The sequence below is a fragment of the Melospiza melodia genome, chromosome 1 (genome assembly GCF_035770615.1).
Source record: "Melospiza melodia melodia isolate bMelMel2 chromosome 1, bMelMel2.pri, whole genome shotgun sequence".
NCBI lineage: Eukaryota > Metazoa > Chordata > Aves > Passeriformes > Passerellidae > Melospiza > Melospiza melodia.
In genome coordinates, this window is record NC_086194.1 from 152,363,978 (window position 1) to 152,508,156 (window position 144,179).

Here is a 144,179-nt window from a genome sequence, read left to right on the forward strand (position 1 = left end):
GGTAAAATGACAATACATGTTTTTGGGGCAATATGTGGTACGTGGTTTGGGAAGGCTGTACCTTCCTAGTACCTCAGCCAGTGGGGAAACAAAGAGGGCAACACTGCGGTCGGGAGTTTAGGATGAAAGGAGGCTGCATTCTCCAAAACCTCAAGAGTGACCCCGTGGGGGATTGTCCCAGTGGCTCTCCCCCTTTATTAGAATAAAATTGCAGGACTCCTCTGCCTCCTTTGTGGACATTAGCTTTTCATAGCATGGCTTTTATGCACACAGTTAAGAATATTTTCCTAACAGTTAACCTAAATTTCCCCTCTTTCCATTTGTATCCACTCCTCCTTGTGCTATCACTACAGTTCCTGACAAAGAATCCCTCTCCATCTTTTCTGTAGGCTCACTTCAGATACTGAAAGGCTGCTATGAGGTCTCCACACAACCTTCTCTTCTCCAGGATGAACAGCTCCAATTTTCTCAGCCTATGTTCACAGTGGAGATGCTCCAGTCCTCTTATCAACCTCATGGCCCTCCTCTGGACTTGCTCCATGTCCGTGTTAGCAGCAACAGCTTCCAGTGTTATTAAGGTGTCAGTATTTGCATGACAGTCCACGTGCAACTGTGCCACTCTCTCAACTGCAACTAGCCAGGATCTGGTTCTGAAGCTTTTCAGGTATCCCTGCTCTTAGAACGCATATGTCCTGGGGAGAACATGTTGACCAGCAGAAGCTTCTATCTATTTCAGTAAATTAGCTGGGTCTCTCTAATATTTTACCAAGGGAAGAGTTCACAAAGGCTGTACAGGAGGTTTGCAATATAGATACATGATTACATACAATAATATTACAGTACTAGAAAAGTTTTTCACCCAGAGGGTGGTTGGGCAGTGGAATGGGCTACCCAGAGAAGTGGTTTCAGCACCAAGCCTGGCAGTTCAAGAAGTGGACCATACTTTTGGACCATACTTTTCAGGCAAATAACATGGCTCTTGGGGCTGTCATGTGCAGCTCTCAGCTATAAGCATTCTGCATCTTGCTATAAGTGACCCAAGGAGATAGAGGATAGAGATAGAGGTTCTTCTTTCTCACCTGCCATGAGGAAAGAAGTCCATTACATGTCCTGAGTTCAATGCAATTTATCTTCTGTTGTGCATTTACTTTGTATGTTCAGTTTTTTGAGGGAAAAAATGAAGTACTGCTTCAGCTTTCCTGAGTTATTTAGTGCATCCAAATGTAAAATGTTCCGTTTCAGAATATGAATTACAAAATAACCCTCAGGGAGATCATAGTCTGTTAGCATGTCTGTAGCACATTGTTCAAATTGGTCTCTTTTGGAAGAGACAGTTTACCAATAATTATGCTAAGTTTTATTTGATACCAAATTCAGAAGAGGCAACTTAATAAAAGAGCAATAAAAATGTATATCCACTTCTTTCACTTAAAATGTTGTAAGAATTCAACACTTGGAAGAGTCACCTTACTGAAGTTCTGTGGCTCAGCAGTTTTCATTTGCAGCAATCACATATTAATATCCCTTCGTATAAGAAATGTTGTAGTTTCTTACCACACTACACGTTTTTAGAAAGGAGAAAAAATTTACATGAAATAATATGTGGCTATATGCTAATATGTGCACCCGATTTATTTTTTATGACTCCATAAGAACGATCAGTGCCCAGCCATGTGAGGTTTGGGCATGAAGGAGTGGCTCATGGTGACTCCTTCTCCAAATCTTTCTAATAAATACTACTAATTTAGTGTCATTTACACAAATAATTTTATTAAATGACTGCAAATTGTTCACATGGTACTTTCGTTCAGTTTATTTTTGATCTAAACTATTTGTTCTAATAGTATCAAAATCTTCCCTCTAAGTACAAAACTAATTTACATTTGCATTCTTTATGCCAAGTAAAATGATGAAGAGTGATGAAAGATCTAATTTTAAAACATCAATAATACATCAAAGCAAGTGTCAAGACTATGATAAAAAAACAAATGTTGAGTATCATGGTAATTAAAAAATCCCACTGAGTTGAAAACAGTTAAAAACCCCTTGGTGCTTTAGAGCTTACAAGCACTCTGTAAGCACCTATTAACATTCACACATCACCCCATGCACTGGGAGCTGCCCAAGAGGGGAGCTCCAGCTTCAGAGAGTTAAGAGAGAAAGGGAAAGAACAAGGTGATTTGCCCATGGTCACAGAGGTGAGTGTTCAAGTCAATGTCAGATTTCAGAAGCTTCTGATTCCCTTTTTTCCATTCTAAAACCAGTTGTTTTTTGGAGAGCAGGTGGAGACAAAGGAGTAGAGGCTAGGTTTCCCATGCTTTCTGTTTTGAGGATCCCAACTTTTACAATGATTGTCCTGATTGAAAGAATTCAGTTCCAACGTTTGCCTGGATATCCTTCTGTCTTGTCTTCACACTTGCTATCAGCTCTTTTGTTTTCCAGCTCCATATTTTGAAGAAGGGTTCCATGTGAAAAGCAAAGCTGGACATAGAAGTTTACAGAAAATAAACTTATCCCAGGTCTTACAGCTGCCTTTAAGAGTGTAAAACTGTCACAAAGTCATGTTCACGGATGGGATCTTGCTACTTTTTTCCCCTTGGTACAGGTAGTTAGAAAAAGGGTCAGACAGAAAAAGTCCCATAGAGTTGGGCAGCCTGTGAGTGAGGTGGTGTGTGTCATGTCATGGAAGAGCAGAGTTTAGGAGGATTTAATAAAAGCTGACAAGAAGCCAGAAATCGTAAATGTTTTATATTTAACATTGGTAATAATTATTTCACAGTCTAAAATTAATTCCATTTTAAAAAGAATGCCCTATGCATTGTTACCTGCCTGATAGCTTTCACATTAATACTAGGGAGAAAATAATTCAAGTTCTTGCATCCACGATAATTCTAGTAAGTCAGTGTGGTCTACATAAATAAAAAAGGATATTATAATACTATTCTATAGCTATTCTACATTCCAAAGTTTTCAAGAAAATTCATGCTTTAAAAGTCTTTGCACTTATATAATGAAATAATTTTGTAGAGTGCATATAAAAAGATTATTCAGATTATCACTCCTGGGAAAAGTGAGTATATCATGCTATTGTAGCCAAAAACTTGCATCATGTAAGTTACTTGATGTAACTTATATATAAAAAAGGGCAATTTTAAAAGTAGTGTCCATGTCATGACAATGTGTCAAGTTCGTTTAACTCTGGTTATAAATTTTCATTTGAGACTGAATAGAGTTCTTTAAGCTTCTCAAACTTTGACCCCCACTCTTGGAGGCAATCATAATTCAGATCTTCATCTCCACTGATGGAATCTAATGAGCTAAGGCTCCCTGCTAGAGAGCATTGCCCTTCCAAGCAGTAAAAATGAATAGTGTCAGCTGGAAGACTCTTTAGATCATTGTCTGCATCCCGTACGATTTGAGAAACATATTCCTTGAAGTCTGGGATGCTGGTAACAGCTGATATTGATTGCTTTTGATGTGCATGTTTGGGGAGTGAGTCTCTTTTTGGGCCAGTTGGTGTCCTGGAGTGTGGAGCAGCTGCTCGCAAGGAGGAGCGGGGAGTTTTATGGAGAGGTTTCTTCAGTTCATCTATGTTGTAAGCATTCTGGAAACAAAGAGAATGCAAATATCAGAGAAAAACAACTCAAAAGGAAACTGACTGAAAAAATGTTTTACAACACAAAACAACACAAGACTGAATTCTTTGAGTTTTCTACAAGCTGAAGAAGGGAGTGCCTAGTTCAGAGGACTAAGTTCAGATCATACCAAATCCCTTTGTGTAATGGTAATTTTCAGCTGAATCAACAATGAGGTGTCCAAAGCCCACCCTTGAAAGTGGGCACACACGACCAGCATCATTAAAGGTACAGACGGGGCTGAAATAGAAGCCTCCCACTTAAGACGATTTCAGGTAAAAAAAGAAGAAGAAAAAAGCCAATTTGATAAGAAGTTAACTAAAAGGTCTGGGAAAGGAAAGTGAGGAGATGTTGGATTTGCAAAGCTGGATTGAAGCTGCATCATACCTGGTCACGTTCTCCACCTCCTTCTTCATTATAATTGAAGACATTTTCTCTAACATCCTCCCAGCTTTCACGCTCTTCAGGAATGTGGTAAATTCCTCCTTTCCGAAACCCTGAACTTCCCCACTGACTCCACACTGTGTAGGAAACCAAGAGTGCTGGAAGAAATAAAGACACATACTTGTTATATGAGGTATGACAAGGTATGTTGCATGATAAACAAGTAGTTATATAATTCCTGAGATATTAAATCAACTCTTAATTTGACAACTAAATTTGCAGGTAAGAAATGAGTATTATTAATATACAAACAACTAAAATTCATGAATGTAAAGAATAATCTATGTATATTACATCATAAACTTCATTAAAAGGGTATTTTACTTACCTAAAGGAATCCATTTAAATAGAAGGCATTTTGGCCAATCTCTGGCCTTTCACCAATCCTGAGTAAATAAGATACCCAAAGTAAGTAAACCACTGTTTTAATGAAGGTTACAAGTGTAATATAATCCTGGAGTCTTCGCTATTATGAGATGTCTGTGCAGTTTATCAACACAGTTTTATGGTATTATTAATTTATGGTGTTACTAATTTTTCAGCCAAAGTGCAGCTGAAAAAGGACACATTATGAACATCTCTCTGTGCCCATGCTTTTAATGAGGCTTGCCTTTTAAGACCATGAACTTTCTAGATCTCTCTTCTTTCCTAATATGTGAAGAGCATATGTAGCTGTAGGTTCTACCTACTATAAATGTAAGGGCTCAGGGCAGGTGGGGGTTTCACATGGATGTGGCTGCACACAGAGTTGGACACAAAGATGGAAAGCTCTTACTTAAGAAGGATTGAAAGTAAGTGACTGGAAAAGTCCTAACTTTGCTAGAACTGTCCTCAAAGCAAGTAAACTCTAACTATGTGCTGATGTCTGTCTCTTAGCGTCTTCAAATAGTGATCTCCAGAAAAGGCAAAATACTGATCACAAGACTCAAAGGTAAAGCACACTTAATTCAGTGGAACAAGGTACAAGATTAAAGATAAGGAAAAAGGGTACATGATCTCCTACCTAGGAAGACAAGGAGGCACATGCTGATTGCCAGAATAGAGCCAGAGCTTAGTCCAACAGGTCTTGCAGCCTTCACCTGGCTAATTTCACACCATCTTCCCTTGTAACCTTCAGGGCACTGGCAGATAGTCTTGTCTTGGGACTGAGCCACACAGGTACCCCCATTCCTACAGGTCCAGTGTCCACAAGGGGATGAGGTACAGTGTCTGAGACCTGTAAGGGTGTCAGTCACTTCTACTTTCCCAGCTGGGCACCTGAACAACCAAAGCAGATGATATCTTATAGGCAAGCAAAACATCTGGAGCTGTATGTTGTTATGTGCAAAGTTTGTTAATGTTTCTTAAAGTAAAGTTTAATTATTCTCAAGCAAACCACAAATCCACATTGCAAGTTTGAAATACATGGAGAGTCTAACTTAGTGAGCTAGTAGACTTATGAAAACATGAACACATGTTCTGGTTTCCTGATTGAGAAGATATGCAGAAGAGCTTCACTCTTTCCTTAAATGAGGGAGCCATCATTTTCTGACTAACCCTTTTTCTCAATCCATGTTCTAATCAAAGACCCTGAAAGAAAACGGACAGCTGAGATCAATAGGCAGAGAGCTAGTGAGCATGTGGTATAAGTTTAGTAATGTTCCTTCGGACCCTGGGGAGAAATATCATTGACCTTGGAATGACTCGTCTTGTCTTTTAGGATTGATTTCTTCTTGCATTGGAGAGGCCCTGGAGGTATAGTGTGAGGTCACAGATTTCTTTCTGCAATCTAAAGAAAAAATTGGACTGAAAAAATGGCAAAGACTTCATATTGTTCTTTCAGAAGCAGTCTGAAGAATGGAGTGTCCCCAAGCACACTTAAAACAATCTCACAGCCTCTTCTAGCAAAGAATCATCAGACTTCACAAGTGCCAAATTTCGTCTGAATTCCAAGAATTCAAGTGACTCTTCCTCTCAGTCCTGCATGTATTTATGTTTGAGTTTTTTTAAACAGAAATGCCTGTATTTTGGTTTGCATATTTTAATAAATATTTTGAAATTTTTCTTTAAATAGCAGATTTTCTCCAAGAAACTTACTGTGTAGGATAACAGCTGTTGGGCTTCGGCTCTGGCCTGGGAAGCCAATTCTAGAATCCAGTTTTGTGACAATCTAATTTTGAAAGTCTCATTGTTTCATACAAATTATGATTAATTTCAACTTCTTTACAAGAAATATATGTAAATATGTATTTGCAATACACATATATATTTATGAAATATATATTTTATATACATGTATGTATGTATATATTGATGTGTATACACACACACAGTCTATATACACTATAAGTGTATATATACACTATGTTGGTATTTTCATACAGAGGACAGACCAAAGCTTTTGCAATCCACCTTTTATTAAAGGCCATTTAATTTTCTCACTGGCCTTCTGGTGATCTTTTCACCATGGAAAAAAGGGTGGAGTAATTAGTAATTTTTCTGCATATCAGACTTGCATAGAAAGGCAAGTCTAGTCCATGACAGGATATGAGATGGAAAGAAGAATTTGTTCTCATAATGTCTCTCTCTGGCCAGCAGCTACAGGGAATTTCACTATTAGAAGCAAGTTGCCTGGTCAAAGGTGGAAAGAAAGAGCTTCCCAGCCATCCCTGGATGAAAACAAAAGCTTCATGTACCGGCACTCGTATTTTCTCCAAAGGTCTACACAAAGGAAGGGGCTGTAACAGGGCTGGCTGCTGCAGGCACTGGAGTGGCAGCCCATGGTGACCCCTTGCCGCCTCAGAATCAGTCCGAACTCTGTGCTCCTGCCCTCCACGAGGAGCGGCTGTCCGTCCAGCCGGACATCGCGCATACAGCCTGTAACAAAGCACAGGAGCACATTCCGTTTGCTTCTTCCCCACCTCAAGCCTTGCCCCCAGCACATAAGTAGGAGAACTTAAAGCATTGAAGAAAACTTAAAATATTGTTTAAAAATATCCTTATACTTCTCAGGTTTATTTTAGGAGAGAGACAGAAAATATGTCTACTGTGCTCTGGTCAATCTACAGATTGACAGTACTTCTGCAGGAGAGCTGCACTGTACCAATACCACAGTTCAGCAGAATGGTGCTGTGAATCAGAACAGCTCCACTAAATTAATCTAGATTTAAGATATAATCTTAAAAGTGGGGCTGAATAAAAAGCAACAGAATGGGAAAAGCTGTCTTCTTGTTGAACAACAATCTGTCTCAGCACACAATCCCAGGAAATGGAGAGAGTACCACAAATTGCCTTGTAATTCTTTCTCCTCCTGCCAAAAGTTGTGTTGCCTGTTCCTTAGATCCTTCCAAGACAAAAGCAGATCACACCACAAGTACACTGCTTGAGGCATGAGAAACCCTGATCTGGTAGAAGTGCCTCTGCCAGAGGGCTTGGAACAAGATGATCTTTAGGACCTCTTCCAACCTATTCTATGATTCTATGAAACAAAAAACTGAAGTGCTATTTTTTTAATATTTACAGGGAATCTCATGCTTTCAATAGAACCAGATACAATGGCACATAGAGTTGAACACTGAATTCCCCAGTAAAGGAAGGGCATAGTAGTCCATATAGGAATTGTTACCTGGGTTGTAGACTATCCAATACGCTCAAAGATGCCACTTTCACGCTTTAATTACCCCCTATTAGGAATCCATCATATCACTTACCTTGGAAATCATTCTCTGAATGACTGGGAAGGCGGTTTCCTAGCACGATGCTTGCCCAATCCATTTCAAACCATCTATTCACACCCAAGACAGAGGTGACTTCGTGATCCCCTCCACCACTGTTAACACGCAGGGTAAATTCATTGTTGTAGCGCTCCATGGTCAGAAGAACCCACTGGCCATTGTTTATACGTAATGTTCTCATTCTCAAAAAGTGGGTGTTGTCCCCCAAACTGAAGTTAACACTAAAGAAACCCTCAACCACCTAGAAGAAGATGATAAAGACCTTTAATAACAGAATTGCACTTCTAAATGTTATTACACAGTCCTGCCTCAAGAAATGGATGACAGTTTTTAAAATGGAAATGCATTCTTGTTTTTAAGTGCTTTATTCCCAGATAAAAGTTACCACAAGAAAACTACAGGTGGAGGAATTATCAACTTTTTTTTTTACAGGCCACTCTTCTAACTCACATGAACTCTTTATAATCAGTCTTCTCCCTATTGATAGCTACCTCTAAGTCTTCCCAGCTGACCCTCCTGTTTCAATTAGAATAAGTAGCCTCTCTCTGGCTAGTATAGTTCACACAGCTTTTTTCAACAGCAACAAAAATGTAGAGGCAAGTTTGACAGACAAGGAAAGAGAGAAGCCAAGGGAAAAAGCAAGCAGGACAAGCAGAACAATGTTCTTCATTCACATGCATCACATGGACATTTTATGGGCAGTGCAAACTAGAACTGATTGCAAAGAGTAATGCTGAGATGGACAACACAAATGAGAGTAGTTACCCTCATATGGAAAATTCTTGCTGTTTTTACATGACAGAACAAGTGTCTTTAACCACAAACTGCGTGTTTTTCTCTCGCTGTGGTACTCCATGACAAACTGAGAGCCTCAGGCAGAGCAGCTCTGCTCACCTCCAGTCGGATGTGGCCGTTGCCGTCGGCGGAGGCCAGGCTGAGCAGGGTGCTGTGGGAGATGCGGGTGCGCACCAGCAGCTGCACCCGCGTGCTGCGCCTGCTGCGGGTGCTCCTTGGCTCGTAATGGATCCAGCTGTCCCTTCCGAAGGCCCACTCTGGAAGAACTGAGCACAGCACGCAAAAGCAAAGTGAAAACCTCAGAAATGGCTGCTCCCTCAGATTTCTGCTCTTGGAGAATTTACTAGCTCTGAATGTCAGAGTTTTAGATCTTAAGGAATTTTGGTAATACGATGAAGCATCATGGAAAGCAACCTCTGTCCCACTTCAAAGGGAATTAAGAGAAAACCAACAAATTAAGGATTCAGAATTTAAGCAGGAAAGGGACAATTAGATACTATCTCTTGTAGTCTGCCTGTTACAAGCTAAATGTTCTATCCCATCACTCCTACACTGTGTCCAAATCACAGATTTTTTTTAAATCTGAAGCATATTTTCCAGTAAAGTAGCTTATGTTGATCTGAAAAATAGAAAAACCAAACAACTCCCAAAAAACCAACCAAAGAAAAGAATCAAATATTTCCTTCAGTAGTTTAATCCCATGGTTAAAACCCCCACTGTTAGAAAATTTGCACTTTACTTCCCATTTCACTTGGCACAAGAGAAAGCCTCCAGGAAGCCACAGGACGTTTTAAACTACAAAGGGAGATTAAGTTAGTGTTTACTATTTTAACTAGGGAAAATGCACTGAAATTATTTGTTTCCCTGTCCCTCTGAGGAACCCAGGGTCCAGCACAGAGTTTGATGAAGTTGCACTGCATACTTCTGTGGAAATCAAGCACCACTAAACTACCCAGGCCCTGATGCTCTTGCAGAGCAGGCACCTATTTCAGTCTCATTAGCTGACAGCGATTCTAGATCTGTTTTGGGCCAAGCTTAGTAGAAAAAAAAGAAATTTCTTTTCACCAGATAAAGAGATAGTTCAAGTTAGTTAACAGACAGGACAGACACTGGGTCACCAACAGCTCATCAGATGTCAGTGCCGTGCAAGTAGAAATCCAAGGAGTACCCAGCTCATCCTGGGGCATTTAGTTTGGTTCCCAGGACATGAAATATCAAATGATCAAGAGACTTAATTTCTGCACTCTCTTTTCCTTTCACCGTTTGTCTTCTCTCTTTCCTTTCTTGAAGCATGTTTTCTTTTCTCCTCTAGGTTTCCCCTGCACATCATTTTTCTTAACCCAGTTCTTTCTTGTTCACTGTCTCTGCAGCTACAGGTTCTAGCTGATAAGCAGGCATGGGTTTTCCTGGGATGCTCCAGTGACTCCTGTCCTCAGCTGTCTGCTCCTTGCTGTGAGAATGTCACAGTCATTCATAAAGCACTGGCTGGACACCAGCATTTTGCAGCCCAATATATTAGAAGAAGCTGGTGCCAATCAAAGTTTTTCTGTTACATCAGGATATGACTTACAGATTTTGAACAATTGCTTTCTGAGCCCTTGGTTTGTCCCATAGTAATGAGGGGTAGAACCAACACAGCAGCTGGGCTTGTGAAGCAGAATTTAAAAATAGTGCAAAACAGAGTAGGATTTGAATCCAAGCAGACGTTTATAAACCAGTATGTCTGTCTGTAATACAAATAGCTTAACTATATTAACTAATTTTTTGGTCATTATGAACACCTTAAACAGTGAATGCTCCAGGCCTAGACCATGACAGTTACAATTCCAGTCTTCCCCCTTATTGGACAGACAGGGTTTCCACTGAGTAATGTACAGTCAAACTATTTAAGTCTTGTGTGGAGAAAGAGAGGGTCTGGCTGCCTGCACAGGGTATTATTGTTCTGTATACAAGAAGGAAAATTAAGTGCATTGAGCTGAAAGGATAAGAGTAATGCACTATTGTCCTGTTCATGAATTCCAACACATTGATCCAACACTAGCTTGTAAGCACTCCTTTCCAGCTGCTCTCTGCTCCTCATCCTCACCTGTAGCTCAAACTACAGGACTGAGTGGGACAATTCTCTTCCAACAAAACCCCCCAGAGTTACAAGGCACTGGTGCTCTTTACAGATTGTTATGATCAACCACATTGTTTGTACCTTGTACCTAGAGGCAGGTGAAGTCCCAATAAACATCTGACACTCACTTCTGATTCCTGCTTGGCTGATGAAGGTTTTAAGATAAAGGGGACAAAGGCAACTTCAAGTGTATATCCCCTGTACCCCAAACATGGATGTGGGCTACTAGCAGTTAAATAATTTATTTCCCAAGTTTTTGAATTGTGCTAAAATTTTCCACTTTCTTACAACATCTCAGAGGTTTTCATTATCCACCACGGGAAACTTTTGTTCTCTGATACATATTTCATGCTGGCTTTGTACAGGATAACACATTTGGTGCAGGCAGCCTGATATTATGCCCCCACATACACCCACAGCTGTGGTCTAGGGGAATTGCTCAACTTGCAATTCATTCTAATGACAGATGTAAATGCAATTATCACCATTTCACAAATGGGAAATGGGGTCTGAAGATAACAAGAGGGTTATGCCCACAGGTTTCATATGTTCATTAAACTTCATTTTGGAATCAGCGTGAGCAGAGGAAAAAGGCACAATGCAGAATATTTCCCTTTTCACCACTGGGAAATAGGATGGTGATAAAAATGACAAAACAACCTGTCTGACCATTTCCCTACCCTGCAAAATAAAGCAGCTCTAAACATAACCCTCTTCTGCGACATTAATTAACAAGAATTAGTAGGATCTTTACATCTTTGAAGATCTAAATCATTCCCAGAGTACAGCATGGTGTTGTTATTCTATTCCGTTCAAAGTCATGGCAGTATGACTTTGAACACTGGAACAGAGGGTCTGATGCTGGTTCCACAGATCCTCACCACAAATTTCTCCCTAGAACTTGCAGTACCTTTTTCACATGCTAATCCAGCATATCCTGGGGAACAGTCACAGTGGAAGAAATCCCAGCCACCAACACACTTGCCATGGGTGCCACAGGAGGCCATCCCACCACTCTGACACATTTCATCCATAAGGACACAGCCTGGAGCACTGTTCAGGGACTCTGCAGGGTGCTCTAAATCATAGACCTGGAAAAGGTCAAAGAAAACCATCACAGCAGGTGCTTACAATTAGCAGTAAACCCAAAAGTGATCTCTGTGGCCCTACCTTACTGTCAACGATGACGTTGCGTATGCAGCCCACAAACCCTCTGAAGTGCCTTTGGGAGTCACGGTAAGGCAAGGTCTGCTTAACTCCCCCCAGCTGCAGGGGCTGATGGCCACTGAAGAGCTTCCCCATGCTGGAGAGGAGGGAGGGAAAGAAAGAATTAGTGCCATGCAAAATACAGCAGCCTGGCTGATTTCACCACCCCACCCTCACCTTTTTCTGTAGCTCTTTTGACTAGATGTGTTTCAGGGGGTTTTGTTGTTTTTTTTGTTGTTGTTGGTTTTTTTGTTGGTGGTGTGGTTTTTTTTGGTTGGTTGGTTTTGGTTTTTTGTTTGTTTGGTTTTGTTTGTTTGTTGTTTGTTTTTTGTTTACCTCTGAGATCCCACAATCTCTCCAGAGGCTTCACAGGCAGACAGATCCATTTGGGAAATCTTCTTAGTGACACTGCCATTGTCTCTAACTGAGACATTCATACAGTTGTCAAGAATCAGCTTCACTTCCTAGAAAAAGGCATTATTTAAAACAATTATATCCAGAGACATGCATATATTTTTATTCCATATTTTCTTTCACTTCTCAGAAGATAGAACAGTAACTAGCAATTACAGTGCAGGAAACTTTGTTAAAATAATAAAATACTCCACATATTAATCTGGAAAGTTATTGCACATGGCATGTAACTAAAAGAAAGATTTAACTCTGCCATGACCATGACAAGTCATTGGCATAGTAGAGGGAGCATAGGACATTCTTGGAGTTTTCTGCAAGATCAGAACACAGAGAGATAACCTAACAGAGCAGGTCTGTCAGGCTGCATCCCATATCCGGACCTGTCTTTTGGCTTGTCTTATGTGGGAGAGAAGGGGGAGCCTAGCAGATGCCTTCAGCAGTGTTGTATCAGCAAGATATTCCCTGTACACAAAAATGCATCTACCTCCTTTGTGCTACACATCTAAAGTCTCTTGCTGGGGCAGGGCTTCTCACTCAGATAAAGTACAAATGTTTCACCCAATCACGTCAGGAAGCATTTAGACCCTGGATTATCACAACTCTGTTGTCCAAGCAGCAGGCAGGATAACTAAAGAAAGGAAATAGCATGGCCAGTTTCATAACTGGATCAGACTTCTCCAGGCCTTGTTTTGCTTCACTACTTCAAGACTAAGAGGATGTTCAAACTGACAAACTTCTACCCCTGCCATTTCAGAGATGACGGAAAATTGATTGATTGAGTTCCACAGAAGGGAGGAAGGATTTGGAAGGAATAACTAGGTACATGAATTAATGCTTACATAGGACTGCCTGTGCCATATTTACACTTGCCTTTCCATCATTTATAATTTTAATATTGTGCCAGCGGCGATCTGCAACATTAACTTTTTGTGACAGCTGCAGGAAAAGCTCACCAGAGCTGTGGCTCACAGTCAGCGATGGGACACCACCAGAGAGTTCTGCAAAGGAAAGACTCTTATTGGATATGCAGTAACCATGTTCCCATTCAAATGAAGTTGAAATTACTGTTGCAGTTAGATCTTAGTTGGAGAAGATCTTTAGACAGCTTAAAAAAAGTCCAGCTTCTAACAGTGACACAAAGATATGAATTAGGCATACTGGCAAACTATTGTGCATTCTCCTTATTCTCCAGGAGTAACTTTCTGAGCCTTTTAAAAAATAAAACCCCAAACCTATGAACTAAGTAGAATCTCACCTTCACATAAACACAAATACTCTGTAAGGTGCTAACCTAAGGCAAGGAAGTTTTCTTTTTCTCCAGGCTGCCCTCGTGCCGCTGGTCCATGGTACAACAGAAGGCCATCAGCAACTTCAGTGATAAACTCTAAGGAGATGCGGCTCTCAAAGCAGGGCTGAAGAGGAGGGAACCAGGCGTAACCGTGGCCTCTGAAGCTGTGTTTTGTCTGCTGGCAGTCTGGTCCATGAAAATTTGCAGCACATTTGCATCTATTTAATAAAAAAATAGAAGCAAATATCCACCATGCAAACAGAAAATGCAAAGGTGTTCTGAGAACAGGACTCTCCACATTAAACACAGGACTCCATGTTCCCTAGGCCATAGTACAGATAAAGCACTAGCAAAACTTCAACAAATGTTTTGACTTGTTTGTTCAAACACAATATAAATTTAGTCTAAATTATAATATGTCTATGCAAGGATATTCTGCGAGTAAATGATGGACCTGTTGTAATACATAAAGCTCATGAAAACCTCTTACATCTTCAGCACAAAAAAAGAAAAACGTTTTTCACTAGGCTTAGTTATCAGCTTGTCTGAAGACTTTGTAATGCTGACTGGAAAAGCAAAGGAAAATCAGAATCACAGAATGCCAGGTGGAATGGGCCTCAAGTATAATTTGGTGCAACTTTTCTTGGCAAAAGAATGATCTAGACAAGATGGCCTAGCATCTTGGTAGAGTCCATTGCTGGGTAAACCACCACCTCCCTGGGGAGATTAATACAATGGTTGATTATTCTCATTGGGAAAGAATTTCAGCTTGTATCCAATCGGAGTCTCTGCAGGAAGGGTGTGGGGAGGAAATATCACCCAGAAAAAGAGGGCTATGGCAGTCATAAATCTTGACCTCTTCATATTTATTGCAAGATAATTGCTAGTTTATTTCTTTTACACTATCAAACAAGAGACACTTGGAGTTCTTTCCTTAATGATCTGTAGAAAAAAGTAGCCACAGTATGACAGTAACAGAACCTCTAAGTGGGAAACCAAAGGAAAAACAGAAATGGGCAGAGGGACAGGAAGGGAGATCAGCTGGGCTCCTATTTCTGAGTTTCTGTTTGCTTTAGATTGCTAGTACATTTGAGAGCAGAATGATGGGGGTAGGATGCAGGAAAAGATGACACCCAAAACTACTGAACATGGAGCAAAAGCAAAGAAACCTCAGAATTGAACAAATGATAGGTGACAGAGCCTGCCTAGAGTTTCTGAGCAGCAAAATTTCCCTGTCTGATTATGCCTGAGTAGCAATAAGAACTTTTGCATGACAAGAGCTTCTGCAGCTTCAGTCTGAGTCCTGTCACCCCTACTAGGGGTGCTATGAAGACACTGGCCAATGTTTCTGCTTTCCTATATTGGGATGATTATTTTTAAGCAAAACATGCTGGAAGCCACATTCTGGAATGGGATCAGGCTAATTCTGAGCTAGTACAGTCCTATAATTTTTTTTTCATCTTTATACTATATTATCTATGAGATCTCATTTTAGGAGAAACAAATAAGGCAAGAAATGTGGGGAAGAGGTTATTAAGTGGCATAAGAGATGTGATTAAAACATTTAACAAAATTAAAGTGTTTAGGGCAGGCTGCACAAACTAAGAGCATTTTGCAGGGTGGCATTAATGGAACTGGTGCAGCCTGGAATGTTCCCAAGGTTTTCCTGGAGACTATGTTGAACATAAAATATATGTACCTAATATATGTACCTGAGAATAGAGGTTCTTTTGCAAGACCTGTGTGTGAAGTAAAACAAAACTTAGATTTGCCACAATGAGAAGCCATGAAGTGATGGTTCCTGCAGCTTTGACTCATCCTCCTTACAGTCTGCTCTACATGCACTGTGTTTGTACAGCTTATGGAGCTTTACCAACCTGTAGCCCAAATCAGTATCCACACATGTGCCACCATTGAGACAAGGGTTTGTCTGGTATGAGGAGCAGGAAAGATGAGGATTCTCCCGAGCAGCACAGCCACACACAGCATGGCTCAGGACTGTCACAGACACCAGTGAAACACTTCCAGCTGTGGTTATGGTTGGTACATGGTTCTGTTCATGCTTACTGACGCATCCGCTGCTGTGAGTGCACTCTGCAGTCACACACTCATCAATGCCAGTCTGGGTGATATTTATGTCCAGAATGCTTTCCAGCTGAAGAAGAATAATTAGTTGCATTCATCTGACTTTTCCACTGAGTTCACCAATGACAGCAATGAAAAGCCCAAGTCTTATTTATTTGCAAAACTGGTTGCTATGCCAATTCCTTCCAATGTCTACCTCACCCTATACAGCCAAAGGCAGCTCAGTCTGGCATCTGTTAAGGCCAAAGCCTTGGTATAAGTCAATTATAGCATGAATAAGCATTTTAAAGGCAAAAATACTCTCAATATTCATTAGACCGAGTGGATAATTTTTTTATCACTAATGGTTCTGATGCATTATTTACACAGCATATAAACTATATTTTTAATCTGAATTTCTGATTTAAAGATACTGGGAATTGGCACTGGATAGTGAAGAAATATCTTTCCTGGCAAGTATGAGTTGGTACAACTCTGCACCAATATGTTTCCAACAGAGCAAATAATTTAACTCTTTTCAATGGTGGTTTTGGTTTGGGAGGTTTTTTTGGTGGCTTTTTTTTTTTTTTTTTTTTTTTTTTTTGCTAGAGGGAAAGGAAATTTACTGAATTTTAAACACATATTCCAACCTGGTTTTGTACTGGAGAGTGGCTCTTTTACTACTTTGCTCTTTTAAGTCTAGAACCTTGAAATGTTTGACTGGTTTGGGAGTTCCAACTAGAGAACTAAAAATTGAAACATTAAAGCATCATGTAGAAAGGCAACAGCCAAACAGATTCTTTATACAGTGTTTTACAGTCTTTTCAATAGGAAAAACATGTTCGCGGTCCTAAAAGCATATTGTGTTTAGGTGACTTGATATGTATTTAGAGTCTGGCTTTCAGAACATTAGTATTTGAAACTTTTAGTATAAGTGCAAAAGGATTGTCTGATTTTACTGATTTAAGCTATCTATTTAAAACTATCACACATTACCCTTTCAATCATTCTAATTGTTCACATTTACAGGCATTACCTGAATAGACACAATGAGAAGATGCTGTGGTTTCATACACAGGATGGATACTTACCCAGGCTCTGGAAGCTGCTACATTGCCATTAAGTTTTTCTGCTTTATAATAAGGTGGGCCATAAACTGCAAACCAAACATCAACCCCTCGGATTGGACTCGGGCTATTCAGTACACTGAAAATGTGAACATTTTCCAGTTGAACTGAGATAATTTCTGAAAGCAGCTTCTTCATCTGGTAGTATTTACTTTGTTTTTCAGGGGACTGGGATATGAACTCCTCTGGTGTGATACCTGTAACAGCAGTTGAAAATTTGACACCTGTTTCTTGCAACTGTTGTAGCAATAGAAGAAAGGAGCAGCACAGAATAAATCATAAGGTTGCAGAAAATGGACTCAACTGCAAATTCAGGAGTATTGTAATTTTTAGGCTCTGAAATTTTCCATGCTTGCTTCTACTAAACCTGTGTGTTCTGAAACTTTTTAGACTTTTATTAATTACCAATTTTTTAAAATTATTTTTTAGAAGGAGAAACATGTTTAAGAAGATTTTACTTTTCCACAAAGGTTGGGGATTTTCAGGCAGGCATTTGTTCAAATAAAGTTTTCCTTCTGAAATATAAGTTGCTGCATATTTTAAAAGTTGGTATAGAAATGAGACAACTTTTCCTTGCTGTCAATTTTCTCCATAGGTGCCTCTCCACATGCAGCATCAGAGGACCATGCAAAGATGCATTTTCAAATCCTAACCTGGAAAACTATTAAATCTCATCCCATGTCTAAGAGCATTCCAAGCAGAATTCAAAGTATCAGAGCGGGAACATTGCAGACCTAGACCGTACTTGAGCACATTGCTTACCTGTTATTCGTACAGAACCAGCGTTACGGAGGGCGTCATCCTTGATTTCCTTCACTATAACCTTTACAGTGGAGATAACATCTGGCCAGACTCCATCAATGACTCTAACTCTTATGTTGTATGTTCCTGGGGGGGTTCCTTCTTTAATAGTCAGCAAACCTGAGTTATCATTAAGGATAAAGTACCTGTAATAAGAGTTAAGCCAAGGAACAAGCTATGAGAAGTTCAAAAGCTAAGTTCTAATTATCATCACTGGTGGTTTTTCTGAGCCACTTTCTATTTATCAAAGATAGCAGATGTGTTCTTTCATGAAAGGACAGAGCAGAACAGAACTTTTTTACATTGTCTCCTGTGGCTCCTAATGACTCTTCACCAGTGTATCAAGAAGGTTTTGTCCTGCTGCTGTGCTGTATTAACTGTGTATGAAGACTAAAGCTGCAATAGCCATAACTTTGGAAATAGTGCAAACTCCTAGTGTAGATACATTCACTGAGAGTGACACCTCTGTCAAAACCTCTGAATGGCACATGTACATCTCAGCTCCAGTCACGATTCAGACACTCCCAAGTCTATACATCTAGTATTAAAAAGGTCTTGAAACCAATGGTGACATGGAAACACCAGGAGCTTGGATGAAGGAATTTAGAAGTTAGTAGGTATGTTTCCTGTAGCAGCTCACTGATACAGATTGTGGGAATGACTGTGAAGAGGAATTCAGAATTCTGGCCCATGAGGCAATGGGCAGCAGACTGGTTAGGCATGCAGTGTTATTTACTGCAGCCTCACACTCAGAAGGGCTTTTGGAAATCTGCACACTGAAGTGTCTAACCAACAAAATTATTTTGTACTCATGTTTTTAAAAAAGAGTCAGTGTAAAAACTTGCTGTGATTTTGTATGTGCTCTATTTTCCCAGAAAATTTATGCAACTCCCATTTTTCTCTCCAAATACCTTGATGTCTTCCCTTCAAATTGGTAGATTTTGCGATCCCAGTCATCAGCATCAGGGGCACTGACCTGGCCCAGCACAGTCGTGGGGAGAATACCTGGAACAACACAGCACACAGGTGCACAGTCAGAGCTCTCACATGTACACAGACAGGTTCTGGTCTAAGCACATGTGTCATAAGCCTAAGTGCTCTACAAAAACAGTTGTGGTAGTTCTCAAGAGGCATGCACTGGTTTGCAAATGCCACATGGTGCCCTGCTTGTCACATGTTTGCTGTATGACTACACAGATTTAATTCTACAGGTGACTGCAAAGAAAAGCAATGGGAATGAAAAAAGAAAAGCCGCCTCTGAGAATTTTCAGTTTTATCTGCATTATTCAACCAACTTACAAAGTGGTTTAGACAGGGATTGGTGTTTGGGCAGGACAAACAACCAAAATGCAGACTGGGTTATAAAAAGCAAAAACAGTAGCAATTACAGCAAGACAGAAATAACAGCAAGATAGAAATTACAGCAAGATAGAGAGGATGCCCAAAATACAGTGGCCAGGCTTATTTTGAGTAGATGGTGAGACTGGGGTGAGATGGAAAGCAGCATGTATTCTGCTTGTTTTGCATCCTCTCAGCAAAACTGACAAATTAGTATTTTCTGGATTTACAAAACTTACTTCTGAAGGAAAGGTTCCTCCTTACTTCTGAAGGAAATAGTTTTCTGAATTCATAAACCTACTGAGTAAAGAATCAAGGATACACAAAAAGGATAAATGCAGGAGTTCACCGTATGACAAGGAGCAGCAGAGACCCTGACAACCGAGGAACTGAATGCAAGGAGAGGAAACTGTACCTCTCTGGCAGCTGTGGCAACACTCACTGGGTATTTTGCAGGAGATACAGGATGCCCTGGTGTTTGATTCCCACAGAATATGAATGTAACATACAATGTGATAGTAGCCTTTTGATTCTGCCTCTCCTTTATATTTTAATTAATCAAAGATCTGAGGTCTTGAATAGTCCCTCTCAGAAATTAACCGATGTACCGATGAAAGTAACAACTAATATGGAATTCAGGCTTGAATGAAAATGTTTGGTATTTAAGCTACAGACAGGACTTCTCAGCAAATAGAAACAGACTTGGTTTTAATTTAACAAGAAGCTGAACTGGAGTAATTATGCAACAGGCAGTACAAGGCTTCAGTACAAATAAACAGCATCTACTCAGAAGTAGTTCCTAATGTGCCACAACAGATAATCTATCTAATGTGCTACCAAACCATAGGACACAGAGCAGAGTAGAAGAGGAAGGAACGCCCTGAGCCAACATGCAAGCATCCCAAAATATTTTTACTTGTGTGTTTTATTTTCCTGATGGGCTTATTATGAGGGCACCAGATCACAAGAATACTGCTGCCTAATTGCCAAAGCAAGAAGGGAAAGAAGCTTCTCTCACACTGCATGCAGCCAGCATTCACAGAAAACTCCACCATAACAGCATCTTTCAGCTGAAGACTTAGATGAATGTTTCAGCAGTTTACATATGAGTTCAGTATAAGTGTATTCATTAAAATTCAATGCAGTCTGGAGAAGGAAAAAGGTTTGAGGAGAAAAAAGTTCTCAGCATTCAGACTCATAATTTCTCAGCAACATTATGAACTTTGGTAATTTTTTCTCCCCTGATATGTTAATGCTGCTGAAAAACTGTATCTGAAACCAAGAGACCATTACTCAAGTTTGACAGAAAGGTGCCAAGAAAAGCAGCCAGTTATGCTCCTTCTTCAAGGCTGGCTCACTTTCTTCTACAAATCAAGTGGCCCAGAGACCTGTGCCCCACATACCTACTGCTCTCTGTTGGGGTTTAAGCAAACTTCAGTAGCACCCCTACTGACAGCTAATGTGGAACAGGATACAGTCCTCCTGTAAAACTTAAAGCTGCCTCTTTTGACCCTGTGCCACACTTGGAAGCAAACATCAGGGAGTGATTTACCATCATAGCTGTAAATGAGACACTCCATGTAGCCAGCAGAATGCGGGTGGTCATTTTGGTCCCCGATGTTGACGGTCAGCGTGTTGGTGGAGCTCATGGGTGGGATCCCGCTGTCTGTGATCAGGATGGGCAGGTAGAATGCCTTGTGCACCTCCCTGTCGAAGGTGCGCAGGGCGGTGAGCACGGCGCTGCCATTGTGGAGGTCCTGCAGGCTGAAGCTGGTCAGGCTATCCAGATCACCGAGGAGGTGAAAGGAGAAAGGGGCTCCGTTCGCAGCAGTGTCCCGGTCCTTGGCATACAGTAGTGTGGAGGTCTCATTCATTTGGACAACCTGTGGAGAAGCTGTGTTTTCCCAGACCACTGGGTTATAATGTGCCTCGAACTCTGGCCCATTGTCATTTACATCCTGCAGAGTCACCAAAACAGTGGCACTGCCGGTCAGAGGGGGCTGTCCCATATCAGTGGCAATCACAATGAGTTGGTACTGAGCCGCCGTCTCATAATCCAGCAATCCTGCAACCATCAGCCACCCATCACTAGCCAAAGAGAACTGGCCACCTGGATCAGACTTGTTTAGCAGGTGGAAAGAAAACCTCCCATTCAGGCCAGAATCCAAGTCAACAGCAGAAACCTGAATAATTTTGGTGCCAACTGGTACATCTTCCCCAAGTGCAGCCACTTCATAGAACTGGGGATAGAAGACAGGAGCATGATCATTTGAGTCCTCCACATAGATCACACAGTGAGCAATGCTGAAGAAATCCATGTCCTCTGCTTTCACAGTCAAATTGAATACCCTCTCATGAGGTTTCTCAAAGTCGACCCGTTTGCGTAGTCGGATAAACCCACAGTTGTTGACTTCATCTGTCTCTATGGAGAACTTGCGGTCATTGTCCCCATCAACAATGCTGAATGTCACCATGGCATTTTCTCCCTCATCTCTGTCCACAGCAGACACCACTGCCACCTCAGTGTTAATACTCGCATTCTCAGAGACAAATGCTGTGTAGATCCTTTGCAGGAAGACTGGAGCATGATCATTCACGTCAGTCACCAAAATAGTGGCAGTGCCTGTCCCAGTGAGCCCTCCTCCATCTCTGGCCTCAACCACCACTAGGTATTTGTCTTCCTTCTCATGGTCCAAGGACCCAAGCACCGTAGAGATGGTGCCACTAACTGAATCAATTGAGAACAAGTTCAAATTAATTTCGTTTTTGACGTTCTGAATGATACTGTATGTTAGCACAGCATTTATACCAGCCTTGGGGTCATCGAGGTCCACTGCTGTCATTTCCATGATAGGAGTGTCAGCTGGAGAGCCCTCAGGGATGTGGCCTGTGAAACAGCCATCCGACACACAGAGGAAAAGGGGCGCGTTGTCGTTCACGTCCCTCACTTCTATGATCACGTCTGCAAAGCCAGTCAGGCCCTCTCCGCCCTCATCCGTGGCGAGAACGAGGAAGCGCCACGTGGATCGCTTCTCCCGGTCCAGCCTGGTGTGTGCGCTGATCTCACCTGTGCTCTCGTCGATGCTGAATTCGCTGCCGGCTCCCTGCCCGTGCAGGGAATAGCTAATGGCAGCTTGATCTGCTGCTTGGTCAGGATCTGTTGCAGAAACCTGGAACAAGCCACAGCAGGCAAGTGTTTATGTTAAAAAAAAGGGAAATCACACTTCTCTTATTGATGGCAGCTGCTACAGTGCAGGTTAAATGAACAGTGTGAATTTTAACAGCAAGCATCTATTGGCTTGAGTCATTCAAGTACTCTTTCAAAAAATATCATGCACAGCCTAGAGAAACAAAACCAGGACATTTCCACAGACTAATATATTCTACTGCCCCATTTATTTTGGAAAGAGAAAAAACTGTAGGAAGAATCAAAATAATAACAGTTCTGCTGAGAAAATATTTGTTGTGAAAATTTTGGAGCTGGAATACAAAGGCAAGCAGAGGCTGATTCTCTCTGAGTTTACAGACTGCTGTGAAAACAGGCCATACATCCAAGCTGATTATCAGCATAGGCCAGAGAGAGCTCCCAGCTCCTGATTTGCATCCAGGGATTGTTTAGGAGATTGCTAGTTGGACCTACCAAGAGCTGCTCTAACAACAAAACAATGAAGATGATTGAGCTGGAGTCAAAGAACAATCCCTGGTAATGTTTATTTGGTAGCAAAAATTTAACCATTACATGCATAAAGTACACATGCCAACCATTCTGTGCTTATAGAGTTACTCAAAATGTGCCAAATCTTCTTTGTAAAGGAAATTATCCCATTTTCCAATAATTAGAAATCAGTTTGAAAAAGATCCTAAGATCAAAACCAGCCGCTATTTATGTAGGTGAGGAGAGCAAGTCCACCACGAAAAATTACCAGGTTTACTTTATTCTATTCTTTACAGAAAGTTGCTAGCTAAGTCCTAATACCAGGCCTCACCCACCCTAAATGCACTATCTTTTTGTATTTGTGTGAATGGATGGGATTGACTGAACACAAAGCCAGGTTTTGCCCTGCTTTGTGGAAACTGCTTTACCTTTAGGACAAGTACAGGCAGATCAGTGAGCTCCTCCAAGACACTGCCCTGGTATTCATTCTGAGTGAAGACTGGTGCTTCATCGTTCTTATTGACAACATTGATGATGATAAGAGTGTGGTTTTCCCATTTTCCATCAGAAGCTACAAGCCGGAGCTCATAATGTTGTTCTTGTTCATAATCCAGAGGCTGAGCAATGAAGACAGTTCCAATCTCAGGTTCCACATCAAAAACCCCTTTCACATTTCCTGAAGTGATCTGATACCTTAGTTTGGCATTTGCACCTATAAGAGAAAGAAACAATTGGCCCCTGTTCTCTCTATGAAATGCCCAATCCAGCTATGCACAATGGACATGTATCCAAGAGAAACCTTATTTTCCAAGATTGATGTGGGTGCATGTGTGTGAGATAAAACATAAAAACACACACAGAATGATCTGTATATGAAATTTGAAGGTTTTGTGTGTAGTAGATAGGAGGCTAGGTTTGCATTTATATTTACAAGTATAATTTACAGACACAGACAAGCACTCGTTGATTGATAATGGAGAGATTGTGTGCCTCTAAATTATTGTGCATTCATTTGCCAATAATAAAAATGTAACATACTCTGAAAATACAAGAAGTTATTTTTACTCAATGTTTCCTAAGCCTCTCATTTCAAATGCCAGTATTCCTCAACTTTTTTTAAACCACTGGGGGGTGCTAAAATAAAACAGAAATCCTCTATTTTGAGCAAGAATTCATCTTCGAACACTCCACCTGCGCAACAACAGCTCTTTGTTTGCTGTAAAACTTTTAGGAACAACAACAAATAGTTTAGTGCTTCCTGTTTACTTATTTGGAAAGGTAAAAAAAAAAGTTGCATTTCAGTCTACAAAGTCATTTCCTAAATTAAATAGGCGAGCTGCTAGGAGCAAGAAGAACATTCAGCTTTTTAAGTTGTGAGTCAGCTGTGGATGACAAGACTAGAGCAATATGGATGGCTAGAAAGTGAAAAGGCTTTGCAGCGCTGTCACTGAAAGAACAGCCAGCTCTCACCTGCTCCCAGCAACACGTCCCTCTGGCTCTCATCCAGGCTCTGTCACCGGCTTGCCTTCTTTTAACCAACAGATTTGTTTCTCTTCAGCAACTTGAGCTGGACCAGCTCACAAAAGCAACCAAAATGCAAAGACAAGGGCTGACTGTTGTCAGCATGTTGTCCATGCTGTTGGACTGGCTCTGTCCATCTGGTCTCACCACACTGTAGGGGTAGCTTCACACCATCAGAGCTGGTGTCAGTGTGAGCCCAAATGGAAGGTCTGACTTTCCCTTTCTTCCTGACTTCATTTCTGGCCATGCCATCCCACATTTTCCACTCTTTGTCAGTTTCTTCCACAAGTATATTTAACCCACTAACACACCAAAAAACACAACTTGATTTTTTTACAATAGTGGGAAATAGAACTGACTCCTAGGGAGATCTTGAAAGCACAGGAGTCAGCAAAAAGCAAGCATGTGCTCTGGAAAGAGTATAAAGTTACAGCAGTGTTGTGATTCAGGCTGATTTCATTCTGCCCCAAAGACATTGCCAGCTAACTTAATCTTTGCACTACAAACCTGAGCACCTAATTAAAGACAGCACTCATAGACACCCAGAACTTCTCTCCCCACTTTTACAAATGTTTGAAACATGGAATTGTCTCCTGAGTGCAGAGAGCTGTTTGTCCATGTAGGAAGTAGCCCTACACACAAACACACATTAACATGAAAAGGATTTAAAAGGACATGCAGGGGCCACTCACCCTCATCTTCATCATCTGCTGTTGCTGTCACAACAGGACTCCCCACCTCCCTGTCCTCATCCATGCTGACCTCATACACTGACTGAGGAAATGCCGGGGCGTTGTCGTTCACATCGCTGACAAAAATCCTCACGTAGGCTGTGTCTGAGGACATGCAGGAGGAACACAGAGGAGAAATGGCAGAGGTGGAGCACCCTGCTTTATTCCAAACAGTTCACATACCTGCCAAGCTTATGAAAGTTAAAAAGCCCAATACAGAATTCCTTCTTAGTTTTACCTGTGTTGGGCTGCCCATGAACACCAGGTCTAGCAGATTCTGATAAGTCCTGAGACTGAACTTCAATCAAGTAAGAGGCTTTTTTCTCTCTGTCAAAAGATGCCTGGGTGTAAATAATTCCTGTCTCAGGTTCAATGGTGAAGAACTGATAATCCTCATTAGCATCTTTTAATATTAAGTAGTGAACCTAAAAAGGAAGTTATTAAAAGAGGTTACATTTTCAATTTTCATTTGTATGTCTAAGTGCTGTGACCTCCCCCTTCCTCAGTAGCCTCCTGGTTGTGTCTGCAAAGTAGCAACATTCTGAGGAAAGACAGATCACCTGAACAAATTTTTTCTAAGTATTTTGTTTATTTTTATATTAAAAGTGGAGAATTCGCAAACTGAAGAACATCTGTACCAGTGACATCAAGGCACATCAAGACCAGTATCTAATCTCCAACAGTGGCCAGTTAAGAAAGATCATGAATAACAGAAGGAGAGAGAATATATGGACTGGCATTTTCCCTGGTGTCTCCTCAGCTTCTAGTAATTCACTGTGCTTCTGATTAAAAAAAAAACAAAACCAAACAAAACCAAAACAAACAAAACCAAAACAAGCCCAAACAAACTAACTAACTAACTAACTAACTAATAATTTGGGTCCTGTTCAATGAGACTGAATAAATGAAAACCTCCACCAATGAAAGCTATTCACATTTTTCCCTTTAATAAAAGTCATTCTCTGAAAAAACACCAGTTCAGTCCCCACTCTTAAGTCATGTCCAGAGCAGCACCAACTGTTCTACCACACAGGTTGCTCTTCAGAAGCTACAAAATGACAGTTCCAGAACAGCAGAGTTCCCAGAGTCTCCACTAGCTAGAGTTTCTTCACAGAAGAGCTAGTAGGATTTTTAGAAATGGCTCAGGAAAATGCAAAGAAAATGAGCAATTCCCTTCAGAATTCTGCTCTTTCCTAGGCTTGGGTCATTATTACTATGATGGTCAAATGCTGGTTTGACCAATGATGGTGTTTAATTGACCATACTTAAAACGCTGTGAATAACTGACAATAATCGCTGATGGTCAATTAAAAAATGAGCTAAAGAGGCAGGAGTTTGAAAACATGTCCTGCAGCCACAGCCACTTGTCTTGTCATGGGAGCAGCCCAGAGAATCATGCAGCAGTGCTTTGTCATGGTTGCTGGATCAGGATGAGCTGCAGGACCCTGAGGTCACTTCTGGCATCTTCTCTCCTGCATCCCGTGAGAGGCACACCAGCCATAAGACACACAAATGCTTGACAAGTGCTGTAAGAACTGCTGGTGGCTCATTACCCTGCACGTTCTCACTAATTACAGTACCACAGCTTGAGTATGGTGAGGAAAGGAACTGGATTAAGGTCAAACCTCTCCATGTAGGCCAGAATCCAAGTCCATAGCTAACACCTGAACCACGGACGTGCCAACATCTGCTCCTTCTGGCACAGACGCCTCATAGTTAGAAGACATGAAGAAAGGAACATTGTCATTGACATCTGAAAAAGGAGGTGATGAGGATCATGGTAAGAAAATATTTTAAAACTCTTTTGTTTACTTTTGTGGTTTTTTGGTATTTTCCCCACAGTTGTATTTTGCTTGGAGGAAGGACTTTTAAGGATTATAGTAATAAGCAATCCTGCTCTGGGTTTTCTCATTCTCATGGTAGCAATCAGGAGACATTTTATAGACACTGGGCAGTTTCTGGGAAACAGTGGCCTGATCCCAGCTGAGATAGTGGCTAATGGTTTGACCAGAGATATACTAAGTCTGTAAATGCCAGGACCAGGAGGGCTTTCATCCACAGCTAAATTGCTGAAAAAGGATTTTTTCTTGTGAGCAGAATAAAGTTTCTGCCAAATTCTGGTACCAATAACTGCACTTCATGAAAAACCTTTTGGGACAGGATCCATAACCTACAATGAGGCTCAGACCCTGCGCTACAGCCTGGAGGGGTTTTGCATTGGTGGATTGTGAAAGACAGGACAATGCTGTGATAAACTGAAGCAGGAAAGTTGGATTCCCTTTCAAATTACTACCCCATTTTCATTTCCATGGTGGTGGGCAAGACAAATCTTTTTGCTGGAGACTTCATTTATTCATATTTTCATTTGAATGTCTGCCTAACAAAAGTAACTCCACTAATCCTGCAAAAACAGGGATTAATATCAGATTTATAGTTTTATGTGGATCTACTGGAACAGAGCCTTATGAAAAGATCCCACTATAAGGAGGTTTGGATCAAATTTTTGAAAATTGCATTTATCATAAGGATAAATTTCGTGCCTGTAATCTCAGTATGCAATGGAAAATACTGAATGTAACAAAAACCCCTAAACAGATATCCAACACAAACGTGGCCTATCTGAGCTGTTTTGCTTTCTACAGCACAGAGTATTTTCAGTAATACTCATCTCCTTTCAATAGCTTGGGAACAAGTACTAGATTTTTCCTCCTTTCGAAAGAAAATCTTTCTAAGTACCTTTACAGAACTACAGTGCTGCCTAAACATTCAAACAGCTCATTTTTGCACTATCACATCTCCACATTTGATGGCTGTACTTAGGAATTGCCTCAGACAGACCTCTTTAATGACTGCAGAACTATTTACAGTATAGAAAAATACAAAGTATTCTGAGGTGGCTTGGCATTTCATGGATATTACCTTAATTTATGGCATTATACTAAAAATAATATTTTTCTGAACAGCAGCAAAGCTTACCTGTTATATTCACACACACAGTGGCAAAGGAAGCTAAAGGAGTCATTGCTACGTTTTGTGCCCGGACTGTCAGGGTGAAAAACTTAGTAGTCTCAAAGTCAAGTGGTTCAGCGACTAGAAGAGAAGCAGATCCATCAGCTCTGTTTGGCTTCAGATAGAAACGAACTGGCATGTTAGTCTCTGGAACTTGACCCTCCTCCAGGTTATACGTGACCCTGGGATCACCAAGAGGGGATGTGGCTTTGATGGTCTGAAGAAGAAAAGAGCCACCACATACATTCATGAAGCACGGGGTTGCAAGTGTTGGGTGATGAGTTTGATGGCAGAAACACACACACATGTATGCTCTCCAAGAACATACTCGCCTATATGACTCAGGTAACAGACAAAACAGAAACATTTACAGAGCTGAGTTTTATTCTACAATATCTAGGTTTGGTGCAGGTGTTAAATCAACAAGAAATTTATCTGCCTGTAAATGTTTCAAGTCAGAACTGCAGCACAGCTATAGGAAATCCCTCCTCTCTGCTTCTTCCAACGCAAAACTGATCCATAAGGAGACCATTTCTCCACTGAATTGTACATTTTACTCTGCAAGTTACAGAAGAAAAACTCAAACCCTAAATTGTTTCCAAGTGCTTCAATATTACATGCAGGAGGAGGAAGGCTGGAATTATGTGGCAATATACAGAAGACTAAGTCTTCTGTCCTTAAAGACTAAATCTCTATGGGTTAAAAAGGAATTGGTTTGGGTTAGAAGAGTCCAAAGCAAGCTATGTCATTCCACACTCTTGTGCTAAACTGAGAAAAGCTTTAAGAAAGACACAAGCAGATAGCACAGCCACTGAGGATGAGGATGGAGAAGTGAGGAGCTGGCTCTTGGGAGGGAACACACAAGCATTTCTTTCTTTGGCAGTGCACAAGTCCTGTTCCTGTAATGTAAGAATTCACTGGGCAAACTGCTGCCAGCTGAAATGCCCCCCTGTTCTGTGACAGGTACGCCTGGCAAACTTTAATGGGTACAGAGCAGTGAAGGCTCATAAGGGCACAGTGCAATGCAGCAAGGCTGCAGAGCAGGCATCTGTGAACTTCTGACATAGAGCACAACAGAGGAAGAAGTGGAAATGAAGAGGGAGGGAAGTAATCAAACTTTTAACCTACCACAATCCTGGTGTCCCGAATGGTGTTTTCGGGGATGGTGACCCAGTAAGAGCTCTGTTCCCACTGTGGGGGCTGGCTCAGTGCACTGGTGACAGTCACCGTCAGCTCCACGGTGCTGCTTCTGTTCCCGCCGTCTGTGGCTACAATATAGCGGCTGATGCGCATTGTCTGGGAAACAGAGGCACGGGATGCTTGAAAATATTGCAATTAACCCTCTGCAATGGATTTGAGGAGCTGGACTCTCACATTACCTGGGGGAGTGGGCAATTCACGTACACCCAGCCTGTGCTGGGGTTGATCTGGAAGTATTCCAGCTGATGCTCTAGCATTGAGTATGTGACAGCAGCATTCACACCCTGGTCACTGTCGTGAGCTGCAACTCGGAGGAAACTCGTCCCCACCGGAGTGTCTTCGCTGAGGAAGTCTTTGAAAAGACAAAGATCCTGTCAGCAGGTCTGCTCTGGTTTAGCAGGCTGTATTGTAAAGAAATACCCCTGTAAAACATCATTGTTCCCTTCATGGGAGATTAAATGTTTCTGTACTGAAGCAGGTTATAAAGTACTGTCACCAACCATGTCTATAGTTCTCTTTCAGCTTCCCCTCCCTCTCCCCTGCCACGCTGGGTTGTTAAGTGAGCTGCTGGTGGTGCAGATTTACTGACACTGCTGCTGCCAGCACTGGTGCCACTCCAGGGTGGTGCTGGCAACCCCACAGCAGCTCACATGCCCACTGCTTTGGATCACAGCCCAGCCTGCTGGGCTCAGCTAATGATAAAAGCAGGTTGGTATCAAAGGGAATTCTGTGTGAATTGAATTAGTCTTGAATATGAGTGGTGCCAGCAGCACTGCCAGTGGGAGGCACTAGGTAATTGCAAAGCACAAAGACTCAGGTCACAGAAAAAATGCCTCCAGCCCCACAGTGTTTTGGAAAAACTGCCCAGGGCAAGGATCATTTTATGTATGTCTCTTTCCTTAAGTTTCACTCCCTGTTCCCAGAAATCCACCTGTGTCAGAAGTCGTGTCTTTCTGCCTGTAGTTCTAGAGAGACCAATCCTTCTTTGAACCTGCTCACGCAATTGTCATCTAAAAATCTGCTGGCAAAGTCATGCATTTGAAGAGCCCACTACACAGAAGAATAATTAATTTTGTCTTCCTAAGGCCTGATTTCTGGAAGGGACACCAACAAAATGATGGGAAATCATGAGCAGTCATTTCCTGCTCCCATCCACTCTGTGAAGCACAGTTTCATATGAAACCATCACATCCCTGCTGTCTGTGTCTCTTCCACACTCATCTTTACATTGCACTGATTTTTGGTCCAGCTCTTCCCTCTATCCTCAGCCATCCAGTGCCAATTCCTCTTTCAAGTAGCTACGTGTGCTTGCCTGATTGTGTTTTTGAGCTGTTTCCCTGTACTAAGGCTCCACCAGCTCAGGGTATTAAAGCTGACTGCGGGAAGGCTGTTGCAGTTGGGTTTAGGCAACCCAGCCAGTCTGTTAATTTGTGTCTTGTTCAGAAACTATTTCATATCTTTGATGTCCTTTATATGTGTGTCCTTTAGCATTTTTGATGTGGGATAATCAGAACTGCTTATGGAGCAGTCATGTTTTCTGTTTTGGTCTTCTCCTTTAATGCCTACAGTGTGTAGTAGTGGAGCAGTACATCTTTAAACAGCAGCAACCACTTGCTCTATGAGCAGTAATTTGAGATTTAATTGGCTTCACTTGTCCCTGTGCCATTTAACTGTCCTGGGATTCTTGTCTTTGGTATGTCAGTGACAGACAAGTAACAGACAAATCTCGCAAGAGATTTACCAGCACTAAGACAGATTAATGAAAATTGAATTAACTGCCATAAATCACTGTAAAATTCTCCTTTTTTGTGTTTAGGCTTGTGTGTGTGTGTGTGTATTTATGCTGTCTTTAACAGCCAAATTCAGTTAAATTGCATTGTAATAAAAAGGACAAAGTTACTTGGAAGGGTGGTAGTCTCTCATTTCAGGTGCTTTGCTTGCTTCTGACACAACTTTAATGTTTACTGTACCATCCCTACTACAGTTTAGCATTTCTTTAATGTCTGTTTCGCAGACAGATGATAAGATGCATGGCTGAATCAGGAATTTAACCAACATCCTAGTGCTGAGAGTAAAGAACCAGCAGTTGCCAGGATGAATAGAAACTAATGGCCTTTGATCTTGTTAGGGAAAAAGCTATTTTTAATTCTGTGACGTTCAAGCATTGATTACTTATGCAGAGACACTGGGAAAGTGCTAGGCATAAGGTGACCTCGTTATCTGCAGGTTTGCCATCTCAAACAGCTGCCTTTCTTCAGAACCTTTGCTAGTACCCTCTGTTCATGAAAAAAGAAAAAAACCCTGCCTGTTTCTCAAAGTGCTGAAGCCACCATAATCACAAATGCAACCTCTCAGCTTCACAGCTTTTGAAAAAGAATCCTGGGCAGTTTCACTTGAAGGACACGTGTGATGGTGGAATAAAAGGTTCATCTTTGCACAAACATTACCTCTACCTCAGGGACTCTCTGCTCCACTCAAAAATATTTCTCTCCAGAAAGATAATTCCTACTCAACTTCTCAGTGCTGCTTTGGCCAGGTTTGCAGAAGACACTGGTAAGACTGTAGAAATGGCTATTCCAAATCTACACATTTTAATGAATTTGGCACTTAGAATTAGTCACTACAAGATACTTTAAAAGGTGCAACACAATTTTCCTTCTGTCCTTGTACATAACTTTGAGATGTGGATGTATATTTAGCATATTTCCCAGCAGGTCACTTCTTGTTAAACTCCTAAAATATAAACATCCAACTTATTTTTGAATCCTTCTAAAATGCTGGCATCTGTGATGTTAAAGACAATTTTCTTATAAGCCATCTTCATTTTAGTAGGGCATTGGTCACTGCTTTGCCCTCCATGACATTTCCACACAAGTGGCAAAAAAACTCCAAAATGAAGCTGTTGGCAGATGCATCAGCAACATTTTTTTTTCCATTTTCAAGCAATTATGCGAGGAAGGACCTGTTCCAGTCCAACAGCTAGAGATTATACTCATGACTTGTGGATGACATTAAATGCAGAGAGTCCAAGTGTAATGAAATGCAGGATTCTACTGGAGAAGCATCAAGTCAAAATAAACAAAAGACTGATGTAAAGCATATCATGTGGGATGAAAAAGGGAATGTCACCAGGTCAAATGGGAAAAGCTAGCTCAGCAGGACAGACACAGCAGGCATTGGCTCCCAGCCAAAGGCAGCCTAGAAACCAAGGATTCTGTGCTGTTTGACAAGACATAAATGCCACTTCAGTCTATTCAAACAGAAATATCATGCTACAGAGACACAGATGACAATTGTACTTGTGGTCAGGGTTGATAATTTCCAAGCTAGGATGTCATGTTTTGTTTTGGGACATCAAATAAAAATTTAGCGTGGAAAAAAGCTGGGCAGAGAAAAGCTGCAGAGAGAAGGGATCAGACCTGCCTCATCTGTAGAAGTGAGTATGTAAATGTTTTTACATTTTTACAGTGACTAAAGAGCACTGGTTAATTCTGCTCATTCCTACTGATGATGGGTTAAACAGTAACTGGCTTAGTGGGAAACAAAGGAAGATTGGTCACCTAACAGACTGACTGCTGTTACAAGGAATAACCTCCTGGCCAATTCCCGTGGCAGCACTGGGACAAGCAGTTAGCAGCACTCACACTGGTAGCGGCTGTTCTCAAACTTGGGCTCGTTGTCGTTGAGGTCGGCGATGAGCACGGTGAGCTGGCACACGCCGATCAGCGGCTCCCGCGCCCGGTCCGTGGCCGTGACAGACAGAGTGTGCTCCCGCTGCTGCTCCCGGTCGAAACTCTGCGTGGTGGTGATGACTCCTGCCAACACAGACACTCCTGTGCTGCCTGCCACAGCCTCGGGACTGGGTCTGCAGAGAGCAACCCGCACAACTCCTGCACAAAAGGAAGCTCTGGCTGCGTGCAGCACAGCCGTGAGGCTCGATCCTCACCGACCCTGCAATGCGTTCTTGGACTAGACCAACTCCAGTTCTCTTGTCTCTCCTCTCCTCACATGCCACATTTTCCTGCTGCCCTCATAAAAAGCTCAGTCTGAGTATCTTGTTATCTCATGGTTCATGGAGCACAGGACTTTCTCCTTCTCATTGAAGAGCCTCTCTAGGTTTAGTCCAAGTAACTGAATCAGCTCATTATTGCTTGAGGAAGAGTCACAGCACAGAAGACACAGCGACATGACCAAAGTAACCTCTGCTACAGGAGTTGGAGGCTGTCTCATTGAACAGATTAAAATTGGGTAAAATCGTATAGTGGATAAACCAAACCATTTCCTCCAAATCTTCAGGTTGTCCTCCCTACTAATCAAGTCTCTCCCTACCTCAGCTATTTTCTTCTGGTTAGCAGATTTCAAACTGACCTTCTTGAGGCCATTTCTAGACCTATTTTTCTCCCTATGCTCAGAGTTCTTCAGCTCTGTTGTTATCCTTTCCAATCTCCTGCACAGTCCTGGAGATAACAATATCCCATTTTCCTATTTTGACTATAGAAACATCAACAACTACATAACATCTTCATTTGAAATAAATCATATATAAATACATCATTGCCCTGTTCTGGTATGAGGGTTTTGCCTGCAGTGCACTGGATTTCCTATTTGTGCATGAAATGAGAAATAAACTGTGGCCACATCATAGGGAAGAATAAACTTTACCTGTAAAAATCATAATTTCTGCTGTGCATTTTTATAGCTACTCTTGATCCAAATAAGAAGGTAATTGATACAGAACACATTTCTATCTTCTTATTGAACTGGGATTGGTTTCCCTATTTAATTTGCATTTGGAACCCTCAATAGAAGAAGGATGTAGATCTGTGAATCCAGAAGAGGGACATGAAGATGATCAGAGAGTTGGAAACCTCTCCTGTGAAGACAGACTGAGCTGGGATTTTTCAGCCTGGAGAAGAGAAGGTTCCAGGGAGACCTTACAGCACCTTCCAGTACCTAAAGGTGGCTTACACAACATCTGGAGATGGTCTGTGGGCATATAGTGATATGAAAAATGGTAATGGCTTTAAACTGAGGGAGAACAGGTTTAGATTAGGAAGAAATTCTTTACTGTGAGGGTGGTGCGACACTGCCCAACACAAGTTGCCCAGGGAAGCTGTGGAAGTGTTCAAGGCCAGGTTGGATGAGGCATTGGGCAACCTGGTCTAGTGGAAGATGTCCCTGCTCACAGCAGGGGTGTTGGAAATAAATAATCTTTTAGGTCTTTTCCAACCCAACCCATTATATGCTACTATGATTTGAATCACTACAACCTTCATTAAATCTAATCTAATCTAATCTAATCTAATCTAATCTAATCTAATCTAATCTAATCTAATCCTATCTAATCGATGTGCATGGGTATTTACATACCCTGAGCATTTTCCAGTGTTTATCCTATAAACTGTCACAGCTAACCCTGCCGTTACATGGTTAAGCATAAGCCCACATGAACATACTGATACAGAGGCATTTTTATTACAATACAACGTACAATTTTCATTTTTTCTCAGTAACCTAAAGCTACTGACCTGTGTCTGGATCAATGCTGAAGCCAAGGGAAGCTCCATCTCGGTGCATGAGCCCATACTTCACCTCTCCATTGATGCCAAGGTCTGCATCATAGGCTTCCACCTGCAGCACATGCGTGCCTGGAGGCTGGTTCTCCAGAACCCAGGTGCTGTCACTGTAGTAAGCGCACTAAAAACACACCCAAACATCCGACCCTAAATATTACACAGAGTCACGTGAATCTGCTGCAGAGTGTCAATATTTCTTCCAGCAGGTCTGGGAAAAACTTGGAAGGAAATCACTACTATTACTTATGCACACAAAGAAATCAATCTCTAAGGGAGAGGAAGGGAAAAGGAGGATGAAGATTTTACACTTCCTCTAGGAAGAGAATTGTCTTCTGTTCACTTACAAGTTCCTTCTGCTCTGCACACACAGACCCTTCAGCCCACCAGCAGCCACCAGTAGCAATAGAGACTATTACCCCAGTTATAGTTTAGATGGGAAAAGAGTATCTGCAGAAAGACATCTCACCTCTCTAAAGACAGGCTTGTTGTTATTAACGTCATTAATTCCTACAATAACCTCAGCAAAACTGCTCAGAGGAGTGGGTCCCCCCGAGGCATTGTCATCTATGGCAGTGACATTCAGGGTGTACTGTGGCCCTTTCAGGCTGGGTGGTGGGTTTCTGCGGAGTTTAATGATACCTGAATTTGGAAGCATAAAGCATCATGTTAATTTACTCTGTAAACACACAAAATCAAGTGAGCATCACATTTCTTTGAACAGTTACTGTATTTTGGTACAAAGCACAGTAACTGTTCATGTTAGTCTGCACAGACTTGGACCAGGATCCCAAGTTTTGGCTGATAGTTAAAGAACAACCATCATATCAAAGAACTAATGCTCACTGCTACAAAGCATTCCCATCTGCGGATTATATAAATACGGAGCTTTCTTATGGTTCTTGAGACACAGGTGGGGCAGAGTCAATAGAGATTAGACAGTAAATACCCGAGTTCTAAACCCTCTTTCCTTACCTTTCTGGCTATCCAGCTCAAAGTTGCCCTCCTCATTGCCCCCTGTAATCAGATAGAGCAGCCCGTCCCCATCAGGGTCCTCTGCCCGAACAGTCGCCACCAAGGTGCCGGGACCAGCATCTTCCGAAAGGAAGGTCCTGTAACTGATGGACACAAGGGAGCAATGGCAGCGCACAAGTGTCAGAATAACCATCACCCTCTTAACCATCAGCAACAGTATGAACTCACTATGAATGGCTTTTTAAAGCTTTGGGCATGCAATCATGGAATCTTAAATTGGTTCAAGATATGACTTAGGTCTTCTTTGTTCGACATTTGGTACTTATTTTGGGATTGTAATCCTGTACCTTTGGTATACCTAATTTTGAAGGATCCTTTGGAGTATAACAATGTGCACCATAATAAGTTGTACTGTAAAACAGGATCATCTATCTACTAAAGTTGAGAAAAAGGACTAGTATCTGCCATGCAGTGTTTCTTATGCCCCTATATATTAATGGAAAGCATCAGATACTACAGAGATGAATGTAAAATAGTATTTAATTTTATAAATAAATATATGTATGTTTTGTATTTAAAATATGTTCAGACTTCAAAATTGTGCAAAGAATAGAAATTGTCTTGATTGAGGACAGGAAAGAAAAGGAAGTCTTAAAGAAGCAGGAGCTCATGAAATTAGCTTACAATACAATCTTTTGGTGCTAAAATTAAATTTTAGTAGTAGTTTGCTAACTACCATATTTATTTGTCACCTATTTATACATGGATAATCACTTTGAGACCTAGGAGTCAACACAGTCAAAATCATTCCCTGTATAGACAGGTCTTTGATTCATTCTGTTCTCTCTCTATAAAATCAATATACTGGTATCACAAATGATGTATTTTTTAATATACACTCTAGAAATGAAAGTCCAACTCCTAAAGCCTTTCTATATAGAAATTACCCTTCAATTTCACTGGTATTTACAGGTGCACAAAGGTTACATGTCAGACCAGCACCATTTAAGAGCAGGGCAGGGGCTGAGGGTGCCTTACAGGGCCTGGGAGAAGACGGGAGCCTCGTCGTTGACGTTGGCCATGCGGATGCGCACAGACGCCGTCCCCGTGCGAGGGGGGTGTCCTCTGTCCACAGCGATCACCACAAACTCGTACATGTGGTTGGCTCGCTCAAAGTTCAGCCTCTGGTTAGAATTGACGACCCCGTGACGTGTGATGGAAAAATCAGTGCTCTGGATGAAGTAAGAGATCTCAGAGTTGGAGCCAGAGTCGCAGTCGGTTGCAAACACTGTTAGAGAACACAATTAACAGAACAGTCATACTGCAAAGGAGGCTTGGTTATGCTGTTTGCCACCAAGCCAACTCTGGTTTTTTGTCAGTTTTTGAGAACAGGCATCACCTAAATCTGTTTCATGCACAAAAGGTTTTTTTTGTTGTTTTGTTTTTGTTTTGTTGTTGTTGTTTTTTGTGGTTAGAGTCTGAGAACTTAGGAGGAGGCTGGGAGCGAAAAATCAAAACAACTCTTCCCTCTGCTCCAACCCAACCCGAGTGATCTCAGTCAGGGGAATTTGCTAGAGCTGTGATCCCAGCACTGCACAAAAGGCTTTGCACAAATAGCAGTCAACACTGGTAATTAGCACACAATCAGTATGCACGTTTGTTAACATTATCAGTCATAAACTGGTTCCCCGCTCTTTCCAGGAATGCTATGTTCAAATTCAATTAGCTCCCAGCCAGTTATATACTTTTTAATTACCTGGCACTTCAAGGTACGAAGAATGATTAAACATTCCCCCCCAGTAAGTGTTTATTCAGTACACTGCGTGCCCCATCTGCTCAGCACAACAAAGCATCAAAAGTGATTTTTAAGAGCAGAAGCTCACCTCTCCAATTACCTTGCAGTTTTTCTAGCCTAACAGCGAGGCTTCACATCATTCCCACACTGTTAATAAACAAACTCCTTATTCTACCAGTAGGATCCAGATGCAGCCACCGTGGCAGCCTTGTGCAAGCAGAACAGTGACTGCAGCGTGTGGACACCCCAGCAAACAGCTGCAGCACCATCCACAGAGGGGTGGCAGAAACAACCTGCCTCTATCAGAATACTAACTCAAAATAGGAAAAGAGCAGAGAATGATTTCAAAAGTACACTGAAGAACTGCTCTACTTAGCTGCAAAAAATTTCAACTGCATATGCCTATGGAAAGTTACTCATCTTTGTTTACAAGGATATTTAGAGTGGTTCAATATCTTGTTCAAAATCTCTCCAAATCCTGCTGTGAATAAATGTTTGTATTACAGACTACAAAATCAAGGGCTTTAGTGTTAATCACTCTCTTGCTGCACTGACAGACAAAACACAAAAACTAAAATGACAGTGATTTAAAACTGCCAAATGTAGTGGTTAAGTATTGTTGTTAGAAAGGCATGCAGAATGTGAAAATTTTTTTTATTTGAAAAATTCAGATTTAATCTACAGCCATTAGTGAGCCATTTAACCACTCACAGAAATACATTCTATGTGCTTAATGATATGCTTCTTTTCCCCCAGATGTTTTCTGGCAAATAGGGAATGTGGCACTTCTACATGACAGAAACATGCCTTACTTCCCAATAGCACCTGGGAATCCCATTCCTCTCCGTTTTGTTCCATCCTGGAAACTGGTGTGCCTTGCAAAGGATATTTTAAGGATCATATGCCAGGCACAAGCAGCTCTGTGCTGGCTTTGCACACGTTTTGAACTAGCTTAGTGCGAGATAACCCTGGCTCAAAAGCTGACTGAGCTGCAGCTACAGCTCCAAGCCTTGTCCTGCTGGCACAGTGATGCAGCTGAAGGTTTATGGGTCATTCTGAGGCTGCAACATCCCATCCCTCAAGGAGCTACAGTGAGGGTAAGAGCTCTTTGTCTTTTTTCCTGAGACACTTGCCTTGGCAGTCAGAGTTGGTGGCCCAGGTCTCATCCTGCACAAGGCACAGCTCCCTTGCAGCCACCAACAACCCTGCTCATCCCTTCCACAGCAAGTGAGTCTTCACACACTCATTTCCACTGACTGCCACTATACTTCCACCTCACGTTTTCTTTTCTAAGATGCTCTTTCTGTTGAAATGTACCCCATGTGGCAAGACAACAACGTGGGATGCAATTGCACAGCTTTGACATTATGCTTTCTTTGGACATGGGGCATAAGTTTTTTCCCCCACAAGTGGAATTTTTATGAGCTTTACAAGTCCTCTGGACAGAAGAATATCCATCTCTTTAAGGAGAATCACGTGCTTAGGAATTTTAGGATTTGGTTATTCTGATAAATTTCTTTCTTCTCAAGAGCAATTAAATCTAAAAATTAGGTCTGACAAGCTCTGAACTCTCTTTGCAAATGTTTAGAGAAAGCAGGCCCTGCAGACCCCTGACACAAGGGAAGCTAAACTTCTTATCACCTCTGCAACCTGCAGAGTTCAGCTCCAGCTTTGGGAAATTTACATTTTCATCTTTTTGCTAAGTCTTGCCTTGGCACATACCCATTTCTCAGAGTCCACACCCCCTGAAGTCTTTTATCAGCATACCATTTTAGCCTCTAAAAATGTCACCTGTGCATTCAGGGTTTATATGCAAGTGACACATGGCCATGTTAAAAACAAACATGGGATGATGACTGGTAAGCCACAACCATAAATTTAAATTCACAGACTTTCAAAATATTTTTCCTTTAACACTTTGAAAGTCAGTTATACAGCATTAATGCCTATTTGACAAAGCAAGCTGCCCATTAAAAAAGCCCAGGTTTTTTTCTTAACACATTAAGGAAAGTAAAACTAATTGTAGCTGCTTCTGGCACACAAAAAGATTACCAAGATGAGTTAAAAGACAGCTACAACATTTAAAGGAAATGAAGTCACTTCCTATCAGCTGCTTTAACTGCCCTTGGATAGCACAGGATCTCTCCTTGGGCACAGCACAGTGATCTTCACCTGAAGACATTCACAGCTCTACTTCCAGGATAGCTAAGAGTCACCCCCAGACTGCCAGGAAAGCTGCCATCCACACCTTACCAAGGCAGTGCCTGCGGAAGAGAGCACTTCCTCACGGCCAGACCATGGAAAGGTAACAAACTAGCAGGCCTGTGGCAGGACTGAAGTGAGAGGTGACAGGATGGTCCCCACCTTGCAGAAGAGACGTGCCAACGGGAATGGTTTCGGGAACATTGTCTCTGCTGTAAATGGAGTGCTGGAACTCAGGGGAACAGTCGTTTTCATCGGTGATATGGACCATGACCTGAGGAAAAAGGACACACTGAGAGTGGATTTTAGCCCCTACACTGCTAAAGGAGCACCTCTTTCTGGACACTGCAGTGGCACTCAGTGCTTTTGCTGTGCCATCCTTACACCTCTGATGCTATTCTTCTCACCCTACTCCTGGAACACAGAGAAGTGTTTTCTCCTCCACTCCCAAGACGGGAGGCAAAGCCAAAGAGTACTAACAAGAGGTTTTTGCAGAGCCCAGATGTGAACCCAGGTCAGAGCCCAGATCTCTGCTGTACTACAAGGCTCCCTGCTGCCCAGCATCCTCACTGGGCTGTCCATCTGTGTAACTGGTCCTGGAGCAAGGGCTGGCAGACCATGGGTAGGAGTGAAGAGATTCCAGTACCTCAGTCACACTGCTGAGAGTGCTCTCAACTTCCATGGCTTTCAGAAGGAGGTGGTAGAGGTGGTGCTCGCTCTCGTAGTCCACGGGGTGGGTCAGGCTGAGCTCTCCACTCTCTTGCCTCACCCGGAACAACCCAGAGGGGTTGGTCAGGAGAGTGTAGGAAAGAGGCTGGCTCTGGAAAGAAACAGCCTCAACAACTGCTACTCTGCAAAGAACGAGAGAACAACATTTGCTTCAAAACAATACCAACAAAAGCTGTCTCCTCAGCAGCAAGAGGAGGATGGGGTGAGGAAAGGTGTCTTGCTCACTCTCTGTCAATGTTTGGCTCAGTTTTGTATCCAGACTGGAAACCACTTTTGCTACAGGGAGCTCATCTACCTTCTCTTCTCTCACCAAACTTATTCACCAATATAGTAGTGCTGAAATAAAAAACCATTTCAACCCCCACTACCACTAAAACATCTTTTCCTTCCCTATTGTAGCCTTTGAAATGACAGCACTTATTCCTGAATAACTGAGAAACTGGTTTACCCCCACTTCTGAGTTTCTCTGTAGTTGTATATTTAGAAAAGAAATGAGTTTAGACATGGATGGAAAACCCATGGAGCACAGGGCTTTCAGATCCTGCTGTCCACCTTGGCAGGATATCAAAGGAATATTTGCCTCCCTACTGTGACTTGTGTTTTGAAGCTCCACCTCTCACACCAGTCTTTCACCAGCATAATACACTTTTAGCTCATCTCACTGAAAGCTCCTGTGAAGTAGAGAAATTCCCTTCCTCCTTCTCATTCAGTCTCTCTTAAGGATTAGTGGCACATCTCCAGCAATTTTTTCCTAGGTCATCAGTTTATTTTGAGGTTTCCTGCTCCTTAGAGGCCTTATGGCACTGTTCCACCTGCTCCTTAGAGGCCTTAAAGCCCATTCTTCTCTCAAGTAGCTGAACAGTGACAATAAACCCAGAGCCAGCTTGAGAGCATCTCCCCACTGTGGCTTGGCTTTGCCACTCTCCATGCAACAGCAGAGCCCCTTGGAGACTGAGCTTTACCTATTTGCACTTCACACTGCTGCTGTTATCTCAAAAGTATGGCAATGATTTGTCTTTCTAGAAATTTAAATACAAGTCAAACAGGACACAAACAACTCCAGATCTGGTTAATTAAAAGACTGTTTTTCGAGCATTTGTTTAAGTCACTAGGAGATGCATAGCCAGTAGTTTGGCTGTTCTAATTCACAATGCAATGCACTAAAACCCCAAAAGCATTAAAATAATTCCAGCATCCCAGACTACATGTGACACACGGAGACCCATGTCACACTGGAGAAACATCAAAAGAGGCATAATTTCTTTTAGAAAACACAACATTAATTTTAAAGTGTGATAGACAAATGCATATGCATGGCCCTAGGAAGCAAATCACAACAGTTTCACCCTGTTGTGCTCTGTGAAGCCCCTCTCAGACTGCAGGGAGGGAGTCACCCAACCAAGCACAACTCACTTTTCTCCAGCTGGAGTGTTTTCAGGGACAAACACGCTGTAGGACATGTTAGTGAACTGCGGAGGGCGGGAGCCGGCCAGGATGGAAACGGAGGCGTAGGGGCTTCGGTTGCCCTGCTCATCAGAGGCTTCCACAGTCACCACGTACTCCTTGTTCCACGTCAGAGGCAGACCAGTGGTCATGATCATGCCAGTGTCCTTATCCACTTGGAATCGCTCGTCACCACCTACCAACACAGGCACAAAGCTGCTCAGAGACATGCCCCACAGCAAGGGCATTGGCACCTTCACCATTTCAAAGTAAGCCATCCTCAACTCATCCACCTCTGTCCTTGGATGCACTACTTTTTACCTTTCCAGTTGTTCACCTTATCTTTCACACACACTGTTTTGCTGACCAGCAGTGTAAAAGAGACAAGAACAAGTAAGAAATGGAGCCTTAAGCTAACAATAAAGCTGCCATCAATTTCAAAATAAGCAAAGAAAATGGCGAGACGGAAGATTCCCATCCATGTAACTTTTACTTACAGCACTTCCAGGTTCTGTTTGCTGTACTTGTTGTATCTTTAAGGATTCCCCATGGGAAAAATTTACCCATGAAATTGTAAACTCGGTAAGAAACATTTGCAACTAAAGAGAATTTCACCTTTTGCTTTCAGACTGGCCGTACCTGCAGTGAGAGTGTAGGTTATGGCAGCAGAGGCGTTCTCAGGGCAGCTGCAACGCGCTGTGAGCTGGTAGACGAGCGCGCCTTTGCGCGCATCGGGGTCGACGCGCGCCAGGTACGGGTACGGGTACATGGCCCAGGACAGCAGCTCCTCCTCGGGGGCAAGGAGGGTCACGTGGCACAGGTACCAGTCATCATCTGCAAAACACACGCGCACTTCCACACAGCTTGGTCTCCAGCTTAATGCTAAGATCTTATCCATCAGTATCTGTAAACAAACTGAGAAGGAAGCTTCCACTGCAAAGGACATGTAGAGATTTAATCACGCTATTTTTTACCTCCAGGGAGACCTATATTCAAGCCTTTTTTTAATTCACAGCAAGTCACTAACAGATGCTAAAGTTATGTATGGGCTCCTTGAAGAAATTTTCCTAAGCACATTTGTGTTCTAAAAGTGGCCTTAAGATTTGACTACAAATTAAAAAGAATATATTATGGAATGTAGAGAATAAAGTTGAATAAAAAGAGAAACTACATGTAGAAAGGGGGTATGTAGAAAGGTACATAGGAGAAATGTACTTTTTCTGCCTGTTAAAATATGATCACATACTTCAACAAACTGCATTGAGGTTGCAGGTCTGTTAAGGGCTGCACCACTACACAATGAAACCCCCACCCAGGTGTGTGTGTCTCATACAGGAAACCCTTCAACTCTGCCTTCAAGAAGGCCATTTCACACAGGATGGAAGAAGGAGCACATGGACAAAACCAGCACCAAAAGCCAGAAATTCCAAACAATTTTAGGTGTGTGTCTCAGGGATGTGATACTGAATAAAAGGCTACCCACAGACAGACATTCCCTGACACACCAGACCTGCACTTACAAGCAGCCTTACCCTGCAGTAAAAATACATGCTAGACAAATTTCCCAGAGATAATTGTTTCCAGGAAGGAAAAACTTTGCTAAATTTTTGTGGGGTTTTATAGTATTTAAAATCATTTAAGACATGGTTTCCTTAGTTTTCTTATATTACATGGTTTCTGGTTTTCTCATGTACCAGCACTGATTACAGGAGAACATTGGTTCACTTTTTTTTCTCTGTATTGCTGTGTAGGACAAGGCACAACCCACAGCATGAGGCTGTAGCTCATAAGAGCAGCTGGAGCAGTCACTGTTTTATCTACACCCAAGAAGGAGGGTTGGCAAATACATGTCCTAATTCAGCCTGTTACAGACAGTTTTATTTTGCTAGTAAAGGGATGAAAACTTGTAGGCATGAGCATTTAAAGATATTTTTATTCATTTATTGATCTAATTCGGGCAGTTCTAATTTCTGCAGAGATTGAATGTCTAGTCAAGTATTTTTCCCTTATAGTGAAACTTGCAGAATTATTTTAAAAATAGCAATTATACAGATTATTCTTAATATTGCTCCATGTAGGTGATCCAATTGTTAAGTACCAATCAATAATGAGGTCCTAATCCTGCTGCAGGTATTGTAAAAGCCACCAAAAGTCAACAGTAAAACAAAGATTTATGTTTTAAAAAAGACAGACAAGGGAACAAATTTCACTGAGTTCAGGACAGCATGTCAGAGAAAATATTTGTGTTGCTCAAATTAACCATAATTTTCTGGACTTTTACAAACACTTCACCTTCCCTCTCTATGAAAGGTGTATTTAAATAGAAACATAGAAGAATTTAGGTTGGAAAATACTCTAAGATCATCAAGTCCAACCATTAACCTGGTACTGCCAACTTAACAACTAAACCTGGGTTCACCATCCCTGGAAATGTTGAAAAGGCATGTGCACATGGAATTGAGGACATGATTCAATGGTGAACATGGTGCTGGTGCTAGGTTGACAGTCAGACTTGACCATCCTAAAGGTCTTTTTGAACCTTAAGAATTCTACAATTCCTTGAGACCATGTCCCTAAATGCCACATCCACATGTCTTTCAAATACCTCCAGGATGGTGACTGAAACACTTCCCTGGACAGCCTGTTCTACTGCTTGGCAACCCTTTCTGTGAGAAATTTTTTCCCTAACATTGACTCTAACCCTCCCCTGGCAGGGTTAAACTTGGGGCCATTTCCTCTTGTGCTACCACTTGCTACTTGGGAGAGGAGACCGAGCCACTCCTGGCTTCAGCCTCCTTTCAGACATTGCAGAGAGCAATAGAGTCACCCCTTGGCCTCCTGCTCCAGGCCAAACACCCCCAGCTCCCTCAGCCTCTCCTCACAGGACTTGTGCTCCAGACCCTTCCCCAGCTCCGCTGCCCTTCTCTGGAAATGCTCCAGCCCCTCAGTGTCCTTCCTGAATTGAGGGCCCAGAACTGGACACAGCCTTGAGGTGTGGCCTCACCAGTGCCCAGTACAGGGGGATAATCCCTGCCATGGTCCTGCTGGCCACAGCATTGCTGATATAGACCAGGATGTCATTGGCCTTCTTGGGCACCTGGACACTGCTGGTTCATGTTCAGCCCTGTGACACTTAACAAAGCCTCAGATCACAGACTGAAGGGATGGGTGAGGGTGGCAGGACCTCTGGAGGGCATCTGGTCCAACCACTCAGCTCAGGCTGGGCTACCCAGAGCTGGCTGCCCAGAAAAACGTCCACAAGGCTTCTGAATATCTCCAAGGAAGGAGACTCCAAAACCTCCCCAGGCAATCCGGTGAACTAAAGTTCTAGGGGCTGGATTTCAAGAAAGACCATCTGGAAAGTGTCCAGAGAAAAGCCAAGAGCATAACCAGAAAGAATGCCCTTCAAGAGAGGGGAAAAGACCTGGAGATTTTCAGGAGACTGCAAGAGACATGCAAACATTGATATAAGAGGCTTAAGGACTAAGGTATGAAGTCAGTCAGCTGTTCTGTAACCTGCAAACCAAAAAATAGCTAGTTCTTATTCTGAAGGAAAAGACTGGCATTAGATGTTGGGCGGATTGCCTCAGCATGTTTTTAAATGTAAGGACAAGGGAGCCCTTGACAGTGGCCAGAGGGGTGAGACAGCCTCCACCACTGAGTCTTTAAGACCTGACCAGACAAATATCTGCTGGCAATCACTTTGCTGTGACCAAACCTGCCCCTAGGCAGGGGCACAGAACCAGCAAGACTGTTAAATCCTTTCCATCACACAATAATCTCCCTGCCCTTCAGCTTCTGCATCTCATTGATTTTTGAGGCATATATGTCCACATGTCACTCATTCCCCTGCAGCTTCAAGGAACTTCTAACACAAACATTCTTGGGACTTCGTGTTTTATCTTTGCTGTTTGCTTAAGGGTAAGAAGTGAGAAAAGGAGTGACTGGCAGTCTACAAACATCCAGCACCACACATGAAAGGAAAAACCTGGGATGAAGCCAAACCTGGAGGGCTGTAGTACAGCAGCAGGGGTAATAAACTTCAGCTATAGGGTGGAATATCTTTCTGCAGCTGAGACCTGGCTCACTCCTTCAGGCCCTCAGCATTTATTTCAGATTTTCAGACTTAAAGCTGTTTTCTCCATGCAAATAACAAAATTTAAATTGAAGCAACCTGGAAGCATGCTGACAAAACAGTCCAGGTTATATCTATATAGATCAGAGCTCTAATTCTAGCAAGGCATAAATGGAAGAAAATATGGTTACAAAGAACAGATTTTATCAATTCAAGTCCAAAACCCTAAAAAAGCAGTGTTGAACATGGTCTGGAGAGTGATAGGAGGTCAGTCAAACAGCACTGATTAACCCTAATTTCCCCTATCATGCAGAAAGAGCTGTTCAGAAGCAGCACTATGAGTAGGGACATTTCTGTTCTGGTCACTCCCCTTTGCACACACACCAGGTGTGAGAAACCCAAGGATTTTAAGGTGTTTCAGACACATGGCGATCAGATACTGTGTAAAATTATCACACTGTCTTGAAACAAGTCAATGAAACAAAACCAGCCTTGATAAAGTAGAGTTTTTCCCCAGAAATGCATTGGGTTTTCAACTGTCATAGCTGCAAAGGCATTAACAGATCAAGCCTCTGAAATCAATAGTGGTTTATTTTGTTCCTGACACAACCACAGCATCCTATTAAATCAGAATGCAACATCACCCAGTGATGTTGCAGTTCACCCAATTTTGTCAATATGAATTATCCACTGTAAGGAAGGAAATAATCAGGAAACCAGACTAACAACAGGATGGCCTGGCCTCTGCATCACACATTGGAAAGAGTCTTGGTAAGATCAGTCTGGAAGAGAACACTAGGGAGTGCTGATTTTCCTGGAGATACTGGTGTATCCCCAAGGCTCCAGCTTTACCTCCTCCTTACATCTAAAAAAGACATGTAAACAAAAGGGATGCCAATCAATCACCAGTTAAGAGCACCCTAAGTAAAATGTTAGGATGTAGCAAGTGCAGGAGTGGGGGGAATGAAGAAATGCTAAGCTTGTGTCTTGGAGGGCTAAACATTATTCAGCAGATCAGAGCACATACACCCACACCTTCCTTGGACAATAATATGAAAGCAAAGAAAGAACTGGAAAGGGTTTGGAAACTGCAAGTGGCTATTCTTGCAAGCCTGTATCAATTTCACTCCTTTGATAATTTCATTTCCTCCCTCACCAGAAGAAGAAAGAGAAGAGAAGAGAAGAGAAGAGAAGAGAAGAGAAGAGAAGAGAAGAGAAGAGAAGAGAAGAGAAGAGAAGAGAAGAGAAGAGAAGAGAAGAGAAGAGAAGAGAAGAGAAGAGAAGAGAAGAGAAGAGAAGAGAAGTCTTTTGAGCGTGTCCAAAGGAGAGCAACGAGGCTGGTGAGGGGCTTGGAGCACAAGCCATATGAAGAACGACTGAGGGAGCTGGGGTTGTTCAGCCTGGAGAAAAGGAGACTCAGGGGTGACCTTGTCACTCTCTACAACTCCCTGAAGGGTGGCTGTGGTGAGCTGGGGGTCGGTCTCTCTCTCCGGGCAACAACAGACAGAACAAGAGGACACAGTCTCAAGCTGCACCAAGGGAGATACAGGCTAGAATTAAGGAGGAAGTTTTTCACAGAAAGAGTGGTCAAATACTGGAATCATCTACCCAGGGAGGTGGTGGAGTCACCATCCCTCGAAGAGTTTAAAAAAAGACTGGATGTGGCACTTGGTGCCATGATCTAGTTGAGGTGTTAGAACATGGGTTGGACTCAATGATCTTACAGGTCTCTTCCAGCCTAGAATTTCTGTGATTCTGTGATTCTTTTCCTAAGATAAGAATTAGAGCTGCACTGATTGATGTGGGTTTGAGGGGACTAATGCTGGAAAATTAAAAACTAAAAAGTGTGCATAAAAAAATGGCAGTTTATGTTGTATTTCTATCCCCTCAGGCAAAAAGAATCATTTGAATTGAAAAGAGAGAGTGTGGTATGTGAAGAAGAGTCTGCAGTGCCCAGGCTGGAACAGAACCCCAAGGTGGGATGCTGGAAAGCCCCCACTGTGCTGTCAGGCCACAGCACGAGTCCTCAGTGCAGGGCAGGACAACAGGAGTTTTGGCTCATCACTGAACCATGGCCAGGAAATCTACACCTGAGAAATTGTTAAATGCTAAACCTCCCTTTCATCTTCAGGACAATAGGCATAATCTACTTGGGCATATTTCAACTTAAACCAAAATTTCTTGTGGCAGCACTTGGTCTTTAACCAGAGTTCATCATCACTTTCTGAATTGCTTTTTTCCCCCCTGCATTTTAATGATATCATTAGTGACATTTCCACAGTCATGCTGTCCACTGTGCCACTCTGTCCTGCCCAAGGGGCTTTCAAAACTGGTGGTAAATTATTCCTACAAGCTCAAACATCAGCAGCTGGCCAGAAAATGAGCACCCCCAATAAAGGTATGAGGTAAAGGAGAAGAGAAAGCAGCTTGAACTTGGACGTGAGGACTAACCCAGTCAGCAGCACCTATGATGCTCGGGCCTCTGCCCCAGCTACAGCATGTGCTGTCACTCCCCCAGGAGAAGTGCAGGGGCACCAAGAAGCTCTCACAGTGGGGACAGCCTTCACAACACAGATCTCACCCTCAAAAATGAAGGCTTACTTTTATGAATTTCTTTTCCCCAACTCCCTTAAGAAAAGTTGTGTGGGAGCACCTTTAGTGCAGCTAGTCTGCTGTCATGAACATGATGGGTCAGCTCCAACTGAAACATTGATGAGAGATTCCTGGGTGTGATATTTTCAATAATTGACAGATTTGGTGTCTCACAAGTACTCCTGAGGTTTGGGTGCAGTGCCCAGGAGTAACACATTCCTTTGCGACATCCTAGGGCACCGACTGGACTCATGTTGGACCAAGCAGTGAGTACTGTGTCCTGAAGGCAAGGTAATACCCTCACCATCAGTTCTGGAAATAGGACTCTTTATTCCCTTGGAAGTTCACAAATCCCTGCAGGAGCCTGAGATAAAGAGCCCACAGCCCCAGCACACCTGGGCAAAGGGACTGCACCAACTGCCTCAGCTGAAGCTTTGCTAATTTCCATTTTCTCTCCTCAGTTAACCACAACCAGCAAGCTTGAAAAAGCAGCCTGCAGAGATCATCTTGCATTATATCTATTACATATTTCTTAATAGACACCAGCACTGGGACACATTTTCTATGTACACACATCCTCACCCAGCTTAGGAGGCAAGGTCTTGCTTTCCTCAGTGCTGCCTCTGGACTCACCCGGTGGGACCATCAGGCTGAAAGGCAACTGCAGGTGCCACTGCACACATGCACAGCAAAGGAAAACCTTCAGCCCATTTTTCCCTTTCGGTGTGAGTGCACAGCTGCAGGGGGTACCTCCATCCCATGGGGTGTCTGAGAACCACAGCCTTTGTCAGGCACCAAAGATCATTTCCTCAGGCAGGTGAATGTACGCCACAGGAAGAGCTGCAGGCAGTTATAGGAACAGGCCTTCAAAATCCATTGGATTTTTAGTGCTATCACATCATCTTGCCTGTGGTGTCCTCCTCTAGTTTTTCAAACCTGTTTTAATTTTGTTGTCTGTTTCCAGAGGAAAGCTCTGAGCACTCTCAGACCTGTGATTACAGAAGTAGCATTTCTGCCTCAACCCTTAAATCCACTGTATCTGCCAAGAGCTGCTTGTTACCACACAATCAGGAGAATTAGAAACACAGTGCCACAGAAAAGGTAGGAGGCACAACAATTCACAGGATCTCAAAAGCTTCCATATAGCAGAATTCCACATAAAACAAGTTTTTATTACAGTTTGCCATGTTGACAGCTGACTAATCCTCAGTAAAAATGTTATTAAACACTATAAAAAGTTTATTATTTGCAGGCACATCAGTAGATGAGGAAGTCAGATCACACCAACACAGTAAGAGGAGCTGAGGAGTCAACAGCACAAGAGGGCATTTGGGGGCTTTTTTATGGCTTTTAAAGAAGGAAAGTGCAGTAAGACACGGCTACAATCATGTCTTCTTGTCATCCTACCCAGCACATTGCTCTTCCTCATTGAAGTAGCACTTATTAAGTTAAAAGTATTTTGTGTGGGACATAAAAAAAATTTTTGTTCCTGAGAGGCTGTAGCAGAGTCTGGGTTAGGAATCACTTTGCTTTGATGTTCAGTTTTCCTGTGGAAAAACTACAGGCATTTATCAGCTGTCCTTTAACATAGTTAAGTCTCTTCTTCCTGAAGGTTTTTCAAACATTTTAAAAATAAAAAGTTGCTTGCTGAAGCTTCATGCATTAAGAGCTATTCCTATGACCATACTTAGAGTCTATTAACTTCTTTCCAAACACTTAAGAAGTTTGTGCCACCAGCAAAACACAATCATTTTAGGACAGCAAATGTTTTTGACATGTACAAAAAGATGCCAAAAAGCTTTGCAATATTAGCTTTACCCCTTTCCCCCCCCGGGTGCAGTTGTGAGGAGCAGCTCAGACCCAGCAGCCCTCAGGGGGGTTTGGAGCAGCAGCCCCCAAAGGAGCTCTCTGCTGGCTGCTCTCCGTGCCCTCAGAAACGAGCAGGTGAAGTTGCTAGGTTACCTTCCAGTTCCCCTTTTATTCTAGATTTCTAAACAGATCCTCTTGCACAGGCTGGGCCCTTGACACCTTGCTGCTTCTCTCTCCCAGATCAGTGTCTATGCCACACGGGGTTTCCACCCATAGGAACCAATGGCTCCTCACTCTGCTATCATCCAGCGCTGCTTTTAGGGCATTCCATCAGCAACATTCACGGCAGAAGCAGAATTCCAAGTCCTTTCCATCAGCCTGTTTGCTCAGGTCAGGTTTTTAAAGGCTTTTCTTAAACGTTCTGCTTTAATATTTTTTTAACCTTTGGGCAGTTTCCAGCATCAGGCCAACCTCAGAGGCTGCAGCAGCCAAGGTGTGAGTGCTGTGGCAAGGAGCCCCCAGTGCCTGCCCCAAACAGCAGCTGTGAAGGCACTCTGCTCTCTGGGGAGGGCAGAGCTTTGCAAGCCCTCTGGGGACACACAGCAGGAGGAAGCTCAATTCCCCTTCAGCCACGGTCCCAAAGAGAGGGCTTTGTGCACATTCTCCACGGGGAGCTAACGTGAATACCCTGCCTGAGCAAACGTGGCAGGTGTGAATTTGGGGCTCCCATGTGTAAGGCAGGTGTGTAAAGGCAGCCCCAGGTCAGCTGGCTCCTGGCAGTAAATGAAAATCAAACACTGCTGGGCCCTGCACAGTGCTCCTGGAGTGTGAGACAGCACCAGGAGCATGCAGGGCTGTTTCTGGCATGGTGCAGCTTTGATCTGGGTCTAAAAACAGATTTTTAAATGCCTTCCTGCTGTTGAAATGTAATGAAACTCAGAAATACTAAATCATTGTCTGTATAAAAGGATTCAGGATGCTAATCTTAAGAATAAAGGGTTGAATGTTCTATTTTTCAGGTTTCCCACTGCTTTTCTCTCAAATTTGTAATGATAGAGGTTTTCTCATGGTTTAAACAGCTTGTGTAACTTACAAGAATACTTGTAACATAAGCGTTACATTTACTTCTCCAGTTCTAAGCTTTTTGTAGGCTTCTCAAAGTTAATGACTTTGTCAGACATTCTTAAGACTAATTTATAGCCTCTAAGACTAATTTATAGGATCATTACGTATGTTTACTTTTTTTTTTTCTTATTTTTAACAGCAAGGTTTTCCTAAAGATATTTGCAGACATGGTAAAGTAATAACCTTCATCCCAGAGCTTGCTCTTTCATCCAGTGAGCCCTGGCCATTAAAGTGGTTTCATGGGTTAAGTGAGGCAAGCTTTTTCTGTTGGCACCTGAATTTGGAGGCACACTAATGGCATCCACAGATGGTTTTAATCAGTCTGATACCAGGAGGAAACACCCCCCTGACCCCCAGGAAAAAGAAAGAAAAAAAAAAAGGCAGCATATAATGTGACCTCAATAGCTGATCAAGTCAAGTTTGTGTTTCTGGAGTGAGACTTATTTTCTAAAAATGTCAAGAGGTGCCAGGAAGCAGTGGGACATTTCTGGCTCTGTTAAAAAAAAAAAAAAAAAAAAAAAAAAAAAAAAAAAAGAAAAGAAAAAAAAAAAAGAAAGAAAGAAAAACACCAAAAAACCCCAAAACCCCAAACCTAACCTATGTCTTGGTTTGAAATCACAGCCAGCAACATGCATTAATTACTTGTCACCTTTTACACAACTGTATTACATGGATTGAAAGGTTTCTCTTACCAGTAGGCTTCCTGGTAAAAATTTCCTAAGAAAGTAAAAGGGACTCAAACCACATATTCTTTCCATGTGCAGTATTTATAGGAATGTCAAGATCTGACAGGAGCCTTTTTAAAATGCAGTTTGCTTCCAGTGAGCCCTTGGAGTTCAGCACTGCTCATATTCTACCAGAAGATAGTGCACTGAAGGAACTGCACTATGCTACAGCCTCCTCAGTCAGATTTAACATCCATCTCCTTGGAATTCACTTACAGTAGTAAACAGTTGCTATCCCACCTGAAAGAGAGCAGGGAATGAGGTATCCACCTCACCTCCAAAGCCAGGAAAATACTGAACAGCCTTGCAACTGTTTTACTCCCTTCAGTCTAAAACTACCTGCTGCTGTTCACCCCTCTCTGATGCCCTGAGGCATCCCAGAGTTAAGGGGCGGCTAACACTGACCCTTTAACCCTTCAGTGCACTGCAGACACACGGCAGGGGAAGAGATTTGTCTTGCCATGCTTTTTCTGAGTTCCTACTGTTGCCAAACAAAATTACCCTCTGCAGATAACGGAGTGACTTCCTACACAGTTGTTTTCAGTTAGAGAGCATGTGGGGTGTATCTGCAGTGTGAGTGTGTGCAGGAACCTGGACATCTCCCACTGGGGCTCACTACTCCAAGCCAAGGCAGTGTGCACTCTGTAAGCCCTTTGTGACAGGCTCTGAAGTTTAAAGAAACAAAAAAACAAACCAAACAAACAAAACCCAAACCAAACAAACAAAAAAACCAAACCAAAAAACAAAGCCAAACCAAAAACCAAACCACCAGAAAAGCCTTCAAACCAAACCAGAGAACTAAAAGTCTTCTAGAGTTGGAGAACAGGGGTATGAAGCATGATAGACGAAGTCCTAAACCTCAGACTTCCACACAGTGTGCACCAGTACCCATTGCCAGCATCAGAGAGGGCAGCTGAGGGGGCAGAAGAGGAAACAGCATCTGCACATCCCACCCTGTGTAAATTGGTATGAGAAGGATGAAAACCTGTGTAGGTACTTACAGGTGTGCATGAACAAAGGCAGACATGGGAGAGGAAGGGAGCTTCAACTCTTCCTCACCACCCCCAGCTTTCTATGCTCTGGCCACACACTGTTCTGATGGTGCACTCAGTGTTTCCAGGATGTGAAATGTACCAAAAGAAAATCTGGATGAGAAATGTTGGGTCTGCAACTTGTACCTTTGTATTGATGCCTTAAGACATAGCTTTCATATTTTTCAGATTCTGTACTGCTTTATTGTATAAATGTGAACTTCATATAAAGTGTTAGCAAGTTCTCCTCACAGCTGAGTTAGACAAAACAATCCTTTTCCAGCCTGAGAACCAAGGACACCATTGCAGCTTTGGTAAACAATTCACCATTGTTTACCAAAAAAGTGTAAACAATGGTGAAGTGAAGAAAGCAATCTAGGAGGATGGGACTTCTTGTTTAAACTCCAGGTCCAATCCATAACCATCCATGCACAGAGCCCAGACCAGCAAGGCTTTGACAGACAGATTCAGGCTGTCAGATTCCCAAAGAAGACGCAAAGTGCTCTGTGGAGGTAAATAAGACAAGCCACAGAAGTTGTGCCAACACCTTTACCATGTTTCACAGTCCACGTCCCAGGTGTATATTCAGTGGGAGAACAGCTGTGTTTCCACGGTGCCTGCTACAGGGTCCCCACACACAGATGGCAGCCCCCTCCCTATCACTGCTGTGTGTGCTGCTGGGCACTGGGAAGATTCAGAAGGCTTTTGTACTCTGCACTCAGCTTTATTTCAGTGTTTCAACTACACACAGAATTACCTTGTCTTGCTAGGACTGCTGTTGCAGGAAACTGTGCTCTAAGTTACTATCTGACCTACTGTTTAATTTTTTAAAGCTTATTTTTTAAAAAGCTGTTCTTTTCTTGAAAAAAAAAAAAAAAGCAAATGCATCCAAAACCCCAAGACACACGCTTCCCTGGAGAAGCAGCACCTGTGAAATGCCTAAGTCCATTCATGTTTTTTACATAAGAGATGGCCATTAATAAAGGTCTGATAGCTTTGTTTTTCAATTAAAGAGGTTATTAAAAGTTTGGCACATGTTCCATAATATTGATTGCTTTGTGAGTGATTTTTAATTACATTTAGTAAGAGACATGAGGAGAAATGAGGAGCAGACCAAAGTCAATTCTGTTTGACTTTTGAAGTTCACCAGGTCTCTTCAGATTTAAAAAATGGATGCTCAAATAATTTCACCATTTCACCATACTTGTGTAAAATAAGCAGACAGAAAAACATCCCAAGTTTGTTGCTGTACAAAGTTATGAGAGTTTTGATTTTCAAAGTAGCTTAAAGGAGTGCCTAAATGACCTTGTCCCACTTGATCATTGAATTCCTTTCTCCCTGAGGCTCATCTGTTGTCAATACATTATTAGCACACAGACAGTGGTAAAAACATGATGTGCACCACCAGATTGGAGAGGACAACACAATCATATGCTGAACACTGTTCACAAGGTTATTTGCTTTCATTATAAATTAGCAAGACAGCCAAGCTGTGTGCCCCCTTTCCAGCTCCATCTTTAGCTTGAATGAGAAGTTCTACTTTAAACATCAGGTGATTTGTTTAAAGTTAGTAGCTGGAAATACTGTGCAGAGTTATTCTAATGTTAAATGTCTGTCACTTGCACAACACATCCCATTTCTGCAAGAGTAACTTTCTCAGGCAGCAGCTCTGGACTTGCAGATTGCACACAGCAGTCTGGTGAAGATCACAGTCTCCAGCATGCTGCAACATATTTGTTTTCCTCCCAGCTCTATGTTTCACATTTCCTGAGCACTAGACTGTAAAATTCATTGACGTAAATTGGTAAATATTCCCTCTTTTGGTTGCAAGCATCGAAGAAAAAAAGCAAACAATACAAAATAAACCCAAGCAAATGATAACCAGTTGCATTTTTAGCGACCTGAACTGCACTTACAAACACACTCTAAATCTTACTCCAAGATGAAAGTAACACATACATTAATTAGGATGGCTCTTGCAACCATAACACACCTCAAGCTTAATGTGATTTAAGAAGTTTATCAAGTCTAGCCATTTTCTTTGCTGTCCTACTAGGAAAACCTAGTACACAACAGAATATGAATTCTTGACATACAGTATCTCCCTTTAGTTCTCTACACCAACTCCTAGGATTCCTGATTCAGATTTTTTCCCTTTTTCTTGTCCTAGGATCGTTGACATCTCTTTTGTAACGAGTCCTTTCCCTTCCCTTCCCTGCTCTCCAGCGCTGTGGCTGACTCCCAGCACCATTCCGTGCGGTTCAGGGTGGGCTGTGAGTGCCCACACCCGGGACAGCGTCACCTCTTCCTTCCCAGCTCCTTCCAGCAGAACCAGAGCGGCAGGAGAGGCTCCCTGCTGGCTGCCCCACTATGAAACCAGCCGTCTGTTGTGGCGTGGCCCCTTCTTTACCGGGCCCTGAGCCGACGCCTCTGGTCCCACAAAAGTGAACCTACTGTGACAACAATTCCTTACAAGACAGCATAACCGAGACACCATTCCCTTCATTTCCAGCTGCTCCTTCAAAGGCAAGAGGCCGAAGCTCTGCGGGCGGTACCGGGGAAGAGCCCGCACATTCCCACGCCCCCCTCCGAGCTCCGGCAGCCGCCTGAGGCTCTGCGCGCCCCACGGAGGGCAGCATCACCGCGGCTTCATCCCCTCGGATGGCAAATGCCCGGCACGGCCGTTCGGGCCAGCATCCCCCTCCTTCGGGGCAGCCCTTCATGCCCATCCGTTCCTTCTGCGGCCATCCCGACCCACTCGCGGCGGCGAGAACCGACCCCATCCCGGCCACCCTCGTCGTCCCCTCCCGGAGCGCTACCTCCTCCGCCGCCGCGGTGCACCTTGACCAGCACCTCCGCCCGGCCGCCCGCTCGCAGCTCCCGCCGCAGGTAGAGCCGCCCCGACGTCCTGTCGATCCCCACGGGGGCGGCACCGGGAGAGGCCAGCTCGAACCAGCCGCCCGCCGCCCGCTCCCGGCTCCTCGGGACGGTGAAGACGGTGTCGCCCACCCGCGCCCCGGGGGCCAGGCGGGCCGTGTAGCGCCGGGCCCCGGCCCCCGGCGGCTGCAGCGAGCGCGGCTCCCGCCGCCGGCCCGCCGCCCCCCGCCCGCGCACGGCCAGGCGCAGGCACCGCGCGGGGCTGCGCAGCGGCCGCGGCCGCCCGTGGTCCAGAGCCGCCACGCAGAGGCGGAGCCGGCGCAGCCCCAGCAGCGAGCCCACGGTGAGCACCTGCCCGCTGCGGGGCACCACGAAGAGCAGGCGGCTGCCGGCACCCGGCGGCCAGGGCCGGTAGGTGAGGCGCGCGTTGGCGCCCTCGTCGCGGTCCGAGGCACGGAGCCGGGCCACCTCCGTGCCCAGCGGCACCAGCTCGTCCACCTCCAGCGGCCGCGCCGGCGGCAGCCGGGGCCGGTGGTCGTTGCGGTCCAGGACCCGGACCCGCAGCAGCGCCTCCCGGGGGGACCGTCCCGCCCGCCGCCGCAGCCGGAGCCCGTACTCGGGCTGCGCCTCCCGGTCCAGGGGCTCGGCGGTGCGGAGCAGCAGCAGCCCCCCGCCGCCGCCCGGCCGCCGCTGCAGGGAGAAGCGGGAGGCGCCGTCGCCTTCCAGCGCCCACTCCCCGGCCGGCTCCCCGGGGCCCAGCAGCCTCCGCAGCGGCACCCGCAAACCCCGCACCCGCGTCCCCGCCGGGCTGTTCTCGGGCACCTGCCCGGAGAAGCGCAGCAGGCGGGGGGAGCCACCGCACTCCAGCCCCGCCGCCCCGGCGAGCAGCAGCAGGAGCGGGAGCAGCCCGCAGCCGCTCCGCCGCGCCCTGCCCATCCCGCCGAGCGGAGCGCAGCGCAGCGCAGCCCGGCTCTGCGCCGCTCCCGCCGCGGGCACACACGGCACGGGCAGCCCGGGCCCGTCCCGCAGCCACGCACGGCCGTGGGCGGGGACGGACCGAGCCCGCCCCGCCTGGTCGAGCGGGGAGCCCGCCCGTGGCAAAGCGCGCAACGCTGAAGTGCAAATTCCTCGCTTTCTCCTATTCTGTGGCAAAGCGCACAATGTTGATTGGCAAATGCCTCATCTTCCCCCATTTCACATTGCCCGTGAGGGTCATCTGTGAATGATCTCTCCCTGTCCCTGTTTCGACTCGCGAACTTTTTGTTGTATTTTCTCTCCTCCGTCCAGTTGCAGAGGGGAGTGACACAGCAGCTATGGTGGGTGCCTGACATTCAACGGAGGTCAAACCACCACATGCATCCAGCTGCTCCCTCCAGGTCTTCTGCAAGCTGAGCAGACACAGGATGAACTACACTTCCTGGGGGAGTGACTTGGGGGAAAATGGGCGATCTCTCCCCCTCTCCTGAGGCTGTATGAAAAAATCCACTCAGCCAAGCCAGAAGAACCACCATAAAAGAAACAGAGGAAAAAGCCACTATTGCATAAAGGAGAGAGGACCTTGGGACGCTTGAATCATAAGAGTAGTTGTCATTCAGCAGACATGCTCCTCTGTCATAAGCTGGGTTTGTCTTGGAAGCACAGCCTCTCAGAAGTGCACATTCAGGTTGCTGCTCCTTCAGGAAAGATGCAATATTTTTGGGACAATAACAGTATGTGCTGTTGTTGAGAGCAAGACTGAAATGGTCCTTCTGAACATACTGAGCAAACACATCAGTCTCACTAAATATGCAGAAAACAATCTGGGCCTGGAACTCATCACTCTGGTTAGTCTGTGATCAGTGGAAGTGTCAATACAAGCCAGACCACTGCAGTGTCAACCACTGCTCATCAAACCAAACAGTACTCATTTTCTCATCACTCCAAGCAGCAGCATCTTCCTGTTAATAAACAAGAGTATCTCCCTTCACACAGTGATGGTAACAGCTCAGGAACAGCCTTTTGTGCAGTCTCCACATCCAGCTGGTCAAACGGTGTTGGGTGTTGTTCCATCAGAAATGCTCCCTCTTCCTGCTTCGAGCAGGCTTGCTAGTTTTACCAGAAGGTTGTTAGGAAGGCAGGGGTGTTTGTTGCCAGCTGTGTTGTAACTTCAGAGGTGACATATCTAGGCTGGAGGTGAAGCTCTGCTCAAGAAAGCCAGAATCCATTTCACTCATCTTTAGTCAAATATTACAGGCAGCAGTCAAAGGTGACAACCAACTGCTAGACCTGCACCTGTGGCACCTGGGGAATTAGCAGTTTTAAGGAAAGGTAATTATTGGGAGATCACATCCCATTATTACAAGCTGTCAACCTTTATTTTTTACCCCCTCAAGGATGACAGCTTCTAAAATGTGGCACAATGCAAGATTTCAGATTGGGAAGGCAAAAAGTAAAACCAGTTTTATAGAATGGTTTACGAGTAACAACATGAAAGTCACCATCCAGAGCCATACCTGGTTAATGTGCTGTAGCAAGCTTTGAGTATGCTAAGGTTGCTCTTTGTGCCCTAATTCCTTCCTTCACAAAGGCACTAGAAGCTCATTAATTTAAAACACTTAATGAGCTAGCCAGACCATGCAAACAAGCATTTAGGACAAGCTTAGCTCTGTATGGAGACACAGCACAGCATTCCCTCTTCTGAAGTGTGTTTCATCCTTACACAACTTTCAACAAGCAAATTAAATCCTCTCAAAATAAAGTTCCTGTTTTTAGCTCACATAACAGGACACACTACCTTTTTCTATTCTCTTCTATTCAAGCACTTAGAAACATGCAGTTTTCCCTACAGCCTGTGAAGATATAAACTACATTTTATTCACAGTATTTCCTCCCACTTATGAGCCCGCGTATTTCTATGACATTAACACAGCATTTTGGTGATGGAAATTCAAGCTTCTCCTGCATGTCACTCCCATTGCTAGAATTTAGAGCACACCTCACAGAGCAGAACCAGAGCCAAGCTCACCTTGTGGATACTCACTAGCACAACTGTGTTATTTTTGACATCCAGTTACACAAAACCTATGTGACAACAAAACAAATGTATGGGTATTTGTGGCCACAGATCCTACCCTACCATTTAAAGAGATGCAAACACACTTGAGTGTAGCTGTGTTTTCTAAAGGAACTTGTCTCTTCCTGCAAAACTGAAGCAGAATCCACATAGACTGATCCAGTGTTAATCCAAAAGGACTTCTCAATAAAGATAGCGGAGATGGTTCTTGGTTTCAATAGGAAACAACATAGAAAAGAAATAAATATAAATAAATAAGCTCCTTAGTGTGGGGGCTTATGTATAACAATACATATATTCAGGCCCCCACACCTTAGATATTGTCTAAACCAACACAGGCATCTTCAGGACAGTGTCAGCTTCTATTGCCAAACAATCATAGTGAAATTTAGTTTTAGGGTTCTTCTTAAGCAAAGCTGATCTAGTGAACTGAGTACTGTGAACTGCAATCACTAAATCGAAGTACTGCCATTCTGGGGCCAAAACATCAGCAAGCCAACAGCCTTTCTCTGTCCCTGCCTCACAGCTGGGACAAGCCCCTGGAATACAGCCAGCAGTTCCGACTGCAGCTCAGATTGTCATAAAATGGGCCAATTTCTGGGAGGAGAGAAAAAGAAAAAAAAAGGAAAGGAAAAAAGAAAGGAGCAGCATTTATCCATGTGTTAATAATGCTGAAATAGATGAAAATGACTGTTTGTGTTTCAGGACTGTGTGTGTTTCAGGAAGAGGTTTTCATGGTGAAATTAAAAACAGGCTTGATTTTAATGTACTTTTCCAAAGTTGCATAAATGGTTTAGTCACTTCTGCTGCAGTGATTTTGTCTTACTGCCCAGAACTGAAGTCAGATCAGCCAGGGAAACCAGAGGTACACCAGCAGCTTCTCTGGGGAGACCACAGCCCCTGTGCTCAGTCTCATGGAGAGTGTAACATGAGGCAGTGAAGAATGGAGCTGCATTCTTACCTGTCCTTAATCAGCTTGCTTCAGAGGGGAGAATAGCTTAAGGCATCACTTTACATTCACCCTCGCCTTACAGAATACTCTGGTATTTACTGCAGTTGAAAAATAAAGTCAGTCTTAACATGTTTTGGGTCTTCCCATTCCCAGTCAGCACAGCAGCAGCAGGAGTCATGGCTTGACAGCAGCCAGTACAGTGTAACTGTGAAACAGAAGAATTCCAAGGCATTGTAAAGCTGTTCAAGGTTCTGAAAGCAAATGTACTGATGGTGTGTTACAACCTACTGAATAGCTCTGTAATTCTCAGGATTGCTAATGTTGATATATTCTATATATGCAGTTTAATCCACAACAAGATGCATCTCCTCACCATTAAAAAATGTCCATGACATTTATTACCTAAGCAACCTGAAAGCATACAGGGGTTGAAGTATGATAGGCTGGGTCACTGCAAAAATTGGAAGATCTGGAAACTAGGTCCCACAAACAGATTCCAGAACCACTATTTAGGTGGAAAATCATCCAAACCAATAGTACTTTTACCTAACACCTTTGAATCACTGATTATAAACAGAATATGTATTTTTTACAGAGATAGACTCACATAAAACATCTATTTACAGACATATACCAATACAAGTTGTATTACATGTAACAGAATGTTCTCTGTTTCACAGCTAGTAACCACAGTCAGTTTTGCATAAAGGCACAGAAAAGTACACAGACACCAACATGAATTTCCTGCTGCCAGGAAGCTCCATTCCCCTTTGAGCTAAGCAACCACAGAGCCTGGTTACTTGAATGGCTAAACTTGGATACTTCATCATCAGCTCATTTCCTGACTTGCCTAAAACAAAGCAGTCTGATAAACGCTCAAACTCAGAATCATTATAAATTTAAGATGCAAATATGTAATTATTTTTCATGTGCTAAATGATCTGGTTTTGGAGATGTGCTCTGTAGGGTATTTGTATGGTCTTCAGAATTTAACTAAAAAAATCAAGATTTTGTATCATTACATGCTAAATTATTACAAAGTAATATTCATTCAAAAATTCCTACTAATAATATTGTATAAAACAGTAGAGGGCTCCAAAATATGTAATCATGATCTGTAAAAATTCAAAGCAGATAATACATTAGTAGATTAAAAAAAATTAAATCAGTAAGCATGTGACATTGCATAGCACTTTATTTCCAGGTGACGTGCTTGCTGTACGAAGATCTTTAGAGAGAAAGTCACAGAGTTCAATAATTCCATATGAAGCAGCTCACATTTTGTTGTTCATCCTCACACAAGTATGTCTCAACAGGCAGCCACAGTCAGCACGACATATGGATCCAGTCTGAGCAGGCTGCTTGTCCTCAAGAGCTGCAAGACTGTTTATGCTGCCTGTCAAGACAGACTTTTGAGCCATGTTGCACAGTCTTCCCTTGATTTCTCAAAGGATAAAATGGTTTGTGTCCCAAACAATCCATACTTTCTGGACTTGGCTTTTATTAATTTTTTTTTTCTACAGAAAAAAAAATGTTACAAGAGAAAAATATTTACTATGTATACATGATTTTGATAAAAAACTGTCCAAGACAACAAACAGGATAAAAGCAATTGTATTCCTTAGACTTGTTATTAAATAGCTGCACATAGATTAGTCCATATGCCACATAGGTTACTGCTGAACATCACTGTGAACAAGTAAAGCACCACCAATAATTCCTCTGCATTACTGAAGTAAACAAGTTTGAATCTTTGAAAGGCATTAAACCTTCTGTCCCATCAAATAAATAGGTAACCTTAAACATCACTTGAAAGGCAGAAATACATACATTTAACTGTGCTGAAACCAAAACCACTGCCAGATTAATTACATTTAAACACACTGTTGAGGTACAAAACAATTCAGAAGACCTTTAGGCATCACTAGGTCTGCATTTGGCATAGAGTGCAGCAACATAATGGTGTTTTTCAGCTGTACTGATGAAGTAGAAAAGATTAAGATAACACACAAGGCATGTCTTAGAATTCCCACTCTTTTCCCTCTGAAGTTAGGTTTTAAAAAGAGTATTAAAGCATGATTCTGCAGATTTATGTTGAGGTATTACTTCACATGAAATATTGCTTGTGTTGGAATGAAGTTCTGCTTCTCTTTCATCTCCAATAGCACACTACTCCAGAGTCCACCTGCCCATCAATATTTACCAGACTCACAGATTCAATCCCTATTAGGGATAAGAGAAGTTCCTCATTCCATCTCCAAAACACAACAGTAAAAGAGACACCTTTATAAATGCAAACACATCATGTGTGCACACGCCTAGGCATTCACAAGCACAGCCTACACCTTCTCCTGCTGGAGTTTTGGTTGAAGGACGGCTTATATGAAGTTTTAATAAGTATTTCAAGGATACCTAACAATCCCTACAACCTCATCTTGCAGCTCCTTTTCATGTGAATCGCATGGAAAAGCTGATGGAATGTCACAAGGTGTGGACACTTGAAGATGACTAAGTGAAATTAAGGTGGTAAGAATAAGATTTGGTCCCTAGCCTCTACCTTTCAGTATATAGTAATGCCACCAGAGCAAACAGCTGGAAGAATTTTCAATGCCTGTGAAACCTTTTGGCCCTCTTTCTTCCACATTTGTGCATCTTCTCCTTATTCCCAAACCCCTATGGAAAATGTATTTAAGATTGGCTTGTATTAAATTTTGTTTTTAATGTTGTATTTCCATTTACTTTGGAAAAAATTAAATCAATGTTTTTTTAAAATAATATGAATAGAAGTTTATGCTCAGAAATACCTTTCCTTAGTCTCAAGCATCTCCTGTCAAATCTGAGTTTGAGTATGTGGTAATTTAGGAAGTGAAAGAGCATTTTTTTAAGATTAAGACAAAACTATGTCTGTTAGCTTAGCTGTGGGTTGGTGAAACTTTGATTCACAAGTCTAAGGATAACAGTGAGTGCTTGAAAATACTATACTAATTTATTTTTTCAAGGTAATTTTTTTTGCATTTACTAAGATCAAGTATATCAGAAAGTGGAAATGTGAAGGAGGAAATAAGCCAGCAGAATAGTCACACAAACTGCTATTCCAATTCCCATTCTCCCCAGTGAACAGCTGTTAGATGGCTGGAACACATCCCAGCTGCACCACCTGGGCATCCTCGGAGGCTGGCATATTAAGACACAACAGAAACTCTAGAAATCAGAGGGACAGGAATTTAAAAAAAATCTTCACAAAAAGAAACATGAATTGAGGTTTTTGTTGTTTAATAAAAGCTTGCAAGGCACATGTTTCAACTGAATTGCAACATCTACAGCAAAGCAGATCAAAATTTGTAAAACCTTCCCACAACTCTTTCAGGGAGTTAAACCTGTGATCTGATTGAAAACCAAGCCAGGGTTGTCTGCACAAGTCTGGTGCAATTATGCCCTATTGTTGTCCCACTGAGGGATATCACTGGAACTTATTATTTTTCACAGAAACCAGAGATTAGACAGTATTTTTGCTAGTCCATGGCTGGATAAGAAATTAATTCACTTTCTTTGTAAGATATGATTCTTTCAGTCACTTGTTTTAATTATGCCTTTTTACAGGAACAACCACAATGTTCTCCCAAATAAAAGGCTCCTTCTGTTACTTAAGGCTGCTGTGCCAATGGTGCTGCAATATAATTTTCTCTAATATAAAAAGCAAGGTAAAAATCTTAAATGATTCTCCTAAAGCAGAATCAATTGAAGTATCAAGAATACATCTTAAAAAGTATGACAAAATTAATAACAGTAACTATGTCACAGTTCAAATAAAGTTCAACTCGTTCATTTAAACATGTATAAAGGCCAACATGATACAAGACAGTTTTGTTTAGATGTGTGGGTGGCCTCCTTTGTGGTTTTCTTAATATGTGTGCTCTACATGTATGTGTTCAAACTATGTTCTACATGGTAACACACACAACATTGCAATGAAACACAACAGGCAGCCAAGGACAGCTGAATGTTACATCTCAGCATGGCAGTCTAAGGCATGAAGCCAGTTCTGCAACTTCATCTACCCAAGTACAGTTGTAATCCTGAAGTTTGCACCTGGAATGCCTTATTGCTGATATGAAGTGATATTCATGAATTTCTAACTTCAAGAGATTAAATGACCAACACACAGACATGTAATTCCTTGACAGTGATTCAAATAAACCTAAATAGAAAAAGGAACTGTAAACTTACTTCCAAATATTACATCTATATCCACACATACAGAGGGGGTTCCTGCAGGCCTGCCATAGCTCAAGTTAATACACAAGCTTCCGTTGGTATATGATAACTGAGCAGTCTGAAACAGGCCAGTGCAGTAAAACATGCACTTGTGCACAAGCAAATACATGCAGCCTGCACTCCAGCAGACACACAGGTACACACTATCCGCAACGTGATGTCTGTATGCCCAGAAAGGATAATTACTTATAACTTGTAACTCAGTTACATGGATAAGTGTTTCTCTCAGTGACAACATCCCATATATTCGATGGATTTATCTATTCTTTGAAATAAAATGCATAATTTAACATTCTGTCAAGACTCATAGGCCTAAAAATATAACTGAAAGTAAAAAACAGATTAAAGACATGTTGGCTTTTACAACAATAAAGCTTTTTTCTTTAAAATCACTCCAAAAGTGATAACAAGTTTTAAAAAAATCTCAGCACTATGTGTCAGTGTAAAATAAGCAAGTGTATCTGCATAGAGCAGAGAAGAATCATGCACATACAACAACATGCTGCAGTTCCTAATAATTTCAGAGTTAAAATCTCCGATTTGCACTAAGGATTGTTTTGCAGCTTCCACTTGCAGAATGGTTTGCAGATTTTTCAGCTGAGAGTTCATCCTATTTTCCCAGATCCTTCATTAAAGACATCTGGGCTCCAAAGAATCGTTCCCACATGCCTGATAGACTGGTCTCTGGGCCAGGTGTTACATTAATTTGTAACTGCAGGTAACTCCTAAGGGGTGAGCAGCTTCTTCCAAAACTTAGTCCTGTATTGTGTCCAGTTACATCTACATTAAGCAAAGCTACTGTGACCTTTTACTGGAGTTTCCATTCTCAACACTAGGTTTAGGCCCAGAGTTGTAATTATAACATCATTCATTTTCTTGAAAGTCTATCAGCCAGCAACAAACAGGATGAACAGATCATTTGTTAAGAAAAGGAGTTGTAGAGGCAAAGAGGGGCATAGAACAAATTTTAGAGGAAAGCAAAACTGCAGAGTATTTTGCCAAATTTTCAAAGATCTGTGTATTTGCATAATTGATATAAAAATAGCTATGAACACCTGTACCATTATTTATTAATGGAGGTGATTATAGTAGATTAAATGACAGTTATGGCACTATCTTAATACAGCTATTGCATAATAAGTTGAATGAAATGAGTATCACCCGTCTGTGCACACACCCACCCACCCACACCAGCACACACACAGGGAGTGAAAATGAAGTGCAGAAGTCTCAGTAGCAAACCTGGTTGTCCTGCTACACTTGCCTGAAAACAAGTGTGGCATACTGTGGTATACTGGCCCATTCTGGTGGCTGCTAAGAAAGACACACTTATGCATACACACACAAACATTTAAGTGTGGAGAAATGCTGAAGACAAGTTCTTTCCAAACTGAAGATCTGAGCTTGTCAGCTCCTATTGCTAGGTCTAATTCCTAGCATTTCCACCAACATGTCTCTGTAGACAACAGAGACAACAATGTAGAGATCAGTGCCTTAATCAATGAAGTGTTGTTTAAGTAAAATCTTCCTCATATGATTTATAAAATCTATATAGCTACACGTAAGATGTATAAATGTGTGTTTGAGAAACACAGAAATGTTTACCATGGAAGACAGGAAGAATTAAAACAAAACAAAAAGAAACCCCAAACTAAAAATCCAAACACTTACTTGAAAAGACTTGGGATAGTGATTGCTTTCTTGCTAAAAATTAAAAGCTATATGACTTAAACAAGCTCTTTAAATAATTTTTCTGTATTTACTGAAGTCTATGCATATCAACTCTCTAACACTAAAGTTAGAAATCGCATTTACATGAAGATTAAGATGATTTCTAATGGGAAGAAAAACGTAAAAACATGGAAGACTGTAGCACATTGTAGAGACTGTAAAACTGATAAATGTTCCTGTTTCCTTCAAGGATGGTATATGTATCAGCTGATCTGTAGATCAAAGAATTTCAGTTTGGTAGAGTAAAGTTGTCAGTACACTGCATGTGTGCACATCTATCTGCAAAAATAGACTTCCTTGCTCAAAAGGAACTTTTCCAACTGAAATTCATTCACAATCAATCCTCAGAAAGAAGCTTGCATGCTTTTTCAGGACTGGAAGGATATCACAGTGTTGATTCTATATACAAAGTAGGATCTATTCCAGTATACTCGAGTGAAATAATTCACATATGGAGAATAGTTCATTTTGATTTCATGACAAAATCGTCCATATTTTGAGTAGGCATAGTTGTCACCTTCCTCACAAACCACCTGTCAGAAAGAAAAAGACCTAATTACAGTACTGAAGATAAGTGGTTACAGAATGTAATTTTGTACATTTAATTAACTTTTGTATTCTGTAAATTTCATTTATGATAGACAATTAATTTCCACATTGTACAGTTCCAATAAACTGAAAACATATTCCCCTGTAATTTGTTTAACCACCTAAAGAAGCCTTTATAATATGAATCAAATACACTGGTTTTAATGTCTGCTACCTTGACAAAGGGTTTAATTCCTTTGTCAAGGTAGCAGACATTAAAACCAGTGTACTTGGTACATATTATAAAGACCAACAGCAGTGGAAATTATGCACATGCCCTGGTTCCCAGTACAAAACTGACCTGCACAGAACATACCAGTATGAAGGAAACTAAAATCTCAATTACCTTTCCCAGGCCAAGTAAGTTTTGACATATCTAATAAAGACCAAAGACACACACACATCTCCCTACAATTTCCAACCAAGTGACTTGGAAGCAAACTGCATTCTAGGATCTGCTGTCTGATATCCCCGAAGAAATCCCTTCATTATTCCTTCTGATGCCACAAATTTACACAGTTTAAAAAAAACGTGGTAGGACAAACTCATGAAGAAAAATCCACCAGTGGCTTCCAAACACAAAGATAATTGCCCTGAGCTACAGTCCTTCAGCAACAGACTGCTGGAAAACATTTGTCTTTCCCTATCAGTAAACCTGTGCTCTCAGCCTGTGTCAGAAACAAGATACTGGACTAGGACTACAGGAAGTAGCACAAGCTATAAAGCAGTACTTATCTTCTTAAACACAGCAATTCAAAACACATCCACAGACCTGTCAACACACTGTCTGCCCGCTGTCTCACCTACTTTGGGAGTAAGTAAATGCTGCACTGCAGTTTCCAAATATGTATTCACTAGCTTCCACTACTTTGGAGTACCTTGATAATCTTCCAATACGACTCAAACAAATTTTGTTAGCAAGCAAACTGAGAGATTTGTTTAAAGCTCCCTGAGACAATAAACTTTATTAACTTTACAGAACAAATGATATCAGTTTTCTGAAAAATACCCAAATATACCCAAACCAACCACTCCCCACAAAAGAACAATAACAAAAACCACAACAAAAAATACAAGAAGGATTATCAAGCTTATGTGTGAGAGAGAAGCATGCAGGAAGCATGGAGATGAGAGATGCAGGGATATGTGGGCATGGAATCCTGAAATTGTGGTTAATTGCTCCAGTGGAGATCCTAAGTGTGAAGAGGAAACAGGAACTTACTCATGCAAACACAGATCTGAGAAGAAACTGAGAGGTAACATGCAGATTAACAAACATGGAGGTTATTCAGACACACACAGTTATGGTACAGTATATTGGATATATCCTGGAATAATCACAGCATACATGGTTTTAGCAGCAAGACTACGAAAGAAATAATAGATTTTAGCAATGGAAGTTAATAGAAAAGTTAATAAAAAGAAAAGGAAGGAAGTTAATAAAAATAAAAAGGAAGTTAATAAAAAATTTAGCAAAGGAAGTTAATAGAAAAATGGGACAATATCCTTCATGGATAAAGTAGTTGGGAAACCTAGAAGTGAAACTGACACCAGCTGTAGATTCCTGGGGAAATATAGAGCAATCCCCTAATAACATACCACTCCTATATTGCTTAGAGGTAACTGGCAACTCCCTCTTTCTTGTTGATCTGAGAATAAGCAATGAAACTCTAAGTGAGTTTAAGGCCACCCCTTGCCTTTATAAAACCAAAATTTTTGCTGGATTTCCAAGAAGCCAATGAACAAGTGGCAGTAAGATCACCTTATAAACCCCATCTTACTCTCTAAGCAGCAAGGGCAGCACTACCAGCATCCAGAGAGACAGAACATGTCAATGACTGAAGCAGCATTCATGGTGCAGTTTATCCAACCAGTCTTTCTAGCAGATGTGGTTTAAACTATCTGTTGATGTGGTAACCCATCTGCAAGGCTGAACTGAATAGACTTGCACCCTCATCAGAACCAAACAGTCTGTACTGAACTAAATGGCAGGCTGGTCCTAATCCCAGCCAGTTTTAGAAGAACTGAGTTTATCCATTTTAGAATTTCATCTTCAAAGCTGCTAAAGAATACCTTCTGAGGCAGGACTTCAATGCATTTGTAACAACCTATTCAGGTGTCAGTCTTGAACATTTCTATATAGTTCAATGGTATTTACTGACTGTCAGAAAAGCAGCAGAGCTAGATACTCATGTGTTAGGAGGGATTAGGGCAGTTAATAGAATCAGGTAAGATTACAAGTTATAGACAATCCAAAACTTGATTGATCACCTTTAAAACTTTAGTTTTGTCTACATGTCAATTACAATAAGAAAAATAAGACCAGCATGATAAGATTTATTTTCAATTTAATTATTTATGCATTCAAACATTCATTTCTTCTCACCAATACTTACATGACCATTAGCAATATCCAACAGATCTTTAACTCTACATCCTCTTACAGGTCCCACTTCATTGCAAATTGAATCTTCAATAACCAGGAAGTTTGCTTTGTAAGATGTGAGTATCTTATAAATATCCTCTGCTGACCTCTTTGAATAGATCTGATAAATCTATAAATTAAGAAAACATGTACATGCAATGCAAAAATCAGGGATACCTTAAACACTGGGACACACACACCCCCAACAATGACCTATCTGCAATGACAAACTATATGTACACAAGCTATAAAAAGTTTGGTTTTGAAATCAGTGAGGCAATAGCCAGCTGAATGGGAAGTATTTATCTCTGATGATGGCAAGTTCTCATCTTACATACTCCAAGTATATATGTAAGGCCTGAAAAGTCTTCAGAAATAATATTTTGATAATGATTTGTTTCTGTGCAGAGTGAAGCACTGATAATATACTTGATAATCCCTTCCATGTCCACTGGACTCCTATGTCCTCTTCCCTTCTAATAAACTTGATTTTTTGCATTACATTTGGGTGAAGAGGAAGACAGTTCCTGTGAGATGCCACATTTATGGAATTGGATACTCACATTCTCATTTCTTTTCAGGAGATCATCATCATTATACAAAGGCAGGCTCGACACCATCCATCCTGTACAGAGCTTGATCACACCCATGAGCTGTGGGCTGCCTGCAAACACGGCAGCCACGGGAGCCTGGCGTCTGCAAAGGCAACACCAACACACCTGAGCACTGCATGCACTCATCAAACAGCTCTATCAGCTGTGTGTGGGATCTGCAGAATGAACTGCAGCAGGTGAAAGGGGCTCTCATTACAGCTGGTGATGGTGTTGCTGTGGCAGTGCTTTTTCTGCGAGGGAAAGGGCAGACCTGCAGCAACAGGAGTTTGAAAGGAGGGGTTCCTGCTGGGGCAAGGGCTCGTGCTTGTTCTCCCCTCATGCAATCCATGAGCACCATTCAGAGTGGTCCTGGAATGGATCCAAGTTCTGCTGTTCTGAATGGCTGCCAACTCGTGACAAAACAAGCTTGGGAGAGAGGGGGTAGGTACAAGGAGAAACAACATGATGTTATCTTGTAAGGGAATGATTTGTGATTGTTGTAACTTGATCTCTAGTATGTATTTAATATGTAAGCTCTGATCATGTATTTCATCATCTATGAGAAAATAATGTCAGCATGCAGAATAATGTCTACAGTAATCAGGTTTCTGGGTTTGGTATAATTTTTTGACTGTTTGTATTTCTGTATTAGTGAAAGAAAACAGTCATTGTCACACTTTATTACAGACTTTGGCCACTTCTGTAGAGAAAATTCAAATTAAATTTGTATTATCAGAGAGAAGACTTGGAGAATATATACTGTAATAATGACATTGAATTAAAATTTCAATGTGGATAGCTAAGTATATCCATAAGAAAAAAAAATCCTTATTTTCTTTAAAAATAAGAACAGCTGCTACAGATAAGGGTAGTCACATTGCTCGTAGCTGAATGAATCTCAATGAAATTCACCATGATTAATTACGTACTTGAAGTATATGCAGACTAACATAAAAGCCATTAGGTACTTGGCATTATTCCACTTGCTGCCTTGAAGAGCTACAGCAGTGACAAACAACATACACTACTACAACAAGAAGAAGAAATTGGCTGGAACACTAATTACTAGCCCTGCCTTTTGTGAAGATGAACAGGTTGACATTAAAGACTACATAAATAGAGAAAGCAATATTCTAAAAAAATACAGTTAAAGCTAAGTTATCTGAACACAAGGGATCTAATTTTCAGAAAAGCACAGTTCCTAATGACATAGTTTGAACTTATATTGAATGAGGCAGAATGCAATTCTGAAACCTTTGGTGGTAAAAAAAATAAATTGTGAAAATAACTTGACTTGCTATTAGCTGTGTATATGCTCAGTATAGCTGTATAACATAGCTCCATACTAGCTGTGGTCAAAGGGGAAGTCTGCATAACACAGGTATCTGACAAAAGTCTCTAAATCCTCACATTCAGCCATTTCATTTTATTGCCTCAGGCACATAACATCTCAGGGTTTTTGGCATTACAACCAACATAATCCTGCAATCTAATTAAATGTTAGCAAGATCTAAGATCCTACTATTTAGAAACTAGGTCTGCAACAACATTAAACATGACTTGTTTGTGTGTTCCAGGATCTTCTCTTGTAATCCATGATAAACTCCAGTTTCTTTTATGGGAACAATACCACACTTAAAATAGAAAACTTGTTTCCCCCATGCATCATTGAATGCCAAGGGAAAACCCAGCTTGACAGAGGTAGCTCCATAAACTGTTGAGATAAAAATACCCTTACAAAAAGCAGTAAAATAGAAATGTTGGACTTTATGCTTACTTTATCCATGTCATAAGTTCTACTGTATCAGGATCATAGAATTCTTGCAGTTCCGTAAGCTCTGTCATTATTCTAGGGAAAAACTGATGTAAAATGTTTTTGGTTACTTACAGTTTAAAAAATTATCTATAGAGCATCACATTACATTACGGCCTTAATTGACACAACAGAAACAGGTTTCAACAGTTTTCCCCCTGACTGGTACTTTTGCTTGAATATTTTGCAAAACTCAGCTTACATTTACTTACCTGACAGCAGAAGTTCCTCTCCAAAATAAGCATGTTAAACAGAAGTTCTAATCTCTCTCTCTTTTATTAGAATACTTATAATTAAAAATAAATAAGTAAGTAGCAGCAACAACATTCATGAACATCAAGTGGCGTTAAATGCATCAAAACCACAGTTCAGGTGGTCATATGCAAATGTCTACAAATAAGGGCACTAAACCAAGAAGATGATAAATCTCTCATGGTAAACCTGCTTGAGCAGGAAAGATTGGACCATTGTGACTTGATGGAAAGGTGTTATGCAAGCAAGAAAGAAGAAACCTCCTAGAAGAGCCCTGGTGATGTGCCCAGACTCGCGTCTGACTTCAATCACTGCAGTGAAGATGAGCACATTACATTGTGTGAAGTGGGATATCTCAATTTATGCTTTTGAAATACATTTTGGGAAAAGGAGGGATTCTGTGAGATAGAATGCCACCTCTTTCAAACCAGGCCAGCTTGCAAACCTGCACCATGGCTTCCCTACCCTGTTAGGTTTGAGGTCCCTCTTTACTGAGATGGGAAATTTTGTAAGTCCTTGAGCCATTTAGTGCATTTATCTGAAAAAGCCATGGCTGGAAACTGGCCAGCCTTGAGGGGCTAGAACAGGTACATGTACATGCTGTTGTAGATGCTAAGTTGTGGACGTCAGCTCTTTTGGAAAAGAATGAAGTTTACAGACTCTGCCACATTAAAGAGACAACTTACATTGGGACAGCCACAGCGGACAGACAGAACTGGGAGCCTGCTTTTAACTGACGACTTTCCACCTCCATTACCTGGACAACTCAGCTGTCAAGTGGCAGCAGTCTACAATCAGCACAAGAAGAGCTGCCACAGGTTTGTGTCAGGGACAAACAGCACTGCTGTTACACATACACTGGAACTACTCCCAGAGCAGAGGGATGGAAAGAGGAACTGCTACTGCCACCCCAAGGAGAACCTGCTTCACTCATCACAGCACCTGGAAAAACCTAGTTAGAGGAGGAACTATGCCAGACACAGACAGAAGGCAGCCAAGCAAAAGGATGCTGAGCTATACAGTCAGCCTTTATAGCCACGGTAACAGATTATGCTCGAGGCATTTTTGCTGCTCTGTTACTTGTAATCAACATTCCCAACCTCAGGGACGAGTTGTGAGCCTGGAGAGCAAAATGTTCACCACTGCTTAAAAGCAGAAGCTGGATCAACAATGGACGAAGCCCTCTAGAGTCCAAAACCCCACACTGCTACTGCTTTCATTAAAACAATCTGGAAAGGAATTACTTGGGTAACTACACTCGTTTCCTCTATTGTAATAGATTTCATAACTCTTTTGAGCAACTCTAGCTTTTTTTACAGACAGTATCTATTGCTTCATCAAAAACATGTAAAAAGTCAGGCTACAATAGAAAATTTAGTTGCAATGTAAGAGAGATGTTACAAAATCTGTTAAAATACTGTTGGGCAAGACTGGCTTCTGTATGTGAATTCTCAGACTAGCCAAACTATTTTAAAGCTGTGCCAGTATAGCAGAGGATTACACTTCATGAGACGTTTCACTTATTTTTTGCACTCACAGGAGCTTAAAAAATAATTTCCAAATACTCCACTCTCAGGCTGTGTGTGACTTGCAATAAAGTATTCATTTTAAACTTGGAAACATCTGTGCCTTTTCTTCCCCTGTATTGTAGTAGGTACACACCCCGACAGAATGGTCTGCACAAAGAATTTAACTTTGTTATAATTTGATGGGAGCTTTTCAAACAGTTTATTTGCATATAGCCTCCTGTAATTTTACTTCATCTAACTTTATGCCTTTTCACTAAAACTAAGATTGAGGCAACACAGCTTTCAATATCCTGAGTTTTCATTTGGCAGCATTTTCTTTGCTGAGTCAGTTTATACATGCAAAGCTTAACAGCTGACTATAATAAAGTCTTCATTTAAATTTAATTACAATAAGCAATCATTAAAAAATTAAATTTTCAAATACCTTATACTGAAAAAAGTGAAGTTTTTTTTTTAAAAAAGAAACATTTTCAATGGATGACACCTTCAATTTCATCACATATATTTAATTTCACTGAGTACATTTCATTACATTTGCTCATCATTTTGACTCATATTGTGCCAACATACAAAGAAAACTCCACAAAGGAACTTTTCTTACCTCTTTCCACAAGCTGAATCCAATTATAGTGGGAACTGCCATACTCAGGATAAGAGCCTAGAAAGTACATGTTAGAGAAAATGGATTATGCACCACTCTCCAACTCTTGAGGTGTCTGTTGATTCCGCTCATACAGTGAGCAATATTTATGCCTGAAACCTCATAGTGACAGTAGGTGAATCTTTGTGGTTTTCTACCAGGCAAAAAAATTTCCTCTAACAAGATTTTGCCTAATTTACCATGGAAGGCTTCACTTGACTCACAAAAACTTTACCATCAATTTTAGGGACAGTTAATTACTACTAAAGTAGCAATGATTGCATGTGCACATGATGTAGGGAACAGAAGAAGGTAAACACCTCACATTCAAATGCTACGAGACCAAGCATTTCAAACCTCTGATCTTGTTCAGATTAGCATTATTGATATGCAAGACCCAGAAACCCATCTCTCAGCATACCATCATTCTAGCTGATGCAATTTTTGCTGTGCAAGAAGGAGAAAATAGCTTCTATGGTACAGAAAACATTTGGTAAGGAATGCACACAAGGCATTCCTTTGATATTAAGCTGCTAACACATCTACTGTGTTAATAGTGAAAAAGCAGGTCTACATCACAGAAAACATTAAGCATATAAAAGAATGTGCTTACCATGTAGCTGAACATATTGATACTCCTTGACTGAAAGAACACAGTCAATGTTTCTGATATAGCAGTGTATGGTATTTTCACAGGAGACATATTGAACATCTAAGTGTAATATATTTATTCCTATAAGCCTCTTGAATTTAGGGCAAACAATATCCTATCCTTATTTTATTATTAAAACCAATGCACAAAGCTGCTAAAAATCACACAAAGCAACTTTTGTCATATTGAGAATAAAGCTAGGGTTTGGAAGCAGGGGAGTTGTTTGCTCTGTAACACAAGCTTATCTTCAGTCACAACACTTCTCTATGATGGCCAAACATGAACAAATCTTATACAAAGTAATTCAACTTACCATTTCTTGTGCAGCAGTTTTACTCTCAGCAGTTATATTCACCTTACTACACCATTTAAAGACCCATTTCTCAGAGAAACAAAGCTTACGCCTTCCCTGTGCACCAGTACTTTTTCTCCTGCATTCCTCCTAAAAAGTGCATGACCTTCTTAACCAATCCCAAATAGATTTGAAAGTGAGATTGAGTTCTCAAATATTTGCTAAAAGAAATTGAGAAGAGTGAAAAGGAGATGAAGACAGCTCTGCTTTTTATGAGGAAAGGTTGTAGTGTGAATGCAACTTTATCACCAGGTACCAGAGAACAAGTGACACTAAGAAGAAAAGACAGAAAAAGCAGACCATATGCAATCCATTGCTCACAGAACAACCTGTTGCTTTCATGGGTTCTTTCATGGGTCTTAGGTACTTCTTGTTTGCAAAGCTATACACTTGCTAGCTGTATTTTCACGACTTTGGCAACAGCAACTCACCAGCAGTATTGGGTGCACAGCTTTCAGTCGAAGCCACTTGAAAAGCGTCATCCAAAGTTCAGGAGAACACACACCAAATGCAGCAAGCATACAAACATAAGGTGTCCATAGATATTTCATTCTGAAAAACACTGCAATAACTTAGTTGGGACCCGGTGTATGCCTCTGTACTCAAGCTATTATAAAAACATTCAGATTTTTTTCTTATGTCAGACACGGTCTGGATGTTCAGACAATCTGAGGTCAACTTTGATGGTACTGGAGGGTAAACCAAGGAAATCTCTAGCAGAAGAGCTGGCACCTGATTATCTGCTGTGAGATGGAGGAGCAAGATCCAAGGTAAAAGATGACAAAATCCTTCACAGAGTTCAGGGGAGGATGAAAGAAAAACAAAGAGAATAGCAGAGTCACTTGGCTGGTTTTCCAGCCAAGAAGGGATAAAAAGCAGCTATTTGACAAAGCTGTACAGACAATGTACTATAAGGGACTTCCTGAAGAAAGGAAAGGAAAATATTTAATTAACTCTTAAGTGTAGACTAGTCAACCTAGAAAAACTACAGGATAACACAACAGTCTGCTCACTTTAGGCAACATTTGTGAATATTTAGATTTTTAAGATGAGGAGCCTAATAAAAACACAAGTTTGACATTTTCAAGTTGATTAAGCTGATAAAAAGGTTAGAACAACAATGTCTTCCAAACATCAGCTACTCTAGCTTTAAGGACTAACACAATACTTTTGAAACTAGTTCTGCTACTGATTTAACGTGTCAAGCAGAGGTACACATCATGGTAGCCTACACACAAGAAGATGGATAAGAAATCTTCCATGTCCCAATATTCCAGCACTATTCTGTTCATCAAAACACTACAAAAGCTCTTGCTAAAAATAATTACAGCACAGTTCTATACTAAATACCATAAGGAAAGTGATTTAAATGTGATTCAATTAATGTCTTGGACCTTGGCTGCATTAAAGCTTGGAAAACGTTCAGGAGATCAAGCACAAGTGTTCATATAGCCATATCAAATTTATAATCAAAATTATTTTGACTACTCCTAAGTAGTATCACTATATGCCAAAATTATTTCTGAAAAAGGGTGATTTCAAAGGGGTAAACAGTGCATCATGTCCAGCAAGGAACTCTGTTGATTTCAAAAGAGATACATCAAAATCAGACTTACCCTTCCAAACACATCGCTAGACAACCAAGCAAAATTGTGTGAATTACATGATAAACTATTTCTGGCCTCTCTCCAATTCGACCATCCTCAAGTTTAACTGTCTCTTTCAGTGGTTCACCACTGCAGTTGGAGAAAATGAGACATCACTTAATTCAGATATTATCCCAGGAAAAGTTGCCAATAAAAATACTTTTAAGTCAGCAGTGCACTGAGATCATTCCATATCATAGCATATAATATTGTTGCACTGTTCACTTGCTTTTTGTTCTTGATCACTGACCTATCAGTACCACTGTCCCTTGATTTAGATTGCAACCTCTCTGGAGCAATGGCTGTCAATTAATACAATGGGATCACTGCTTATGACCACAAACCTTACTTTAAGGTAATCCAGCACCAAGAGACAGTCTAATTTAAGAGCATGTACACTCTACAAACATTTACACAAATCACGCTGAACATGCATTTCACATTCCTTCTTACCAATAGCACGGTAAAGAATTATGGAATCAGTAGGATGATAATTGTGTATGGAATGTGTGTACAGCAAAGACAACAAAAGTAGCTGATAGTCACATTATTATAAATTCTAATTATATCTAATAAATAAAAATCATAGCCAAAATCTTGCAGTGAAAGGTTTTCTACTAACAAGATAGAAAGGCATAGAATAAATAACACTTCCTCCTACCATGATGTGATTTGTTTACATTTTTATAATAAGTTTCTTTATGAAAATTAGAAATGATATTTTGAGATTATTAACTGATTCAAAAATTAAAAAAAAAAAAAAAAGAGAGAGGAAAAGGTTTATTTTAAGATTTTCCTTAAAAAGGTGTTGGACATAATGTAGTCACTGCTCATTACAAAGTAATAAATAGTTATTTCAACCACTAGCAAACAGTAAGAAGTTTGCTCCGTTGTTCTGAATATCCTATCACACATCCAACCTGACAAACATTTTCATTTACAGCAGCATAATCTTTATCTGTTAGAAGCCTTCATCCTTGAAACAAACCTATTGATTTTTTCTGCAGACAAGTGAGAAATTCGTTCCAGTATCTGAGAAGTTACACCATTCATCTTCTACCAGGAAGAGATAATTTCCTAACCACTGTGTTTCCAAGACAAATTATGCTAGGATCTACAGTGTTGGTATTCTTAGTTTTCTTACAAAGACAGTTCCACTACCCCTCCTCTCAAGGGAACTGTGAATCACTGTGAAACTAAAACTAATTGAGTCAGTTTTACTTCAGTTCTGTTCCAAGCAGCAACGGCTAGTGGACCTTATCACAGTAAACAAGTGTTTTTAAAAACCAACAGTGAAGCATTAGAAATCCAAAGCCCTCTCAGCTCCACCCATCTCATCTTTCTCAACATGTAAACTTGAAAAAAAAAACAAAAACCCCAAATGCAAAACAGAAAAACAAATTCTAGCAACAATTAGATAACTTTGCTTTGGAAGGAGAATTACAGATATAAAATCTTTCACTGTCAGTGGGAAGAGACAAACACATCAGCAAACACTATCCAGAGCTCAGCAGGAATTACATCTGCAGGGAAACAAACCAATGACAACTCCCTGTCCTGACAGGAGGTTTGCTCAAGAACCTCCTCACTAAAAGACTTTTCTTCAGGAGGCTCTTGTGGGCCTTCCCACTGGCGCTCACACCCTGACAAGCCCAATGGTAAAACAAACTTTGGAGCAACAAACATGATGACCATTCCCTGAGGCATCCAGGAGCCTCTTATTTTTAACTTATTTTTCACATAAACAAGTTACTTACCAAATTCTCCTAAAAATGACCTGAGTTACAGAAAAAAGGCAGATAATTAATACTAAAATATAAAAAGGCAACAGTGATGACTGTGTTAGTCGCAAAAAAAAGTCTTGGGAGGGTGCCTGAAGAGATTCTTGACAAAGGAGCCAATTCATTGTAAAATTCCTAGTAAGGCAAAAACATTCCATTAAAAACAATAATAATATCCCATAGATTAGGAAAAAAACCCCAACAACCCAGCACAAAACAATTGCAATTTAACCTATTCATGTCATAGGAAACTACTTGAGATTCATCTTTGACGTTATCTTTTTATCATTTGAAACGGCCTTGCAAATACTCTTTACAGTAACTGTCAGAAGTCCATCTTCCCAAAAAGTATCTGTGATCTGAAGAGACCAGACTACAAATCCTCTGTATCACAAAAGCCCAACCTCCCACATAACTCCATTATGGGGACTAAAAGAATCTTGTCACGGTGGATTAAGATTTTAGAGATATTGATGCAAGAAGGTATGCTTGTCCTCATTCCAAACAAGGAGACAAAGAAAGGAAAGTGGTCATCTGAGATCACAAAGAAGCCTGAGACACTGCCAGGAATAAAATCTTTAATGTTGAAATTCTAGTTCTGTAGCTGAAGCCACTTCATCATTCTTCTTCCTCATATAGCCAGCAGGAAGATAATGCACTCTGCTCAGAAGCACTGTCAGTGTGTATTCTCAACTGGAACTGGTGCAGCATGTGGTGCTGGGAATGCATTCTTGTCTTACTTTGTTTTGCTTCCCTCCCTCTTTCATTTTCTCCCAAGGGAAGACTAGAGGACAGAACCACTTTCAATTAGACAGAATCAGTTTAAAGATGAACAGCTGGGCATGTCCCAACTGGCCTTAAAAGAGAGATCTTGAAGCTCTTGTGCTGCAAATCACAATTCCAATACATAGTGTTCCAGGCGTAAAGGCACCCAGTTTGTCTCAGTCTCTGGCTTCATTGCAGAGTCTGACAGTCTGAAAAGTGTTACTTGGCAAGGACCCAGGGGGAAAAAGAGGGAAATCCATTAATACCTGGGTGCTGAATAAACTGAAATCCTGACCAGGAGTCTTTGTTTTCTTGCAAAACACTTAAGAATGAGTATGTGTGTATGATAAACAATGCATCATAGTCAACATCCCTACATCTTGTCTTCCAAAAGTCCCCCAACAGTTTCAGTTGGGTGTGATGTCATTTTCCACTTGTTCCCCTGAAAGGCTGTGAAGCAGCTTTTTGTAAGAGAGATGCAGTTCTTCAGAGAGAGTTCCAATTCCTGCATGGAATTGCAAATCTTGGCTTGGGTCCAGGAGTGTGTCAGTCCTTACTAACACTCCATTGGAAGCTTTCCAGAAAATCTGTTGCCATGACATCTTGCAGTCCAACATCCAACTCTTTACAGATACTAATGTTTTTTCTCAGAATCACAATTCCCTCTGACTATTAAGATGTCCCTTGTCCTAATTTCTTCCAAAACATAAAGGGAATACTGGGGGTACCCACAACCCAAGCCTATTTTGAGATAGTATCAATAGTTCATGACTCTTTCCAGAGCCTTTTTTCCAGGCTATAAAAAGCTCATACTGCCACCTTTACCCTATTATCTTTGCTTTCAAGTCTTATTAGAAACACTAGACAGGATACAGAAAGTTTTCATTCTTCAACAACACAAGACAACAAAAATCCACGAAATGCTTTCACCCTAAGGCATGAAAAATACTGAAGTACCTCAGAAACCTCAATACCCTAAGTAAATTCTGTATGTGCATATTTTTTTACTTTAATCTTAAAACCAGACAACAAATAACTAAACTATTTCCCTAGCTCCTCTATAAAACTCTCACAAGCCACTGAAATGTTACACTTCTCAGAGCAGTTTCAAAAGTTTTGGTATCTTGGGAGGTGTAAAGAGTTTAAATAAACTTACTTAGTTGTGTTTAAGCCAAGTTTTACTTCAATGAACTTCAGCAAATGCCCATTTTCTTTATGAGGAATGAACATCTGAAAATTAATTTAGCAGAGAAAAATCACACAAAACGCTGGAAGCAGTTTTTTACATAGTCATTCAAATTACAAAATGTCAGGTAACAATCAACTATTCAAGATTTAGTTAAAACTAACAAAATGGATTAAGTGTGCTAATTAAGGTACTGGTATAGCACTGTAATCTTCAATAAATCTATATTTAGGGTTTCCTTGAGAATATTATTCCCTTCATTCCACTGCCATACCACACCAGGAGGACAAGTGAAAAGCTGCCAATAAGTTGTCAAAAGACTACTGAGCAGTGTAAAAAGGATCATGAAAAACAGGCCCAGACTTACTCCCAAGCAAGCCTAAGAGTGCTGTGCTTGGCTCCACTAGAAAATAGGACTGCAGCTGAGCAGAAGTCATGAGTATTTGTAATCTTCACACAGACTGTCTGAGCTGCCTAAAGTTCTGTAACTTACTCATATCTGTAATTTAACTCATATTTTTCAAGGTTGGATTTTATTTTCCTGGAGATACACCAAGGCTAGGCATTCTGAGTGGCAGAGGAAAATAATTACATGTGAGTATTCTTTCAAGCCTTCTAGGGTTCAGTAGTTTCTTTACTTTTAAGTTCATACTGTTAATTAACACAATGAACACTCACATGGTGAGTTTGAGGCATAGAAGAAAAACACATTAATATGTGTAAAAGGCCAGCAAGAGGGAATTGCTAATCAAAATACAAGACCAGGCCAAAATCCCACTGTGTAATCTCAACTCCTAACTGACCCCTACACAAAGGGAAAGCCTCTGTTCCCATGTTCTACTTGAAATGTATTTGAAAACTAATATCTACCCTAGGACCACTCATACTTGCTCCTGGCTATTGTGCCACCATGCCCAAGAATATTGTTTTAATATCCAGACTAGTCTGTAGAGGTCATTCAGGTTATAGCAAACCACATATTTATGAAACAGGTAAAATGTCCTTTAAAGAGTATTTCTAAACTGTTTCAACCCAGAAGACCAAAACCCCAACAAGATGAAGCTGTTTGAGTTGCTACAAAATGACTCAATTTTTAGTACTCTTACTATGAATTAAGTTATGAACTGTCATATCAATAAGGTAAGCAACATTTCAAAAGATTTTTTTCAAGATGTATCTGCAACTTTTAATTTAGATTCTGAAATTAAAATCACTTTTTCAGAGGAATCTTACCTTTAATAAGAAGTTTAGTGTCACTGCTACTGTAAGTACCAAATAAATATACATTATTTTCAGCAATCTTGACACAAATGTGCTTTTTTTCATATTCATCTGCAAAAACATTTAAAGAATGGTGTATAATTTTGGAGTTCAGTTTAAATTTTTAAACTAGACTCAGGGTTAGAAGAAAGTCTACTTACCTGAAGAGATTTGGAGAGCATTAAAGCTACCACAAGACTCAGTAATGGTGACACTAGTAAGGCTGAATTTTCAAACTGCAGAAGGTACCCCACAATGACAGAAAACAGGTAGATTCTGTATACCTCATGCACCTGCAGAAGAAAAAAAATAAACAATAAGATAAAACTACAGTGGATATAAATCCTGTTTTTTAGACCAGTAGATAGCTCCCTTCCACTGTTAATCAGGAGATTAATGGGTCTCAATCCTTCAGCTCATGAATCTAGCAGGGTACTATTTGGCTCTGGAAAGCACTGCACATGAAAATGATCCTGGACAGCCTGAGTAACTAAAGGACAATTACTTCACAATAATTCTGTAAAAATGCCATAAGTAGGAGTATTTTACCAGGTCTCCCCACCCAGTAATGAAGCATACAAAGCAGTTACTACCAGGCACCAGTAAGAACACATAGTTTGTGACAGAGCTCATCTGTAAACAGGTGGTTTTCTTGCCCTCAAAATAACTTGTTCATTAACCTGTCTCAGGAATGAATACTCAGACTGTTATCTATAATTGCTGTTATTTACTACTTGATAAGCAGATGTTATAAACCTTGATGCTTGATTTTTCTTCAGACTTTTACCAAAATACCCATTTTCTCCCTTATACACTCTGCTTTGAACTACAATAGATCAAACATTTCCCACTGCCGAGGAACAGAATAAAAAGAAACTGAAAGAAGAGGTGACGAATTAGAATTGCATGCAGTTTGATATCTAACAAAACCAAAAGGCATGCATGTACAAAAAAGCATATTTACAACTGCAACAGGCAGCATAAGAACACCTTATTGTTGCAACATTTCTAAGAGCCATTTTGCAGAATAAATTTAAATACTTTCTTGTATTCAAAAAAATCAATTTTCCCTCAACATCTGTCAAGTCTATTTATTGTCAAAGCAGTGCAGAACAGGCCACTGAGGGTGAAAATGAGCCCTTTAACTGCACAGAGCCAACAAAGCACATCTTTGGGCTCCCACCCTGCTGTGAATAGGAGAAAGAAGAAGCAGCTAGGTCAACACAGAGGAATATCATTCATCACTCTTTTAGGTCTCCAAGGATGTTTCAGGTCTCAGGAGCTTTGTTTAGCTTCTATCCCAAACACAGCAGCCCAAAAGAGACTTAGTTTGAAGTTATTTTATTCTTCTGATGGATATCACATCACACTTCAGCTGGGCCCAGGCTGCAAGACAATCATCCCTCAGCCTTGTGCCCTCTGGAGCTCCTGAGCAGTAGGAATGGCAGGCACCTCAGAGGCTGCCTCCAAGCCCCCAGCTGTCAGGAGGCTGAAAAGTTCCAATACCTTCTCTGTCTGTGCTAGGGCAAAGCTGTCCAGCAGGAAAAGAGAAACAGCCTGGACAAACAGGAGATAATGACTGTATTCCCACATCATCATGAAGGTGTATGTTGAGGCATTCACCAGAAGATAACAAAACTTCTAGAAGGAAAAAAAGAAAAGAAAAAGCATTAATTTTGTACCCATGCATGTCTGTCAAGTAACTGAGAGGTCATTAAAATATAAACTACAGAAATTAATTATTGTTTGGGGAAATAATTAAAATACTGACTTTGGACGTGCTTAACTTTCAGCATGGAAGAAAGTAATTACTGAAATATTCAAAAACATTTCAAGCCAATCAGAAGAAATATTTTTAAGACAGGGTCGGGGTAAGAAAGTAACAACCACCTTCTTCAAGAAAAACAGTTTACATGAGAAAAATTGTGCCTCTGTTTATTCAAAAACAAGCAGCACATGGCCCATTACCACATTGTTCTCTCTGAACTCTCCTGGGGGCATAACAAGGTAGGGCACAAGTTGTTTAGCAAAAACTGCACATGCCTAGGTGAAATCCAACTGGCCCTTTTGAAAAGAAGAAACAAAACTTCTACTGTTTTCTGCCCAGAAGAGCAACAATAGCAGAAGTAACTAACCTAGAGTACAGTTTTACCCACAGCTCTTTATTAAGAAACTAATTTTGCTTTACCTCAGCAGAACAGTTCAGGTTCTTTTTTAAATAGCCTGTGAGAGCTGCTACTTGACATGCAAAATATGGCAAAGCCCAATTTTCTCTTGATGGTATGGAATAATCAATTCTTGTTGTGTCTGTTCTAGAATAAAGTACAAAGAAACAAAAATATTAAAATACTTGTTGTACAAGAATATCAAGGAAAGCCTAAATGCCACTTCTAGTTGTAAATGTGGCATTGCAAGCAAACTTTTCCTGATTTTGGTGCAAAGTAACACTGACACAATTTTGCTGCTGATACAGTTCACCAATTTATTAACAGCATGAGAGGCCCAATCTTTACTCATCCATTTAGCAGGTTTCAATGTTGGCTGGCATTTTTAGCACTGAAGGCAAAAAGAATCTGCCTCAAGCCTTTTCTGACCTGCAATGAAAACCAGCTCATAGCTGAGAAAATAGTTTCCTTTCATTTCTCATACAGTATGTTTTAAACAAGTGATTTAGGTAGTTGAGCACAACATAAGATACAAACTGGTGCTCCCTCACAGCAGCAGCAGGAAATATTTTGTCTACAGGGAAAAACTCTGCCCAGCAAAACAAGAGATAGACGGATGGGGAGCATGCAGGGTTTTCTCATGGAATGACTTGACAGTATCCACACAATTAGAGGTGTATGTGAAAGTTTTAAAAAGTGCTAAAGTGACTCAGAAGCACAAGCCATGCTTCAAATGTAACCAAAGGCATCAGTCTCAGAGGTACATAGTCTGCTTTGTGTCTACTATGCCTTTAAAAAGGAGCCTCAAGCCCCTTTATCATTTAGGTATTTAAAAGCATTACCTTTCATTTTTTCCTCTGAAGCCTCTTACAGAGGCATATTCGAAGCTTTTTTAACTACTAAACCTTTCATTTTGTTGACACTGTTTAATCTTATTCACTGCTGAAAAAAAAATTACAGATTTATTCACCATTTTTCCTACTTTCCACTGTTCACACCAGCTAGATGAACAGTATTTTCAGCTACTAATCACAGATTCTGTCATGATGACTTCACACTCCTAGAAGATGATTCTCAACAGTTCAACTTTAAAGGTATATCTCTAACATTTTGCTCCATAGTTCTTTTATTTCAAGTGCTCTCAAGTTCACAGAAAGCTCCAGAGCTCCATGGTGACAAATTAAGAGCATGAACACAGGTTTTCATTGCCCAAATGAGACTCCTTATAATTGTGGGGCTTCATAAGGGGAAGGGGAATTCCAAGTGAATTGTTTTAAAATAAAAAAGTCTTGATATTAGGATTATCTAAGAAAATTTCATTTTGCAGAAAAACCTACTACAAAAAGAAGATTTTAAAAAAATCAAATATTCTTTACCAAAAAAATGCAACTTGATAATTTCCTTCTATGCCGCCGGACAAGTGCCACAGCATTTAAAGCTGGCCAGAGAGTGCAGCTCTGTTTTACAACTGATTTGGATATTTGTCTTCATTTTTCATCAGCACAAAACTAAACCTTCTGAGGAATATTTTTGAAAAATGAAATTGTGTGTGAATACTCCTTTATTCACACACAGACATAAAGTCAGTTCAATTGGTAATGTGGATGATTTGGACAACAGGAGGCCTTTCCATTAAAAAAATCATGAGAATCAATTAATCTCTTGGAAATGTTTTTTATTCATCATAAGATTTGCTCTCACAGTGAGAACACAAAGCTTAATCAAAGCAATTCAATCCACTCATTAAAATCACTTCAATCCACTAATATTTTAAAATTCCTTATTGACAAACTAGATTGTATAAAGATGTTTTTCTTACCTGTTAATAATGAACCATGCTACAGTCAGCATTCCTGCCAGCCAAGTCCCACTCATAACCCAACTGGTTACAAACAATGCAGTCACATAAATTCCCTGCAGTCCAAAAACTATACCAATGTAGAAATACACTGGTTCAATAACTTCCTGAAATTACAAATAAAAACGAAGAGACATAGTGGCAACTGAGCTGAAGCTGGAAATTATTACTATTTACAATTTGTTACTGCTAACAATGTGCTAGGTGCTTTACAAACAGGTAAGAGATGCCTCCTATTTTAGAAAAGTACTGGGCATGCCTTTATTTGGGGTTCAAATAAAACATGGGGAAGAACAAAGCAGTGTGAATTAAGTGCACACTTCAGGACTCAGCTTGCCAGTGCCATGATTTTTGAATTTGCTTTAGCTTGAACGCTCTATGTGTCAGATTTAATAAATCTATGCTACAGTGGGATATGAAGTTCAGAGGACTACTAGAAGAAGCTATAAAAGGGAAGAACTTGAAGAAGTAAAGATGTGGCAAAAATAGCTCCAAAATAAGTAAATAATAAAAAAGGAAAGATAATGAGAGCGGACACAAGTACGCAGCGTAAGCAGAACAAAGCCTGAGTAGAGTAGAAACTGACATAAGGTTCATTTACAGAAGTGCTTTTCCCTATGAGAATGGGCAGACAGGTACCACTATTAACAGACTTCCGTACTCCAAAGGAGTTAACTAACTTTCCTGTTTTTAATGGATAGCACAGATACTTCTGACATGTCTAAGCAGTCTGTAGAAGTAAAGAATAACAGAAAAAGTTACTGCTTAGTGTTAAACCCCCAAAATCCTATGCCAGAGACTGATCAGAATTGAGACTGAGGAGAATCTGGACCTGGTGAGAGCCTTAGCTCAACTCATTCAACAAAAATGTATGTATTAGTTGGATACAGCACAGAAAGTCCCATGCACACACACAGAGACACAACCATAACGCAAGTACGGAAAGCAGGAGAAATGCACATACTTCACTACCAGATGCTTGATATAAAACACTGGCAATCAACTCTGGGTACAAAGTCATTTGCTGGACAGCATTTATGGTCTTCAGTGATATTGTCTTATTGTTGTGTGTCAATTCATAAACACCTACAGACAAAAAAAAAAAATTATTGCTGGAATCATTTACTACTGCTGTTCCTAAAAGAGGCTAAAGTGTATTCAAAGGCATGGAGAATAAGATTTGATCACTAAAGCTACTGACTGATTCACCACACCTAGTTTAAAAGGAAAGAGAAATTTCTGTGTTAGATGTCATTCCACCTACTGATCTAGCTAGAAAGTTATTACCCTCATCTAGTCTTTAAATAGAAGGCCCAAAACTCATCATCTGAAGCACAGCCTTTTCAGTAACACACTGATGCAGTCCTGGAACTACATTCCTATAGATCACCTTCACAGGAAGACCTTAAGGACTGAGATCTAACAGGGATGAGCAGGATGTGTTAAACCTGTCTCCAGAAGAATGTCAGGTATGACGGCCTCATCACCCCTTTCAGCTCTGCATTTCTGAGATTTCTAAGAATCCTTCACCAAACACAATGTGCCTTTCTATGGGGTGAAGATGAAATTGAAGCTGCCATACTTGAAGGATCATTCCAAGATAATTTCAAAATGTTATAAATAAAGAAATGACTTGTCAATACCTAGAACAATAGAGAGAAGAGCAAAACCAACCCAAATCAAGATATGGGGGAGAACAAAAGCCTCAAAAACAATACAACAGTCAAACAGACAACTGTTTCCAGCTCTGAGCATATCCTGGTGTGTGGTCTGCAGCTGGTTCTCTGTAGGTCAAACCAGGTCTTCCAGGATTTACAACTGGGTTCAGCTGTAATACACTCTTGAAGACTAGATGCCTTGTAATACCTTGTAGACACGAGTCTACCTGTCTGCAGACACAGCATCCCTGAATGATGCCTGCAGTCCACCCACTCACAGCATGGGCAATATCCCCAGAGGACAGGAGGCACTGAGTGTACCAAAGACCTCAGATATTGCTGATGTGCTACATTTCAGCTGGGAAACTGTTCAACCAATAAAACACTAACCACAAAGTTTAGTTTTACTGGCTTCAGTGAGGTTTCCCAAAAGGACTGAACTAATTCAGTGGCTGACCACTGCAAGATAGGGCAGCTCATCCTCTTCTCTCCTGAGCTCCAGCCCCATGCTAGTGCAGCGCATTCTGAACTCCCTGAGCAAGCATGGAAGTGCTCCTTCTTCTTTTCACTGCTTTAGTTTCCTTTTGGTATAGGGACCCAGGGTCAGAGAGCCCCAGAGCCAGTGCAGGGTAAAGAGCAGGAGCACGAAGGAAGGAGAGATCATTGTCACCCAGTCTGTTCTCCTTCCTGTTCCTTTCTGCCCCCACCACTCGGTGCTCATCAGCATCTATCCATCACAGCTGACAAGATTAAAAACTTCTGGCAGGGACAGGATGGAGCAGATCAGCTTGTGACAGAAACTGTTCTGTCTTCTGACAGAGGATGGAAAACAGTTATTTTCATCCCTCATTCCCAAATTCAACATAAATTACATTTCCATGGCAGAAAAATCCACTATTGTGACACAGGCAAACCCAATGATAACTGTGACACAGGACACAGTAAGAGTTATTATTAACCCTATCCTAGAGTATCAATTAAAGGCAATCTGCTGGAATACAGGATAGTTAAATATTGCTTTTGAAAAGGCACTGAAAAGTTAGGACAGTGTGTGGTTTTTCATTTATCTGACCAATATACCTACATAAGAGAATAAAATTAGTCTCCCCAGTTTGCAGGAGGTTTTTACTGTCTTCAAAGTGAACAGGACTTTTCAAAGTAACAAAACAAATGAGTTTTTTACCTCTTTCAAATGAAGGAGCCTTTAGCAGTTCTTTATAGAATGAGTAATAAATGGCACTGTCACCCTGAAATGTAATTTCTCGTTCAAGTTCCTAGAAAAAAAAAAGAAATTAATCTCCTGCAATCTCTTTCCAAAGACAATATATTTTCAGATAGACTGGTTTTGTAACATGGTACATGGTTATGACTTCACTGTACATCTTCAAAATATTCCACAAAACATTAATCCTCACAGCATTTCTATCAGGTACATAATGCCCTCTGTAACTTAGCAAGCACGCTTGGAAACAGAGCAACTCAAATCCACATTGTAAGTCAGCACAAAATCCACAGGATCTTTTCATATTCACAAACCCGAATTTCATTCAACTTTCTATACTTCACTTAATAATGGAGCTCTTAAGAAAACCAAACCAAACCAAATCAATCAACCATAAAACACAAGAAATCCCCCAAAATCCAAAAAAACAAAACAAACAAACAAACAAGCCCCAAAAAACAAACAAAAAAAAAAAACACACCAAAAAAAAACACCCCAAAAAGCCCAACACATATTCCTGTTGAGTAGCTTCTGCAATCCCAGTATGCTTCAGTTACTTTTTTATATTTTAGAAAGGTGTTTTAAGGATAAAAGGTGACATGGAAAAACATACAAAAGCATGACAAGCCACAACAACTGTTAGCAGGAGGAAAAAAAAAAAGAAAATGAAGAAGACAAAAAAAAAAAAGAAGCTGTTTCAAAGACAGAGGCCTCAGCAGAAGGACACAGGACTGCAAGTAGTTTCAACATGACACGGATCAGATTTGATTTCAAGGACACAATCTGGCTTTTGTTTCAGTAGTTTATCTTTACCTGCCTGCTGGAAAACCAGAATTTCCGCTCATGATACGTGGAGAGGTACACAGCATACATCATTCCACTGGTGACCGCCGCGAGACAGCCAAAGAAAAGCTTTGCAAAGCGCTGGATTAACAGATCTGAAAATGAACAGTGGGAAAGCTAAAACAGCACAGAGGACTGAGAAACTACAGCACAGCCTACACATGACTCTTACTTCTGAACAACAAGGGAACTTACTGGCATGGGAATTATCATACCATCAGCAGCACAGATACATTGAAAACTGGTTTGTTACTCCCATCCTGTAGTTTTCTTTTCCAGCTGGTATCATTGTTTCACAGACAAAATATTCAACACACTACACACTGCAAATTTTCTCCAGCAAGCTTTGTTGTCAAATGAATTCCAAGAAGGAAAAGCCTCTTCCAGATAAATAGAGCAAACTCTAGATTCTACTCAAAACACCACAAACTTCCTAAAGACAATAACAGACAGAGGTGGCATACTGCATCTAACATAATTTCTGAGACATTTTGTTTTCCATTCTGTTTTTGAATATAAGAACAAATGGATCTGAATTTACCAAACTCATTCAAAGGCTGTCTACTACACCTGTATCTCCTTTGAGTTAGTATGTACTTTTAACATAAAAGCTTTTGGTAGCTTGGTGAGCACTTGCCTAAAATTATATCTAGTTTTAGTTCTGTTTCTTGAAAAGCTCTAAGGACTTTTTGTCTGTTCTTGTTTCAGTACCATTACTTCATGTTATCGGCTTCCAACCAGAAGATCATTCCAGGAACAATAAAAATATTTATTTGGATGCAAATAGTAATAATAAATTTCTTAACTCCCCTGCCTCTACCTCCTCAAGCCTGAAACAGTCCAAGACTACCATTTCACCCTCCAACGCATAAAATGTCATTATTAAAGAACTCCAATGTGCATGCCTGTTTTCCCTCAAAATATTCAAAAACCTAATTCAAAGTAAGTCTGTTATAAATTACCATGCTACAAATATCTTCCCATAAAATGTAAGAGAATAATGAAAAAAACAATCTAAAGTCAGCTAAAAATTCTGTAGCTTACATTTTGGCGACCTTCCCAGCTTTGAATTTTCTTTGTTTCTCTCTTCTGGAGCCATTTTGTCAGATTCTGTGCAGTTTTGTTTCTTTCTCTGTCGCAGGTCTGCTGCCCCTGAAGACATTTTTTTTAAGTTATTGCAACACAATACATAAAATCACACTGGGAAATCCACACAGCAGCAGGTAGCAGCCAGTTACTGCTACTGATTCAATCCCATGGAAGATATATTTGACAGAGACTCAATTAAAGGATGTCATATGCCCAACTAAAATAATAATATAACACTACAGAAATCAATTCTTATGTTATTCCTTAGGAAAAAACAACAGTATTCTCTTGAGGACATACTCTGGGATTACCCAGAACCCAAACTGGAAGGTTACTGGTTTATTCCATTTGGTGAACACAAATGAAGAAAATCAATAGTTTAGATAAGCTTATGCAGACACTGGGAGAAACTGGTGCCAATTCCTCATCCTGGTTTTATGCTGCTATAGCAGTATAATACAAAAACTGGCTAGTCCATTACTTTTAAATTGAGATGCCTATTATTTATATGGCAAAGGTCTTTATAAAGTAAATGTAATATCACTTTTTTCCTGCTTTTGGATCTACTGGAACTAAGCAGATTTATGAACATTTAGTTTAACATATAATTTAAAAGCCCAGTTTGCTCAGCCACATAGATCACATCACAAGACCAAGGGCTTCTGTTCACTTTTTTGTGAGTAGCAGCAGCAATTTGAAGTCCTGGTCCATTTATTTTACAGTCTGAAAGGCAATGAGGCTAATTCACACACTACAGGTCTGTGAATACAAAAAGACTCATTGCAAAAAGTATTTTATAATTCCTATATTAAAGATATTCCACAACATTTACATCATTCTGGAAGAGTAATGAAAAGATTTAACTGTAATTGACGCTCCAGAATTTTTAGCTCTCCTGCTTGACCTAGTGTCCAACATTGCTTGAAATTTTCCAGCCATCAATTTTCCTCTGGACTTAAAACAGCTCCTTCATAAACCCATCCAACTTCAAACTTGAAGTGTCAATCTTCACATCCCACAACAAAGCTTTTAAGTACTCTGGTTGTATATTAATTACTTCAATTCTAATTCAGTCTACTTTTAATTCCCAGCTATTAAATCTAAAAGTTAGAAACTAGAGAGAGAAATAGAAATGGTTAAAGTGGTGTCTGCCTGTATAAGACACCAGTGTGTTAACAGAGCAAATTATAAATAATTCTGAGCAAACCAAGATCTCAATGGTAACATTTTCATGAATGAACAGAAAACGTCTAGCTTCTTAAACAAGACAAGAACTGGAAAGAGTCTAAACAAAACAAGGTTTAGGGTGTTCAGTGTCACATTTATCTTCACGCCAATCCAAAATGCAATGTACACCAGCATCTCTTCATGACATGTATATGAGAAGTTTATCAGCAATGCAAACACCAAGTGCGCTGCAGTTAAAAATCATTTGTAGCACACAAAATAAAGCACACTGGAAGAAAATCCTAGATTACAAAAGTGGGCAGATATATGCTTGGAAGGACAAATGAGTGCCCCTGTCATTCTGGTTATGACTAAGGCAACAGCACTGAGAACACTGGAGGAAAAGGCCTTTGCTTCTCTGGCAGAGAAGTGAACCATAGCAGAAGTGTAACAAAGTATACTTATAGCATTTCAAGTAAAGTATAAAGTATAGCATTTCAAGCAGTAAGAGAAAGCTCCCAAAGAAGTAACAGTATAAAATTCTACTTCTGAAACAAAACCTCAATCAGCAAAAGATCTTCACCTCAGTTTTGAAGCCTGCTCAACATATTCTGCCCAAAGCAATAACACAAAAAGATGCGAGTTACTTCTGTTTCTTGCTGCTGCCACAAACAAGAAAAATGCTGTTTTCTCTTCAACAAATCCTTCAAACAGAGTGATATGAAAGTCAAACAAGGTAACAACTAAGAATTATCTAGAATTCTGAACTGATGACACAGCCTCTAGTAACTATCCAGCACATAATTTTTTCATCTGCTTTTCAGTTCCCTGCAAGTCCCCAGTTCAAACAAGTTCTTGTTCAGAAAACATGCATTCCATTTATTTTTGTGTTTCTACTGCAGAAAAACATAACTCATTCCTACTTTGTGGCACCATACTCATCTACTTTTCACCTACTAACTGAGCACTGTCTGTAATTTTTGTCTCCTCATCTAAAGAAACGTAAGATGAGCTGGGAAAGACTCAGAGAAAAGGCCATGAGGGTGATTCAAATTGTGCAATGGCTTCCATACAAGGAACAAGGAAGCAAATTGAAGATGCCTCAGTCTAGAAAAGAGGATGACCAACAGAAACATGCCAGACGTCTACCAGTTAGTGAAGTGCACAAACACACTGAATAGAGAGCAGTGATTCACCTTTTCTAATACAAAAAGTTCTCAAACAAACCTAATGAGTCATGCTTAAAAGAACCAGCTCGTTGCACATCACCTTCACACAGAACACTCCTACCCAAAGAATGTTCTGTAAACCAAGAGTTTGCACAGATTCATAAGAATACAGACACAGTTGTGGAGGTCAAGCAGGTGGAGACTCCTAAACATACAGAAATCATGTGCAACTCAGAAAGTACCCCTGCTGAGAACAGCTGGGAGGCTGGAATATGCCATGGGACAGATTTGCATATGCTTGTTTGCTCCTGCATTTTTCTGGGAACCTATTAACGGTTTTGTTTCTGCTGATTTCTCCAAGAAAACTAAATGCCATCTCATAACCCCTACATAGGGGGTTTGCACTGAAAAGACATGGAGAAAAATGTTTGTGTAGGGGCTAAAAATGAAACAGAATCTCAGAATGCGCTGAGTTGGATGATACCTGCAAAGATGATCCAAGTCCACTTCTTAACCCTGCACAGGACACCTCAATAACCACACCATGTGCCTGAGAGCATTGTCAAAGCGCTTCTTAACTCTGTCAGGCTTGGTGCTGCGGCCACTTCCCTGGGGAGCCTGTTCCAGCACCCAACCGCCCCTGGGTAAAGAACCTCTTCCTAATTACCAACCTAAACCCTCCATCCGCAGCTTCAGGCCATTCCCTCGGGTCCTGTCACTCCTCACCACAGAAAAGAGATCAGTATCTGCCCCTCCTGAGCAAGCTGGAGGTCTCCGTCAGTCTTCTCCAGGCTGAACAAACCAAGTGACTTCAGCTGCTCCTCATACAGCTTCCCCTCAAGGCCCTTCACCACCTTCGCAGCCCTCTTTTGGATGCTCTCTAATACTTAACGAAACGAGAAAGAAGAGTGACTAAAACATACGGAAGGATGCCCAAAGAGAAAGTACGCTCACGGAAGCATCCACGGAGCCCGCAGATGCTGCCCCGGGCGCTCTGCCCACAGACAATGCCAGGCGAGGGAAGAGAAAATGCCAGGGAAGGCGAGGGAAGAGAAAAAGACCCCAAGTCCCCCAGAGAGCGGCCCAGCCTCCCTCTTGGGGCTGCAAAGGACGGGCTGGGCTGCGCTGGGGCCCGAGGGGCCGCCGGGGCGGGCTGGGCCCGGGAGGCCGCCTGTGTCCTGCAGCCCAGTGCTTCGGCTCCGTCCGTGCCCTGGCACAAACCGCGAGGGGCGGCCACACCGCCGGCCTGAGCCCGCGGCCTGGCCCCGACCGCCTCCGCCCGGCTCCGGCTCCGCGGCCTGAGGAGCCGCCCCTCACCTTCCTCCATGGCCGGCCCGTGCCCGCAGCCCGCCGCTGGCTCCCCCCGCCGCTCTCTGCGGGGCGACGCGTCCGCCCCACCCGCGCCGCCGCCCGCCTCCCGCCGGCCGCGGGGGCGGGAGCGCTCCCGCATCCCCCGGCGAGCGGAGCGGAGCGGAGCGGAGCCGGCCCCGCGCTTCCTCCCACCGCCGGAACTGCGGCTGCGGAGCGCGGGGGGCGGCCGGAGCCGAGCGGCGGCGCACCGGGACACAGCGAACGTGCAGGGCCACGGCGGGCGCCTCTGTACCGGGGCACAGTGAATATTCCGGGGCACAGCGAATATTCCGGGGCACAGCGAATGTACGGGGGCACAGCGGGCGTTCCGGGGCACAGCGGGCACAGCGGACGCGCAGGGGCGCACCGGGGCGCTGCCGGGCGGCCTCAGGGCTCCCGTGCGGGAGCTCCGCGGCCGCGCAGCCCCAAGGCGGCACCTCCCGGCAGCGCGGCCGCGGTTGGTGCCGCTCCAGAGGGACCGGGCCTCCAGAGAGCTTGGGCAAGAGGAGGCTCGGGGTGACCCCAAGGCTCTCTACAGATGCTGAAAGGAGGTGATAGCCATGGAAGCGTCTTTTCCCGGGCAGCCAGGGGTAGGAGGAGAGGACATGGCCTCAAGCTGTGCCAGAGAAGGTCTAGGTTGGACATCTGGAGGAAGTTTTTCACAGAAAGGCTGATTGGACATTAGAACGGGCTGCCCCGGACGTGGTGGGGTCACTGTCCCTGGAGGTGTGTAAGGAAGGACTGGACGGGGCACTTGCTGCCAGGGTCTAGTTGACATGGTGGTGTTTGGTCAGAGATTGGTCTCGATGATCTCAGAGGCCTTTTCAAACCTAATTGGTTCTGTGATTACAGAACTGGTCACTCTTCTATGGAAGAGGTTTGTGGGAATTGTCCCTTGGAGGTTTGAGGGAATTGTCCCTTGGATGCTGTGTGTCTCCTGACCTACAGTCAGGCCAATGGCTGAGCAGCTGCTGGAAAACTGATTGCTTGTCTGGCAGCTGCAAGGAAAAACTAAACCAATATGTGTGTCCTGTTGGACTGTAAAATGAGATTTATAAGTTTCCTGGATTTTTTAATAAAATCTAAAATACTTCTGCAGTTGTTGATTTATTGATTAGTGAAAGGAGTTATGTTTTTAATGATCCACAAATTATCCATTGCATTTCTAATGCATCATGTTCAAGCTGGGTTTTTTTGTTTGTTTGTTAGTGTAGGGTCTCTAAAAGTTACTGGAATAAGCCACCATAATCATTGCAATGAAAAGAACAGTTATTGTTCAAATATTTGTGCTCAGACCATCAGTACATGGACAGACATAAACAATTGCTCCATTGTGCTCTAGATGTTTTTTCTTACGCCTTCTTTGTAGCTGTTGTTCTATAGTGTACCTTGTTGCATTTATTGTGCAACTTCAGTTTTCTTCTGATGCTCCAATATGGATCATCCCACACCTTGATTTCAGTAAAATTATAAATGCATATCAAGTTATTTACATGCATAGTTAGCAGAGAAGTGAAAAATCCAGCCTGCTCACTCAATTTTTCTTTTTTCCTAAGGAAAAAAATTGCACATTTGAAGGTGGGAGAACCAAAAATCATTTTTCATGCAAGTTTCTTTTCCCCAGAATTCACATGCTGAAATGATTGTTAAGGTAATGTTGAAAATGTTATTACTGTTACACTTCAATCTTCCAAAATGCTTTCTTCAACTGATATATGAAAGTTATTCCATTTGACAGCTTGTTATGTGGCCTAAACATTGTGCTGTAATACATTACAATGAATAAATACAGGGATGTTGTGTTCTTTTTCTAAGCTTTCTCTGTACAAACATGCATCATGTATCTGCATGATGGCATTTGTTCTCTGTTTACATATTATTTCTAAGCCCTGCAGACATAATTTTCCTTTTTATTTACAAGTTCATGGTACTGATGCTTTCCAGTTTAACAGTCATTCTTTCTCTCCTTTAGAGATTGTTGACAGGAGACAGACACAGACCTTAGTGTAATGCATTTATACTGGGCATATTTGTCATTACACAGAATTTTTAAAAATATGTAGTTGTTTGTTTTGTAAACAAACCAGGTTGTATTTTTGTATGTTAAAGATCCCGTGCCTAAAAATATCTGTAAAGTTTCAATAATCAGGTAACAACTGTGGATATTTCACTCATTCTACCAATTTCAGCCTTTTGTAGGGTTAATTTTCAGGCTGCCCTGAAAATTATGGTTCTGGATTGTCAGTATCCAGATGTTTTGCTTATTTTAATTATTTCACATTCTTCTCTCCCCAAAGCTGTATATCTTCTATCAAAGTGTAAAAAAATAGTGCCTACAAAAGTGTTTGTGGGACCAGAATGTTGCTTAAAGTTGGAAGGGTGTGTGCTCCCACCTGATATGGGGACTGCAAGGGAATAAGTGAGGGGATATTGAGGGACAGTGATAATGTGGAAGCATTACTGATAACTGGACCTAGGAAGTCTTAAGAAAATTAAGTTACACAAAATATACAGAACCTTTGGGATTTTTTTCCCACCTATTTAATTTTTTTCCTATCTTATTTCAGCACAGCTTCCAGTGGTTTTGATTGCCTTGGATCAGTGAGTAAGTGAGCCAGGTTCTATGGTCATCTGCCGTATTGTAAAACATGGAAAATACCCATTAAATCAAGGGAACTGATTTAGATTTGGACTCTGAAACTGAGCTGTGGACATGGAAACATGCTTTGTCTCAATTCTCTCTTAGCTTCAATCCTCTGGTGGTAAATCTGTGTTTTGTTTTCTCCTAAGGCCTTTGGAGTTTCTTTAAACAGTTCCTCTGCAGATGGAAGACACTACAGATGTGATTGCCATGACCATCTTCCTGTTCTTTCTACCCTGCCTCTTGTATTTACTGTCCTTGAAGCAGCATGAGATCCTGCATATTCATTTTCTTTGCTTCTTCCTGTCACTCCTTGTGCTTCCCTGTAATGTGGAACTAACTCATGTCACCCTGTGTTTAGATGTGTGTGATGCTCGACAGCCTCTCATCCTGTACACTTTCTCTTCTACATCCTCCTAACCATCTCATCATCTTCTCCATCCCTTTTTCCCCTCTCTCCATCCCACCTGAAAGAGTTCCTTCTCTGTGTTTTCACCCTCTTAAATGGCATTGATCCTTATCACAGTTGCCTTTATCTGACCTGTAATTTAGTTTCTTGCTTTTCATCTTACTTTATAAGACAAAGCCATGTCAGCTGACTAATTGCTATATTGCTCCTGCCGAACACTCTATCAGTAATAGAGTCATGGTAAATGGACTGCAGGAGAAAAGTCCTGATAAATGTTTGTTCCTTTAAACACACAGACACAAACACACACCCTTAGTGATGTGACTTGCTTTCTGTACCACTCCCCTCTTTCTGGTCTTGCTCTACTTCTTGTTTGTGCTGCAGGTGAAGTTCCCCAGAGCAAGAGGCTGACCCCTGTATTTGTGAAACATACACAGAAATAACAGTAAGGAAGCATAACTGGCTGATAGCTGCCTTGCCCTCCACGTGGCCTCTGCTCTGTGAGGAGGCCCACTGCTCTGCTATTGTCTCTGTCCTTTCCTACACTCCTTTTTTCTCCCTGAGCTGTCTCTTTGACTTTTATCCAAGGATAAAGCCCTTTGAGGTGGATGACTCACAGCTCTGCACTTGCTTTGACTCATACTTTGCCACCTAGTATATTGGTCAGCTCTTACTAAACTGCACTTAGGTTTTTTTTAATTGCTAATGACGACAACCCTTGCTGCCCACATCTTTGATTTCACTGTCATTTCTGCTGGGTCAGAGCTATGCTTGTTTTCTCTATGATTGGTCAGAGCTGTATTTCTCCTTTCTCACTCTTCCTGAGTTTGATGCTCTTTGGTTTTTTAAACATCCCCTGCAGATTTCAGAGTCTGGAGGCTCTTTTGTCTCTGGTGCCCAACTGTTTGAGCTGCATTTCTGAGGGTGAAGGTGCTGGTGCCCACAAAGCCTGCCCTGCCAACATGGAAAGGCAGCCTCATCCCTCGCCTCCCTGTGCAGCATCCTCACTATTCATCAGCTGCTTGACCAGGAGCAGCACATTCCCCAGCTTCCAGTGGTAACATACCTTGAATGATGGCAGAGAGTTGGTGTCATCACACAGGTGCTGATGATGAGTGCTTAGCAAACACTTCAGCTGGTACAAAGCTAGCACCAGAATTCAGGCCTCTTTTCAGGCACTCTCTTGTCCCTGAAGGGCAGGCCTAGCATGACTGGAGTCACTGAAACCCCATCCCTGGTACTGACATCAGCAGTAATGACTGATTGCATCTAGGAAATTGCTCTTGGAATATTGTGCTGGCCTTTTTTATGTAAGTCTTTTTCAGAGAAGTGGAGCAATATGATCTTTAATATATCTTAATGTCTTACTAAATACACTAGTCAGGCACATCTCCTATCCCAACATAGCAACCAGCAGTCTTAGCCCCACATTCTTGTCTGACCATGTTACAGCTGGCAGAAGAAAGGGCGATGTCACTGCTTTTGATGGGTTTCCAACTTTAAGCAGGAAGCAATTTGGCCTGATACTTGAAGATTATAAATCAGTAATACAAGTCATAGTACAAACACTAAGCAGACACGAGATCCCTTCTCAAAAGCTGCATCTAGTGTTATTAAAACAGTTTGGGCTGAAGCAGCCCTTTGCAGCTGGTGCTGCTTTTCACTGGAGTGAGTAGAAACCACTCCAGCACAGGCAAAATGCACTCCTACCAGGCAGGTTAGCTATTACCAAGCTACTGCTTGTCTGCTAAGATTTCCTAGACAGCAGAAAAAGAAGTGAATGGGACTGTACTTGGCAAGGGATGGGAGGGTGCAACTTCCATCTGGGATGCAGATTCTTGACTCTGAAGCAGCTCTGATAATCCCAGCTGTAATTTTCCAAGGAGGAAACATAAGCCAGGCCATTTGTTACAGAGAAGTGTGATTCCTCTAGAAGGGCAGTTCAGTTTCCTCAGCTTTTTTTCAATCCCAGCCAGCATTGCCAAGCTTTGACTTCATTTCCAGAGCTGATGCTTTCCAAGCCAGGAGTTGTCTGAGTTGAATGGCCCCATTTGAAATTATTAATTTTACCTGTATCAGCCTGTATAATTGCTTTTATGAGAGACAGGGCACTATGAAAAATGCAGAGAACAAACAGACCTAATGTGTGAGCAGGATGCCTGTCACTGTGTAATTATGTATAACTGTACAGTTACATAAATGCTTTTCTTGGGAATCACCAGTGACGGCAGCAAGCTTTGCCTGTCATGTTTTGGCTAGTTAAAGCACTGATTCATCACACTTTGAATACTCAGTTTCCTGCTTGTTCTATGGTAAATGGATTACTGCCTGCAATTTCAATAGTAATTAATGAAGATGAGAGATAGATCCAGTGATAAAACAAGGTTGTCTGAAGAAGTGGAATGATTTACTCCACTTGTCAAGTCTCACAGTGTTACTAGAATATCACTAGCTTATTTGCAGACTGATTCATCCTCTTCTTGAAAAATGCATTTTTATCAGTTGGGGTAACAAATCTATGCATACAAACCATGACTTGACTGTTTTGTTCCTCCTCCGTGTGAAGTATCCCCCTCCTTCCCTTTATGCCACTCACCTCGGGCTCATTTTTGCAGTTGCGTATTTCTTCTTGAGCTTTTACAAGATCTATCATTAAGAAACTGTCCTGGTTTAGGGCAAATTTGGGTGAGAATCTCCAAAGGGGGGGCCCCTCCAGAAAGCAAACCCACATGGCTCCTCCCCCCAACCGGTTTGGGAAGAATTCCTTGGAGAGAAGTGGAAAGAACCTGTTTATTTAACAGGCACAGCACCCCCCAGCACACAAAATGAACAAGACCAGGTGACACCACTCTAAAAAAGGTGACAAAATCAGAAAGCCTCTCTCGGAGATGGTTGCTCTGTTCTCAGTCCCTCCGGCGCTGGGGCAGCTGCTGCAGCCACAAGGTGCAAACCCTCCGTGTTCCCAGGTCCCAGTCCGGAGCAGGTTTGAGATGGTCCAAAAAAAGGAAAGGAGAAACAGTCCAGGAAGAAATTTGGACTGTTTAGCTAAACTAGCTAATAAGCAGAAGCAAGAGCAAGCAGAAGTAAAGCAGAAGCAAGAGCAAAGCAAAAAAGCAAAAAAGCAAAAGCAGCCCTATGTCCTGCCCCGTCTCTGTGTCTCGCCAGCTGTGGGGGAGCAGCTGATAAGAAACTAAAACAAAACTTTCACTCTTCAGAGCCAGTCTTGAAGGCACAGAACATGATATCCAGCATAAACAGAACACATGAATGGAGATACAAGCATCACAACGTAATCCTAGGACAGAAACTCATGGAGAAATTAATTTATGTACAGTTCAGATGAGCAAAGAGTCAACATGTTGATGCACAGTGCTAGTGAAAGTGCCAAATGTTTATATGGTTCTTGTGATAGGAGAATCTGATGAAACCAGGCTTTGTAGTTGGCCTTAGCTGGCTGCACTGTTTTTTTTCCTGTGTACATCATGTTAGAGTAATTTGTTAAATATCCTTCCCAACTTTACATAAATCTGACTTTGCAGGAGAAGAGTTGGTTCTGCCCTAGGAATTGCAAGAAGAATGATGTTTGTTGACAAAGGTAGATAATATCTTCCCCTTCGGTGAGTCAGGATGCCAGCAGCAACGACTTGGACAGGAATTGACAGGAAATTTACACTTAGTCCTTGAACTCTGTGGTTTTGGCAGAGATTTGACTGAATGAAACACAAAGTGACAGAGGGAGAAACCTGGATTCCCTCCCAGAGGGAGAGTTTACTTGAATTGCTCAGTCACGGACTAGCTTGTTTCATTCACAGAAAAAATTCTGGATCTTAAGAGAGACTACTGTAGTATCCATCCCATTAACATCAGGGACCCTGAGAAGCAGCTGTCATGTCACCATTTTCTGCAATATCCTTTGGAGGGTGTAATTAATTGTTGTAAACCTCCAGTGTGGCTCCACTGAATTCAATCAGCCCCACAAATATCACTGAAACTTCTCTGGTATATTTTTGTAAAGAGGATTTACCTATAAAACAAACCCGGTGTTCATTCAAAATGTCAGGTAATTTTATCCTGAAACAATTTATTTTATGCTAGAGTTTAAATTTTCATTAGTTCAAAGAATGGACATTGTTTTAGGGTCATGTCTTCCAGATGTGCAGGATTGCAAATCAATAGCCAGTCCCTGCAACAAATTTTCATTTAGACACTTTATGACCTAGGCTAAGAGTACATATAAATAGGGAGAAAACTGATAGAGTGCTAGAAAACAAGAGTGCCTGCCTGTCCCTGGGAAGGTTAATGGAACTGTTGGCCTGCAGGTATCACACTTGCTTGTGGAGTTTTCTTTCCTCCTCCTCCTCCTCCTCCTCAGCTCGGTTTTTGCAGTTGGCATTTGGAGAAGTATCAAATTAAATCCAAGTTAATGTACATGTCATGAAATTCTGCTGAACTGAGTGAAGGGGAAAGAGGCTTTTGAGACCAGTCCTGGGAGACTCTGGCTGCTGCTTTTGCCTGCAATGGGGAGCAGTGGAGGGAGTTCAGGGTCTTATGAGGGCAGAGTCTAAATTAAGGCAGGCTCTGGCATGCGCAGTGGCAAGGAAATGCAATTTGGTATAAACATTGGGGCTCCAAAGTGAGTAAATGCCACCTACACTGCTCCCAGGAGGCTCCAGTTTCTCAGGAATGTTCTGGCAACATGTTCCAACCCAGACATTAGTGGCACTTTTCAGTTTGCTTTGTCATTTTCAGCAGCAGCTTTTAGTCTATAAAAACCATACCAATGTGTGGTAGTTTATTAAGGAGAATGCACATTTTCATTGACTCTAAAGAAGTGGGCAGCATTCTGGCATGCACCCTTGCAGTTTCCAGGCTTGATTCCAGTGAACAGTTCCTACCCTAAACACTGAATTTCCATCATTACAAAGAAGGGTTCTCAGTAAATACAAAATTGCTAAGTGCCAAAATAATACAGTGTTTTTCAATTGGAGTAAACATACAGATTGACAGAACTCACTACTTGCTAACCAGGTTCAAAGGTAAATAAGCTAAGAAAGCAAATTTAGAGGAAAAAAAAAATCCTACTCATGCGACACTGTCCAATGAAGATTTCTTGCCCTGTGAAATGTTCAGTGATAAGGTGGATATTTTCCCTCCACAGACACATGTCAGAAGGCTTAGTGATAGCTCCTGTGTACATAAGATCTGCTCTCCTGTTAGCCAGGGCTCTGCTGCTCTCATTTGACCTCATCCCTAGAAGGCTGAAACATTATTGCTGTAATGAATCTTTGTTTCTCCTTCCTTGCACCTGGGGGATTTAAACGTGCTTGTGCCGAGACACCGTCTCCTTGCTTGGCTGTGTATAATCTGGGATACATGCAAGTTGATTTCACATGGAAATTAGAGAGGATGGAAGAGATTTGTCACCAGACATTTGTGACCCATATTACGTCAGCCTTTGGGAATACAGTATATCAGCCAAATAAAGGCTGGCCTTGCAAAACAGGTTGTTAGCACTGATAAACAAAGCTTCAATAGGAGTTGAGGATCAGGCTAGTGGCCTGAAATACTGAAGTCATTTGGGACCTTGAATTAATATATTTGTCAACAAACATGTTCCTGGTGGAGAAGGGCAGGGCAGCCTTCCCCACCTAGCAAACACCATGCCCCATCTGATGGCAGCCATTGTGGGAGAACTTTGATCTTATTTGATTCCTTGTCAGCTCTCAAACTGCCACTATTTTTTATTTAATTGATCAGTACAGAATTCCTCCATTTTTGTGCTCCCTTCTGATTCCCAATAGCACCAGCCTTCAGTTTTATAATTTCCTGATTTAATGACTCCTGACGTACCTGAGCCAAATCAGAAAATGTGTTTCCCATGGAAGTTCTGTTCTGAAGGTCAGCAGATCCCTTCGCTTTTGCACTGCTTTATTGATGTGTGTCACTTGAAGTGAGACACAAGTGAGTATTTCTGCCTCCTTTTTAAAGCTCTGCCTAAATGCTTTTCATCAACAGCTCCCACTGGAATCAGATTTCTCCTTTGTTGTTCTGTTTCCTACTTCTTCCTCTGGGGCCAAACAGTTCAGCACTGTTTAATCCTGGGAAAACCAGGAAACGAGAGTTACAGGGAGGAGGGGTAGGATTCCTCTCTCCTATCCTGAGCTGAGTGCCATGCCTGTGTGCTGCTCCAGCTCCTCATCCCGGCTCCCCCTGAGCAAATGGAGAGGGACAGGAGTCTCCCGGGGGCCATTCACCTGTCCTGAGGGAGCTGGCTGGGAGAGGTGTGAGGAACCACGAGAATTGTGCCTGAGCACACAACTTCGGGGCTTAGAGAGAGAGAAAAAGACTTAACAGCAGCAAGCACAGATTGCTGGTCAAGGGTACATAGGGGCTAAGGAGATGGTACAGCATGCATTGTCTAGTGTGTTGTTGATGGAGTAGTTCACAAAGCTTCTATGAACATCTTCTCTGTAGTTTATTTTTAAGAGATTTATTTTATTTCATTACAATATATTTAATATAGAAGGAAAATAAATATACATTTGTTACATTGTTGTATAATTTTTCTTTAAGCTGGTATTTGTTTCACTTGAAACCTTTCTTTCACTTTGCTTTCTATAAAACTTTTTAAATTTTTTTTATTTTTAAGCAACAAACCAGCAAACCCCAGAAGAAGCTCTCAGGTAACAGTTAAATCTGCATGACCCCCTTTGCATCTCAGAAGTTTTCAGCAACCAGAGGCCAAGCTTCCACCTCTACCCTGAGCACCCTTCATGCATTATTAACTCTCAAAACACATTACTGTGCACATTCAGTGTATGTAAATACAGAGCCTGATTTTTATTTACTCCACATAGTACAGCAGAGTTAAAGAGCTTTTAAAGTGCATGTATATAAAACACTGTTTCTCAGAAAACTAGTTTATATTTAAAAATCTGAACCAAGCCTAGAACTTTTTACAGTGTAGATTATCTGTCACAATCATTATTTGCTATGTGACCTTAGAATTTATTTACTTTTATTGATTATTTTTTGTGTAACACAATAAAAGTAATCCACAAATTATTCTTTGCAGTGGTTCTTCCTCTCTTGACTTCTGAAGCATTATATTCATTTTATGTTTTGCTTTTGGATTAAACTCACATTCCAGAAGTCACGTGCCTGGTGAATAATCTCAGTTATACTTCTGATTTGCCTTCTATTAAAAAAAAAAAAAAAGAAATGCAAGCAAATTCCCAACCTTCATGATTAGATAGAAACTTGGAAAGACTTGAAACCACGAAAGCAAATGTGTCCCCATGATGTTACACTCCTGCCTTCTAAGCCAATGCCTGGATGAGAGGTGCCTGGGAGGCTCCTGCTCTGCTGTGAGCTGTGAAAGCCACACTGCCACCTGAGCAAAGGGACAAACAGCAGCCACGGGCAGGGCTTGGGGCAGAGGTGGCAGATGGCTTTCCATGAAGGTTGTGAGATTGGTTAAAATGTGGAAAAGGAAAGGTACACAGGAGTCAAGAAGCATGCACAATAAAGAGAACAGGGGTGGGAACAAGGTTCCTTTGTGCAGAAGGACGCTCAGGGCTTGTCAGTGGATGAAGTGCTGACCACTACAAGTGCAGGGTTGTCCTGTGTGTTCTCCAGCCTCACTCCAGGAAAGGTGCTGGTATAGCAACGAGCACCCCATGGCACACCCAAGGAATGTTTAAATCCTCTGATCACATCTGAAGCATCAGTAGATGCTTTGTTATTGGAAAGAAGAAAATTAAAACAATACCACTCAAGCTGTAAATTAAAAGCCCACTGCAGATGTAGATTTCATGAGCCAAGTTATTAAGAGCATTAGTATGCATATTAGAAGTAATTAAAAGCAAGCAAACAGGAAGAATGCCAGGTGAGAACATACAGGTTGGAGGAGAATTCTCTACTCAATTACACAAGTGTAAATGAATATCTTGTAAATAAATCCACATTCATTTTCTTGGATGAAGTTACAGTCATGCTGCTTGTAAGTAACGTAACCATAAGCACTGAAAACCAAAACAACAGCATACAATTTATAACAACAAGAAAACAAAATTTAAATGTAAAACAGAACCAACTTGTTTGGCTGTTCTCAGTGGTGCCCTGGAAATGAGGCTATCCTATCTGAGGATGCTGATAATTTGCTGGGCTGGGACTGGTCTAAATTTTTTCTGACTAATGTCATAATTAGTCAATTACTTGAAGATATTTGTCTGAGAAACCTCTCATACTGTTACTTGTTTTTAAAATGTTGTTTACAGTTGTTTAGAATTTATAGCTGTTCATATTATTTTATTGACAAACTTTTCCCCTATTGTGTATGCATAGTTGTCCCTATTTTCTCTACACAAATTCCTTTTTTGTGAGTGTTCTGTAAATAATTCAAAGAATAACTTCTCATTTCATGTGACATTCAGCAATTATTTATTCCCTATATTCTATAGTGAAGCTGTAAAATGCATCATTGTACTTGCTCCTGACCAAAACATGAAAAGATTTTAAGACCAGGTATAGTCAACAACAGTTCTCTTTGGATTAAAATAAATCAAGGGTTTAGAAGTATTTTCAAGATGTATTGTAATATCTGAAAGTTGTCTGTCTTGTCAAATAAAAGATGACTCATAGATCCCCCTAGGAAAAAACTATCCTTCTTGTTTGCTCAAATGCCAACCAATCTTTTAATCCTCTTCAGATTAGTTTACGTGTGTGAAATCGATATTTCAAGGTACTTACAGTACCTCCCAGAGCACACAAGTTACTGACCAAGCTGGGCTCCAGAGAGCTTCTGCATTCCATCAGGTGTCACAAGGAGCCTTGACTGCTCTGGGGGAATTAAGGCCAGGTGAAATGCCAAGCTCCTTAGCTCATCTGCTGCAGAGAACAGGTCTGCAGTGTGCCTGCTCAAGGCTTGTTATGGGAATAAATCTGACGTGCCTCACTTACTAGGTCAGAGACTGTCTGCAGTGTCTCAACATGCAGTGATATCAAATGTATCACAGAAGCCAAAAGCATGATTAGGTTGCAAAGGCAAACACTGAAAATTTAAGAAATGCCAGAATTAGGATGCTTACTCAACTGACATTTGTTTCCTGGTAGCAAATGATTTATGATATATTTATCTCTAGCCACATGATCACCCACTGGTGTTTTCTCCTGCCCTGGTGCTCAGGATGAGCTGTTTGTTTACTCTGTGCTGAGTGTGCCCAGCCCTTGGTTAGTGTACACTCTTCAAACCCTGCTTTGGAGACAGCTACTTATTCCTACTCAGGATTTTTCATACAATTGTATTGCTGGAGTAGCTCAGCAAAATACAAGATGTGCAGAGTCCTCAGTATTTCCCATCTGCAGCTGTTTGACCTGACAATTGCAATAACACTCCCAAGGGGTAGGAGAGGGGGTACTTTACCCACACAAGGGTGTGGGGAGGGCAAACCAAGGGCAGTTCCCTCAGGTGCTACTGCAGAGAAGCCCACCCAACTCACCAGCAGATTCAAAGCCTCCTGCACAGACTCTCCATCTCCAAGCACAATTTCTTGTCCTGATGTAAACCTCCTCTCTCTCTCCTCACAACTTATCCCACCTATATTCTGTAAATCAGAGAGGTGTAAATCATCTCTCACAGCTCTGCATTCATACTGGGCAACTTCTTCTTTATGGCTACATTCACAGCTTGTATTAGGGACCTAAAATTACAATCTCCCCTTAGATCTGACATCTAGCCCTTGCTGGACTGACATTCTCTCCTGTACCTGCAGGTAAGGTCATGGCCACAATGGGCTGGAGCACACCCAGGAAATCAGATGTCATGTACTGCTGACTTTTTTAACTGCCAAAGAACATAATTTCCCTGATTTCCCTGATTTACCTGTGAAATTGCAGAAAAGCAGATTACTGAAAATAAATCATGCTATCATGACAGACTTCTGAGTACAGAGAAATTAGCCTTCCTCAAAGAAAAAGTCACCTAGCGTCTTACTTTAACACAGACAAAATTATGTCTTTTCCTCTAGCCTCACAGCTATAGTGTTCTGTCTGAAATGTTCGACAGTAATTCAGCAGGAGACAGAGATTCAGAATGAAAAAATTCAGTTCAAGTTTGACAAAATCATAAACAACAGAAAACAAGGCTCCTAAGGGACATGCTGAAGGCCTTAATAACAGATGCTTTCAGCAGTGCTGCTAATAACAAGCTGTGGGAATTGATGGTGTTCATTTTAAAGTGATTTTCACATTTAAATTTTGATGGGATTTATTGGTTAGATGCTGTGTGCAGAGCAGATAAAGCAAATAGCTGGCAGACCTGCTGGTTAAGAGGAGGATGAGGCTTGTCTGCATCAGAGGTGAAGATTTGGGGCATGTAGGTCTGTTCTTCCACATAACCATTTTAGGGCCTTTCTCAGAACAGCCCCTGTGCTGTGCCACGTATGACACACCCCCGTGCCCCATACTTGCCCTTTCAGAGAGCAGTGCCTACAAGGTATAGAGACTTACTCTGCAGCCTTGGGCTTTTTCAGGATGCTTGTCAGTCAGCTGCTGCTTAGGGAGCTCCAGGAGCTCAGCTTGGGGTGACTGATGGGAATTTTCAGTTGCCTGGCTGGACAAACCCAGATTTCTCTTCAGTGTTTGGAAGAGGGTTATAAACTATTAGGAAGTGACCTCAGCTGATGGGTATATCATGTTCTTTCATTCTATTCACTTACAGCATTTACAACATCTCCCCATTATCATTTAGGCTTTTACAACTCTTAATGACCCTTTTATCAGAGCAGCAATAACCAGTAAATCCCCTTTGGCATTTATTGCCCTGTCTCTAATACATAAAAGAACCAATTTATAACAGCTCATGAATGCTGGAGATTATTTTTCAAACTACTTCTTCAAATCTCACTACAAAAATAAGTGCTCTGATCAAGGCTCTGTGTCTGTGGTTCACTCAGCATCAGCCCTAAATTAAATTCACCAACAATATGCAATAAACTTTGTGGACTGGATGCTCTATGGCAGAAAGAAATGAGAAACTAGAAATCCAAAATCTCTTCTGTGCAGGGAGGTGTTCCTTTCCCTGCCATCTCCTGCCAGCATCAGTTTTCTCCTTGGCTGCCAGGAGGAGTTTCAGGCCTGGGCATAATCAGCAGGAGCTCTGGGGACAGGGGATGCTACTTTGTCAACAGCCATCACAGAAAGTACAGGTGGACCTTGTACATCTGACATGGTGCACTCAATAGTCAGATAACTAAAATCAGTTTGCTGGGCTTTGTCTGAAAATGGTGGGAAGAAACTGGCAGGCATCACCAGGAGAGGCTTTATCCCATCCTACAAGAGGTGCCCGGGAGAGACAGCTTGAAGGTGTGCAGTCCCAGCTGCCCTCCTCTCAATGCTGGCAGCAGTCATCCAACTTCAAAACACCCAAAATTAGATGTCACTAATCTCTATGCCTTCATTTGCAGTGATGACAACATAACTTTGAAGCTATCTCTGTTATTACAAACAGAAACAAAACTCCAAAGATACTGTGTTTACTCATTTTTGTAATTTTTACTCAACATGCAGTAATGTCCTGCTCTCCCTGTAGGACATAAAATAGTATGTACATTAGTACCTTTGGAAGGTGTGTTTTGTCTTGATTTATCTACAGGTAGAACACAAACAGCCACAGGAGTCTGCAGAGAAACTCTCCCCTGCACTTCCAAACCCCACCAATTAGAACACAACAGAGTAATCCTTAGGAATGATTTCAAAGTGAGCTGCTGATGAAGGCCACCTAAGGAACCTATGTGCTCCTGGCAGCTATTTCAGTTTTTCTAACTCTTTATCTAGACACCAGACTTGGATTTGATTCAAAGCCCATCACTGGAAAGACATGACATGAGGAGATTTGGAGAGGGATGTAGCTGTTTCTATGGGGTGAATGAAGTGCTGTACAAAGATGCCCAGTGCTGAGTGAGCCACTGCCTGGGCTGGAGGCCAATACTGATTGTGCTGGTTAGACACTGAATCCCAGCTAAGCAGCCTTGATGAGAAACTGTCTATTTTGGCCTGGGCAGAGAAGCTCAGCTATGGCAGCAGTTTTGCCCCCAACACAAGCTAGCCCAAGCACTTCTGTGCCCTGTGGAGACTGTTCAGTGCCATTACAGCAGGGTCTGTGCCACAAGGACCAGATGCACTCAGTTCATCCTATTTCCCATCTTCTCTGTTGCCCCTTCATTGCTCTACTGAGGTCTACTGCCAGGTCCTCCCTGGCAGTTTTTCTCTTTGCTTCTGCTGACCCTCTTCTCCTCTGCAGAACTACAAACCAAACAGCTCCCAAAAGAACTTTTCATTAATATAATTTATTAGCTAAATCGTTCCTCTGACCTATTTCTTGTTCAACTAGCATATCTCCCCATCCACTCAATATAATTGGCACAGCACCTGAACTCTGCTGCTGGGGTTTAAATGGCCTGACATATATCACTGAGTCACAGGATATTAAGAGAAAGGTGAGAGGATTATTGGCATCCTGCCTCTGGGATCAGATTGGATTTCTTGTCCAACCACTGAAACATGTGGTTGTATAAAGAAGGTTTACAAAGGCTTGGTTTAGTCCTTACTCAAAGCTTGACCACTTGAAAACAGCATGGGACTTTCACTAAGGACTGGGGACTTGGCCATGTAAGGAAGCCTTTCTTGCATACATTGTCCTGTTGATTTTTGGAAGGGGATTATCTGCTTGAGGCTCTGCACGTGGGGCTGGTCAGGAGTGCTGTGCTGGGGCTCTCTGGAGCTGCAGTTGCATCAACATTTTTCTCCTGCCAGGCTGCAATGGTTCATTGCAAAACCCTTTACCAGCAGCCTGGCCTTGCCTGCCGGTCTGTACATGGTCCCAGGTACTCCCATTGCTGTGATTTCTTATTTTCCATCATGGTTCTCTCACCAATGATCCTCTTGCTTCTAGTTTAAGGAGGTACTAAACACTAGGCTGTAGGTTTTCACTGGTGATTAATTTTGTTGTGTAATCTTCTCCCCCTTTTGAATTATAAAACATCAAAGGGTACAAAACACAGCCACCATCCTTGCTGAGAAACATCCATTCTTTTTGTTCTTTTTCCCGGGAAAAAAGGCCTGCTGACATCATCTGCCTTGCTCAGGATCTTTGTAATTGGTCCCTGTCTTTTTGGCTCCCCCTTCCCTTCCCTCCCCTCATCTCTCATCCCCTACTCCATACTGAGGTAACCAGGGAAACCAGAAACCATGGCAACCCAAAGCAGCATAATTTTTCTCTGAGGAAAAAAATATAAGCATGCAAAATCCCTTTAATGTTCATAGCAGGCGACTGGGTCTGAATCTTCTCTTTCCCTCCTCTTTGGTGCGAGGAAGCCATGGGCCTGCCTCCTCTTGCTGGGGCTGCCCTTGCCACGAGCCCTGCGTGAAGCTCACCCCCAGCCCCTTGCTTCACCCACCAAATCCCTCAGCTCCCTGTGCCCCCACAAAGCCAGAGCGGCAGCAGGGCTCAGGGTCTACCAGTGGGGCTGGTCCTGACCCACCAAGAGCACCCAGACACTCTAAGGCAGTGAAACCCAGGTTACAGGGAGCATCTGTCCCCACCACCAAGTGCTCCTCAGTCTTGAATACATTTCTCAACAGGACACAGAGAAGTGTTTCTTTCACTAACTGAAGATGGAGAGCTCAGGCCCAAAAAGTTTAGAGTCTGGTCTTCAAAGGATGAGCCAACTGGGCACTTCTCTGTAGCTCTGGACATCTTTTCCTTGTCACAAAATGAGTCTGTGATGCAGGATAGAAAAGTGGGTCCTCCCATACCCACTGAATTGTTCACCCTCAGATTCCAAAGTGTCTGGATGAGAGGCAAGGATTCTATCCTGCAGGGCAAGGCCAAGAATGTAGGATTCCAGACCACAGAAAAAACATTTTTACTACTTTGCAGTATAATGACAGTATTGGAGTGGTGCTATCATCACTGCTTCTCCAAAATGTGGGAAAGAAGGGCAGCCAGCTGTGGAGGGGGAAACATGATGGCTCTGTTCTCTCTCTCAGCTTTTCCCTCAGAATGTGGCACAGGGTGACACTGCCTCACTGCTGCTCAGTGCCCATCAGCAGGGCTGTGCTCAGGAATAGGAAGCATCACCCTCGGGCAAAGCTCTCAGGGCTCAGCCCCTGCTCCCTGTCCCTTGCCCTTCAGCCAGGCCAGTCTCCTCATGGAGCTGATGGAGATGGGATGGTGGTAAGATCCCAGCCCCTTGGAAACCCCCAGGCCACTCCTTCTGCAAAGGGCTGCTGCAAGTACTGTTCTTGGTGGGGTACAAGAGGTTTTGGAATCAGCTGTGGAAGCTTCAGGCAGCCTGCCCAGGACTGCTCAGAGGCTAAGTCAGCAAAGAAATAACTAGCAAGTTTTGCTACTCTCAAACTGTACAAGAGACAAAGTGCTTGACTTCTAGCTTGTTTCCAAAATAGAACACTGACTGTAAGTTGCCTTCTTTAGGAGAAGAATGATGACAGAAGTAATAAATTGTACACGTTTATTTTTGCAGATGAGGGAATGTCAGGCAGTGGTTGGGATGAAAACAAACAAACCCTGGCAAGCAGCTATTTTTATAGAATAGTTTTGTGTTGAAATTTCTGTAAGTTGGCAACAGAGTCATCATGAGACCTTTTATCCAGATAAGACTATGCCAAAATCTTCAGGAAACATCTTGCATGTCAATTTGTTTTACTTATGAAACAGCGGAGAGGGAGGGAAACGAAGGCTTAGGGAAGGGAAATGTTTGCGGACGTGCAGTGTCTGCTCTATAAGGCACCAAATGCTTTTTATTCTGTGGATGTAAATGGGACTTTTCCCAAACCTGCCACTTGCTAAGTTCACATCTGGGGTAGCTCCAAATCAGTCCTTGCAGCAGATCTGCTTGCAGCTGGGGGAGGGAGGTGTCACCAGGCCAAGTAAGCAAAGTTCACCAACCCGAAGGACCAGTCTGGGATATCTCACCTTTAAGGCCAATGAACCTGTTGAGAGAAGATTGGCTCTCCAGTCCCCACCAATACAGTTGTTTTAAAGAGACATTGTCAAAACTCTGCTGACTGTGTTGTCCCTGCCTCCTGCTTCCCAGCCAGTGCCCAAACAAGGTCTGTGCAGGAGAAGCACTGAGCCAAGAGGACATCTGCTGTGTCCATGACTGCAGCTCCAGGCCCAGTCCTCTGGGAAGTGGCTTCTTTATCGATGCTTGCTGTGTGTGTTTGATGTCTGCGAAATTTCTGGACTTTCTTAGACTTCACTCTATGCCATGAAAGCATTGCTGTGTGCATGCATGCATGTGTCTGTTCCTAAAACCTGTACTCTGAAGAAAATATTTTAGATTTGAATGTTGGCACATAAAGAAAAATTTTTTGTGCTAAAAGAGTCCTTGCTGTTGCCCCAGATAGTTTCTGGCTAATATGACGTGTCAAAAATCTGTTTATTAGAGTTGTTCTGTTGCAATCTGTCATCTGTTGGAATCTGCTGGCAGAGGGGAGGAAAGGGTTACCTTCCATGTGAGAACGGAAATCTAAGACGGGAGCTTTATAACTGGCTCTGTGATGTGAACATTAGATAGTAATGTCTCAAAAGTAAACTATTTAAGCAGCTCCAGTTTCCATGCTAAATTGACTCTAGTGTGTTTGTAACCAAAGGGACAGCTGCTTCCTGAAGAGCCTCTCTTAACGCTTAGAAGGATTAACTGGTTTTGTGTTGAGATTATTGAGATTATCTTGATGCACTTACTTTATTCTGATTTGTTTTCTCATTTTATTTATTATTAATAGCTTCACTTTAGAAGCATCTTTTCCTTGACTTTGCTCCCTTTGTTCAAACTCAATTTCTTTGAGTAAATAGGTCCAGAAGGGGGTCAGAAATGGATGTCATCTAAAAGCTTGACCAACTCCTCCAAATTTGCCCATAGATCCCTTTCTAAAGATTCATAGTAAATTTTTCACTTTTCACATTTTCATGCGCTTTTGCTGCGGCAGGTAGCTGAGCACAGAGGGAAGTTTTCAGAGCAGTGTGTGAGTAGCACACATTAAGTCTTCTGAGTATTTCTGATGTTTTTTGCAGAGGTCTCACCTGTCCTGAGCAGCAGGTTGGTCTCCTCTGAAGTGCTCCCAAAGGACCCCACATGTTCACCCAAAAGCACGTGCCTTATTTACATTCAAGGCATGGCTGCACCATGAGGTTAAATTTAAAACCCCTCAGTCACTAATTAGCTTCTGTGCCCGTTGCATACCCATGGAGCCCACACCAGGTAGACAAAAGACATATGCCAAGCACTTTGGAGACTGAGGGAGAGAAAATAGAACCAAAGCTGGGGCAAGATATGAAGAAGGAACATAATTCATATCCATGTCCAGGATGGGGCAGGGTTGGAAACATTGAGGGAACTTAAAAGTCTGTCTGAAATGACCGACAGCAATCAGCAACCACCCTGCCCAGAGTGAAGGGACACAGAGAGCAGGTGAGGAAGAAGACAAGGGCCAGACAAGAGCCTTAGGAGGTGCCCATGTGTGCCCCCAAGGAGCCAGAGAGGGCCCTACTTGAGCCTGGTGCTGGGCAGTCTTGCAGCGTCGCTCCCTTCCATACAAGAAGGTTCACGTGCACAGCCCTGGGCTAGAGTTCATCCTGTGTCTTTCCTCTCAGGACAAGTCCTTTGACAACATGACTTCCAGCCTTCACAATGGCTCTTCAGGTGAATCTTCATAGCTGTCATAGAATGACACCAAGAGGTGACCTTATTCTGTGACATGGGACTCAGCTGCCTCTGATGGACTTGTGTTTAAGCATAATATGCATCCTCCTAGGTACCTCTGCTTGTTGTCTTCAGGATGTCTGAACTTCTTCCTTTCAGGTTCCATTTCCCTTACAATCTCTTTATTCCATTATAAAATATATCCAGTAATTCCTTGGGCTCCTGATAGTGCTTGCAACTGGGGATAATAAATCTTCATTCTGTACCTAGGTACAACTGGCTGGGATATTGTCCATCCATTAGCTGATGGGTGCAATCAATGGCTGGGTGTTTCTGCCACATGGAGAAAATGTGTCTGTTTCCCACGCAGAGGGCTTGGGTGCATGCTCCTGATGAAGATGAGAAGGAGGAATTAATCCCCTGATGAGAGCCCTTGGAGGCTTGATGCTGGAGCTGGAAGGCGTGAGAAATGATAAGACATTGATTAGGTCTCTGAGTCAGCAGCGGACGCACCCTTGCTGCTACCAACTGGTCTATTAGCTCTCCCACTTGTTTGTTACCTAACTTATCTTCCTGACTCATCCCAAACCCAGCTGACACCAGAGACAGGCAAACTACACACCACTGCCCCTTCGGCAGCCTCTGCTACACCCTCTGCTGCCCTGTAACTCCCGTGAGGATTAACAACTCTTCTTTGCCAAACAGGGGAAAAAAAAGGTAAAAACATTGTGAGTGTAAGGAGAAGAGGGAATCCTGGAGGCAAAAAATGAGCTAGGATTGTTCCTGGGAGAGAAAGAGGGTTTTTTTAAAAGAGATAATTCCTTTTTGTGCACTTCTGCTAAAAATGTGTCGTGTTGGCACCAGTCTCATATTTCAGTGATGGTGATGTGCTCACTGTGAACCTCTGTAGCAGCAAGGCACAGGTAATATGCAGTACAGTCTTTCATATCTCTCTGGATATGACAGGGTTCTGGCAATACTGAAGGTCAGGTTGACATTTCACAGTGCCAGATTAAAGCCAAAGGACCAGCATGGGGGTCATAGTCACCCCAGTCCTGGAGGTCTGTGTGAGCATCACCATTGCAGCCAGTCTCTGCTCCTCTCTGGTTCTGAGCTCATTTGGACTCAAAATAGTCTCCTAAGCTCCTCTACAATTCCTTTTTAGTTAATACACTCTAAGATGGCTGCAGCAGTAATGGGCATGGAGATACAGAGAAAAATGGGAAAGGGTACAGAACACTTCCATCTTCTTCCCTGGGATCAGGTAACCTCAAACAGTCATGGGCACCTTTGAAGAAATCCAGTAACTTCCCTCTTTCTCTGAATCTGAAAGGGGGAAACAAGAGATGGTGTGTCCTGCTGGTGGAGAATAGCACAGGGAGCAGATCTCACCTTCCAGCACATACTGTGGGAGCCAATGGGAATCCAGTCAGGCCCAAGGAAACTGCAAAAGGTGATTACATGGGCTTTGGTGGGACTTGATAGCAGGTGGAGCTGGGGATGGGGTTGATCAGGTTTGATGGGCATGGTCTCCTCTGCCTTCAGACAAGTGAGTCCATCTCCAGGAGTGGGACAGGTTCTGCTGGAGTGGGCTTGCATCATCCCATAAATGCAGCAGGATGGCTTCTCTGGCCTGGAGATCTGGATCATATTTACTTTGCATTTTCAATGTTCAGGGTAGTCTTGCTGGTTGTTGTAAATTCAGCAGCTCCAGGTTTTAATTCTTGGTGCAGTATTCCCACCTGCTTTGTGAAGTCCCAGTAGCCTGTCTGAAAAAGGTGTCTGGTCATCTTCAAAATGGTGTCCTATTGCTTACAAGGAGCTCTGTGGGTGACCAAGGTGTTCCTAGAAGCAAGGAGGAGACCTCACCTCCCTGCTCTAATGAGCAAATATCAGCATTTTGTACCAGGCATAGCAAGCTCCTTCTGACTGTAATTTTTCTTGCCTGGGACAGAAGTCCACAAGTGTCCTTTCATGTTTGAGTTTTGACAAGGAGATCCTCAGCAGCTTCTGTCTGAGGCAGCTCCCCTTTCCTGCCCTTTGTGTGGCTGCAGTGCCAATTCAAAGTGCACATGAAAGGCTCAGCCTGAGAGTATGTGCTGCTGCTATTGCACATGTGAAAACTGAATTCACTGCAAAGGAGAGAGAGTTATGGGGAAAGAGACACACTTTCAGGTTTGCCCCACTCTGCTGCTCTTGGAGGCAGAGGCATTCACCTGAATTGAATCATCTGCAGGAGGTGTAGCTGGAAGTCTGAAAACCATTCTGCTTATCAACTCACAAATAAGGGGATGTGATTTCATGTCACAGGCTCTGTCTGGGCTGGCAGAAGTTGGTGCTGGCTGGGCACAGGTGAAATTTCAACTTCACCTGCTGTTAAGGCACATGAAGTTTGCTCCATGTTTTGTAGCTTTTAAAATCTATGGGAAATCTCTTGTTATTCAAAGTAATTTCTGCTGCAGTGAGGGGATGCTGAACATCCCTGAATAAACTGCTGGGAGGCTGTGTTAGGCAGGTGATCCTAGGCCCCTGAGTTTTCCATCCTGGAGTTTCAAACTTTGCCTTTACTTTTTTTTTTTTTCCCCACATTTTTCCACTCTCTCTACAGCTGAAGTGACATGGAAATTCTTATGCATAAATATTCAGGACACTATTTAAATAGGCAGCTATATCTTGCAGATCATCTGCTTTGCTATGTTGCAAATGTTGCATTTGGTATTGTGTAGTGTGAATTATGGATATGTGTTGCATATAGTCTGGGATAGGCCCATACTTGTCAAGAGATGGCAAGATATAATCAAAGTGGATCGAGTTCACAGTTCTTCCAATTCCTCAGCAGGGATTATGTTTTTGTGAAAGCAATATATTTGCACACTATTCCCAATTATGGGGATATCTGACCTTGCAAGAGAAGCACTTAGATGGCTGTAGCACACCCTATTCCTTATCACTTGCTCAGCTGTATTGGTAAATTAACCAGATGGATCCAAACTATCCTACAGCCTAGTGTGAAGGAATATTCAAAACTCCAAATCCAGATTCCAATCTGTTAGCAAACAACAAGCTTATATAGTAAAATGCCAAACGAAAACCTTGTCTTCAAAAGAGTTTTCCACTGGGATGCTCCAAATCCCGGGCCAAGGTGGGGCTGGGTGCTGGGACACTGAGCAGCCCTGTGATGCCTCCAGAAGCTGCTCATGGGAGCTTTCTCCAGAGGCTGAACCCACTGGGTGCCAGACAATGCTGGGATCTGCATCTGTTTGGCCAAGTCTTGGTGTAAACCCCTGCATGGTGGGATGAATTAGGCCCTCAATGGCTACAGAAAGGCATTGGAAATAAGAGTTTATATTTACACAGTACATTTCATCCCAAAGGACCCTAAATCACACTGCACAAACTTTACATAAACAGCAGAACCGAAATGCAGCTGCGTCAGGAATGGAGGGTGGCAGCCAGCTGGCATGTGTTAGCAGGACAAAAATAAGCCACTATTTTTGGCCAAGGACATCAGGGCAAACCCCTCTATTGCAGAAATGCCTACCAAACTTCAAAGTGCAGTTTTACTCTAAATAGTCATGGTGGATAAATAGATCTTTTGTAGTCAGTTGACTTGTTCCCAGGCACATCTGGGGAATTCACTCGCTAAAATAAGGATTTTCTGCATTTTATGCCAGCTAAGGCTGCAGAACTTCTTCACCCAAGATAGCACATTTCTGCTCCAGTCACATTTGCAGAATTGGAAGCCTTTTTTGCACAGACCTTACTACTGAGGAGGCAGAAAAAGCTGCTCTGGCTCTCTCTGCTGAACTTACCCTGAACTGGCACATCTGGAAATTAACATATTCTGTTGTTAGCTAGGCAAATCTGATGATTAGAAAGACAAATTTTCACTGTGCCTATCAAGGTAACTTTTCAGAATACAACTGACCTTTAAGTACCAGCGTGGAGTGGCCAGGACATTTAAAGATCTTGCCACAAAGGCCTCACAGAGCAGGCTGTGCAGCATCTCTCAGATGTCTGGGCTATCTGAACACTGCACAACACTGACAGGCATGGCTCCTTACAGCAATGTCACCTATGAAATCACAGTATTTTTACAGATACACATTTACTTTGGGGCCAGGAAGGTATCTATACCTACAGAATGCACTGCAACTCAGAGAACCCTGAATAAACCTCCAGGATAAATTGCTCTGTGGCAACTGTTGGTTCCCTGTGGGCCTCCTCCCATACCTCCATGTGTGTTAAAGCTGAATCCTGCACTCTGGCATTCACCCTCCTGAGCCATCTCATTGTCCTGTCATGCCATTTACCTACTGCTAACAATTTTTACGTGACATTTCTCTCTCAGAAGAAGTGTAGGGAGCCCAAGTAGGACATACACTGCAGGGTCCTGTTAGTAAGGCTTTGATAAGGTTACTTCCACGAGCCTTCAGGTTCATCAAAAGGCAGCATTAAAGGCCATTTGGACTCAGAGCAGGGCTGCAAGGGAGGCAGGCAGCATTTCAGGTGCCCAAAGCACTCTGCCTGCTCTAGGTTCCCCAATTTTTTACTATCTCCAACTTTCTGAGGCAGAACATCAGCCTGTCTTTGTTGTAGAGGTACTCCATTCCTCTGACCGTATTCATGGCCCTTCTCTAGACCCACTCTGACAGGTCCATATCTTTTCTCAGCTGTACTCCAGGTGGTGACCTCGTGGGGCAGGTAGAGGGGGAAAACTGCCTCCCTTGACATGCTGGCCACAGCTCCTTTGAGGTAGCCCAGGATGCTGTCAGCTTTCTGAGCTGTGAGCACACACTCTTGTTTCATGCCCACCTTTCATCCCTGAGAATATCCAAGTCCTTTGCTGTAGGACTGATCTCAATGACTTCTTCCAATCTGCGCTTATATCTGGGATTGCTCTGAACCAGGGGCAGCCCTTTGCATTTGGACTCATTGAATTTCAGGAAGTTCTCATGGGCCACTTCTCGAGTCTGTCAGGTCCCCATGGAAGTGACCCTGTCCTTCTTTTGGGTCATCTGTAGTGCTCAGCTTCAGGTCATCTGCAAACATGATGAAGGTGCACTTGACCTCCCTGTCTATGTCACTGATGAAGATGCTGAAGAGCACTGGTCCCAAGACAGGGCCTGAGGGACACAGCTGATTGCTGGCCTCCACCGAGACACAAAGCCATTGATCACAACTCTCTGGCTGCTTTCATCCAGCCAATTCCTTATCCACTGAACGCTCCACCCATCGAATCCATGTCTCTTCAATTTGGAGATAAGGAAATCATGTCGAACCACACCAAAGGCCTAACAGAAGACTACATAACTGATGCCTTTTGGTCTTCTCTTGCCATCACTCCAGCACAGGCCACCAGATTGATCAGGCATGATTTGCTCTCAGTAGAGATGTGCTGGCTGACACCTCCTTCTCTTTTATGTGCTTTAGCAGATTGTCTAGGAGGTTCTGCACCATGGTGTTCCCAGGATCAGCTGCTCTGTAATTCCCTGGATCTTCTTTTTTCCATTTTTAAAAATGGGAGTGATGTCTCCAGTTTCTGGTCACCAAGGACTTCCCCTGACCACCATGACTTTTCAAATATGATGGAGAGTGGCTTAGCAACAACATTGACCAGTTCCTTCAGGACCCTGGGATGCATCTTCTCAGGTCCCATAGACTTGTGGCTATTCAGCTTCATCAAGTGATCCTGAACTGCTCTTCCCTTATACAGGGAGGGGCTTCACTCCCTCCCACCCACCCAGAGGGTCAGGGACTTGGGAGAAGTGGGAAGCCTGACTGTCAGTGAAGATTGAGACAACTCATAGACTACCTCAGCCTTCTCCATATCAGTGTCACCCTTCTGGCTTATCACAGGGGCTACACTCTCCTTGGCCTTTTCTTTTCTGACCTATGTCCTTATGGAATCCCTTCTTGTAATTCCTTACATTTCTTGCCAAGTCCTGTTCCAGCTTTGCCTTGGCTGTCCTGACCCCATTCCTAGACATACGAACCGTGTCCCTGCACTCTCCCCAGGTCACCTGTCTCTGCTTCCACTGGCAGTGCATTTCTTTCTTACTGCTCAGTCTGAGGAGCAAATCCATGTCAGTTTCTGGCCTGCCTTGCTTGATTTCCTGCACACTGGAAGAGCACTTCTGCACTCTAAGAAAAGGGGCCTTGAAGAGCTGCCAGCACTGGTCATCACCTCTGTCCTTAGGGACAGTTTCCCAGTGAATCTTATTCACCAACTCCTTAAAGAGCTGGATGTTCGCTCTTGCAAAATTCAGGGTTTTGACTTTGCTCCTTTACAGGCTCACACTCCTTGAGATCACACATCTCAAGATCTGGGTCTGAGAGGACCTGAGAGTGAAGAAAGGGAAAAACAAAGAAAGAAACATTTGGTGACCTTATCTGAGCCCCGAGAAATGTGGAAATGTGCAGGACAGGGGTGTGATGCTCTGGGAGGAGCAGAGTCCAGGGAATGAAAGACAGATCTCTCCCTTTTCAAAGAACCAGTGCAAAAACTGTTCATGGAGGTGGATCCACCTTTGATGCTGTGGGCAGATTACAGAGCCACGTCACACCAAGTCACGTGTTCCCAAGATTCCTGGAAAGGAAAGATGGTCACACACACTGCAGGGCTCTCCACAGCATGCCAAGAGCACTCATCTCTGTATACCAGAATCTCCCTTGTCCTTTATTAAGCCCCTTGCCTTTGCTCTGTTTGCACAGCATTAAAGCACTGCACTTTCCAGGGAGAAAAAACTTTTTTCTAATATTTGTAATTTTAAAGCTGAATTTTACTTTTTTTTTAATGCACCAGCATTATCCAACATGTAATCCAATATATAAAATTGATCATGACCTAGAAAAGAACCTGAGCTTTTGGAATGATGCTGCAGGCAGGGAGAGAGGCCCCATAGGCCAGGACTCAGGCACTCAAACTGATTATGCACAAGTTGCACAGTTTTATACACCCATGAGTGTACACAGGCACTTTGAAAATCTTACTGAGCAATAACAGAGAGCCTCCCCCTCTTCTCCACTCCCTCCTCCCAACACAGGACCCTGCAGGGAAATGCACTGTGTAGACTGGTATTTCCCCAAGCAGACTTGCATCCATGGCAGTATGAAAAATTAATAAAGGAGTACAAAGTGCATTAACAAAGGCTGACATATTTCCCACAGTTGACATCCTTCATTTTATTTAAAAATAATAAAAGCTTGCCAAGCATGCAGAACTTACACATCATAGGAAAGGTCTCACAGAGCTCATCAGGTCATGTCCCTGTATTAGTGATACTGCATACCATAAATCATGACAAATATTCCCAGTATTATGTCAGGCCTGTATCCAAGGCGTTGCTCCCAGCATCAGTGTAGCAGGGCTGTCTGACACATGCTCTGGAAATTGCCACTCTGGTGGAAGAACACAGGCTGCTAAGCCAGCCTTATAACATCTAAGCCCCGGTCTCCAGCTGAGGCCAGTCCCTTTCTCTCTGGTGCAGTGAGGGGAGCAATTGTCCTCAGCTCATGGAGCCTGGCTGGGGTCTCCACACAGCTTGTGGTGATGGGGAACTGCCCTGTGCTGCTGGCCTCTCACTGCTCCTGCAGTCTTTAAATGGGTTTTTCTATGGCCCAGATGTCCCACCAACACCTTACTGAGCCACACATAGAGGGTGCTCACAGAACCTTCTAGAAACTAAAGAAGAAACCCTGGCAGTGCTAATGACAGCTTTAAGTGGGATGTCAGTCCTCCTTTTTTCCAGCAGTGGAGTCAGGTGACAATCTGATGAATTGAATACACTGTAAAGCTAAGACCTCTTTGAGGTTTTCAGAAGGCCTGAAGCAGAGCAGACAACTCCTAGATGAAGTTGTACTGGAAAGCTGTGGGGCTTGAGGTACTATCAGTGGCATAGCCCAAGATGGGGCTGGTCCAGGGAGGCAGGAGTGATCCTGTTCTTGGCTGCTCTGCCCCATCGAGGCCAGGGCTGCACCCAGGTACCTGTACCTGGTTGTATTTGTTAAGTGCAAGCCTTGGCTCAGGCATAACAACAGCAAGGGCTGTGCCAGGCCAGTGAAATTAGGGACCCTCACAGGTGACACAAACAACACTCGAAGACCTGGGGATTTCCACATGCTGCCCTGACAACACCTTTCTGGATGGTGATGGCTGTGTCCTTTTGAGCAGACAGTCTGATGCAATATCTCTCAGGTAACTGCATGTGGAAAAGTGTCACTGTTATATTTTCTGGAAAAATCTCCTTGCCCAGGATTCTTGTCCTGGGAAGCCAAGAAGCCTCAGAGAAAATGGGAAACAATATTATCTCATTTGCTTCTCCCGTGTTTTGCTGCTTTGGAATGTGTTTGGAGATTGTTTATCCAACAGGTGCATGTTTCATTGGTTTCATGTGAATTGCCTTAATGACCAATCACGGGCAAGCTGTGTCAGAACTCTGGAAGGAGTCATGAGTTTTCATTATTATCTTTCTAGCCTTCTGTAAGATCCTTTCTGTATTCTTTAATATAGTTTAGTATAGTATTCTTTAATATAATATAGTATCATAAAATAATAAATTAGCCTTCTAAGAACATGGAGTCAGGTGCATCATCCCTCCTCCATCTGAGGAACCCTGCAAATACAAGAGAAAAGTGCCTTTTCACACCTTGAAGCGCATTCTGTGGGCCAGTGGCGGCCCTCAGCATACTCCTCTCCACTCTCCCAAGCTCATGGCAAAGAAGGAAGACATATGAAATGCACTTCTACCAGAAGAGAACTGTATTGAACTCCTTCTGCTTCTCCTCTGCATCCTTGTACTTGTGACGCTGCAGCTGGGTGAGGAAGATGAAGCTGGGAAAATGGCAGCTAAAATTGCATGGAAGAGTTGTGCCTGGAAAACTTGCAGCTGTCTGCCACTGGTGTGCCAAGTGTCACCACAGGGATGGCCACCACCCCCAGTTACTCTGGGGAGAACTGGGTTCTTCATAGGGATTTGTTGGTAACTGGAACAACAACAACACCCAAAAGGTGAATCACAGAGATTTGATGGTGTGAACACCTGGGTGGAAATTTGTGACTTCTGGCAATGCCCTGTCCCCTGCCCCACTGGGTGCCACTGGAGCTATCCCACACCTAGCTACTCCACCAGGTGCCCTGGTGTCCAGCTGAAGCATCCTTGCCCTTTTTCTCCAAGCAGAAACAATGACTCGGGAAGAAACCCTGTGTTCATTTGGAGGCTGCACCTGCACACTGGTTTATGTGAAACAATTACATTGAGGCACCACATGTTTCAAAGTACACTTCTTTGTGTAACCAGCTCTGAAAAGAGAAAAGAGCTTCTCATATCTCAGCTGAGAATTGTACCTGCACTTCTGTGGGAGCTACTAACTCTTTTCATTTAGGCTGTGATGAATTGGCTCCTTTAAAAAGGTACCAAGCCCCACTTTGATTTTCACTTTCTAGTCTCTACACATGGGCTGAATCAAAGTAACTTAAACTGTGGCTTTGATTCCTGTTCCCAGAGCTAGCTTAAGATGTATTTTCATGGGCTTCCTGCTATTTGTTATCATCTGCTTGCTGGAGATTCATCCCTGCCTGGTAGAGCTGGTGGACCTGGATATGTGTGTATATCTGGGCTTTGATGTTCACAGCTTCCCAAGGCACTATGGAAACACAAGCACTTCTGATCAAGAATACTGGTGAGAGCTAAAGAATTAACATATGCCTTGAAATGCTCCCATTCTGTTCTCCAGGATAACATGTTCAGTATTCTGGTTTAGCAATATTTACCCATACGCTGATCCAGCTGTTTGCCTCATACTTGGTAATTACCTTGCTGGGGCTATTTGGTTGTTTCTGGCAATGATGTAATCTTTGCTTGTACTGCTTGCCTACACAGTTTGCTGTACTGAAGGGTTTTGGAGTACTTCCTCTGCTGATTTTATTTCACTGGCTCTTTAGAAAAAGCTGTAGCTATTTTCTCATCTAGCTGTGCCCAGAACTTTTGTCTCAGGGAAGAATATGAGCTCAGCCGATTTCCTCCCATTGTAACAGCTTATCATTGTACAACTGGAGTCGAGACAGATTTATTAAATCTACACTTGCTACAAAATAGGCTGGATCTTCAGCTGTGCTCCTGCACCACTTAGTCCGAAAAAAATGACAGGACAAAGGTTTAAACAAACCTTTAGGCCTCTTGTCAGCCATTTTATTTCCCAGAGGTCATGGGTTTTTTTGTTGTAGCCCATGTGTAATGTCTCATCCGTTTAACCAAAGATGCAAGGTTGGTCTGGGATGAATAAACTGGTGGGTCTAAAAGCATGAATATGTCCCATCCCGCTCCTCCAGGGTGTATGAGGGTAAGTGCAGTCATGTAAGGCCCCTTGTGCATGATCTGGGTGGTGGAAGGAGGCCTAGGCAGGATAGAACAGGTTTGGTTAAAGGCTGATTCCTGGATAGGGGATAGGAGGGAGATGCAAGCATTTAACTATGGTCTGTCTCTGCCAGAGGAGTTCATAGCTGGAGGCACTGTGAAGTAAGTGGGTTACTGGAAAGGGTCTAAGGTAACATTTTTTCCAAGTTCTGTAATTTGCTTGCTAGATGTTCTTCATCACATCAGCCATCTACTCAATGCCATTGGTGCAGTGTCTATGCAATGGGCGTAAAACTATCTACCTCCACAATCCCTCACTTTGCTCCTCCTGCCTGAATTTCAGCAGTTAAAGGATCATGGGATGAGACAGAGAGCATTCCCTCCTCTCCTGCTATCCCACAGTCACGTGGCCTGGCATGATGCTGGGCTGTGGGAGAGGAAAGGTTTGAACCCCTGGGGCTGTGGAGCCGCTGTGCTGACTGACAGAGGCTGACAGCCCTTGCTGCTATGATGGAGGAGTCCCCTCCGCAGGTGTTTACTCAGCACTTGTGCTGCCACCATCATCACCGTGCTGTGAGCTGGCAGAAACGAGCCTCCCTGTGCCCCAGCTCCTCCAGGGCAAAAGCCCAGTGCCCTCCCACGGGTGCCTGATGAAGGCAGGTGTGTGGGAAGGTTTGTGGGGCTTTTTGCGCAAAACCAGCTGAGATGAGCACCCAGGGCAATGGCCACCAGCTCTGCTGGGAGAGACAGACCTCTGGCAAGGGGATGGGAACAGAGGAACCTGTGAAACCACACCTTGAGCTGGCTCTGGGAATGCAAATCAAAGCCATGATATAAGTTAAATTGGTGCAGCTTCTGTGTTCAGCCGAGCCCTCTAATCTTGGAATTGCCAAAGGCCTCGAGGGATCATTGTGTTAGGTAAAGCCTACCAAAGGGCAGGTTGCTCCAGCCTCTTCTTGTTGTCAGCAGGTGTGGAGACACTGTGTGTGGGGGAGGTAGCAGGGATGTCTCTGGTACCCTTGTCAGAGGGCTGCTTTCAGATGAGCCATAGAGGCAGCTTTCTGATCCTTTTCTTTCATCAAAATGGCACAGAGGAGCTCCATGGGAGCCAAAAGCTCACCTGGGCTTTTTTTTTTTAGCTTGTAGAAGGATTAACACAGATGTATGTTTGAGAAAGCAGGCTAGTTCCAATCCAAAGTGGAGGACAATTCCCTCCAGTTCCCAGGAGGGTAACATCATAATCCATTATTAGCTGTGCCAGTTACAGTTATTTCCTTCCCACATTTCCTTTTAGGTGTCAGACTAGAATGCAATTGCTTTTCTTCCTAAGAGCACTATTTTTGAATCTGAAGAATTGAATGTTATTAATATAGTAGGTGTTGTACTGTGCAGCCCATTCTGTAATGGGGTGTTTATAGCACCAGTGCTCTTACCCAGTCCATTTGTAATCAGAAGTAATAGCAGCACTTCACCACTTGCTCTGCTTGAAGATGCTGCAATAAATTCCAATGAGCCATAGCTTGGCTGCAGCTGATGACTGATGTAGAAGCTTTGTGCATTTTTACTTCTTTAATGTTTATAGCTCTTTTACATTATGTGAATATTGCCAGTCCTGAGGATTCAGCTGTCATGAATCAAGCCTCAAAAACTAATGAGATTTTACAAAATGCATTCATTTGAAGTGTGTTTTATGGGTCTTCAAATGTTTCAGGCTTTGTGCCATGCTGTCAGGCTTCCCTTATTTTGCTGCCACAAGCTTGATTTAAGAAAGAAAGCTGGGATTAACATATGATCATCTGATTTCAACAACTGCCCCCTACCAACATCACCTGATATCACAAAACTTAAGATAATGCTGTAAGAGCAGCCAGCACAGTCAAACACACCCTCATCTGAGTGATGGGCCCACACCACTCAGCTAAAACAATGTCACCTTGAGCTTATACACCCCTGGTTTTCTGTGGGAATTAAAAACTCTCAACTCCAGTGCCATGAACTCCCCACGTGAAAGGAGGAAGGAAGGGTTCATTTTGGAGAAGTGCAACAGAAGCCACTGGCCAGCAGGGATGGGCTGAGCAGGGCAGAGCACATCCATATGCCACCCTAGTCTTTTTGGCAAGGAGCATCCCGCAGCACAGATCCTCCACCCACCAATTCCATGCCATTGCCTGCTCCACTGATGCAAGTGTCTGTGAGGCTGCAGCGTGAAGTGGGCAAGGGAATGAATCCAGGCTAAAAAAGACCGTGCTTCTCCCTGCCCCTCTCCCAGTCTGCCAGGTTTAGAGTATTGCTTTACACCTGGAGCAGTTTCCTATTCCTTCTTGACGGTTGGCACCACAGCGGTGGCCAGGACACCTCTGAAGTGGCAGTGGGGATGCAGAGCGACCCAAGTAGGAGGCACCACTGAGCACAAAGAGCTTTTTTAGGACTCTTTGCAGACTGAAGGGTGCATGTCCATAGGAAATGGAGAGAAAGGAGAAAAATCAGAGAAGAGACGGTGTGTCATTTCTAGTGGAAGTAAGGAAGAAACTAAGATTTGGGAGCGGTGCTTTATGGAAGGACAGGCCTGGCTTTCATGCACTGCTCAGGGAAAAGTTACTTTGGAGAGCTATTCAGTAAGTGAAGAAAACTGCACCTAAGAAATGCTTGTCCCTGGCATCAGTTCCTCTTAAAACTCAAGCATAGACCCAGATTTGGTTTGAGACTTCACTGAAATGAAGGACAACTGCAAATGGATTTACTCTGTATTTTGCACATTTCTCAGCACTGGGGTGCAAGACTGCTTGGATCAAGACAGGTGGTCTTAGGAGCAGCTACTCTCAGAATAGACTTAACAAAAGTGTGCTGCTGATGTGAAGCAGTGTAGGAGGGGGTGGCAGCATCCTCTTCTGTCCTTGCTCAGGTAGTGCCCCTGTCTTAGTCCCAGTGGTCACCAGTTTTTTTCTGATGCCTCTAGAGCTCCTGAAGCCACCATTTACACATGTTTAAAATTCTGGCTATTTTTAATTTTTTTTTCTAAACTACCAATGGCAATTGTCCCTGCTTTACACTACAGCTCTCCTAACTCCGTGCTCTGTAATCTCCCTATGCTAATGTTCTCAAATGAAGAGCTTTTCTATTCCTCTTGCACTCATTTTCTTTCTTTCTGTTCCTTCCTTATTCCCATTTTCTTATTTTCTTATCCCCTTACTGGTTAGCCCTTCCCCTCCTTCTCATTTATATTCTGATGATCTGTTTCTGATTAAAAAACTGGATTTCTAAACAAAACACAACCCAGCAGGAAAGCCAAGATTAACAATTCTGCTCCAAGTATATTTTCCTGGGTGAGATCTATGAGCATGTGCAAGAACTCTCATCATTACCCTGGTACCTATTTGTAAGACAGAGTATTACCTTCCCCCAGACTCATCTCTTTTATTTTTTAAAAATGTTCCCTAGTGACAGAGACCATATTACCCTATCAGTTTGTACAATTTCTAGCACATCTGATCACTCCTTCAATATAAATGCCATATAATAATCAAAATAATACATAAAGCACTCGTTGCCTGCAGTCTTAAGATGTCTGGAGTTGTGCACTTCCTAAGCATCTCTCTCTGTGATCGTCCACCTAGCCAGCTCTGAGGAGCTTGGAGCATCCTCCAGAGGTGACAAGGTGCTCTTACCCTCACACCACACATCAGCAACAGTGATGTGACACAGGACACACGACATGTCCCTACAGACTTGAGAACCAACATCTGCTGAGCCCTTGTGCTGTGCTTCAATGTTTGGTCCCCTTCTTTCCACAGGGTGGTAACTCCAGTGGAGGCAAAGCCTCCATGAGCCAGATGATTTCATGAGCCCCCAGGAATGCAGACATGGAACTTAGTGGACTGTAAAAAGGAAAACAAGACAGGAATAATGCGAAGTCCACCTCTGTTTGCTGACATCCTTTATTTCTTTTTTAAAATAATGCTTTGATCCAGTGTTTCCCAGGGGAGATCTGGAGGGAATCGCCATCTCCACGTGGACTCGTAAGAAAGGAAGCAGCTGGTGCCTGATATTTATTGCTGTATATCAGCTTGGAAACCTTGGTGTAAACACTGTGCAAACACCCATTTCTCTGGGTTATTTTCATCCTCCCTCCTTTAGTTCAATGAAATAATTAATACCTCAAGGAAAAGAAACCTCTGGGAGTTGGTTTCACTCAGGACAGGGAGTGCTGGAGCATAACCAGAGGTAAGATGGGAGTGCTGCTGGACACAGGTTTATTCCTGTTCTTATTTTAGCTGAACCAGCTCACCCTTCCCAACAAGCAGGTGATAAGGCAGTGTGTTTATGGAGAGTATCCCGTGTGGCACAGCTGTACTGTAGATTAGGTAATGTTACTGACTCACTGCAGAGTTATTGGGCCACCTCATTCCTTCCTTTCTCAGGGCTACACACTTCTCCATGTACACACTGATGGGCTTTGCACACACTAATCAAGCCTCAGAGCTTTTCTGATAGGTTAGGTGTGATTGTAGGCATTTTTCAGATGGTAAAAATGGGACTGCAAAACTAATCTTCCTGCCAAAGACATCCAGTTGTTTTCTCTGATTTTTTTTCTAGGGGTGCTTGAAAACTCCTTCTAAAGAATGAAGCCCTCACAGGTTGATGCAGGAATTATAATTTGGTATCTCCACACCTAGGGCATTCCTGGCCAAAACTTTGATACTTGCCCTGGATAGTGGGCACCTAGATTCAAAACAAATCAAAAATATATAAGGTTTAGTAATCCTGCTGTAGACAAGAGCTATGCACCTAAAGGGCCCATTGTTTTAACACCCATGTGTTGGACTTCCTTTGATGGATTTGGACAGTTGCTCTTCATTTCAGTTTAATGCAAGAGGCTTTTTATTAATGTACTCACCTACCCAGGTGGTCAAGTCCATGATGGCTTTTAGGGACCCAGCATGGGACTTTCTCTGCACAACTGCTAAAGCAACACCATCACAGAGTATGTGGCCTAGCATGAGGAAGACTGGATGCTGTCTTTCAGTGGGCATCTCCCACACATCAGGTGCTTTTTTCCCAGCCTGTGTTCTCAGCTGAGCTGCATGCATAGGAGCCTCTGTCAGCCATGGTTATCTATTTCCTCTATGGTTCAGATTGAAGGAACTTGCTTTCATATTATTTCACATCATCCCTAGTCACAACAGAGACCATGGTGAATGAGTCAGGCAGTGGGATAAAAATCTATGGGTTGCTACCTAAACGGTCTTTTAGTACCCACTCCAAATGCCCTCAGATGGGACCTTCACAGACCACATCAAAACTTTAGTAAGTTTTTTACTCTAAGTATAGATCAATTGAAATCATAGGGAAAAGGATTGTTCACTGATTTCAGTCTTATTGGGATTTGATGTTGCAACAGGGGGACTAACTGTTGTTCACTGAAGCCAATGGAAAGGACTGTAAGTAACCTGAGCCTGTGGTTTGGCTTTTGGTCTCACTACTGCTTTGGAACTGGCTCTAGCAGTTGCTGTTTACCCTGTCCCCATCAGCTGATCCGTTGTGCCTCCCTGCAGCCTCCTGAGTTGCACCAGCCCGACAGTTTGTGTAACCATGCAGGAAAGTGCCTTAGGAAAGAGCCAGCACAGGGATGTTCCTGGCACAGCTCACTGCCTGGCTGCACAAACAGCTGTGCCAGCCCCTCACACAGGTGGCACGGGGTGCAGGGCAGGGAGAAACAGCTGCTCAGCACTGCTACCAACAAAATGTCCCCCTTGGAAGATATTCCCAGGTTGGTGATGCAAAGAGACTGAGCTAAGTCAGTAGGTGCTGTCAAGAGGGTCTTTGCTTGAGCCATTTCACTTGTGTTGGCTCCAGCATTTGGAGGCTTCACCAGAGTAACTGAGCTCACTAGCCTGGCAGAAACTGGGCAGGCTGGGTAAAAAAGAGGCTAGGTTCCTAGTGGGCTGTTAGATGGTTTAGTTGTCTTGTACAATGTCAGCCTCAGTGATCAGATCCTTGATGCTTGCCACTTACACAAGGACACACAGTTGTATCCACAGTTGTCCTTATGCTTGATGAAAACAATCCATGTTTACAATGGAAATACCAGAGAGCACAAGTCAAGAATGTGGTAACTAATTATATTCCTTCAGCATTACTGTGTTGGTATTTTGTTTACTGAGCTCTTCCATTCTAGTTCAAGATTCAACACACAGGCTCATTCCCTGGTCTTTTCCGGGACATCTGCCTCATAGAGGACATCTGCAGAGATGGCTTTGTACATCCTCCACTTGTTAATCCAAAGCTTTTATTGGCATGGACATACCCATCCCATGCAATACTCCCAGCAGTTTCACTTTTATATCATTCAAATGCAGAGTAGTCAGGGGTGTGGTTTTTTCCTAGTTTCTCCCTTTAAATTCCAAGTTTGAGCCTGAAAAAATATTTACAGCTGTATTATATAAACTAATGAAAAACAATGTTTAAAATGAAAGTGCTGGCACAACTTTATGGAGAACAGCAGTGGAAATGGCCATGTGGTAATAAACAGGCTACCTGATATGGTTTATTGTTTAACTCCTTGCTTACTTTTAGAAACTTAAGCTTATGTTCTCAAATGCCTGAGTCCTCTGAGACACGTACATGTGTTGGGTTAATCACCAAACCCCAGCCCAGGTTCCCCTGTGGGTACATAGCCTTAGAGTAGATCAGTGAGTAAGGAGCCTGCTCAAGCAGGGACTGCCTGTATTTCCATGTGCTTCACAGCACAGAACACACCATAAACAATGCCCCAGTTTCTAAGGTAAACAAGAAAAAAAAATCTGATTTTTAAAAAGGGCAAGAAAATGTCTGGACATTAGCAAGTTTTCCTTCTTGCAACAATCCACCAGGAAAACAAAAGAGAGTGAGAGATTTTATGTTACTGCAGTGTTGCCTTTCTCTGGCACAGCCGTGATGGTTTCCTAGTCTGTGATCGTAATGGCATGATGAGATATTTATAACATGCTAGGAAAAATGTTTCCTTTTTAAAGCCCATCACAGTAGCACAATAACAAGCCTTGAAATCTGTCTTTCCTGTATCCCCAAATCACTTGATGGAAATGATTTTTATGTGCTGACTGTTGGTGTGCATACTAAAGCCATTTCTAAGGAAAGGCTGTAAAACACACACCCGTGCACTGCTCTCTGCACACATGGCTGCACAAGCAGATTGGGCCACATGGCAGTAAAAGTGCCCCTGCCTGGTCCAACAGGAGCTCCTGCAATTGTAACCACAAGTGAAGCCATGCTGGTACCAGAGCAGGGGTGGGAACAGCTCGAGTGCAGATAAGCCTTTACAGTAAATCAGCCATAACATGCTTTGGCTCCATGCCCAAGTAATAACTAACCAGTTTCATGTTAATTATTTGCTATCCTTCTATGTACAGCAATAGTTACAAGCTTTACTAAGCATAAGTGACTGCAGTGCGTAGTTGGCTTTCTTAAAGTCTCTACTTTTTTGACATACTGCATCGCTTTCTAACTGACAGTTGTGAATTATTCCAGTTTTTCCTTTTGCTCTGGCTTCTTTCTTGCAGCCTCACATGAAGCAATATTTTAAAGTGCGTTTTTAAGGATTAACAGAGGCAATCATACATTTGGATATTTCATTTTGTAGTTCCTGTGCATGTTATGTGGTGAGTCACCCTTACACACAGACTGCAGAACAGTCATTCTCTCTTGAGCACCCAGGTAAATCTGCTTCAGTAAGAATATGTTTCCATACCTGAAACATAACCACCAAGAAGATGGGCTGCAAAACCACAGAGCCCCTCTCTATCCTTCTCTATCTATCTTGATCACAAGTCTCCGGTCCCCAAATCACAATGCAACATTCCATCGGGAAGCCAATCCAGCTCTTTGTGGGAGTGATTGAAAAACTGGTCCAGCTTTGAAAAGTCAGCACATTATTTACCTCCAGAATTGCTTTTTTAAGCTGGTAGACCAAAGGGCCAGCCTGCAGCAGCACTGGCGGGGACAGAGACAAATGTCAGAGATGCAAATACCTGCAGTTATCAGTCCCTTGATGACCCCTCTCATGGAGTCGTGGTCTGAGACCTGTTTCCACCACAGTAGGAACCCACTGGCTGTGATGTATGCTCACTCCCACACAATTCCACCAAGGGACTCTGTCCCCTTCAAAATCTCAACCACAAAAGTCCTTTATGGGGACCTAAGGGTGTAAGCTTCTCTGAAGTGCTTGTGGAAGTGTTGCTCTAGGTATTACCAGCTTGCTCTCCACTGGTAAGGATTTTGATTCTCCATCATGACTTGTCTATTCCTGCAGGGCCAGTGCACATCTGGAAGGGTTGTGTAGTTCTACACTGCAGGTATGCCAGTCACCTCTGCAAGTGGGTCACACCAAAAGACAGCTTTGGCCAGAAGTGCAGTGTTGCTGGCATGACTTTAGGGTCACTGTAGGTTTTGTGGATGAAGGTAAAATGCTTCTGAATCCCAAATATATACTCCTTCTAAAAGTGGATATACACCTTGCACAAGGATGAATGGCTAACAAGAAACCAAGATAGAAGATAATTAGGCCAAGGGACATAAGATTTATTAAATCTGCAGCCTCCCCTGGGAGGTAATTTGTGCAGCCATTAAATAAAACAAACACTATTGGAATTTCACAAATAAATGACAGGAGGAACAATTTTCCCTTACCTGAGTAGAACACATATTGCTTCAATATTGCTACAGTGCAGGCAGATTGAAAAAGTTTTTATTAAAATAAAATGTTATAAATGGAAGGCAAAGGAATCACAAAGTTTCTTCCAGATTACTCCAGAAGTGCTGCTCTTTGTGGAAAAATGAAGTTGGGAAATTAGGAAGACATAAAAATTGAATGGAAAAGGCTTTGAGTCATGCTGACAGCTTGGTTAATACAAGCTTGTTGATGAGTTTGGATTGTGGAGTGATGGTTGACAACTTTGCTGCTGCCACAATGCACCTGTTTCCCTGTGAGCCTGGGTTCCCTATTAACAGCAGACACTGCTGTAGTAGTAGAACACCAGCAAAACAGGAACAGAACAGGACTTCGGAAAAATTATTCTACAACAGAATAATTTGTACAATAGACTTTGATTGTTTCTCTTTGGAGAAACATGGAGCAGCAGTGAATGTTCCAAGTTCTTACAAGTTTCAATGACAGAGCAGCACTCAGATTATGAAAATGAGTCCCTGGTGCACAAATGGCAGATGACCACTGAGGCACACCAAATACACTTGTAAAATTGCCGTGTCCTGACCCACCAGCCACTTTGTCATGCACTTTAACAACTATGTACCAGAGTCCTTCAGCAAAGAAGAAATAGGACAGAAGAAGAATTGAGCACATGTTGTGCGGTGGAAAGGGCAGAGCCAAGATCTAGAACTTGTATTACCCTACAAATGAAATGAAGACTTTGTAAAAAAAATAAAATAGGAAGAGTGTTTGGAAAGAGCCCAGTTCTTGTGGCTCTCATTTTTCTGAATGTTTTTATTTGCCTTATTCTATTTACAGCCTCTAGTTCTCAAGTGTGTCCAATAATGTTTCACCATAGAGCTTCCCAGCTCTCAAATGCTGAAGCCAGGCACTGGCTGCTGCCCAGCTGGCCTCTGCCCTAGTTACACTCAGCAACGCAGCAAGGGCTGTAGTATCAGTCCTTTTCAGGGCTAAACTGTGCCATGGACTTTTGATCATTAAAGGAAATGAACTTGGGATGACATAAAAAAAAGTAAACAAGACTTGTGTACAAGGACATCAAGATTACAAAGCAGCAGTCTCAAAGGTTGGAAGACGCAGAGTGCAGAGCTGCTGCTTCAGTGATGTTCTTTGGCAGGAGTTTAAATGACAGCAAGAGGTGTGAGGCAATGAAGAATAAAATCCTGAGTTTTCAACTTTCAAGGAAATTTGCAAAAAGCACTGTCTCAACAGCCAAGATTTACACATGTCTTCCAAGAAAGAATTACTTGTTTATGAGAAAGTAATCATCCCCTGCACTGCTGAGCTAATGATGTATAAAATAAGTCTGACAAGCCCAAGTCCCACAGTGACACCAGACAACACACAAGAAAAAATGGAATTCAAACAAACTACTGGTGACCAGAAAACAACTCGAAGCAGATCACTAGCAATAAATTGTAACATGACATCGAAGCTGGGCTCATCTTACAAAGAGCAAAGAGTAGAGAGAGAATTGCTAAGGGCAGATGGCAGTGCCTTTCCTGGTGATATAAACACAGATGAATGCATATCACTTCTGAGAACTGTATACGGCTCTGCCTATCTCAACAGCATAAATAACTGGAAAGAACTTTAACACATTTCTAGGGATTGAGTTCTAATTGTTGTGTGGTATACAACCATTGGTTGCATCTAATTATAGTTAACGTGGCTATGGCTTCAAATATTCCACATTACAGAAATTATGAAGTTCAGCTGGATGTGTTTTACCTGTTGTTTCATGTTATCCTGCAGTAGCTGGCAAAACAAACCTACTGCAGCGTTACAGGAGGTTACGTCCTTTACACGGTTATATTTAATCCCTCCTGATGCTTATCTGAGTTGTAGCCGAGTACAAGGAAAACAGATTCTGCATTCAGTTCTTGTAAGTACAAAGAGTAATGGCAACAGCATAATGCATAACTTTTGCATTTGCCTGCCCGAGGAACCAAGGATTTTTTAATGTTTCATATGTAGTTTATCTTTTGTTCAAATATTTTCCACAGAAGTTGTGTGAGAAAATCCATGAAAATCAGGAAATCTGCCTCTTTATAAGAAGTACTGGAAGAAATGTCAGCTTGATCATACAGAACATATGATCATATGCATAAAATTAACAAACAAAAAGCTACAATGTATATTCTTTCTCTTATAAAACTTCCTTAAAATTCCTTTTGGGATATCTGTAGCAGTAAGATTTTAAAAAAATTCAGACTGTAGAGTGACTTGCCAAAAAAGTATGTCCACACCATTACGCATTCATGTTTCTATACTATTTATGGGTACATTTGTTTGTAAACCTTTTAAAATGTTCTTTCCACTTCTTGAGATTTACTTGCACCATTTCATACTTCTGTTGCACAAAGCTGACATATCCAGATGGCAAATATAAACATCAAAAGATGGACTGCCACTCAAAGACATGTGGGAAACATTTGCCAAAGCTAAATATGGTCTTAAAAGAATTTCAATATTAGTGTAAAAGTTCTTCTGAACATGCCATTAATAGTTGTGCAATAGATCTAGCTGACACATTGGAGGTGATGAGCTGCACTCAAATACTTTGCTACCCATGAAATGGCACTTACTGCAGGATAGTTCCATACACAGGAAATAATACAGTAAATCAAACTAACAAATTACACAAACTATGCCATAAAAAGCAGTACACACTAAATAGTATACAAGAAACATGCACATGTGCATAGGGAAGGAAGAGTCTATGGGATTCAGCTTTTTTGCTGAATAAATATTTGAGAGTTTTACAGTTCCTCAGCATTTATTTTTATGTAATCAGATAACTGCAACCTGATGACTGATATTTTTACATTACAATGGCATCTTTGTTGCTGCAAACAGTAATATATATACAACAAATCAGTTCAGAGGGAAAATGCAAATGCTTTCCATCATACTTGGCTTTGCCTTGTGATCAGAATGAGAAACTATGTGCATGATTTTTTTTTTTTCACAAGCAGTATTAACCTCCTTTACCTATTGGCAGGGGTGGGAGGGGATCTGCTAAAATCCATTACACATTTTGTCCTGGCTGTAATAAGAGAAGGCATCCATTGGGTGCTGGGCAATTCAAAGAGCCAAGGAGTTCACTCAAAAGAAAGAGTTCACTCATAGTGGACAAGCAGTTTGAACTTTGACACACTTTCCAAGAAGAAAATGTATTCTAAGTAAAACATTTTACAAAGTTTTCTCAGACACAGAAGTCCAAAAAGTTCTCATCCCTTACACCAGTCACAACAGAGAGAGATCTTTATTGTGACTGGTCCTTGCCTCTGACACCACTTCTGCAAGTCAGATGGTTGCATACAGAATCACACTTTTTTGGAGACTTGACTGCATGCAAACTCCCAGTGGAACAGTGAGACCAGGCCTTCAGGCACTTTGGACCAAGGCTAAATGTAGGCACTCTCAAGGTGTTTTTTATCCCCAGCATAACCTATGTTTGTTGCTAGCATTGAATAAATTTGGTTTCTTTTTATTCCTTAATCATGGTAAAAGCAATGGATTTTGAAGGTCTGTAATGTCAGCTGATGAGTCTACATTGAGCAGATCTGCCTGGCTCCATTCTGCAAAGGAGATCTGTGGCACCAGTAAGCCCCAGTAAGTGCACTGCTGTTGTAGCGGTGTCCTTCCTCTCTGCCATGCCTGTCTATGCTGCAACACTGAATTATGGATAACCAGCTTGTCCTATACAAGACCCACAATGCCATGCTGCAATTGCTATGTGGTAATTTGTTCCCTCAGCAGATTGTTTTCTGGGAAAAACACTCAATCCACTAGTGTAGCTGCCACACCGAGCACCTTCTTTAACTAAAAAGCACAGAGGACTTGCAGGGGCTGATGAGTTCAGGGACCATGAGCCATTGAGACCACTCCAATGCAGTTTCATGAGAGACTGGCTGCAGCAACCACGTGGGTAAAGTTCCTGCCTATGACCTCCAGCTACTCACTCCTGGTGTGACAGCTCATCACCTCTGCTGTTGCATCACAAGTTATGTACCTTGAGCCACAGCCCAGCTTACAGTCTAGTTCCACAGACACTGATTTCACAGACCCACCTGGAGAGGTGATGAATTTCAGCACAAAAGCAAAGCAGTCAGCTGGGCCTGCAGCATGGCAGGCACTGTTTGAAAGAGCTCCACTACCAAAGTCAGTGTACTGGGGAGACTCCTCCTGCAGGTTTATGATTCAGGTACACCAGACTTAGTAGCTGAAAGAAGTCCCACTCCCTCTCCTATCTGCCAGCCTGGCTTTCTGCAAGCTCTTTGCTGGGATGTACATCAAACCATAAATAATCCAGAGCAGAAAGCTAAACTGATCTATAACTCAATGCTTTTTTGCAGGCCTAGTTTTCTGCTGTCTGGACCCTCTGACCTGACTGCCTGTGGCTCCAAAGAGCACCAGAGACAGCACAAGGGATGTGTCAGAAACCCAGAAAGGCAAGCAGGTGGGGAAGGGCTTTCAGCATTGGAAGCAGCTTGGCATTATGTTGGCTTAGTCAGGTTTGGTCATTATCAAATGCCATCTCCAGGATGAGGTGCCATCCAGACTAGCCACAAGTTACACAAGTTACCTTACAACACCCCTGCAAAAGCTGGGATACCTCAGCACAGGAAATATTCGTGTGGTCACTCCCTTCTGCTTGTCAGTTTCAAGGGGCTTCTTATTAAGCAATGCAACCAACTTCCTCTTTTGGTATCTTAGAAGAGGTTTCCTTTTGTGACTCCAGGACTGCACCGTTCTTTCAGAATTATTCTGTGAAGGAAGAGGAATTTAGATTCACATTGTTTTCAAGAAATGATTTCAGTTTCAGTTCATATCCTACCTACGTCAGTTGCAGAGCCTTCAATGAGCACAGCACAGAGTGAATGATGGCAGCAGTGATAATGAGTGCATATGGGTATCCCAGGAAAGCTTTAATCATCATCATTAACATTTTATTTTCTGCAGTGCAATTCCTACTCTGATGTACCACAATTTGCTGTAGCAGACTGCAATGCCCAGTGCTGATAAAGATGAAGAGCAGGGAAGCCATGAGGAAGAAAGTAATCACTTAGCTGGAACTGCCATGGTTATTTACTGTTTTGATATTTTAAATTATTTTTTTTTATTGCTGTGTGAGTGCCTTTCAAGTTAGGTGTGATTTTGAAGTAGAAGAAAGGTAGACTCAAGCACGTAGACAGATGATATCTAGTTTCCCTGGTTCCTGGCTTGTTGATAATTTATAAGTTTGTGTCCTCACAAACCATGTTGCAACTTCTGGTTTTAGTACTGTTTTGCCCAATTTACTATCTCATTGAAATGAACGTTAAAGGAAAGTAATAAAAGCCACCAGGCTGCAACACCAACGAATTTTGGTAAATGTGGTGGAGTTTTCTTATTGCAGCTTGACATTCAGTAAGAAACACAAACTTTAAGTAGGGACCACTTGGAAATGGATTAGGAAGGCAAATTTGTGAAAACAGTAAAGGAGGGAACTTCTAAAATATATGAACTCATGATGCCAATGGTACATAATCTAAGGAATGACTTCCTAGCTGAAGATGTATTTTACAGGAAAGTTATAGTGAAAGCTAACAATATCAAGTTCTTTATAAAGTGGCTCATTAACTGAAAAGAGTTTCTTTCTTGGACAAATTGCCTTAGAAATGTTGGCCTTAGGGGTCCTGTCATCCTTGCTAAAATAGCACAGTGCCAACAGAACTACTTTATACAGTTTGAAATCAATTTTGCAGTCAAGAATTCTGTTTATAAGCTCTTTGAACTCAATTTCACTGCAAAGTTAACCTGAGTTGTAAGTTATTCCAGGTATAACTGGAATCCTTTCTATACAAAAATACGAAACTCAAGACTGTGTTTGCTTTTGATTTGAGGCAGCCAGTTTAACAGGAGGATAAAGGCTGATACTGAAGTGTCTGTCTTGTCAGCTACTCTGTCCTATGAGGACATTTTTCCACCACTTGAATGATATCACTCTTCCAATGCCTTTCCATTCCTCCTTCCTTATTGCCAGAGGCCTCCTGCCCATGCCTGCCTCAGAATGAACAGCACCAGCAGCTTGTGGTACTGCGAGGAGCCTTTAAGGCTGGCAGGAATCCTGGGGCATGGGTTTATGGGGTGAAGTTTAAGGGTAGAACCTGCTTTTAGTGCTCCCATTTCAACACTAAATGTTTCACACAATGAAAACTTTTCACAATGAGAACAATCAGACATTGTTCACAATAATCTCCCCAGGGAAGTGGTGCATCCCCCAATACTGTACACTGCTGAGATTTGGCTGCCAGTGTGCTGGGCCATCTTGTCTAGACTGTGCTTTTAACAAGATAGCTTGGATGAAATGTTCCTTGAGGTCAGTTCTTTCCAGCCTCTATTCTACAATTCTACAATTTTAAATCACGGCCAGTTTTTGTGCATGCCATGGCTGTGAACTGTGGTGGTCCAGCAGGACCCTGGAGAGAGGAAAACTGAATGAAGCAGGAACATTCTCCATGTCTCTAATTATGAGCCAAAGACTTTTTTTTATACAAAAGTCTTGAGAACCCTACACCAGAAGGAGGTAAGTAACATGACTTGTGATACTTACTCTAAATTATGCATTTATAATAGCACCCAAGGATATAATGAAATCTATTGTGATGAACATTATATGCTGAAAGGTTTGCAACATTAAGGGGTGTTTTTCATCATCCACTAAGGGTGAACTTAGCACTAAAAAAACATACAGGAAAATACAGTTGTTAATGTGATGGGAATCATTACTGTATAATAATTTATGGGTGTTGTTTGTTGACTTGGCTATTGGGAAATTCACTGTCTAAATATATAGGCTTGATTTTAAAAAGGGAAAAATCAAGCTAACCTAATAGATGGTTGGAAGATAAAATACACAGATAGCAGAACAAAAATCCCCAAACCCCTCAAAACAGGCTACTTCCTCACACTCTGACCAGCAGGTTGAGAAAGGTCATTCTGCCCCTCTACTCCACTGTTGTGAGATCCCATCTAGGGTACAGCATCCAGCTCTGGGCCCCCCAGCACAAGGAAGATGCAGACCTGTCGAAGCGAGTCCAGAGGTGGGTGAGGAACATGGCTGGAGGGCTGGAGCACCTCTCCTGTGAGGACAGGCTGAGAGAGCTGCCTTCCAGGACCTCAAGGGGGGCTAAAAGAAGGCTGGAGAGGGACATCTGACAGGGTATGTAGTGACAGGACAAGGGAGAATGCTTGAAAGAGAGCAGGTTTAGATTGGATACTAGGAAGAAATTCTTTACAGTGAGGGTGGTGATGCACAGGTTACCCAGAGAAGTTGTGGATGCACCATCCCTGGAAGTGTTCAAGGATGAGCCAGCCCACACAATGGATTACCATCCCTGGAAGTGTTCAAGGCCAGGTTGCATGGAACTCTGAGCAACCAGATCTAATGGAAGGTGCTCCTGCCCACACTAGGGGGGTTGGAACTAGATGATCTTTAAGGTCTATTCCAACCTAAACCATTACATGATTCTATGAAATGTGTTTGGATACATGCAAGTTACTGGAGAAAGAAAAAGAATGAAAAAAAGGACTGTAAACAGATCAAAAGGACTATTTTAGGTAAAACAGAAAGGAGCATGTGCAGTGGAATCATGCTGTCATGGACATAATATTTTTAAAGAGAAGAAGGAAAGGTGTTTCAAGAAGCTGGATCTATCTGTCTTGTTATAAAGGGCCAATAAGTCTTGAGAAAAATGAAGTTTGTTGGTTTTAAAATCTTTTACAAATCTCTCTCACAAGAAAAAATGGCAGATATTAAATATCATACTGAGTGAATATCACAGTGCTCTGCAGGATTAGATTAAGAAAGAAAATTTAATAGGAATTGTGAGGAATTCACAATGAGATTAGTAATACCACCCCCCGCCCCCCAAAAAAAAAGAAAAAAAAAGAAAAAAAAAAAGAAGAAGATAAAAAGTGATCTCCCCATGGTCAGAGAGCAAGAGAAGGAAATGTGACCACATCTATAACCACTGCAGCTGCCCCAAGAGGTTTCTTACCTGAAGGCTGATCATGCTTCTGTGAGGAGGAAATCCAGGGTCTGAGTTGCACTAAGAGCACAGTTCAGACTCAAAACAAGAAGAAGCTGTCAGATCTCAGGTAGTGCCTGGTCTTCATTTTTCTTTTTAAGTAACAGTCATCTTTTTCTAATGGCTTAATGCCAAAAGTATACTTGAAGGAGGAATTTCAATGAGGAAAGCTGGCAGTCCTGCCCAGGTTCCATTGATTCAGTGGAATTGGCTGCAGTCCTTGTGGGACAAGTGCTCCCTTAATTTTAGACAAGTCTACTTCAAATATAATTAGACAGGAGTCTTTTTTTTTCTTCTTTTTTGCCCTACATGCTGAGTGAGACACATTACTTGTAATCATTATATACTAGTTTATTGATCGTGCCTTTTCAGTATTCACTGTAGAGAGGCTTGTTTTAACAGAACTGTCAAGAGACATGTCTGGTTAACAAACAATTACCAATTGAAGGTATAGAAACAAGCACAGGGATTTTGCCAGGATATACAGAAATGTGCAGGGTATTTTGACAAAAGATGAAAGGGCTTTTCTCTTGAATCTGGTATTTTTAAAGAGATGTTCCTAAAGTCCGCTTAATGACGTTTTAGGAGTGGTTCAATATACTGTTTTCATCTCTGCTTTCTGTATTTCAATATTTGTAAGGATTGAACAAGTGGAAATTATTCTCAGGAATATTGCCTATATGGAAAACCTATGAGAGCCCACACAATGGATTACACCGGCTCATTACTTATAATACAGGTTACCATTAAAATGTATTCCAGTTATTAGGAAAGCTGGAAGTGAGTCAATTATTTGAATAAACAAACAAAGACTTGGTTGCCCTGTAGTTTGGTGCATCCCTGAGACGTCTGTAGGCTCCTTTCCCACGCCTCCTGTCTCATTCCTGAACCAGCAGAGGCTGTTGTGCAAGGCAGCCTGGCAGCTCCTAATGACCAGGGAGAATTCCTGCACTGTCCACTGCTGCACATTTGCTGCAGGCACGGGGCATCCACTGCAGCTTGTGTGTATCAGAGGAGGAAAAAGTGTTTTGCAGCTTAGGAAAGAAAAGAGAAGCATCAGCTTATCAGGCCAATGGAATGTTACTGTGGTCCCTCCAAAGGGGCCCTGCGTTCTGACTGCCTGGACAAGCTGAAATACAGCAGTTTGCTGTGTCAGACATGAGAAGAAGGTGAGAAGACAAAAGAAGGTGCCAGCTTTTTGCAGTCTCCAAAAGACTGGAGAGGGTTTTTTGTGTCTAAAAGATATAAGAAACAGTGATAACTTCAGCAAAAAGAAGTCACTCAGCCTCACAACTGACTGTAGTTTCCAGCCTTGTTAGGAAGCAGTATCCCTACATGCAAATTCTTAGGTAATAGAATGAGGACAAACAGAAACGATACATGAAAGAAACAAATCCCAAACATCCACTGGGACAAAGTATGCACATTTCAATTCCTTAAGAATGAAAATCTGTATTTTCCGAAGCAACTAATGTTTCCTGTTTCCATTAAGGTCTCAGACTGGGCATCCCAAACCATGCAAAGCTGTTGGCCAACAGGTTTATATTTACCCTGGGAGTCAAAGTGAGATTCATGACACTGCTGCTTATTAAAGCTCTTGTTTTAATGTCCTTGGCTTTTGCAAGTTATGACACAGTAAATACATTTGTGTCACTTAGCAACTTCAGTTGTTTCTACAGGAATGCCTTTTGTTCTTCGAAATCTATTACAAATGCAGATTACAAAACAATTATTGGGGAATCTAAATTTGTCTTATTTGGATGGTGTTCTGGTCTCTCTGCATTCTGCATTTGAACTGTGCACAGGAAAATAATTTACTTTGCACAAGCACCCTTCATTGGCACTATTGTTAGGAAGAGAAACTCTGCATATTTAACAAATATTACAGAAGTTCCTGTAGAAAATAAAGGATGTGAGAAACGCCTGGAGAAAGAAAGGACTGGAAAGGACTGCTAGTCACTGGGTTCACCCAGTTCAAAGCTGTCTTACTGTTTTGTAAACAACACTATAAATACTTTAACACTGTGATGCAACACTACATAGTCTCTATCATGAATTTATCAACCTGATTCATTTCTACACATGCCAAAGTCTGAGATCACAGACCATGCAGCTCCAGCAAAAGGGTTTGAAATGTAAACACCTGCATAAATGAACTATTATTTATCATTTTCACATTGACTGGGTTACAGGGTCTCCATAACAGATTAGAACATGTGCATGATCCTGAACATGAAGTCAAAGGACTGAGATTACACTGGAATGCAGACTTCAAAGGCTTTAAGGGTTTTCTTTCTTTTTTTAAAACAAGTTTAAAGCTCTGAATTCACAAGAATGTTGTCAGGATCAATATAAAAGGTAAAATATATAAGTTGACCTTTATATTCTGAAATTAAAATGTATCCTTGGGAAACACAATAAAATTATGTCAAATTTTTATAGATGGACACATAATTAATATAATTAGTACTTGTTTATGAAACTCAGATTTTGTCCTCTTCTAGGAATATCTGAAGGACAAGTACTGCTAAAAGTATCTTGAAAACTGTTTTCTAAACATTTGAACAGATAAAGTGAGAGTGCAAGTGTACAATAATCACAAATAGGGACTAATGACTGCTCTCAACTGTAATATCTTGCTAATAGAATAACTTAGACAACAAGCCGCCATGGGAATTTTGGCAATCCCAGCAGACTATACACAGAAATGCATCTGGGGAAAAAAAAAAGAAAAAAAAAAGAATAGCAGCAATGGTCATTTTCTGTCCAGAAAAATACTGTCAGGGGTCAGAAAAAGTTTGTCAACAATTTTGCAACTCCTTTTATACTTCCATTTTAAAAAGAACCTCACTCTGTGCTTAGTGTTCTATGCTTTGGGGTTTGGGGGATTTTTTTAATTGCAATTACTGTGGTAAACTGCTAAAGAAAAGCAGTGTTGCAGAGCTCATCTCCAGCAGTAGAAGACCAAGTGTGATAACCAGGCTGGGATTCTCCTGATTAAAAAGAGAACACAGTGAGTAAGCTAAAGCTTACTCAGGACTTGGCCAAATGACCTGATAGCTACAACTGACGAGGCCTCAGCTTCTTGGGGCTGACCTGGCAGCCAACCCTGTCACTTACGCTCACAAACTGCACACCAGGACACGTGTGACAGCCCTTTATTAGTTGTTCTCATTTCTTTGGAGAGGCACTAGCAAACAGCTGTGGTGTTTCTGCCAGGAACACC

At 42.2% G+C, this 144,179-nt stretch overlaps 2 protein-coding genes and 1 long non-coding RNA gene across 4 annotated transcripts; 1 reads left to right on the forward strand and 2 right to left on the reverse strand.

Moving 5' to 3' along the window:
- Positions 1-1,865: 1,865 nt before the first annotated feature.
- Positions 1,866-55,773, reverse strand: LOC134415778 (neural-cadherin-like). Its single transcript, XM_063151659.1, has 33 exons — positions 55,608-55,773; positions 42,417-42,611; positions 41,748-41,973; positions 40,252-40,456; positions 39,768-39,879; positions 36,647-36,896; positions 35,609-35,751; positions 35,103-35,275; positions 34,589-34,757; positions 32,705-32,875; positions 29,240-29,412; positions 28,989-29,156; positions 27,828-28,077; positions 26,477-26,604; positions 25,090-25,276; positions 24,813-24,956; positions 23,028-23,311; positions 20,497-22,114; positions 18,518-18,611; positions 17,568-17,752; positions 16,770-17,002; positions 15,492-15,769; positions 13,618-13,832; positions 13,197-13,324; positions 12,249-12,376; positions 11,877-12,009; positions 11,617-11,797; positions 8,687-8,853; positions 7,769-8,033; positions 6,755-6,935; positions 5,083-5,336; positions 4,023-4,177; positions 1,866-3,604 (listed from the first exon to the last, which is right to left on the reverse strand). Exons 1-33 carry the CDS (start codon positions 55,771-55,773, stop codon positions 3,203-3,205), a joined length of 7,761 nt encoding a protein of 2,586 aa, XP_063007729.1. The 3' UTR covers positions 1,866-3,202.
- A 5,419-nt stretch (positions 55,774-61,192) lies between these two features.
- On the reverse strand, positions 61,193-94,124 carry DPY19L4 (dpy-19 like 4). Of its 2 annotated transcripts, XM_063172308.1 has the most exons (19): positions 93,992-94,124; positions 90,294-90,401; positions 89,220-89,344; positions 88,368-88,458; positions 86,491-86,612; positions 85,488-85,633; positions 83,692-83,815; positions 83,010-83,144; positions 81,665-81,796; positions 81,477-81,575; positions 80,214-80,287; positions 78,269-78,427; positions 76,482-76,601; positions 75,297-75,417; positions 73,823-73,879; positions 71,405-71,487; positions 69,598-69,730; positions 69,006-69,164; positions 61,193-66,554 (listed from the first exon to the last, which is right to left on the reverse strand). In XM_063172308.1, exons 1-19 carry the CDS (start codon positions 94,122-94,124, stop codon positions 66,390-66,392), a joined length of 2,286 nt encoding a protein of 761 aa, XP_063028378.1. In that variant the 3' UTR covers positions 61,193-66,389. The 2 variants fall into 2 exon arrangements, with proteins under 2 accessions (XP_063028378.1, XP_063028388.1); XM_063172318.1 differs by lacking the exons at positions 76,482-76,601; positions 78,269-78,427 and having other exon boundaries at positions 93,992-94,043.
- A 308-nt stretch (positions 94,125-94,432) lies between these two features.
- LOC134430550 (uncharacterized) lies at positions 94,433-95,813 on the forward strand. Its single transcript, XR_010030844.1, has 2 exons — positions 94,433-94,750; positions 95,581-95,813. It is a non-coding gene; the product is annotated as an uncharacterized LOC134430550 (long non-coding RNA).
- The last annotated feature ends 48,366 nt before the right edge of the window (positions 95,814-144,179 follow it).

What these genes read in the sequence shown, in the direction of transcription:
- LOC134415778 (XM_063151659.1), bottom strand. Translation starts at nt 55,773, where the DNA reads ATGCTGCCCTCCGTGGGGCGCGCAGAGCCTCAGGCGGCTGCCGGAGCT. An exon ending in TGGCACGTCTCTTCTGCAAG is followed by an intron (nt 36,897 to 39,767) that starts GTGGGGACCATC and finishes GTTCTCTAACAG; the next exon opens with TGTTTGCAACCGACTGCGAC. An exon ending in TGGAGAAAATACGAGTGCCG is followed by an intron (nt 5,337 to 6,754) that starts GTACATGAAGCT and finishes TTGGTTGTTCAG; the next exon opens with GTGCCCAGCTGGGAAAGTAG.
- DPY19L4 (XM_063172308.1), bottom strand. Translation starts at nt 94,124, where the DNA reads ATGCGGGAGCGCTCCCGCCCCCGCGGCCGGCGGGAGGCGGGCGGCGGC. An exon ending in TCTGGTTTTCCAGCAGGCAG is followed by an intron (nt 88,459 to 89,219) that starts GTAAAGATAAAC and finishes TTTTTTTTCTAG; the next exon opens with GAACTTGAACGAGAAATTAC. An exon ending in CTAGCGATGTGTTTGGAAGG is followed by an intron (nt 75,418 to 76,481) that starts GTAAGTCTGATT and finishes AGTGTTTTTCAG; the next exon opens with AATGAAATATCTATGGACAC.